A 144,179-nucleotide genomic window follows, 5' to 3' on the forward strand; every position below is an offset into this window, starting at 1 on the left:
ATTAAAAAAAAAAAAAAAAAAAAAAAAAAAGGGTCAACTCAGGTTGTCCAAATAATTGGAAAATTAAATCAGTTTGCGGTTGCAGGTGTAATGCAAGGACCACTGTCCTTTGCTAAAAGGCAGAAAAAGCCCTTGTTATCTGAAAGGATGATTCCTAGAGTGATAGATCTTGACAAATTAGACTGCCATTTTTGAGCAGGCTAATGATGTTTTGTTTTTTTCTGTATTAGAATTAGTAAATAGCTAAGCTTGACGCTGGTGCATGGACATGGTTATGAAGGGTCAACACCAAATGCCACAGAACTTCCCTGACCATTTAAGTCGGTGCCCAATGGAAGTTCTGTTTAGTAATTGGTTGATTACTAATGGGACTTTTGGTGTCATGTTTGTCTTTTTTTCTCTTGCAAGGGCCCTGCAGGAGAGGACACAGACACAGACGCCGCCCTCAGCAAAAACTAAAAGGGGGAGATGTGGGCCTGACATTGGTCTGAATTTAGGCTTCAGGCTCTGCTACTGTCTGTGTGAAAGGCAGGCGAACAACTTTCTCATGTTAGCCTGAGAAATCTTAAAGAGGAATTCAAACAAACCTTGGGAAGTGAGAAACTATCTGCAGGTGGTGTTTTTCCAACATGTTTACTGGAAAGAAATATTTACAAAAGAGTGTAGACGCTGAATAACCAATCATGTTCTTTGTACCGAACTACTCTATAAAAGTAGAATTTAGAAGAATAAAGTTTGCTCTCATCTTTACCATCATGGAGAGTCATGTTGTTATTTCTGTGCCGTCCGAAAACCATAGCAACATTTTAGGAAATAAAGAAGTGAGACAATGTAGCTTTTTATTTTTACAGCTGCAAAGTTAGGTCCTGCTTACATTGATCAAATGTAATGATATCTAATGTAATCCCAAGGATAGGTCCTATTCTCATATGAGATCACAGTGATCCATGGATCACATTATTTCTGTTGCGTGACATGTCCTGAGGTCATTGCTCTTTGGTGCCAGAGCAGATGTGGGAAGGTGCGTGTTTGGTGCAACAACCCTCACCTCATTAGTCCTGCTGCTGCCTTCTGGAGGACACCCAACTGCTGTCTCAGAAGCACCTCAAATGCCATAGCACCCTTAATGAAGTTGAACCTACTGTTGAAAACAGAATGTTAGGACTTGTCAACTGATAATGCTGTCCTCTGAGAGATGATAGGGAAAAGCTAAAGAGAGGCACTGGCAAAAGAAGAATTTTTGGTATGGTAGCCCTTTCTTGTATGTACAGCTTCCTTAAATAAGGCAGCTGCAAACAGGAGGAAAAATATGAACTCTACAGTGAAAACTCATATAATACAGGAATATATCGTTGTGGAGAGCAAGTCCTGCCCACAAGTTGATCAGATGCTCCTGTTCCCAATTAGCATTATGCTGGGAATGCTGTGGCTTTCAGTTCACAAAAACCTGCAGCTAGATCTGCTTGTTATCACTGCATTAATTTGCTCAAAGCCATTCCTGCTTCTAAATTAATGTCACAGGATGATTCAAATTCATGTTCATCGCTCCCATTTATTTTTCAGGCTTCATATAGCATCTTAAAAACATTAACTTCTGTAGACATTCACCTGTGTATGCTATTCTGTTAAAATATTATCTTTTATCACAGCTAGCAAAAGAATCAAACCTGACAGCAGAGTCCAAACTGCAACTTTGATATAAATGCCAGGACAATTTATTTCCAAATTCAGTAATTTGGTTTATTAAAATTTCAAATCACAAAATTTTGGAATCAAATCACAGGATTTTAAGCAATAAAAAAAACCACACAAACAGCGATACCTACTTGACAGAGTTTTTCCCGGGAAAAAGAGCCAAGGGTGATCCTTAGACACAGACCCTGGCCGTCTGTGTCTCTAGCTGGGTACACGAATTTGCCATGTTTGAGGCTTGGTTTTTATACTCTTTATTCTGCCTCTGGCAATATTTCCCCATATTTCCCTTTGTTTCTTGGTTAGCTATTCAAACCCAAATCCATCTCCGGTCGGATTGAAAAGAGCTCCCCTCCCAAATCCATGTGTTAATGTTCAGTTTCTATGGATCCTTATAGTTGATGAATGTTCGAGATATGGGTGATATTGCTTGATGGTCTGTGAAGGTGACTCCCGAGGTGTGAGTTGCTGATACCGGCTTATCTCAACAGGTCCCCTCCCAATACTTGAGAAGGCTGCAAAGTCTTTTGTTCCCTTCTGAATGGAGACGCCTGATTTTCAGGGTGGTCAGTTTCACCATCTGCTGCAGAAACCTCCTAAAACATAGACTTTTACCTGATATAAATTTATACAGCTTTATAATTTTCCAATTTACCATAAGAACATGAATTAATCATCTCACGTTTTTCACAACTTCCAACAGCAAATACCATTTAGCAGCTGCCAACTCTAGTTCACCTTCATGGTTAAACTTGAAGTTTTGCATGAACAGCTGCACATAGATGAATAGACTCTTCTGGATTTTGTCCATCCTAAATATTGATACAATTGAAAAAGAAAATCAAGTTTGAAGAATATCTGTTCAGTGATTCGGAAGAAATAAGCTTGACACTACTAAAACAGTCTCAAGTAATTGTTGTGGTTTGCTAATGAACAAGTCTCTCATTTTTTTCCAATTCCACCTTAGTGTCTATCAGAGGAAAGACTCACTAAAAGATACATTCCACATCTGCTCAGAGACACAGGAAGAAAAGAGGAGACCAGCCTCAAAGAATTTGCCTTAAATGCTACTGTGAACAAGTAAACAAAGACTGCAAGTAGCATTCATCCCATTCATTACACAGATCCCCTCATCACAACCTTCCTGACATCCAAAAAATCTAGATGAACACATGCTTCATCCAGTATCAATATTCTAACAATAATTTTGAGCTGGTTTTCCTATATACCCTGTTTAACAAGAAAAAAGTAAGTTTCTGTGACAAGGATATGAGGTAGTTGCTAGCTAAGAGAGGTTATGACTGTTCCACTGATTACCTGCAGATCCACTGATTACCTTGAAAGGCACCAATAGGTCAGTGTTACTTTACACTTGAAGAACTGTTTTACTTTTCATTTCTTATGTTTCTTCAGGATTTTTGAAGAATCCTAAAAGAACATGTGCTTTGTCTTTAAAGCAAGCAAAGCTGATTCACAAGATTACTCTTTGGAGACCTTGAAAAAATAGACAGAAAATTAATAACTGAACTAATCATTTTTGCCACAGGAAATGCCAAAATCTAAGGATTTTCTTTATTTTTCTTACAACAATTAAACATGAAATTAAGTTTGGGCCATCATGCTTTTAAAAAAGTTGTAGTAGGCTGATTAAGTATATCTGCAATCAAAAACCAGTAAGTTACATCAAATGAAATAAACATACCCTACTGACACCTATGGCAGCAAGCATATACAAAAAAAATATGTGAATTTGTTAACAATTTAAAGTGAAAACAAGATATTTTCTTTTATTCATTACTTGGCCATCTTTACAAATCCATAGCAGAAGAGAATCACCGTACAACTCAATAAACTCTAAAATTAAACAAAGAAAGCAAAATTTTCATTATGCTTAAAAATAAAAAAAAAATATCCTTCTGCTTTTTGATTGCATGTAGTCAGAAATAAATTTTAAGTGCTTCTGTGTGGAATTGCATTTTATTGAAATGGTATGCTCTGGTTCACTCCTGGAAAGTGTATGGTTTATCCCAAGTCTGTAACTTCCCCTGCAGTATAGTGTCTCTAACCACATTGGCCGGAGAATCTATCCACGCCTACTTTGAATTTCCCTGTTAAGAGTCCAGGGGGAAGCAGGCTTGCTCTCTTTGCCCTGGAGGCCTCTGGAGGCTCTGCTCCTCTCCCCTTCCCTTTCCCCTTCCTTCCCCCTCTCCCTTAGTAACCATGTTGCTTTCCCGGGGTTGAACTCCAAATAAATCCTCAACTCATCAGCACCTCACCAGCCATCTAGAGTCTCCTTGCCTGCCTGCATGCAAATACCATTGAACCTAGAGCCCAGGGGGCTCCTGGGGAACCCTCCCCGGGGACCCCCCCAAATCTAAACTACAACAATTAACACATGTGGGGCACGACCACCAACAACCCTGAGAAAAAGATGGACTACTGCACCACCAGCACAGAGCAGAACCCCGCGGAACACCGCTTCAACGCTGTCTCCAGTGGAGCAGCAGTCCAGGGCCGCAGTCGCAGCCCTGGGCGGCCCCTCCACCACCGGGCAGAGACCCCGCAAGCCACCACGCCGCCATCCCACCACCGCCAGCCAGCGCAGCGTGAACCTGAGTCCCGGCCCCTCAGGGCTCTGGCCCGCAGTGGCGCGGCGCAGGTGGCGCAGCCCCAGCAGAGCAGCCCCGGCGGGTCCCCGGCGGGGCGCAGAGAGGCTCCGGCATGGCCCCGGCCAGGCAAGACTGCCGCCGCAGCGCGGCCCCAGCCCCGCCTCTGTGTGCGCGGCCCCTAGCACCCAGAAAAGCCACGCAGAAAACACCAGCCTGCCGCCCACGGCACCGTTGCCACGGCGACGGGGCCGAGACAGCCCTCCCCCTGCCCGGCAGCGGCGAGAAAGGCCTCGCACACCATGCAGACCGTCTAGCCCGAGCAGCCAACGCCCTAGACAGCAGCAAAAAGAACTCAGCGAAAAAGCCATCAGAGAAGGAAAAAGCAGTCTTCAGCTGTGCCCAAGCCCTGCACCTCCCAAAACTTAGCTTTTGTAAATTCTGTGACCTCCTTCCTCACCCTTACTCCCTCCTCCCCTCGCTGCTCCTTTTCCCTTACCCAGCTTCCCCTAAACTAACCCCTGACAGTTAACCCCGTCCTGCTAACCCTGGCACAGCATGGCTGCCGCCACGTGCTCTGTAGCCGCATGGCCAACACAGCCACGTGCCTCCCCTCCAGCTCCTAGTCCCACCTTCCTCTTTCTAAGTCTCACAAAGTAAAGGCTAAGAAACCAAAACCCAAAGCTAAGGTAAATTTGTAATACCAGTTTTACAGCCTTGTATAATTGTTAATTCTACTTTATGATCTCGTTTCCCTGTTATTCTGCCCCTGTCCTTTGCTGTTCTGGCCAAACAGCAGGGTGATCCAAATCCCTACTTCTCCAACCCTAAAACCCAGAACCTGTTGTTTCTCCATTTCCTTCCCATCCCCATGAAGTAGTTTTACAATTATGCCTTTCTAGTTTGTGTGTGTTCATATTGCAGATTCCCCTGTTTTCAGTTTTAGAAAGCAGAGGCCTGTTCAAGTCACAAAGGTAAATCCATGAGAAGCAGTTTTTGAATTGTTTTCTTGTAAAGTGCGATTCAGTAGTAGACTACTGAATCAGAATCGCTTTTACGTTTATGATGTTCTCAGTAAGTTCTGAGGGTGACTGATAACCTAAAATAGTGTCTGAGAAAGTATTTTAGAAAAAAAAAAAAAAGGAAAAAAATAATAAAGAAATTTTTTTTTTGTTTGTTTTTCTTTTGGTGACCTAAAACTGGGAGTCTTCTGTTAGGTCTCCAACACTTCTAGTGCAAATATAGACGAAAAAATCCCCAATGGGTACATATGAACGTATATAAACAATTGCATGCAGAGTGTCGCTCCTTTAGTTGAACCAGTTGGAAAGTGAAAAGAATAATTTGGCTCAGATCCATGAGTGAGAATCTGAAGCCTTGTGTGGAGCCCGGGGAACTCCACATGTTTTCCTGTCCCTAGAATGAGAGCAGAAGTCAGCGCTATAGCCTAGAACTGGGGGCTATGGTGGTCTGAAAAGCCAGTTGGAAAAGGCTAGACACCATTAGGCCAGTCACGCTGAAAAGGCTAAACAAAATTTGTTAATTTGTTTAAATCTTGCAATATAAACCCACATAACCCGTTTATTGTGCTGGTGTGGAATTAAGTTCATAATAAGTTTATTGGGTTTGTGCAGGTTGATTGTACAATGGTATGTTCCTTGTACCCCATTTTCCCCTGTTGGTATTATCCTGCAATTCCCCAAAGTCATGTAGCTCTTCAGTTATTTGTCAATCTTTTATCATGGTCTGTGTAAACCCCTCCCTGTTGTCCCTGATTGGTTTCTGTAATGTCACCCCATGTTCGTACCACCTCTTTAGTTGAAACCCATTGGTTGTAACCTCCTTACCACACCCCATTTCACTGCTGTATAAAACGGCAGGTCAGAAGAGCCTCGGGGGCAGTCTGAGCATCCGGCAGGTGGTAAGGAGGTCCCGTGGGACCCCCAAATAAATCTGTCATTTTTACCGGACTGGCTCCTCCCTTCTTCTTCTCCGTCGTTGTCAGCATTCTCCACTGCCTCACACAGCCTCTCAGGACAAGAACTCACAGGGACCAGCAGGCTTGCGTGACTTGCCTAGCTGTACCCTTTAGCCTGCTGGGGTGTCTGAGCTAGGTGAAGCAGGCAGAGAGACTGAGTTCTCTTAAAGGCACCGCGACAGTTTATTGCAATTACATAGTCAGATAAACTGTTCACAGTATAACATAATCCTTACTGCAATTGTATTTGTTTTTATGCTGCAAAACTGTGTAATTACTGTTTGATTTTTAAATTGTTAATTGTCATATGTCATATTTCTCTTCTCACATTTTAACGAAAAAAGGGTGAATTTGTGGAATTGCATTTTATTGAAATGGTATGCTCTGGCTCATCCCTGGAAAGTGTATGGTTTATCCCAAGTCTGTAACTTCCCCTGCAGTATTGTGTCTCTAACCCCATTGGCCTGAGAATTTATCCACGCCCACTTTGAATTTCCCTGTTAAGAGTGCAGGGGGAAGCAGGCTCGCTCTCTTTGCCCTGGAGGCCTCTGGAGGCTCTGCTCCTCTCCCCTTCCCTCTCCCTCTCCCCTTCCTTCCCCCTCTCCCTTAGTAACCATGTTGCCTTCCCGGGGTCAAACTCCAAATAAATCCTCACCTCATCAGCACCTCACCAGCCATCTACAGTCTCTTTGCCTGCCTTGCCTACCAACGAACCTAGAGCCCAGGGGGCTCCTGGGGAACCCTCCCCGGTGACCCCCCCAAATATAAACTACAACACTTCTGGAAATGATAATGAGATAAAGATGAAGGCACTTTTATAGATGTTTTGAAACATTCTTTACTTTTTTGATTTATAGATAATCTATCCATAGTTAAGCAATTAACTGTTACATTTTCTCCTACAGACTACTAAAACCAGACACTACCCAGCAGCTTAAATAACATATGAAAAAGCTGCATCTATTTAAAAGCTGCAGAACTCAGGATAGAGGCAGTTAAATACAAAAAAATACAAGAGTTAAAAATTCTACTGCAAGAATATTAACTGTAGTAAAAGAAAAGACATTAAAACCAGCAGCTAGGTAGGTGCCAGGACATAACAGAATCCATAAGGGCTGGCAAAGAATGATGCTAAGTCAGGAAGAAAGAGTCTATTTTCAGAGAACTTCCTGACAGACACCACAACAAAGCAACATGAATGGCGACTGTGTGGTCCCCTTCTCGTAAACAAATCAGGCATCAAAGGTTGATCTGCAGTTAATAAGAGGCCTAAGCCTTCTCAAAGGATTTGTAGTATTCTGTCAGCACAGTCCAAGCCTTTGGAGCCATGAAGCCTTCCGGTGGGTTTTGTCCTTCTTGAGCCAGCTTGCGCATGCGGGTCCCTGATATAAAATCAAAGTCTTCATGGCTGAGAGAATAGGGGTGGAGGAAAAGGAGGGGAAAAAAGATACTTTAAAAGCAGACAAAGTTGCTCATATTCCTTTTACTTTCTTGATACTTTATTCATTTTTTCTTAGGAGTACAATTCTGTATAGGAGCTGTCATTTCAAGGCCGGCAATTCCAGTAAATCTCAAGAATATACATCCTCTACAGTATTCACCTTTGGTAACTCCTGAGGTTTTAGCAGCATGGTGCACTGAATCCCTGTTGACTGAATTCAGTCTGTGCTTCTATTGAATCTGGCTTGCTCTGTATGAGGAAGCCAACTCCTGTTGAAGGAGAACTATCTACTCTACCTGCTGTCTGAGCCCTCTGCCAAGGAAACAGTAGCCATCCTGATTTAACCCTTGCCTTGCCAGGGCAGGAGACCAGCCTAATGAGCTGGTTGAATGTTCCCGTTCTGGTTCAAGAAGGTCATTTCAGTGACACTAGAGAATGTGTAAAAAAAAAAAAGGTACAACACCTTAGTGAAGGACTGTTTGGAGAACAGAGAAAGTAAAAGCCTGTCTTGGGTTATGTAACCAAAAAAATGTGTATTCTGTTTCATCTGTAGAAAGCTAGTTGGGAGATGGTTTCTTTTTTTTCTTTATCTCTTGTAACTCCAGGGGGTAGGAGAGTGGATGCCTTCTGATAGTAGACCATCTGTTAAAACCAGGTGGGGCAGTGTTTCTTATCTCTTTCATCGACTTGGTCTCTCCCTCTGGGGGATATCTTCTGTTAATGGGCCATTAAGGCTCACCAATGACATGACACATTACATCATCCCATTCTGAGATGCACCACCCAGTGGGGAGGAGCCAACCATTCCCTACCCAGATAAAATGAAGACACAGGGATGCCAGATCCTCCTCTTTTCCACTGGATTCTCAGAGGAAGACCAGACTCATCTCACCGCCACTACAGGGTCATCTCTACTCCAACAGAACCACATCTATTACTCCAGAAGGACTTATTTGGACTGCGTCCAACACCCTGGCCGACAGGGTTTCAGGTTGTATTCCTGACTCCATCAGGGTTTTCTAGGACTGTCGGAGTCTAGAACATCCCTCTGGCCACCCTGGAGGGTTTGGAGACCGGACAGGGGGGTCTGGGATCTGTATAGGGGGGTCAGTTAGACCCACACAGGTCCCAGGAGGACACTGCCTCTGATTCCTGTCCATGGGAGTGAATACTCACATGCAGGAAGAATCACAAGCCGAAAGAATTTAAAATAAGTAGTAGCTAGTTTATTATAGAATGTAAATATAGAAGGTAGGATTCTTAGTACATGGGGCTGAATAGACAAGATGGAGGAATTGGGGAGTGGCCCCTGTGCTCCTTGTTCTTGCTCTCGTCCCCCATCTTCTGCTGATTTGGATTTTAGAGATTGGTTTAGAGAAGAAATGACATGTTAGCATAGGTAGTAGACATTGGTAAAATTTTGTAAATAAAAAGTACGTTTTGGAAGGTGGTTGGGTCAGGGGTACTGTACATAAGGTGCGGGGCTCTCTGATCCGCCCCAGTCCTGCCGCGTGTCCTGCTTTGGTGGGGATGCCTTGCAAAGCTGGGAAAGAACTGATAGATAATTAAGAATAAACAACCTTGATAACACGGACTGGTGGACTCCGCTTGTCGTCTCTGGCTCCGGTGTGAAACACTTAGGGCAAAGAGAAGACAGAAAACCTTATTACCTCGAGGAACAGCAACCCCGAGGAAACTCACAGGGAACAGCAACCCTGAGAGTGGGAAAACCCACACTCCGTGTCAAAATGAACTTGATGGTTTTTCTTGGTATCTTTTTAAACAAAAAAAAGGAGGAGATGATACATGGCCCTGTGGGAATGGTCTCTCCCCCCTCAGGGACCCCTAGAGCTTGTACCATGTAGTTTGACCCTTCCTTCCCTTTCTGACCCCATTGGCCGTGTCCCAAGTTGCTCCTCCCTGACCAGAGCTGAGAAAAGACCCTGTTCCTCTGTGCACGCGCTCTTTCCCTTTGGAGACCACCTGGAATAAACATCTTACTGCAGCTAAGGGTTAGAGCCTCTTTTGGGTCCTTTTTCCTGTCTATGAAATATTCCTCCAGAGCCTGAGAAGGCCTGAGCTAGCTTGGAACTTCGCAGGGATTAAAAAGGAGGATTTATTTTCACACTTGTAAAACAAAAGTACATTCCAATATAAAGAATAAAGAGGATTAAATTAAAATGACAAGTCATCTTCCCAGTATCATTCATTGTTGTAGTAGGAACAGGATAACTTAGATCATAAGGCAGAGCTATCCACAGCTGGGCCTCAGACCAGGCCTCAGGCCAGGGCCTACTAGGCCTAGTACGTCCAGCATACGTAGTACCAGATAAGGTTTTCTGGTACTGGGAATGTGTTAAGGTAGGGGTGCTACTAGCATGGAACAGTTACTGGGAAGACACGGTAGCTACCTTAAACTGCAATAGCTTACATACTTCTGTATGTCCACTGCCTATCACAGTGCACCTGCTAACTGTAAACTATTCACTCTGTATAAAACCCGACATCTCGCGGAATAAAGGAGGAGTACGTGCTTGGAACCATATTGGTGTGGACACACGTCATTCTAGCCCCCGATCTACCAGGGCTCTGCCTTTATATGGCACCCGAACAGGGACGGAGCCTGGTCAATACGGCTTAGACGCTGTCTGTTCAAGACTCAGATATTGTCCGCCAGGCTTAGATGCTGTAAGCGAGACTTATTTACCGTCCACCAGGCTTCAATGCTGTAAGTGAGACGTATTAGCCGTTGCTGAGCTTAGATGCTGTAAGCAAGACTTAAATGTTGAAGACCTCGTTTGATTTAGGACGTGTGTTTGTGTCGCTTGCGGACCACAGTCCTTAATACTCGGGGCAGATCGGGGAGCGTCTGTCGATTGGATTGTTTAGAAGGGCTACAGTGCCACCTACTGTCAGCAGAGAGAAGGTAAGCGCGGCAGACGCGGAGGGATTCAATTATGGACCGGTACCTTTTGGCTGCCATGCAGCTTTTTGTTACATTTCCCTGGGGAAATGGTTTCTTCCCCCTCAGGGACCCCTGGAACTCCTGTCATGTAGTCTGACCCTTCCTTCCCCTTCTGACCCCATTGGCTGTGTGCCAGCTTGCCCCTCCCTCAGAAACCCTGAGAAAAGACCCCTGTCCCCCGGGATCGTCCTCTCTCCTAGGACACCAACCTGGAATAAAGATCTGCAGAAAAGGGTGAGAGCCTCTTTTGAATCCTTATCCTGTCTCTCTTGATATAATCCTCCTAGGCCTGAGAAGGACTGAGCTAGCTTAGACCCTTGAGGGGAATAAGGAGGGTTATTTATCAATTGGCCCCCAACCTGGGTTTAAATATAGAAACCCATGCGGAGCTGGAGACCTTTCAGGGTCTTAGAAGCTTTTTGGGAAGTTCAATTACCCTAGCCACTTTGGCCACATGCTGTTGCTATAGGTGGGTAGGGATAAGCTCGTAGCTTGTGAGTTGCCCAGTCACGAGTGAGCTAAAGACAGGACCTTCAGTTGCTCCTGACTCAGCATATGCTACCACGGACCAGGTAAAGACCTCCGTTTGACTGGTACCGCAAACTGGGAGGGCGTAATTTTACCTTTGCAAGTAGCAGCGGGTGATTTTAGGACCCAGCGGCTGGGATTTTTTTTTCTTTTTTTTTTTTTTCTTTCGTTTCCGATTGCCGCAGCCCATGGGCCCGTGGAGCGGCTCCGCATAGGAAGCCCTGCTTTTCGGGGAAACCCCGGCCCGGGCAGATATCCCATCGGCCAAGCAAGGCTGCGGGGACCCCCCCGGTGCCACCGGGGCTGGAGAAACGGCCCGAATATGCGACAGCAGCCCCCGAGTTTTCCCCGCCTGTTCTCTCTCGTTATAGGAGACACAGGGAGTACAGCTGACTGAAGCAACTGGAGGGTGGATTTGAGCAAATAGCTTTCAGTAATATCGAATCATGGGCATACAGCTATCGGCTCCTCAAAAGAGTGCATTAAAAGAACTCCAGGACCTTTTAATTAACGTTAAAATTTCCAAAAGGCTGCAAAAAAAAATTTGTTCGCTGGTTAGAACATGAATTTACTGAAGCTGAATTGTTACAGATCGATACTGTTTCCTTTTGGGACCACGTGGGTACTGTGATCACAGATAAAGTCCAAAATAATGATCACGCCGTTTCTGTATTTATCCCAATATTTTTGCAAGCTTGTAAACATCTTCTAGAGTTAAGCAAACCCAGCCAGGAGCAAAAACCTCCCCCAAGTCCTCCTCTCTCCGATGCACCTTTATATCCGGGTTTACCTTTGTCCCGGGATCCTTTTAACAAAGCCAGTTTCTCTCCGACTGATCTCGGTGGGGGGGGCAGCGGCGGTCCGGGGCCCCTGCCAGGCTGCAGAGCCCCTGGGGGTCCCTCTCCACGTGGCTGATAACAATGGCGGCTGCCATGTGCTCCGAGCTTCCTCCCACAACCACTTCTCCCCCCTACCCCCTCCCCCTGCCCCCGCCCCCACCCCATACCCCTGTGCCAACCCCTGCTGGCCTCCGGCAGCCCCACCCCACCCCTCCTCCCCCTGCCTCCCCCCTGGCTGTTGCGGCGGCACGGAGAGGGCCGGCCCCCCCTCCCTGCACAGCCACGGCGGGGGGTAAGATTGCCACACGGCGGGGGGAGGGGGACAGCCTGGGTTGCCGAGCCAGCACGGACAGAGCATGCCCCCCCCCCCCCTTCCCAAACCACAAGGGACTGCAAACGCGGTAACTTCAGTGTCCCCGGGCACAGGGATACCAGCAGCAGTTCCCAGTCCCTCGGCACATGCAGATGAACACATTTTCTCTGTTGCTCCTGTTACATATGTAGGTAGAAGGCAAGGTTCTAGGCAATACCAGCCACTCTCCTACCAAGACAAGAAAGAGCTGTGCAAGTTACAGCGTGAGTTTGGGAGGGACACTCCCATCTTTAAAGGGATGTTTAGAGCCACATTTGATTCTAATGAAATGGTTCCTAGTGATATTAAAGACTTATTCAGATGTCTGTTATCTCCCTCAGAGTATGATCTGTGGGACAATATGTGGAAAAGGGCTTTAAGAACAATTTTACAGGAGATTCAGCAAAACCCTAACATGGCTAAGGACACTGAGAATATTGATATTACATTTGAACATCTGTGTGGTGAAGGTGCCTGGGCTTGCCCCGAAAAACAAATCCGAGTGTTATCCAAACCAATTTTACTTAGGATTAGCAATGTTGCAGAGAAAATGTTTTATCAGCTACCATCAAGGGAAGGGAAAGGAAGTTATGTCAATGTTAAACAATTTGCTACGGAGAATTTCTTACAGTTTGTTGATCATCTGAGGACACAGGTGGAACACCAAATACCAGATCCCGTGGTGCAGGCAGAGCTGATCAAAGAGATGGCTCAAAGAAATGCTAATGAGACCTGTCGTAGAATTATCCTCAGTCTCCCCTTGGACCCTCCACCTACTCTGTCCCAGATGATAGAAGCTTGTTCCAGACGGGCAGAAATGTTCTGCACATCTGAAAGACATCCTGGAACAACACACCCACAGCATACAGCCCCTGCAGGACCACACCCCAGCAGGCAACAGATGCCACCAGACCAGCTGCAGCGCATCATCTGCCTCCGCTGCAGGAAACCAGGACACTTCGCCAGATCCTGCCCCCAGACCCAGGAGCAGAAGAAATTCCACAAACAAAAAAACTGAATTTACAGCGCGTGCCCGCTGTTGACACTACAACGCGCAAAGATATAAATATAGCGGGACTCACATTGGCAAAAGCTTCTCTCTTAAAGAAAAAGGGGGGGAAAGCAGGTCACGGGGTGCGGAGGTGCAGAAAAATGTAAATGTTAAATGCTCAACTAACAAGGTTTGGCAGCCACTTGGCCGTTTTAGACTTGTAACTACCAAAAGTTTCCATTTCAGATCTACTGAGTGGATGGTTATAACAGTTGACCTAACATCTCACAGGACCTGACGGTTTACCACATGGGATTGGACAGTGAGTATTTTGTTATTGGGGACAAGGCACACACACCCTTGGAAATTGAGATAGCTCCCATGACCATTAAGGGAAAAATAATAGGCCTCATGTTGTTGGCTCGTTGTATGCACCCACCCTTTTATCTGGTAGCGGGGCAAATTCTTGCCCAAGCCATACCGGTTCCAGCAGAGATCACAGCAGACGATAAATCACCAGAGTTCTACTGGACAGAGGTGGTGGGGGAACCTAAACCCTCTATGATGTGCAACATTATTTGTGGACAAGAGCGCCTCCTAGTGGCATAAGTGCTCGACACGGGAGCTGACATTACCGTACTGCCACAAAGCATGTGGCCTTCAAACTGGGAATTACAGCCAGTGGCAGGCAAACTTCAGGGCATAGGAGGAATCACAATGGCAAGGATTTCGAAAAACCTGGTGCAAATTGAGGGACCTGATGGAAAGGTGGCGAATGTCCGTCCTTTCGTAGCAGATTATAAGGCCCCACTGTGGGGGAGGGACACCATGTCTCAGTGGGGAGTCCAATTGGTCATTCCTAAAACACCCCAGGATTTTTGCAAGTAGCCACCGTGGAGCGCCCTACCCAGAAGTTAAAGTGGTTGGAAAACACCCCCAGATGGGTAGCACAGTGGCCTTTGAGTAAAGAAAAGCTCAAGGCGCTGGAAAAACTCATGGAAGAGCAATTGGCTCAGGGACATTGTGAAGACAACAAGCCCCTGGAATTTCCCGATCTTTGTGATAAAGAAACCGGGGAAGGACAAGTGGAGGTTGCTCCATGATCTACGAGAAATTAATAAAATAGTAGAAGACATGGGACCCCTCCAACCAGGGATGCCCACTCCAACAATGCTCCCCCGAGATTGGAAATTGGCTGTCTTAGACATCAAGGACTGTTTTTTCCAAATTCCATTGCACCCTGAAGATGCCCCTAGGTTTGCCTTCTCAGTTCCCATTGTCAATAGACAGGCCCCAATGAAGCGTTATCACTGGAGGGTCCTTCCCCAGGGTCTCAAATCGAGTCCTTTCATATGCCAACAATATGTAGCCTCATTGCTGTCTCCAATACGCGCACAGAGAAAAGAAGCCATCATCCTTCACTACATGGATGATGTGCTAGTGTGTGGCCCCAATGACTCTATACTCCAACACACGCTTGACCTAGTGGTTAAAGTGTTAACCTCTGCTGGATTTCAATTACAGGAGGACAAGGTTCAAAGGATGCCACCTTGGAAGTACCTGGGCTTGCAAATCAGTGCAAGGACTGTTCCACAGAGCTTAGAAATTGGTTGCAATCCAAAAACTCTAGCAGATCTCCACTCCCTGTGTGGGTCTTTGAATTGGGTAAGACCCTGGCTAGGCCTCACAAATCAAGATCTAGAACCCCTCTTCAATTTATTGAAGGGGGAGAAGGAGCTGATGTCTCCCAGGGAGCTGACCCCAGAGGCGAAGACAGCAATCGAAAAGGTACAAAAAGCCTTGTCAGAGCGACAGGCTCACCGGTGTGAGCCAAAGGTGCCTTTCCAGTTCATTGTTCTAGGAAAACTGCCACACCTGCATGGTTTGATCTTTCAATGGATCGAGGAAGAGAGAGATTCACTCTTGATAATAGAGTGGGTTTTCCTCTCCCACCAAAGATCCAAGACCATCACAGAGCCACAGGAGCTGATAGCGCAGCTGATTCGGAAGGCCAGGGTAAGATTGTGTGAATTGGCGGGTTGTGACTTTGCATGCATTCACCTCCCGGTCAGACTTTCAGAGGAGGGAAAGAACTCTCCTGAGAGACTGACCAAAGAGATGTTTGAGCATTTGCTGCAGAGTAATGCCAGTCTCCAATTATCTCTGGACAGCTACAGGGGACAAATATCAGTCCATGCCCAGTCCCACAAGTTGTTCAATGAGGAATTCCACCTCATTCCTCATGAGAAAAGGAGTCGGAGACCACTCAAAGCTCTCACAGTCTTCACAGACGCATCGGGGGCTTCCAACAAGTCGGTGATGACTTGGAGGAACCCACAGACTCAGCATTGGGAAGCTGATGTCTAGTTTGTGGAGGGATCCCCCCAAGTGGCTGAACTGGCCGCAGTGGTAAGAGCTTTTGAGAAGTTCTCAGAACCAATCAATTTGGTAACTGACTCTGCCTATGTGGCGGGAGTAGTGTCCAGAGAGGAGCAGGCTGTGCTCAAAGAAATAGAGAATGAACATCTCTTCAGGTTGCTTTCAAAGCTAATCTATTTGGTCTCTCATCGACAGCACCCGTTTTACGTGATGCATGTGAGGTCACACACTGATTTGCCAGGTGAGATCGCAGAGGGGAATCGCCAGGCAGACTCCCTTGCTGCACCAGTTGAAAAGGCACATCTCCCTGATGTCTTCCAGCAGGCAAAACTGAGTCACCAAAATTACCATCAAAATGTGCCAGCCCTGATCCGACAATTCCAGCTAACACGGAGCCAGGCTCGAGCCATTGTAGGTACCTGTCCCAACTGCCAGCTCCAGGTCATGCCATCGATGGGCATGGGGGTTAACCCCAGGGGCCTGGGCAGCTGTGAGGTATGGCAAACAGACATCACACACATTCCTAGTTTTGGTCGCCTCAAATATGTTCATGTGAGCATTGACACATATTCAGGTGCAGTGTATGCCTCTGCCCACGCAGGAGAAAAATCCATACATGCCAAGCAGCACCTAGTGCAAGCCTTTGCAGTGTTGGGAATTCCAAAAACAATCAAAACTGATAACGGCCCAGGGTATGTGTCCAAGGAGTTCCTAGAATTAGTCCAGCAGTGGGGAGTGGAGCATAAAACTGGCATCCCTCACTCCCCCACAGGTCAAGCTGTGATCGAGCGTGCACACCAGACACTCAAACAGGTTCTGGCTAGGCAGAACTCCTCGGCTTCGTGGATGACACCACAGCAGAAGCTCTGCAAAGCCATGTTCACCATCAATTTTCTGAACTGTTCATTTGAAAACATGAGTCCACCTGTGGTACGTCATTTTAATAGTGGTAATCAGTTTAAATTGTCTCAGCGTCCACTGCTTTTGATTAGGGATCCAGAAACTTGGGAAACCAGAGGTCCCTATGAGCTGGTGACCTGGGGTCGTGGCTATGCATGTGTGGCTACTCCCTCAGGCCCTCGGTGGATTCCCCAGAAGTGGGTGAAACCTTTTGTCCCCAAAAATCCAGCTCCAGCAGAAGGGGATGAGAAGCAAGTGACTGATGCTTCGAAGAGAAGACACCGCCGGATGGAAGAGAAAGAACCTCCCTAGAGGTGGATTCCTTCTGGCAGAAACAGGAACCTTTTTAACATGTTTTAAAAATGTTTATTTTTCCCTTCTAGAGAAAACCTACCTCCCACTCAACCCTATGATGAACCCCATCCAAGTTGTCATCCTGCTAATGCTGAACAGTCTGGCAGCTGCATGGATCATCCCTCAACCACGTCAGAACGTCTGGGTAACCCTGGCACAGACACTTCAGCAGGAAAACATATGTTTGTCCACTGCAGCAGCTAAGAATCCTATGTCTACCTGTCTGGTAGGAATTCCTTTGCAGGCTGGAGAATTTCCAGCAGGCTTGGACAAATACAAGTCCAACGAAATTCCAGAGGCACACACCCCACAACCACACAAAGATCATAAAAAGCAAGGTGTGTTCGCCATGAACCCCTTAGCGGAATGGGTGCAGGGTTTGCCCAGGGTAGCTCATGAACCCCAGGAGTTGGAACTATTGGGTTCCTCCCCTGCCACATACTGCATCCAGTTCTCTATCATCCCAATACCCCCTAACACTGACGAGTACCACCTTATAAGGCAGTTCCAGGGAGAATTTACTGCAAAGAGGTGGTGCCATAATATAAGCCACATTGCACCAGACAACCCATCTCACTCCAAACCCAGAAGCCTCCCTAGAGGGTTGTTCTTGGTTTGTGGGGATCGGGCATGGGCAGGAATTCCATCTTGGCTTTTAAGAGGGCCATGTACCATAGGGCGATTGTCCGTGTTGACACCCAACCAAACTTTAATTCATGAATGGACACACAAAAACAAATCGGCTGACAAAATTCAAAAAAGGAGTGCTGACAATTTGGACCCAAATTGTAATTCAGACATTTTTCATTGGGCAAAATCAAAAAGAGTTGCTGTATCCCTGTTTCTTCCGTGGGTAGCAGCAGCCAAAGCTCTAGGTGAATTGGGCCACCTAGAGTGCTGGGTGGTCAAGCAAGCTAATTTAACATCCATCGCCATCAGCTCCCTCCTAGAAGACGAGGAGATTACCAGACAGGCCACCATCCAGAACCGTGCCGCTATCGATTATCTTTTGCTATTGCATGGACATGAATGCCAGGAATTTGAAGGACTCTGTTGCATGAATCTGTCCTCAAAGGCTCCAAACATCCATGCTGCCCTCCGAAGCATGAACAACATGATCGGACAAGTGAAGCAAGAATCAGAAGATTGGATCAAGGAACTGTTCAAGGGCTGGGGATTCACTGGGTGGTGGACTTCTGTAGTCAAAACAATTTTGTTACTTTTTGTTATCCTTTTCCTTGTAACCATAGCATTCGGGATCCTACGCTGTTTGATTTTCAAGGCTATTAATGGCCTCATATCTTCTACCTCAGAAGTCAACCATATAGAGTTGGCAAATCTAAAGCGATCTGATTTCCCTAGCAACCATAAGTGGTGGGAAAACCCACACTCCGTGTCAAACAGAATTTGAGAATTTCTCTCTGTATCTTTTTAAACAAAAAAAGGAGGAGATGTTACATTCCCCTGGGGAAATGGTTTCTTCCCCCTCAGGGACCCCTGGAACTCCTGTCATGTAGTCTGACCCTTCCTTCCCCTTCTGACCCCATTGGCTGTGTGCCAGCTTGCCCCTCCCTCAGAAACCCTGGGAAAAGACCCCTGTCCCCCGGGATCGTCCTCTCTCCTGGGACACCAACCTGGAATAAAGATCTGCAGAAAAGGGTGAGAGCCTCTTTTGAATCCTTATCCTGTCTCTCTTGATATAATCCTCCTAGGCCTGAGAAGGACTGAGCTAGCTTAGACCCTTGAGGGGAATAAGGAGGGTAATTTATCAGCTTTTAGCGTCCATTGTCTCGAAAAGAGGCGAAAATATCAAAGACTCTGATATAAATCGGGTAACCCTATGGGTTCGGGAAGAACGAAAGTGAAAGCAGCCATCATTTCTTTGCAGAGAAGCAGGACGGAAAGAGAAAGGCAGATTGCTATGGGACGTTGTAGTTTTACCAGCAAAAAGAGCAAAGATACGTTCAGAGTTAAGTGTAATTTGGAAGAAAGCAATAAATACCTTGCAAACATTCGCTGTAAAGAGCAAAGCCGTAATTTTAGCCGGAGAAAAACAAACTCCCTGTCCCTCTGTTTCTCTCTCCAAGATATAGAAACAAAAGAAAACATCTAAGGTAGTAGCTAGGCGCTTCAGCAGAAATTCCATGCATTCCACGCATTCCGAGGGTGAGAATGCAGCTCCGCTTTGCCCCTCCCTTTGTTCGTCTCTGGCCGGCTGTGCAGGGAGAGGGCAGGAAATGCTCTCTCCAGCTCTCCGGCAGAATGAAGACAACCAGGAAATGGCTCAGCTGCCAGACCCGGGAGGGGGCGCGAAAGACGAGAAGGCAGGCGGGGCCGAAGGCAGAACAAGGAGGACACAAGTGACACAGCAAGGAGGCGGACTTAGAGGCGGTGCCACCGGCGGAGCGGAGCCAAACCCCTCCCTACCGGAATGGGAGCTGACGTCAGCTGCCCACATGACAAAAACAAAAACAGAAGACATGGCGGCGCCCATTGCCCGGATCGGACAATGCAAGTTCTATTCAGTCCGAGATCCCTGCGCCCCCGCTTTTTTCAGTGAGTGCAGAGCCTTTCAGTTTCGTCTTTGAAGATAAGCAAGCATCGTAACTCGACCCTATGTCATGCTATTACCCAGGAAGCTGTCAGGATTGTTAAACAGAGACAGTGAAAACATACAACAAGTGAATATTGCAAGAACACACCAGAAAAGGAAGGAAAAATAGTCATCTGTACCTCTGCTGTGAAGAAATCCATTATTGTGTGAGAAATGCAACGTGAAAAAAAAGATATATCCTATTATGAAAAAGATAAAGTAAAAAAAAGTGAAATGGAGATGAGTTTTTAGCTAGTTATTACCTCTGTGTAAGGATGAGTTGTTTCTACATTTTGATGTTGTTAAAATTAATTTTTGTGTGAATTAATTTGAGTTAGTTAATTATTGTTAAACATATAATTTTAAAGCTTGTTTTTAGGATTTGGGCCCTGATAAGTTTAAGTTAAGTCTATATTTAAATGTTAAGGAGTTTAATTAATAATGAATTTTTAGTGAGTTACTACACATATAGAGTTTATAAGGTTAATGAGAGTTGTAGATTTTTGTTGAGACTTACTTATGTTAGATTTAAGAGTTAGTTGATTTAAAGAGTGCTTTATAATTTGTAAAAGGTATAGTTGTTTAACTTGTAAAGTTTAGTTAGAAAAAAGAAAAAAAAAGGAAAGAGAAAGGAAAGAAAAAAGGAAAGAAAAAAAAAGGGAGAAAAAGGAAACTAGATTTAAAATTACATGGAAAATAGTTATTAGTGCCCTGCTAGCTACATTTGAGTAAGTGGTGCTGAGAGGGCTCTAGCTGACATCTCCAGCTGGAGTGGTCCCTTGCTTTACTGCTAGGTCTTCTAGTAGTTGTTTTTGAGAATGATTTTCAAAGCTGAACAAAGCCTCATCTCAGAACTCTCAGCGCTGTTGTCCTGCCTAGGGAGGTGGGTGCAGCTGGCTGAAGCCAGCCCCTAGCACATCTGTTTGTGCAGAGAGGCTGTGCTACTGCTCTTGGGTTTGGTCTTCTGTGCTGGGGGAGAGAGATGAGGGAAGGCTGTCTTGCACATTAGGTTCTATTGCTTTTTCACTCCTGAAGTGGGACAGTGAATGGCCTGAGAGAATCTGTTTTTATGACCCCTCCTTGGCAGGTTGAGGCAGTGACCAGTAGGTCATTTCTCAAGGAGTTTGTGCTGGCTTAGTCCCAGGAGAGCATGTCCTGTGCTGCAGCTATGGGGATGCACAGTAGTGTGCCTCAGGGGATGAGTTTCAGAGCCTGAGGACTGTGGTGGTATGTTTTGTTCAGTGATGGCACTAGGGAGAGAGTTGAGAGCCGTGATATCCCCATGCCTGACAGAATGGGACAAGGGTAAGGGGCTTTAGCCAGTGAGACTTTTCAGTCAGTGTGAATTTTGAGAGGATCAAGATAAGTTATAATAGAGGTAACTTGAATTCAGAGCCATGACGGCCCAGTCTTCTGCCTAGCAAAGTCATGTGGCACAAGTTCTTTCAAGCTGAGTGACCTTCTCCCAGGTTCTCCAAATAACAAATCTTCCCAGCTTCAACCACAGCTAGTGAGTTGAGAATAATGTTTCCTGAAACAGCTAAGTAATCTACAGGCTGAAATTGTACTTGTAAAGTCCATGTTTGTCGTTTGTCAGCACACATAAGAGCTTTTGGAAACATGATTCACAGCATTTTGAACTACTCGACATTCAAGAGGCAGTTAGCAGAGCCAGCAAACTTCCTGGGCAGGAGGATGCCAGGGCAGCAGAAATTCACTGATAATCCTGCCAGCAGTAGCAGTGGAGCCAAGAAATTTTTGAGAAAGGTCTTAGGGCAATGAGTAAATAAACAGTTTTGCCCAGTGAAAACAAGTTTGACATTATAACTGTGCTTGGAAAAAAAAAAGGAAAAAAAAAAAAAAAAAAGCGAGAAAGAGGGAAGAAACAGGTTTAACTGAGATGATAATAACAGAACATTGATAAAGAAGATTTAAAATGATGCAAATTGTTAGATCCTTAATTGTATTGTTAGTTGTGAGTTGTCCTAGTGTATGAGAGTTTTAAAAGATAAGAGTTTTAAAATATAATTCGATGACATGTTAAGTATATAAATTAGTAGCATTTGTAAGTTGATATTCAAGTTTTTATGTTGTGTTGTCTATGGGGTTTTCTGACAAGCATTTGTCATTTTAAATGATTTTATTTATTTTTTTTAGCCATTTAAGTATTTCATAAATGTTGTTAACAGATATGGTTGTATTATTAGGTGCAAGTCAGAATTTTTTCTTAAGTGTCATGTTAAGTATATAGTTTGTCTCTTTTGTAATTAATCTTGTATGGTTTATGCAATGGTTTAGCATGTCCTTTTGAAGCTTCATTTGATTCTTTTAACTGTGCTATACATTTCGCTTGCAATGAGATCTTGGGCTTGCTTTGGTACCTTTAAGTGTTTTTCAGAAGGTCTTGGAGAGAGATACCTGAAGCAACATTGATGATTTTTCCATCAGGTGTTGATCCTGTGATTGTTCCAATTGGTACTCAACTGTTTTCGAGAAAAGTTCCAGACAGGACGAGTTCCCGAGTGATCTGACCGATTTTTCATCTTAAATTTTAAGTGTCTCTTTTATGTAATGATATTATGACAGTTTGTTGTATTTTAGGCATTCTGTGTTTATTGTTTTTAGAGATTGTTTTTAAAGAATATACTAAAAAACATCACTCCAACTTAAAGTTTGAGTTCTGGCCAAACTCTGATTTTAAATTGGACAGATGTTGTTTGTTAACGAAGCCCAGAGGTTTCTGCTCCAAAAATAATATGCAAGTTATCTTAACTTGATAATCTGATCCGATCAGAATGACAGCTGAATCAGCTTGGGGTGGAAACCTGTTATCTTGCCCAGGAAAGATATCAGGACTTTCACTAAAGAAAAGCATTTCAGCAGTGTGCAGTCTCTGGGGTGATAGCAGAAATGATTTGATAATCACATTTCCTCTTTCATTAGTATGCAAAACCTTCTATTCTATTCCTTGCCTTTGAAAATGCTAATTCACATACCAGGTCTGTTTTAGTTTCTTTTCTGCAAGCTATAGACTCAATGAGATACTAACGAAAGTTGAACCAGATAAGAAGACAGCAACAAAGACGCATCATTGCAGCTGCATTGACAGAAGTAACCCGGACTACCCAGTGACAGCAGAGAAGTCTGCAGCTGTGATACATCATCAGGCAACGCAGAAGAAGAAGAGACAGAAGATGATTTGAAACTTTAATTTAGAACCTGTGTATGAATGAAGAGCAAGGACTGAATATAATGTGCTTTCATCTTTTACTTTTAGCAGCTTAGGGTTTTTCTTGGGTAACTCAAGTAGTGCTTTGCTTATAATAGTGTATGTTAAGGCAGCCAACCGTGACGCAGACCCAGTTTGGATAGCTCTAAAGAGAAAAAGGGGGAATTTGTAGTAGGAACAGGATAACTTAGATCATAAGGCAGAGCTATCCACAGCTGGGCCTCAGACCAGGCCTCAGGCCAGGGCCTACTAGGCCTAGTATGTCCAGCATACGTAGTACCAGATAAGGTTATCTGGTACTGGGAATGTGTTAAGGTAGGGGTGCTACTAGCATGGAACAGTTACTGGGAAGACACGGTAGCTACCTTAAACTGCAATAGCTTACATACTTCTGTATGTCCACTGCCTATCACAGTGCACCTGCTAACTGTAAACTATTCACTCTGTATAAAACCCGACATCTCACGGAATAAAGGAGGAGTACGTGCTTGGAACCATATTGGTGTGGACGCATGTCATTCTAGCCCCCGATCTACCAGGGCTCCGCCTTTACATTGTCACCAGAGCAACACATACACTAAGTTTTTGACACTACTGTGCCACACAAGGGAAAAATAGCATTGAAATTTGCATACAGAAGACAAAATTAACTGTACTGTAATTGGTTTAAAAAAAAACCAGCTGAAAACCCTGGGATTCAGAATATTCTTAGGGCATCATTTTGCTTTATTACTAACAGAGAAAATAAACAGATATTTGTCACCCCATCTTGTCCACTTTCTTCTCCATGCTGCACACTCTCACTGTATCTTCCCTCCTATCTGATGCACACCTGACACCTGAGAAGCTTATTTCAAAAGACAAAGCAGCAGAAAGCTAATCTTACCATTATAATAAATAGTAATATCTTTCTTTGTATTTACCAACCTGAGCCACTATGTTCCAGAATCAGAGAAACCTCAGTACCAGGGGAGCCTTCAAGTGGCAGCTAAAGTTAGAACAGGTAGTTGCACTGTGAACCAAATCATGCTGATATGAAGCTACATTTGTCTAAAAGCTACATTTATCTAAAATCACATCTAAACACTGCCCTATTAGAGCAATATGAATTTAATTTGAATTTAATTATAAACTTTTTTTTTTAATGTGGGCAGGGGTAAGTGGCTGCTATTGCTGAAAATTTTCATAAAATGAAAATACGACTTAGTGATCAGAGTCATAATAATCCATGCACTTCTTTTTTTTATTGTAAGCTGCAACCCTGAAGGGTACGATTTCCAGTGCTCGGAGGCCTGGAGCCATTGTCAGCACTTTGGCACCATGGGTTGGTTCATACAAATCTTTCCCAGTGTCAGGGTGTGGCATCCCTGCTGGATCTCTCCCTACAATGTAGAAGTTAGCTCCTGCAACCATCCGTGATCTGCAGTGCCACTGAACCTACAACAGAGACAGGAAAAACAATTAACAGAAGAAAATGCTCCAAAACTACAGCTCCCAAAATAGGCATGCACTCTGTAACTACCATGTTTTCCTTAATCAGATGTGATTTTTACTATGGAGCCACAACATAATAAAGAACTAGTTAAGTTGATCACCATCAAACTTACAGCTAAAACATACTACCCCCATTTTATTTGCACAGTAGGTACTCAGAAAGTTACTTCAGCACTCTCTACACATTCAGACCAAAAAACCACCCATGTTCAGCATTTTCAACTTGTACATGTGGCAAGGATGTTGTTCAAGGCAGAACTAACACTTTGCATGAACATTAAAACCCTAAAGACACATAAACTAGGTACACACTGCATATGAATGCTTGTAATAGATTTATTTTCCTAAGAAGGTGAATTTATTGCATTTTGATACATCTTTGCTTTACAGAACTGTTTCTTTTCTTCCAAGGCACTTATCAGGAATGTTAAAAATACAAAAAATGCTAAATTGATATTTATTAAACTTGTTCATTAGGATTTTACAGACTGGAAGGACACATCCACCCGGTAGATAACCATGTTACCAGCTGCTTGTTCTTCTGTAAAGCGCTTGTGCTACAGAAACAGATCTAATACCAATGACTTTTAAATAACCTATGGAAAATTACTAAAGAAAGAATCTCTTTTATTACTTGAACAAACATTACTGTCAGGCTGTACTCTGAGGTCACTGGAAATGCCATATAGGTAAGGAGAAAAATTTTATCCTGTTCAGAATAAGGAATGTGGATTTTGGTTCCTCCTCACACATACAAGAATGAGGTAGATTTCTGCTAATTCTCACAAAAGGCCTATGGAGAACAGCAGAAGATTCCCCACATTACCTCACTCACATGCCTCAGCTAGATCTTGACTGCAGTTTTTTTCTCTGGACTGAAAGGCAATGAAAGCTCTGTTTGACCAGTCAACTGGCCAGCGGAAAATAAGTGGCATCTGCCTAATTTAACTTTACTAGCAAGATCTATCTATCAAAAAAGCTACCCGAGAGTCAATCTCAGAGCCTGGTCAGAACTTAAACTTCTTGTGATTCAATGTGGAGGTGAGCAAGGAGGGGAAAAAAAAAGGAAAAAGAAAAAGAAAAAGAAAAAGAAAAAGAAAAAGAAAAAGAAAAAGAAAAAGAAAAAGAAAAAGAAAAAGAAAAAGAAAAAGAAAAAGAAAAAGAAAAAGAAAAAGAAAAAGAAAAAGAAAAAGAAAAAAAAATTAATGAGATGGAGAATCAATATCCCCTAGAGGAACTGTCCACAACTGAGAACATTTATTCTTTCTGCTGCCTCCCACAAACCTCTAGGGACTCCAACCTAAGACCTGGCTCCTAAATAAAGTGTTCCAAAGAATTATTTCATACAAAAGCCTTGAAACAATTCTCTCTGAATTAAGTCTGCCAGAAAATAGGCAGACTACTTTTTTCTTAATATGTCAATACCTCTCCAACATACAAACTTTTGCTTAACAACCATAAAACTTAAGTATTTTAACATTCAGGTCAATCACTCGATATGTTAACAGATTTTATAATTCCTTCTGAAAAAGACCATAAAAAAAGGAGGAAGGAATAAATTATCATATCCTTGTAACTGTAAAGAAAAGAACCTATAAACTGAGTATTTTCTCCCACCATTTCCAGCAAAATCCCCCAATATAGAAGTTTCTTCAGAAGGCAATGCTTTGGTTGGTGGCAGAGACTTGATAATCTGCTTTCCCAAGTAAAATTAGTCTCCTCTCTTCCTCCATTAAAACAACACAACACACAAACATCAGACAAAGTACAAAATATTTTAGTGCACTATCAAGTTTTTTTTTACTTTAAACTCTTGATATATTTACCTCAGTTGGTCCTGCATATATCATGGGGGAAGGGAATATAGCTACCACTGTTGTTTCTGGATTCAGGATTCCCTCCTCCAGTACTGCAGCATGCTGCTTCATGCGCCACATAAGAGGAACATCATCCTCCTTTGTCCAGCCTCCAAGGGGGTGCAAGAGTAAAACTGGGCGCCGGTAGCCACGTTCCAGAAGCTGCTTATGAGTATCCTGCATTAAGAGAGCGTGCCCATTGTGCACCAGGTTGCGTAACTGGAATGCAAAGACAGCATCTATGGAGAAAAAAAACCAAGACAAAAGATATAAGGAAAGCAAGTTATTTTATCAGGAGTTGTACAGCCACAGAAAAATCCTCAGTACATGCTCTCCTCTGAGCTCTATTAAAGAAGTATAATAGCAGTACTCACAGGTCATTAAAGAATTATCAATTATTACAAAATCACTGTACTTAATAAGAAAAACTAATAAAAAACAACCATACAAAAAAATCAGCTTCCTTAACTTCTGAATTTTCTGCAGAATTACTCTGGTTTCTCCAAGAGCTATAATCTTCTATTTGGAATTTTCATTGCATAAGGGTATTATATTCTAAGAGGAAATCAAACTATGTTACTCATCCTAAAGGCAACATATATCATCAAGAGAACAAATGGACCTGTTTAGAACAAAACTAGTAAAAGGGGATTTAATGTTCCTTACTAAGTTTCCTTCACCTTAGTTTAGTAGATTTTAAGTGTAGTAAGAACAAAGCAAGACTAACTGCTATTCCAGAGTATTACAAACTCATCAATGAAAAACCCTGCCACAACCAGGATTTCTCTCTCCTGCAAATTCAGATGAACTAAAGTACCCCGCAAGACAGTAAAATCACGGTATTTGAGAGATTTTCCAATATGGAACCAATGAAACCTAGAGAATATGGTTTTTTCAGATCTCAAATATGTGTTTGTTTAGGGGTTAGACAAAAGACTGATATCCCAGACCTATAGCTCCTGGACATACCACACAGAACAACAACAGGAGCTCAGGACCAGTTGTGGTTTGCATTCTCGATGTTAATCTCCCTCATCACATTTTCTAGTGGAGCTGCCTGCCAGTCACTTCCACAGTGAAAGCAGCATGTTTGTTCTCTGCTTTATGACATTCCACAGCCTCTTACTTATCTACCTAACACAACTACTTTTGTGAAAAAAACTTTTATTTCTTGTGCAGAAAAGAAACTTGGCACCAGCCTATCTGCACTACTTTCATAAGCCTTGTTCCCCAGAAGCAGCATGGAACAGACTTTATAATAGCAGAGCATGAAAGCTCAGCATTCGACCATACCTCTGTAGTTTTGGTCAAACATGATCTTTAAATCACATCTTACCACATTTCATATTACCTTTTCTTGCATTACTGACATGCCTACAGTGCATGGAAAGATAAAGTTCAGAACCTCAGGTATTACCAGCTTCTGTTATGTACTTAGGCAATGCAATGACTGAGATAATAAAAATTATTACTATTAAAAGCAAAGAGTGCCACCTACCAGAGCATTCAAAATTTTCATCCTTGAAACAATGTCAGCCTCAGTGGTGGCAGCAGACATTTGGATAAGCCTCTGCAGGAAGAAAGAAAGCAAAAAAGTTTTACTCACCAGCATTCATTTCCTTGAATTTCTGCCTTAGTTCAGCTGGAGTGAGGCGGTATTGATCAAGTCCATCATTCCAATAAATACGATCAAGGACCTGTAGATCTCCACCTACAAGCCAGTTCCCTTGCTCCATAACCATCTAAGGAAAGAAAGAAAAGTCCATGTCAGGATTAGTTATCACCTTCTCCTGAGTATCTAGAGCACTGCAATGGGGACACATCTTTACCAAGGATTGTGTTCCAGGTTAATTTTATTTGACAGTAGTAAGTCAAGCATCAGTGTTGAAAAAATGAAAAAAAATTCACTGGAGCATAGTCCAGACATTATACCATGATGCAGAAGAGACACACAAATCTTCAGTAAGCAAATGCCTTTCCATCAAAATTGAGATAATATATAGAAATGCAAATAGCCAATATTCTTAACCAACACTGCATGACAAACAAAGATAGTGTCTGGAAAGATCTGTTTATTACAATTTGTTTAGCATATATTAGCATACATTTTTATTAGTACATATTTTCAAAATTAATTACAATATAGCCCTACAATGAAGTTGCACACTTCATAGTTACTGGTCAAAGCAAATGCTGTTGCAGTATCACACTGTAGTTTATAAGATTCTCGTCAGGAATAAAGTAGCAAACAAAACAATTCTGATTGATTACTCACTCACTTTAATCTACATATAAAATCAGAATCTTTGAGGTAGAACAGCTTTTGGAAGAACTTATTTCATGGTAGCAGTTTACCCAAGTAACAGATGTCAGACAGTCACTACACTTCTTTTTATATCTTTAAATATCACCTCACATGTTATCAAAAAATAATTATGGCAAACTGCTTAACATACTCTACAAAGAGCAATAGACATTACTCAGAAATTTTTAATTTCTAAGAATGCATTTTCTTTTGAAGATGAAATCACAAACTTTCAAGCTTCATACACATTTCTGATAACTTTTTTAGCCTTATGCAATTTAGAAATGACAATAAATCTTGATGTAACAGAAGATACTATATATTAAACCCAAAAGCCAAGATGCAAAAATTAGGTGTGAATTTCTCGATTTGTTTTTCCTTTGACCTGCTGTAATTAAATGATGCCACAGTAACCATTCCCTTTGTTAGCATAGGAAAACATATAACCACACGAAGGCGATCATATGTGGTTCTTTATTCAAGCGCGCGGGACACAGGGGTGATGATACATCCAAATCTGATGTCTAAAGAATACAGAGTCGATTCGTGATTTTTATAGTTTAAATTATACACATGTTAACTAACCCCCACCCCTAGATACTGATTATCCTATTCCTTAGTTACTATCTTAAATCATACCTACGCTTCTACCCTGATCCACACTTGATTTGGTTAAAACAATGCTTCTCAATTATCCCCTGAGTTGCAGTCACACTTGATTCGGTCATTACAATAGCATGGAGCTGTTTGCCGAAGCTGACGCTTGTTCCGAGCTGAGCTGCATCCTGTTCCAGTTGTACGTTCTCTACTTTCCTCCCCCCACACATACCTCAACTTAACCCAGAAATTATATTTTTTTTAACCCTCCACCAACATTCTCCTCTTTGAAAGTATTTTCACTCTAATATACTAAGTGTAAATGCTTTCACTTAATACAGTCTATTAGGCTTCAGAGTTCATACTGGATGTTCATCTTCAAATCCTCTGTTGTCATAGGCTTTGTCCGGGATGTTGTTGCAGATTGAAGGTGCTGGGTTCCGTGCAAATGCCTTCATTATGGTCCTGTTCCAAGATGCCTTTTTCTGTCTCTCTCTCTTCAGGATTCTGTAAACTAACCAAATTACTAAAAATATAATTAGTAAAATTATCAGATTTTCAAGGATAGACTTTATCCATGAACTCACATTCCATCCTAATCCTTCAAAGATTTTACCCAACCAGCTAGTAGCTAAATCCTTTTGTTCCTTTTGTGCCTCATGCTCTATTTGTTTTAACTGACTGATGTCATGTTCTACATCTGCAGTTACATTTGGGATGTGGATGCAGCAATGGTCGATTTGTAGTTGACCTTTCTGTATCTCATATCCCAAAGTAACAGCAATCCCTACTGGTGACATTAGTATCCATGAAATTAACATTACTCACAGGAAGAGCATGAGCACAGTTACCAATACTATTTGAACAGTTACAGACGTTTCAGCCTCAGCTTTGTTGGTCTAAAAGTTTTTACAGCCCACGACTGGACTTTACGAGGGACCTTCTTCACACGCGTGTAGTGTATCCAGGGTTCCACTCTAGCCACTTTGACTGCTGTAAAGGTGGTTAGCAGTACCTGATGGGGACTAGTCTATTTCTCTTTTAGTGGTTCTTCGTTCCAGGTTTTGATGTATACCTCATCTCCTGGTTCGATATTGTGGACTGGATTCTCCAGGGCCAGTGGTCTGTTCTACACGAGAACACTTCGAAGCCGAGCTAGAGTTTTCTCGAGGGACAGAACATAATTATACACATCTTGTTTCTCTGTGACATGAACATTTGGATTGGGGTTAGGAGATTCATATGGTTTCTCATACAATATTTTATAAGGACTAACTGACATCCCACTCCTAGGTTTTATCCGAACCCTCAGCAATGCGATCGGCAAAGCCTGTGGCCACTGCAGTTTGGCTTCCTGGCATATTTTACTGATCTGCTTCTTCAGTGTCTGGTTCATTCTTTCTACTTGCCTACTTGACTGGGGTCTCTATGGTGTGTGGAGGTCCCAAGATATTCTCAATAACTTGCTTACCCCTTGTACTACCGTGGCTATGAAGTGTGGGCCTCTGTCTGATATCTCTAGGGGCACCCTAAACTTGGGAATGATCTCCTGTAATAACTACTTAACTGTTTCCTTTGCTTGGTTTGTGCGACAGGGAAGGGCTTCTGGCCATCCAGAAAACGTGTCAACCCCTACTAACAGGTATTTGTATCCCCGAGTTTTTGGCAGTTCTGCAAAATCTACTTGCCAATAGTCTCTTGGTTCTATTCCTATCCGAATTCTGCCTAACTGTGCCTTTCGTCTAGCTATGGGATTGTTTTCCAGACAGATTTCACATTTAGACATTACTGACTTGGCCATTGTTTGCATCTGTACTGAGATTAGGTATTGTCTTAACTACTTTACCAACGCTTCTGCACCTCAGTGACACTCATTATGTTTTACCTGTAAAATTTTTCTCATTACCAAAGGAGGTACCACTATTTGCCCTTGTGCGGTTACATACCACCCTTCTGCGTTCTTCTGTGCCTTCAGCAGTTGTGCTAGTCTGTCATCTTCGATTGTATAGTTTGGCTTCGGAGGCAAATTAAATTGAGAGATATTAAGTCTTGATGGTATCAATGCCATTGTTTTCTGCACCTCTCGCGCTACCTGACGGGCTGCTCAATCTGCTTTTAGATTTCTTTTACAAATTTTGGAGTTGCCTGATTGATGTGCCTTGCAGTGCATGATTGCTACTGGTTCAGGTTTTTGTACTGCATCTATCAATTGTAGGACTGCATCTTGATGTTTAATATTTGTCCCTTGGGAGGACAGCAGTCCTCTTTCTTTCTATAAAGCTCCGTGTACATGCACTACTCTGAAAGCATATTTGGAGTCAGTCTAAATATTCACTGTCTTCACTCAGCTTGAGTGCTCTGGTTAATGCGATTAGTTCTGCCCTTTGTGCAGACGTGTTAGGTGGTAGTGATTTTGCTTCTATTACTACATCAATTGTAGTTACCGCATATCCCGCGTATCTGGCTCCGTTCTCCATGAAGCTGTTTCTATCTGTAAAGAGTTCTCACTCTGGTTGCTCTAGGGGGACATCCTTCAGATCTGTTCTTGCTGAATAAGTGTGCTCGATGACTTCTAGACAGTCATGCTCTAATGGACTTTCCTCAGCTGTGGCACTTAGAAATAGAGCTGGATTCAAGAGGTTAGTTGTTTTTAGTGCAACGTCATCCTGCTCAGTCAGGGTTACCTGAAACTTCATCATCCGGCTTGGAGAGAGCTAATGGCCCCCCTTTTGTTCTAGGACTGTAGTTACCATGTGTGGCACATAGACATCTATGCGTCTTCTCATTGTGAGCTTCCTGGCTTCCTGTATCAGCAGCACGGTAGCTGCCACTGCCCGCAGACATGAAGGCCATCTAGTACTTACGTTGTCGAGTTGTTTGGAAAAGTAACCTACTGGCCTTTTCCAGCTTCCCAGTCGTTGGGTCAGGACTCCCAGTGCCAGTCGCTGCTTTTCATGCACGTACAGCTGAAAGTCTTTAGACAGATCAGGTAACCCCAAAGCAGGAGCAGTTGTCAGTGCTTCCTTTAACTTCTGGAAGGCCTCTTTCTGTGGTTTGCCCCAGGTGAACGGCTGCGTCTTCTGAGCTTCGTACAAGGGTTTTGCAATTAGTCCATAGTCCATGATCCACAGGCGACACCACCCAGTCATTCTAAGGAAGATCCGCAGCTCGTGTAGATTCTGGGGCTCTGGAATAGCACAGATAGCTTGAATACGATTAGTACCCAGTTTTCTCTGCTCTTGTGAGATTTTACATCTCAGGTAAATCACAGTCTGTTGGGCAATTTGTGCTTTTTCTCTGGATACCTTATACCCTCCCATTCCTAATGAATTTAAGATCTCAGTGGTTACTTTTATGCAGGTCATTTCTTCCTCTGTTGCAATCAAAATGTCATCTACATACTGGAGTAATAAATATTGGTCTCTTGGTACTTGCCCTTCTCTGGTCTAGATTTCCAGTTCTTTTGCCAGTTGACTTCCAAAGAGAGTGGGGGACCTCTTGTACCCCATTGGTAATCGAGTCCAGGTGAGCTGAGGTTTTTTTCTACTTTCTGGATGTTCCCACTCAAAGGCAAATAGTTTCCTACTTTCTTGGTCAAGGGGTATACAGAAGAAAGCATCTTTTAAGTCAATTACAGTAAACCATTTATATATCTCTTTTACGGATGCTAACAATGTATAGAGATTGGCAACTACTGGATGAATGTCTTTTGTTATTTCATTTATACTTCTTAAATCTTGTACAAGTCTATACTTACCATTGGGTTTCTTCACTGGGAAAATTGGGGTGTTGTATTCTGATTTACATTCTTCTAGAATTCGATATTTTAAAAATTTATCAATGGTCTTTGTTATTCCCTGTCGTGCTTCTGGTTTTATAGGGTATTGTTTGATTCGTACAGCCTTTGCTCCTTCTTTTAACTCTACATGTACCGGTTGTGCCAATTTAGATTTTCCAGGTACATCTGTTTCCCAGACAGAGGGAATTACTGCATCTTCTATTTCTTTAGGAATATTAGAAATTGGTTTTTCTTTTATCATCAAAATCTTTCCTGTCTTAGACTCTGGAATTTTCATTACGAGTTCACCATTCTCAAAAGTAATTACTGCCTCCAGTGCTGCTAGTAGATCGCGCCCTAAGAGTGGAGTTGGGCAGTCTGGCATGTATAAGAATTCATGGGTCAAGATCTTATCTTCAAAGCTCAATTCTAGGGGTTGCAAGAATGGCCGTACCTCCTCCTTCCCTGTGGCTCCAATGACTGCTGCTGACTTGTTCTCGATTTTCCCTTCAAGATAATTTAGTACAGAATGTGTGGCCCCCGTGTCAATGAGAAAATCTACGTCTTTTCTTTCTAAATGCAAAGTCACCATGGGCTCCCTTGATCCTGGCTCTCTCTCATGTAAAACCATGACCCTGGCTACACCATCCAGCTGATGCTCACTACTTTGATTAAACATACTGTCTAACTGAGGCTGACCATTCTGGCTAAACCGGTTTGGACACTCCTTTTTCCAGGGTCCTTCCATCCGACAATATGCACACTGATTCAGACCTAATCTACCATGACTAGAACCTCTGCCAAAGCTACCTCTATTAACGCCACAACCACCTCTACCACGTCCCCGCCCTTGTCTCTGTAAAACTGCCAAAAGGCTTTGCCCCTGTTTCTTGACAATTTCTCTGTCCCTGTTATTATAAACTTTCTAGGCAACCTCTAGGAGTTTATCTAAGTTTCTTAACTCTTCACCTTCCAGTTTCTGTAGCTTTTTCCTAATATCTTCCTGTGCCTGACCCAGAAAAATAAAGGCAAGCTGAGTTCTTCTTTGCTCACTGTCTACTTGAAGATCAGTATATCTTCTAGCTGCTTTCTTAAGTCTTTCTAGAAAGGCAGTGGGAGATTCTTTCTTTTCTTGTCGAATTTCATACAACTTAGACTAGTTCATACTCTTAGGTATTGCCTGTTGAACACCAACTGAAATCTACTCCTGATATCTCTTTAGCTTTAACATATCCACTCCAGAGGGGTCATTAGCATTCCACTCTGGGTCTGCAGTGGGAAAATTATAATCCAGTGTCCCTGTCACCAAACTATTTCGTATGTCTTCTCTAGCTCTTTCTCTTGCTGCTCGAAGAACTATATCTCTCTCTGTCTCATCCATCAGAGTGTCTAATATGACATGAATATCTTCCTAATCAGGGTTCTGAGTTTTCATTATCATCTTAACCACACGAGCTACCTTAGCTGGGTTTTCTCTATACGTTCCGGCTGATTGTTTCCATATAACTAAATCAGCAGGTGAAAAGGGTATCTTTACAAAGACGGGTCCATTAGTTCCCACCCCTTGCCTTAGTGGTGCAATAATCGTTCTCTTTTGTTTGCCTGATTTTAATATACTTTTTCTTGCCTGAGGCCACTCTAGGGCCAGTTTTCCTCGTGTTCGGTGAGCTACTGGGGCGTCTAGTTCATCTGCTTCACTGTCACTACTTTCCATTTTATCTGTCTTCTTCACATTCCCTCTTTGCTTCCGCCTCACAATCACATCTTGGACAGGTGAATCTGGCGGGGGGGGGGGGGGTACAGGGGGGCAGACAGGCCAGAAGCTGGTGAAGGAGGTGTAGGTGGGAGCGGAGGGTACCCTTGAGCTGGTGTTAGAGGGGGGATAAATCTTTCAGCGGGTGTGGGCGGGGGAGCAGGATAGCTTTGAGCAGGTGTATGTGGAGAAGGGGGGGTTCTCTGAGCAGGCGGAGGAGGGGCAGGCACCTGGGCAGGCGGAGGAGGGGCAAGCGGAGGAGCGGCTGGCACAGGCAGAGGAGGATAATTACCTTCAGCAGACAAAGGTGGGGGTGAAACACATTGTGCTGGCGCGAGCGAGGGGGGTGTAAGAGAATCAGGTGGGGTCAGGGTGAGCGGGGTAGAACTTGGTGTTGAGGGGGCCGTGGTGGTTCCGGGAGCCATGGGAGATACCAATAATTCCGATTCCAGTTCATCTCTTTTTTCCCCTAAAATTTCACTTAAAACTGCATGTTCCATACAATGCTTATTTTGGACGCAAGCCAGACACTTATTATTCTCAAGCTTCATTGCTTTCATTTTGTCAAGCCACAAAACCGGTTTCTCAAGCAAGCACAGAAATAAGTCAATATATGGTAATTGTTCTACCCTTCCATCTTGTGTACAAAGCGATCTAAGTTGCATAATAACCTTCACATCAAAAGACCCGTTTTTCGGCCACCTCTGATTTTCAGGCAAAGCGTATTTTGGCCAGTGAACATTACAATATTCAATCAACTTATCTTTTCGTAATTCCTGACCGAAGTTCCCCTCTTTCCAATGTGCCAACAAACAACCCAACGGAGAAGAACTTGGTATAGAGGCATTATTGCTGCCCAAAACCTTTTAACCCTTTTAGTTTCTCTATATTACAGATACATAAAAACCACAGATGCCGAACCTGCAACGCTTTCGCGATGTCTGACCGACGGCTGCCTAGGCAATACCACCAGGAATTCCTTTTGCCCAACCAAGCGTAGCTTTCGCTGCGTCTTAATGGCAGGCCCCCAGACCAGAGAATAAAGAACCTTACCTCTCACCAGGGGTCATTGTGAGCGGCGAGGGTCGCGGCTCCGATGGGCTCCCCGAGAAATCACCCGGTGTTGGCTGGAGCGTGATCGGGTCGTGGGGTCCTGGCTGCGCCCACAAGGTCCCATCTGGGTCGCCAAAAATGTTAGCGTAGGAAAACATATAACCACACGAAGGCGATCATATGCGGTTCTTTATTCAAGCGCGCGGGACACAGGGGTGATGATACACCCAAATCTGATGTCTAAAGAATACAGAGTCGATTCGTGATTTTTATAGTTTAAATTATACACATGTTAACTAACCTCCACCCCTAGATACTGATTATCTTATTCCTTAGTTACTATCTTAAATCATACCTACGCTTCTACCCTGATCCACACTTGATTTGGTTAAAACAATGCTTCTCAATTATCCCCTGAGTTGCAGTCACACTTGATTCGGTCATTACAATAGCATGGAGCTGTTTGCCGAAGCTGACGCTTGTTCCGAGCTGAGCTGCGTCCTGTTCCAGTTGTATGTTCTCTACTTTCCTCCCCCCACACATACCTCAACTTAACCCAGAAATTATATTTTTTTTAACCCTCCACCAACACCTTCCCAAAGAAAATTACAGACTTTGACATCTTACCAAGGTGAAAGAAAGGTATCATAATGATACAAAGATGAGAAAACTCTGCACTACAGAATCTCTCAGGTACCCAAATATTTCTGATTAATTAAGAAGGGCCACCAAATTCATGTGCTGTCATGTTACTACTATACACCCCAGAACAGGCATAAAAACATAAGTTCCTCATCTTCTACATAAGAAGTCATTCAAATTTTGTCTGCGGGAGTTTTTCTTAGAATTTATTAGGTCTGTGTTAAGTTTTCAGTAAAGGGATAATCTTCTGTTCAACATCAGAGAACACAAGGGCTTTGAAAATCTTCTATTAGTCATACAGACACTTTTACAACATTTAAAGGTTTTCCCTTTTCAGGAGCAAGCTCGTAATTTGAAGTTTGTTTGATTTCTCTTGACCTAATTTTATGTCATACATGTAAACAAAAATACCTCAGAGACAAATGGGGAAATAAACATATTTTGGCTCTGCAGAGCTAAGATGCAACATTCACATCAGCTTGCATAAGCCAACACAGCATTGCGATGAGTACATTACAATTAGAACATTTCAGTACGACACACATAAGGCCAAGATAAAACATAATGAACACGATGGGAAATTACTCCCCAGACAGTTAAATGATGAACTCTCCAGGAACAGGGCCTGTTTGAAAAACATCTAAAGCAGGTAGGTCTCATGTGCACCACATGCAGGCAGAAAAGATATTTTCTGTTCTTCACAATGCATATATCCACTGATTAGGGAGCTTTGATGATCCATCTGGTGACACTGAGGGATGTGTTTCCTAGGCACACTGGAGGGCCTCTTCCCTCTTATGTAGCTCAGATTCTACAGTACATTCTAAATTCATTTCATGTGTACATATTGACATTAGATTTTCACACTAAGTACAGACTATTCAACAGCTGCACAGAAAAAATTACCTTTGTTTGTGCTCAGATATTTTAATTAATTTTCAAAGTCGTTTTTTGTCAAAGTACATCAATCACATGCATGCACTTCACTTAATTTGCAGCTCCACAACAATACAGCGAATAGGACTAGATTTTCAACTTTTAAACACACCTTGATAAAGGGATGTTCCTTGCATGTCGTTCCCCACTGCCTAGCACAGCGTTCCTCTTTCCTGTGCTCGTAGAATTCGGGATTACGGAGAATGGCAATGAGTCAACCTTCATACACCAGTGCAATTGCTGTGCATCCATCAAGCCTTTCTTTGTCTTCTTGAGTAGCTGTTAGCACTATAGGCACTGACAGGTTAATAACTCCCCCTGCAGAGGAAAAAAAAAGACCTCTATCCTTAGTAATAGTCATCAATGTTTGTTATGAAAATCTACCTAATTAACAGGTTACTTTTAAGGCTGTAAATGTATTACATGACAGGTAGTTGAAACAGTTATTTTGACAGGGATTAAAAAACTTAGAATGAAGTCATGCTTTCATAACATACATGTGCTATAAAATTGAGCACACACTGAGGTTTGAGAAAGAGTGAACACAGTACTGAAAATAGCAAGTACTTAGAGGTGCAGAAAAATATTTAAACTGCAAGGATGCTACGTTTTGGGAATGTCAAATTAATACCTTTCTTAAGAATCTATATAGAAAGTAGAAATACACAAATAAAATTTTAAAATAGATCATCTAAAATATTAGGCAAGATTGCTATTGGAGTGGATAATTAGTATAAAGGAAATGATATTCTAAGTAGACATGTTTTTGGTCCCTAAGAAAAAAACAATGCAATAAGAGAAAACAAACATACCCAAGTAGTTAAAACACATAATTGAACTATTTCAAAAGGTAATTTTTGTTGTTTACTTAAAACTGTATTCAGATTCAAGCATTTACCTTTCAGAAAAAACTGCAGAGAAACTGCTGAGTCAGGCAAACATTTTACATAGTTTGTTCAGCTGAATGATTACCAGCTACTTTACTTTTAAAACTAAGCCAACATAGTTGAATTTTGGGGTTATTTGCAGTCCTCATTTTTAAGCACCGACTTCACTACCAGATGCTGGAAGTCTTGTTTTTCTTTTCTACAAGAGTGAGATTTGAGAAAACCAGCGGAATAAATATCATAAGTCTTCTACAAAGGCTTGGGTTCTAATAAGCATATGCCTGAGTGCAAAACTTTTGGGTGGCCTCCAGGAGAAAAGTCATGGACCCTTTAAAGTTAATGGAGGTTTTGGCATTTGCCAAGACTCTAAGAAAAGGCAAATTTTGCTATTATTTAAGCAATACATTTTTTATTAGGAAATTAAATTTCTTAAGAAATTAAAAATTATCAAGCTGGATGAAAAGTTTAAGAGAAAAATAGATCCCCCTTCTTTCACAATGCAAAATGTATAATGCATGCTGTGCATCTCCTCCTAAGTTCAGTCTTCGCGACCAGAGTTATTTTCAAAGCAACTAGGTCATAAAATTGAATTTGGCAGCAATCACAGAGTGGTTTGACACTCCAAAATTGAGAATTTAAAAAAACCTTTTAGTTTGAAGACAAGTAAATAAATATTTCAAAGTATGAAGAAATGTCAAACCTGTTGATTATTTTGTCCAAGACCAGTAATAAGTATATATCTTCTACATTTTTCTTCAGCCACTGTACAAATAAGAAACTGAGGCAAGGTAGTGAAGCAAGTCTGTTAAATCACTGATGAACAGAGTGTCAGGATGAGACTTTTGCAGACAACTTTCCCTTTAAAGGGAGACTATCAACACATCTGCACTGATCTCCATAGCTTAGAAGTCAGTCAGTATGAACACTGCTTTTAAAGCCCAAAGTATCAGATGCATTGCAGGTAATAAACCATTTACATCTCTTCAGAATCAAAGCCCTGCAAAATGACTGCTGCTGTAAGACCCAGAACTAACACACCAAGCAAGGAGGAAACTGAGGATGTTGGCTTAACTGTTGCCATTGCTGCAAGTAGCAAAGCATCTTTAAGGCAATCATATTTTTCTTAAAAGATTTACATGTGTAAGTGCTGTAGTAGATCTCTAAAAAGAGGAAATCAGTAACAGGACATCTGTCGGAGTCCAGGACATCCCTCTGGTCACCCTGGAGGGTTTGGAGACTGGACAGGGGGGTCTGGGATCTGTACAAGGGGGTCAGCTAGCCTCAGAGCCCAGGAGGACACTGCTTTTGATCCCTGTCCATGGGAGTGAATGCCCACATTATATGAAGAATCACAAGCTGGGAGAATTCAAAATAAGTAGTAGTTAGCTTATCACAGAGTGTAAATGTAGAATCTAGGATTTTTAGTATATAGGTTTGAAGAGGCAAGATGGAGGAATTGGGGAGTGGTCCTGTCCTCCTTGTTCTTGCTCTCGTCTCCCATTTTCTGATGAGTTGGATCACAAGGATTGCTTTAGAGTAGAAATGACATGTTAACATAGGTAGTAAGTATTGGTAAAATTTTGTAAATAAAAAGTATGTTGTGGATGGTGGTTGGGTCAGGGAGACCGTACATAAGGTCCAGGACCCTCTGATCCACCCCAGTCTGCCACGTGTCCTGCTCTGCTTGGGACGCTTTGCAGAGCTGAGAAAGAACTAAGAGATAATGAAAGAATAAACAACCTTGGAAACACGGATCAGCAGACTCAGCTTGTCTTCTCTGGCTCTGGCACTGGACCTTTCAGGCAAGAAAAGCTTGAAAACCCTACATACCTCAGGGGACAGCAACCCCAAGGTGAATCTCAGGAAAAAGCAACCCTGAGAGACATCTAGAGGAACATAATGATTTTATCCAAGCTCAGGACTGAAAATTGTTTCCATCAATAAGTTGCTATTAATCATTACTGGTATTTTTTGTTCCGTCGGTGTGCTCACAGAGAGCCAACGGGCTCTGTCGCCGCTGGCCCAGACACAGCAACAGAGTGGTAGGGGGTCAGTCTGCGAGCTCGCAAGCAGTACTGACTCCTGTGGGTTCTTTGCCTGGTAGAGGCTTATGCGAGCGATGGAGATTCGACGGGCAGTGGAAAGAAAGGAGGAAACAATTTCAGACGAACAGAGGGTTTATTGCAAACACCTCCTCAGCCCGAAACTGCTCGGGGGGAGAGGGGTGAGGGGGGTTTTTGTCCGAAGGATTCGGAGGGGGGGCAAAGGGGGTGGCCAGCCACTGCCAGCCAACCGGGGCAGGTTGCCAGGGGATACAGATGTAATAGAACATCACTTGGACTAATCAGGGGAAAAATAGGAGGGATTTACAAAGGCGGGAGAAATGACAGGCAGCTAACCGTGTGCCGCATGACAGGTGCCGGAGTCATGTGAGTTAAACAAAGGAACAATCGAGGGGTGGGGTACAGGGAACCCAACAAGTACAAAAGTATAGAAAGCCTAACCAATTAAATTAACACACTGCCACATTTGTAACATAGATGAGATACTCAAAACAACAGCAAAAGAAGTTTAAAAAATTGTTATATTGTTATATCTGAAACACTCACCTATACAAGGTCTTAAATGCCTTATGAAAATCCTGATTTACAGAAAATTACAGGACAGAACTAGGACCTACAAGCTATTTTAGCAGCTGAATACATTGCACGTCATCTGCACGAGACTTATCATCTGGATGGATGTACAGAAGGCAAATGAAATGAGAACAAAACTAGCAGCCCAAAATTATACTGCAAAATAATAGGATGGTATTATGCTGTCTAGGATAGCACCTGGACAAAAGGGAAATATAAGAAGGATGACAGATGTCTGTATCACAGAACTGAGAGAATAGTGACTTCTTTTTGTTCTGCTATATGTTCTCTAGCAAGACAAGAGTGATGCAAAAAGAAGCATGAATATAGGAAAAAGGCTGGAGTAAAATAGCCTTCAAAGAGGAATAAATGAAAAATGACAGAAGATCACAAACTCCAAAATCTGAGGATGCTATGACTTATTCACTATTTTAATAAAATTCTTAGCCAACTGGTAATACAAAATTAAATTTATTCATTTAAATCATCCCAGGATAATTACTAAGTCATAGTAAATCAACTACATGTGACAATTGTTCTTACTCAAATTCTGATTTCACACTTGCAACAGCTCCAGAACTCAAGTCAGTTTGTTGTGCTTTCCTTCATTACTAATACAGAACAAATCTTTTGGTCACAGAACTAAACAGCAATTAAATTGCAATGCCAAATTCGAAGATCAATTTCTTCAAAATAAATTAGAAGTGTGCATTTTAGAATTAAATGTTTTTCAAAAATTAATATATTTGAAAAAGATTTTGTAAAGGCAAAAAGATGAAATATTCAAACTCTAATATGATGGTAGGTATAAAATAATAAAATCATCACGTTTAAAACTGGTTATTATAATATTCAATTATCATATGTCAGACCTCAAGTCGTGCACAAGCCTGATAATGTGTTACCATACCACCACTAAGAAGCAAAGCATCAAAAATATTTCAGAAGTATGATGAGTTTTCTCGGTTTTACAAACGGTGTGTTTTACCCTACCGTCAAGGAGACAGTCAAAGTGAAGGCACTGGAGGTATTCTCTCTCTCTCATAAAGCCATTCAGGGGTGTTGCCCAACCTTCTGCTAGCACTTGTACCCACTGCATATCCACCTTGTAAAGAAATGAAGAAATAGAGCAGGTAAAAGTTGCTGCTTAATTATTGGCATCAGGTATTAAAACAAATCATGATTTAATTCTAAAATGCAGGACAGTACAAATGGAAGATTTCTCAGTATTACAGTTTTTAATCACAAATAACTCAAAGTTTCTACAAGTAAGGGAAAAAGAACAACTTGTTCCTCACTGTTCATATTTTTGGCTATTTTCCAGTCCTTAAACTGGATCAAATTTCCATGTGTTAAAAAAACCAAACCAACAAACACACAACAACAAATTTTATTTGTAAATCTTGATAAAGTTCATCTTAACAAAATTATTGAATCCCACTTGCCTTTATCTAACAAAACAAGATAACAAAGATGTTAAAAAGAAAAAAAATAACATATACAATTACCACAAAAATATCAGAATTATGAGTGTAAATATTAAGAGGTCTAATCCTTAAACAAATGAGAAATTTTTTCATAAACTAGTGACACAATCCAGAAGTAAAATTCTCTGTGGACTGGTATTATTTTAGTATGAGATATCAGTTTACACAGAATTTCCTTCCTTAGCAGTCAGTCACACTATGACTCAGTGTGTGGTCTCCATTATTTCTGCATGTGCATTACTAAGACTTGGTCAAGTTTTTGACGAGGACAGGCTTTGCTTGTGCAAGATTCTTTTGCAAAGGGCATGACTAATTTTATTACACTAATAAATTGACTAATTTTTTTAATTTATACTGAAGGAAGTACAAAACAGTTTCTTCCCAAGTTTACATTAGATACTGGTTTGATATTTAACAAGTCAGTGGTTGGGGGTGAAGGGAGAAATGATTTGTTTTTCTAGATAGGGAGCAATTTAGAATGGGACACTACTGAAGTTTAAAAATTATGACCTTAAGTATTTATTCCTCAACAAAGCAATTAATAGTTTTACAGAGATACATGTGAAAAGAAATTAGTAAAATGTGGTGAAAGGAAGTATCAATATTCATTACTAGTAGAAGACCAGGCAAATTCTAAAATTACTTAGTTCAGTGCTTAGTATGTAACTTCAATCTTTCAAAGTCTACTCACAATAGATGCTAAACTCTGAGCTTAGCTCCTGGATCAAATGCTTAGCTTTAAGTTCTAGTAATATCATCAAAAAGCCAGTGAAAAAGCTCATGCATTGTATCTGTGTTTAGGCTTAGTTCTTCAGAAAAATGAATGAGGTAGAACAGAAACACAGCCAAAAGCAGCTTCATCTAATTGATCTGAGTTGGAAAATAATGCATTTAACCAAAATAAGAACAGGGTTGATCAAGTTGATCCATGCTTTCCCATATTCGCTCTGCTGGAAACTATAAACATAGCACAAGTATGTTCTGATCAGAAAAAAAGAATCAATTGAGTAGATCTGATTATCTCTTTGCGACTGTTGGAGTTTGGTATATATATTAAAAGTTACTGCTGTTCAACTGAAGACTACCAACAGGAACAATCAAGAAGCAGTAATTGATTTCCCCTATATTTCTAGGCAATTACAATTCACAATAAAATGGTTTCTGTAAGTAAATTAAAAATAAAAGTAAGCAATCCTTCTAGAAGCAATTTCTCATACAAGACATTCCAGGCACGATTCTGTCCATGGATCTGGGGGAAGCACGTGAGGAAATCACCATAAATTTTTTCTCCAGGGTAGGGATAAACTAAGTAACACTATACCAGACATTATTCATGAAAGTATGAAGATCTGGTAAGGTAAACAAAGAAACCACAGATGTTCTGCTTTCACTCAAGGAAGGAGGGAAAAAGTATATCAAGGTGTATTCCGTAACCAGTGCAGGTATTTCAACTACATCTACTTACACTAAGAACAGATCAGACCGTCTTTCAACTGCAGCAATGAGACACCTGAACACAAAATACCTTATTTATTTCCAGGGTTAACAGAGACTCAGCATCAGTTTTGGCCAACTGTAGCTTGTTTTCTGGCACATAAAGCTCTTTCACCTCGTAAGAGGCATCCACTGGCACAATGTCCTGTATAAAAGGAATAAACAGAACTTAACATTTGCTCAGAATGCCTCTAGGGCACTGAACACACATCAAGAAGTAAAATTCTTATGTTTAGTGCAACACAGCAGCAAGAGTTTATTAATTATGCAATTTTTACCCATCTAAAAGCCAGCACTGTTCCAAGATTATGATATATTGCTAGTTACTCAAGCCAGCAGATTGGCTAAACATTCTGACAAGAGATTTTTTCTAAACATTAAGTAACCCATATAACATTTACCTAGTAAATACTTAACTATTGAATTGAGTGAAGTTTTTATGACTTATTAATGCCTACATTATCTAGAGTAGAAAGGCAGACTCTATGCTTTTACATATGCTGAAAAAGTAAAAAAAGATTTAGAAACAGCATTTATGAATTTAAGCCATTTACTATACAAGATACATTAGAAATAGTAACATGAAGGTAAAATAAAGCTCCCTCTCTACTGAAAATTAATACAGAAGTACAAATTAAATGTATTTTCTACAGCTAATGACATACTATCTATATACTAACTCTTACATTATTTAAATGTATATTAAATGTATATTTAAATGCATATTTCATGTGATGAACCAAAATCTAGCTCTATAACCAATATATCAATTTTTTATTTGAAAAAAAACCTCAGTGTTCTTCCATGTGTATTAAGCAAGATATTCTCACTCCACAATGCTCAAGACTCAAGACCTCAAACTTGTTAGAAGAGACCAACACAAAGATAAAACCATAATTAAAAGAAGAGAGAAGGTCACAATAAAACTGTAGTCTCCTCCAACAAAGGATGGTGTTATATGTCAAAACCCAGTCAAATGCTCCAGTGATGTTCAGTAGTAAAAAAATCAGTGAAAAGAGGCTGACTGTTCTTTTTAAAACACATTTTTCACTGTTTGAGAAACCTTTGTAAAGTAATGCTTTACTTCTGGAGGAAAAAAGCTCACCCTTGGAGCAAAGTACATATAGACCCATAACAACAATAATTCCATTATCTTTACTTTTCCAGTATACACAGGCCAGAGTAAATAGGTATGCTTGTAGAAAACACAAAGCTCAGGACTTTTAATGCATTTATCAGACCTTTGGCACTACCTCCATGGAAAGTAAAACAAAGGCAGTAGAATACTGACAAGTGAGAGATAAAATGACTACAGGAATAACAAGATGTGATGAGTCTCACTGGCTGTTGCATAATTCATATCCTCAAAGACACATCAAAAGAAGACAAGTTAAACTAGCACTTAGAAATGGCATTTTATAAGGAAAAGCTTGGTCCATTACATATCAAACATCATTTTGGAAGCAGATTTTCTTACATTGTAAGTTAGGCAAAATCAGCCTTTTGTTTTCTGTGCCTGAGCAGCAGCATTACAGCCCAGGAGAGCTGCAGCAGACTCCTGTCACAACAACAAGCCCAGAATCAAATTAAGGTATTGCCTCCTGTAAGCAACACTATAATGATGAAGTGCACATTATGCTGCTTCACAGATTTCCCTCTGGACCCTGGCTTATTACCAGGCCAGGATGTCCTAATTTTACAAACCATCAATAGCTTAAAATAAATGTGCCTATTAAAAAGATCTCTTCAAGTATTGTTATAAATGCCAATACAATATTCCAATTAAAATAATTATTTGGTTTATTAACAAAAGATCGAAACACAGAATTTTGGTAAACCCACCAACAGCGGAGATAGTTGACAGTCTTTTTCCCAGGAAAATGCCAAGGGTGAACCTTGAGACACAGAACCTGCTGTCTCCCCCTAGGTTCACAAATTTGCCCGGTTCGGGGCTTGGTTTTTATACACTTTATTCTGCCCTTGGCAATATTTCCTCATTTTCCCCTTTGTGTCCAAGCTAGCTATTCAAAATCATGGGTGTCTCCGGCTCAGCTGAAAAGAGTCCCCTCTCTCCGGTAAGGTGTTAATTTCTGGTTTTGGCAGATTTCCTGGCTGATTAATAGTCCGAGATATGGATGATGATGCTTGATGCTCGGTGAGGGTGTTGGCTGGTGGTGTTGATGGCCCTGCCGCCTTGCCTTATCTTGATGGGTCTCCTCCCAGTGACTGAGGAGACTGCCGGTTTTCCCATAAACCTTTTGTCTATTTCTGAATGTGAGCTTCTGGGGTGGTGCCTGCCTTTTCATAATTTGGTTTAACAAAATGTTACAAGGTATCCTGAAACTTATACTTTCATACAACACACATATATATAGTTTTTTATAGTTTTCAATTTATCATTAACCATAAGAACATGAATTAATCATTTCACATTTTTCACAAGTATTATCCTGGTTTTTGTGTCCCACTAAGGGGAAAAACAAAGGTTTCACAATGAAGTTTCTGTCAACAACATACTTCATTATACAAATGTAAACAGCTTGAAGACAGTTCTAGGAACTGACTCTGACATTTAGAGAACTTGTAGGATTAGTAAACCTAGACTCCCTTGCACACGATAGTGGTACTTAAAACATCAACTTAGATGAAAATAAAACAATAACAAAGCAAGAAAACCAGCAGCAAAAGGAATCCATGCATCTTTAAACTGCATGAATTTCAGGAATTAGGAAAATGCTAGGCTAGCAAGCCATCTAGTGATTGTTCTAAGGCATCAATTTTACTGAAAGCTTAATTCTACCAAAGGACAAGTTACAGAATATTCCTCAATATTTATTATTGCTCAATGCATTAATAGAAAAATGGCAAAATAATAAAAAATAAACTAGATGTGTTATGGAAATGTGCCTCCTCACACTGGGGTGGTGGGTTCTTTGCTGATGCTGATTGCCTCTAGAGATCATCTAGTCCAAAACTGGTCCCACTACAGCAGGCTGCTTAGGACCTTGGTCAATCAATCTCTAATTTAATCCATTTAATATCTCTAAGGACAGAGCATCCACAAACACTCAAACCAACTTGTTCTAATAATTGACCATCTTTACAGCAAAAGGATTTTTTCCCCTATGTCTAATTTTAATCTCCCGTATTTCACGTCACACATGCTGCCCCTCATCCTACCCTTGTAAACCTCTAGGAAAAGTCTTCATGAGTCTTCCCTATACCCTCCCACCTGGATGATAAAACTGCAACAAGAACTCCTTTAGCCTCCTCTTCTCCAGGCTGAACAAATCCACTTCCCCTCAGCCTCTCCTTGCACAGTGACAAACTCCACCCTCTGACCGTCTTGGTGACATTCTGCTCAGCCCACAGAAGCACATCAATGTCTGTTTTCTTCTGGGTGAAGGAGAAGGGCACAAACCTGGACAAGGTATCCAGACAAGGTCTTACAACTGCCATATAAAATTGCAAAATTTCTTCTCTCGAGCTCCTAGCTATACTCTTGTTATTTACAGTAGAGCATGCAGGTAAGTCTTCTCTGCAGCACAGGCACATGTTTTCATAATGCTGATAAATGTTTTTTAAAGTGCTGAACAATTTATTTCATAGAATGACCTTAAGGATCATCTATTTCCAACTCCCTTGGGGACACCATCCACTAGACCAGGTTGCTCAAAGCCCCATCCAACCTGGCCTTCAACACCTCCAGGGATGGGGCATCCACAGCTTCTCTGGGAAACCTGTTCCAGTGTACCACCAGGCTCACATTAATGATTTTCTTCCTGATATCTAATCTAAACTACCTTCTGTCAGTTTAAAGCCTTGTCCTCTCCCTAAATGCCCCTATGAAGTCCTTCTTCAGCCTTCTTTTAAGCCCTCTTGTTGAAACTACAGGAAATCTAGAGAAATTATATTCTCAAGATACCACTGCATTAATATGGTCTAAAAACAAGACGTGCCTGTGTAGCCTTTCCTTGATTTCATTGTCTCTCATTGAACTAAGCAACCACTAAGATATCTTGTCATTCATTATACTGTTAACTTCAGAGAAAAGGAAAAAAGTGCTAGAAGTGCCTTGAACAAAGCTGACTGGGCTAGGAGCCAGCAGTCAGCACTGTGTACCAATGCAAGCCCTCAGGGATCATTATCTTGGCACATGTGACATAGGTTTCTACAACTATGAATTGTTCTGAGCAGGAGGCACAGGGCCCCCACAGTCAGGAACTGCTACCTCTCATAGGTAGGACTCCTACACAGCTCTCCTATTTTCTTCCAAAAAATATTCAGATGGGGATTTGGGCAAAAATCTGGAATTGTCTTATGGTTTTTTTGCCCTGTCTTATCTTCTGAGCAATCCTCAGGAAGCAGTCATCCATGAGGAGTTTTCTTAATTTCAGTACAAGAGACTAAATCTCTCCAGAGCTGTACTTACACAGAGGGTTAAAATTAACTCGTGCTGGCTACATGATGAGGTCTTTTGCTTGTATCAACTTCAACACTTGGTAGAGCTTTACTCAAACTACTGTCCATACCCTAAATTTCCATAACATCCATCTCATATAAAAAAGCATGAGTTATTGTCTGCAAGAGTATCTCAGTTAAAAAAAAATAGTTGTCTGGGATGTCATCCACTACCCACTGACTATAGATAAGAATGTAAGGAAATACATTTCTTCAACATGAGGATTAGCAAATTCTGGGGGGTATGGTTTCAAGAGGATAAAGCCACCTCTTCGCCGACTTCACTTTTAGTGTTGGGTTTGGGTTTTTTTGTCTTGTTTTGTTTTTCATGTGGGGTTTTCTGGGGGTGAGGTTTTTTAGGTTGGGTAATGAGCCAAATCCACTTATCAGGCAACAGGAGAAGGCCCAGAGACTTCAAAAGGGATGGTGTAGATTGCAGGCATGAACAAGGAAAGAGATCTACCTTTTCAGAAGCTATGAACCATAAACTCAACTCAGCCATGTCAAGGAGATGAGCTTTCTGAGCTGGTCATTACACAAAAGCATCACTTTTACTAGTACAAGAAAAACAGTGGAAACAAGGGAAAGCAGACACAAGAACAGCAGCCTCTAATTAGTGAGATCAAATCACTGTGTAAGCGCACCCCTGTCTCTTCACATCTGCAGTATATATTAATCTGTACACTATAGAGACAATGTAAAAAATCAGACTTTAAAATTGGTTGCTAGCATTTTTAAGTCAGCATTCACTGTTGGTTCTGTAACAACTGGGACAGCCTCCTCTGTCTTCCAGTTATTGATATAAAACAATTTTCCACTTGTCCAAATCTTATTTCACTTGGAGATCAATGCTGTGCAATGTTTAGGTTTAAAAAGGAAACACACAATAGGACAAGTTTAAAAGTTTGACTTGGAAGATGCATAAGCCTTTATGTCTCAAAAACTGTCTTTGTTTTCCCCAGCACTTACATTCAGATTACAGGTACAAATACTTAGGAAAAAAGTATCTAAGATATGTCTCCATTTCTGCTCACCCTCTCTTGAAGAAGTTCCACAACTTGTTGTATACAATCATTCACATCACAGGAATCAGTTTTCAGCACAAGCTTCTGGTTTTTCATACTCAGAGTCAATCCCAGTAAAACCTACAGAACATAAAAATATTAGGTGACTTCTTCCAAAAGATGACTTCATTTTAATGCTGTTTACAGACAGTTCTCTATATATAAATGAACAAAACAGGAAAGAACATGGAGTTTTAGCTTCCTTAATACAGGAATTCTTAGGGAAATCAGCAGGTTTTTTTTCTTTATCGGGCTCTTTGCTAATCATAGTATCTGACAGCATCAAACTTCAGCATTCTGCAGTACATACATAGCACTTTTTTGTTGGTGAAGCTATTTGTTTATACTGTGAATAAAGAAAAGAGCACTGGCAGAAGAAGTGCGCACGTCAACCCAGAGTTAGTCATGCATTCACTGTCCTTCATTACCAGCTGATTGTTGCTCTTAAAAAATTAATAAAAGATGAAAAAATATTACGAACATCCAGTATATATGTAAATTTACACTCATACCACCAAGCAGTACTCTGAAGTAAGGAATTTCAACACCTTTTATATTAGTTTAGCTAATATACTCATCTCAAGATAGCTGCTAATGTAAGATTGATGACTGTGTTTGATATAATAGCTGTCACAGACTGTACAAGCTACCAGTGACACTTGTTCTGGCCTATTTAGCTTGCAATCTGCTTTGAAATTGTGGAGATTCTAAACACCCATGCATAAACAGGGAGAAAAAATCAAGCCCAAAGGCAAAGAGTATAAGCACTACAAGTTAGATCTGTGTCAGGAATATCAGCTGAACTTCAGCAAATCAACATCTCATCCTCCACAAGTGGAAATGCAAACATTAGAACTCCAGTTTTTCACTTTGGATTTAAATGCCTTCAAAATTAGTAGCTTAGTTCCTCATTGTCCTGGTTTGAGGGGGAAGTGAGTTTTCCAAGAAGTTGTGGTCAAACCAATCAGTGGTCAGGTTTGAATACTGGCACCTGGAGTGACCACTGAGAGGTTGGACACGCCTCTGAGAACACAGGGGGTTAAAAGCAAGGACTCCCAGAGGGACACCCTCTTTTTGTTCCTTGTTGCAGAGGAGCACACATCCTCCCCTGCCCAGCTCACATGGGGGGGAAGCCATGCGGCCAAGCTGAGGTAGGCCAGTGCCCCAGAGAGGGGGGTGAAAGGGACTGGAGATGGGCCAGCCCCCATCCAGGATGGAAGGGTGGAGAACTGTGGAGGTGCCTTCTGTCCCCGTTGTCGTCCCCCCCCCCCACCACCCTCAGGGAGAGAGAGATGTTGCTTTGAAACCCGATCCCAGGTGCCCGGCAGCACGGAGAAAGGGGGGAAAACGTGCCCGGCTGCATGGGGGAGTGCCGAGCCTGCGGCTCTGCTGAGAGCCAGAGACTTTTAACCCTTTATTAGGCAGAAGAAAACTTTTTCCAGACATTGATTCTCTTGGCTGGTGGTTTGAGAGACAAGAGAGAGACAGCCTGGGACTGAGATGTCAGAGGAAGATGAAAGGAATCCCAGATGGGCAGAGATGAAGAGGAGTGGCTTTTTGGGCTGGACTTTTCTTGCATAATGTTAGCTATAGACTGACCCTGAATCCTCCTGAACACAAGGACTGTATTTGGGTGGATGCAGTTGGCTCGAGCCAAGGACCTTGTGGCAGTGACTGCCAGTTGCAGGAGTGGAGCGAACAGAGAAGAGAGGAAGAGAGTGTGGTGGTGCCCTCTGCCTTCAAGGATGAAGATCTCTGTTCCTGAAACCCTTGGCCCCAGGGCAAAGATGGGGGGGGACTGCTGTCCCAAAAATGAGAAAATGGTTGGGTTTTGGTACTTGGCCAAGCCTCCTTAAAGGAGCCCTATATGCAGCTTTGGTCCATGGACGGTGGTGAGAGCACTGGACATGGAAAGGAGGGTGTCACCATGGCAGACTTCTCCGGGCAGTGCTATGGGTGACATGGAAACAGCGAGGGTGGACCTGTGTTTCTTGTGGGGGGTCTATGGTGCGAGAGAGACTCCTCTCTCCCTTGATGAATTGGAGATTGGTTCTTTTTGAGTGATGATGACTTGATTGGGAACCCAGGGTTTTGTCTGAGCAAGTAAGATGGAAGGAAAAGTGTAAGTGTTAAAGGTCTGAGCGTGGAAGGGTGGAAATTGGGGGAGGAAAAGAAATGTTCTGGGAGGTTTCATTTCTGTTTTTTTTGTGTGTTTAGGTTTTTTTTTCTTCTATTTCTGTTCTTAGGTAGTTTAATAAAGTTTCCTTTCCATTTCCAAGTTTTGGGCCTGCTCTGCTCTGTTCCTGACCACATCTCACAGCAGTTGTTAGGAAAAACATATACTCATGGGTGCACTGGCATCGTGCCAGCACCAACCCGTGACACTCATCTAAGAAAAATATCAATTATTGCAGTACCCCATGTGATAAAGAAAGGCTGGTACCTTTTCCAAAGCCTGTATACTTAGAAGGATCTGATTACTGGAGGAGTAGGAACAGGAGGCAAAAAAATGTGTCTCATTACCATTTCCAAAGAAAAAGAAGATAACAGTTGCCAACTGTGGGAATACACAAGACAGAGAGTCAAAGAGACTTGATTAGCATAGCTGGTTTGATAATCAAGATGCCATGGCAGGAACAAACAAAACTTTGAAGATTACAGAAGATGGGAGTAAAACCTGCTTATGGGAAGAGAGAAGATTCAATCAACTTCTGCAAGCAAAGAGTTGTTGTAAAATGCATGAGTTTTCTGTGTGATTTTTAACCTGATTATTGTAGTAGAAATTATTAACCTGTCTGAAATAGTATATAAGCTTTTGAGAAACCTGAGTAAAATCGAATTCTGATCACCGAATCAGGCTTCCCGTCTCTATCAATCGCCAACAGCCGTTTGTTTGATTTTCATCCTTCATATATCAGATAGGTCATAAGATAGAGCCACTGCTACACCCACTTGTATCTTGCTCAGGCACTGTTTACTTCACTACCACTTCTTCAGTAACACAATTCCATTATGGGGCTTGTAAAATTCACAAAATATTAGGGATGTTCAAAAAATAGGCACAAATAAGGATTCTGTACAGAACTGTATCTTTGTATCATGTCAGCTCAAGCTGTCTTGATTTGATTTTGAACAAATCTTGGTTCGGCTTCATTTATTCCTGTTGTTTGCATGAAATATTCTGTAGTACTAGAAGTATCAAGCAATAATTCATACAGAATGTCTTAGATTTCTTGAATTTTATATCACTTCTAATTAAAGTGAATTCATATAGCATCTGCAAACTCCATCCCCAAAAGTGATTATTTTAATAAAAGGTGTTTGCTACTAAATACGGAGCTATCATCAGTCTCTGCAAACTATAATGTAATACAGAGCAAAGCAGCACTTGAAACAATACCTGCAATGAATGATTGCATAGCTAAGCTTTTTTTATTGCAGGTTATACTTAAATCTTGACCTGAGGCTGGGAACAGGAAATGATATTCATGGACACTAGAACAGATCACAGATTAAAAAGTAAAAGTTAGTATGTTGAGAAGTGTTCTTAATGATCTTTACGGGTAGACAGTGACTATGTTTTACTTTTTGGAAGAAATTAGCAAGTTTTATTAATGCACTCTTCTTTAAAGACTGTAGAAAGAATTAGGCTCTTTTTAACTGGTCAATGGACACACAAAGGAGACAGACTAATCCTCAATCATTATGTGGTTTCTACTGCAACCTTTAACGTGCTCAAGGCTTTTTCTCTGTGTGGTTAGCCACTTTTACGCTTTTACAGTCCTACACACTTAATGAATCAGTTCCATGACTTAGAAGTCAATTCCAATTTTCTTCTCAGTCCTGTCCTGAATCCATGCTCTTTTTAAAGGTGATAAATTCAGATTCGAGCACATCACTTACATGGAGTCAAATTGCACCAACATTTAACTTATGAAGAGAGGATGTGATGACATCTAGGTTCACCTTTAATTTCTCCAGCCCTGGCTTTCTTATAGAGTCCTTTAACATCTCTCTGCTCACAGACATGCAATGGAGCATCCACAAATACCTCAAAAAAAAGCAAACTTGCCACTTCATGAATCCGTCTGGCATTATTACGATCCTGAAAGAAAACAGAAAAAAAATCTTAAAAGGTTGCTCCCAAATATTTTTACTGGTTTTTGCCTTGGAAGTGCATTTAAAGAAGCTGATAGTACAATGTAAAAAAGCTTTCAAAGTTTAAAAAAGTGTCTTGGTTTGGAAAGAAAGGTATCTGTCAGGGAAAACTGGAGCTTCCCTTGGAATGGAGAATGTAAAACCCCTTCCCTCAAAATTATTACTGTTTTGCAATTAGGAGCGTTCAGGCAAAAATATGGGAATAGGAATAACAGTTCTTTACCAGGAACAGTAAAAATACAAATGCAGTAGTACAAAAAAAAAAAAACCAAGCAAACAAACAAAAGTCCTAGAAAACCCTGACAGAGATACAACCTGACACCCTGTTGTCAGGGTGTTGAAAGCAGTCCAAATAAGTCTTCCTGGAGTAACAGATGTTGTGCTGTGGAGCAGAGATGATCCTGTAGAAAAAGAGTCCAGTGCTGGCGAGATGGGTCTGGTCTTCCTCCGAGAATCTAGTGAAAAACAGGCTGCTTGGTGTTCCTACATCTCAGTTTTTATCTGGGTAGGGAATGGTTGCCTCCTTCCCACTGGGTGGAGCATCTCACAATGTAATGTGTCATGTCACTGGTGAGCCTTATTGGTCCATTAACAGAACATATCCCCCTGGGAGAGTGGACAGTGGTGAAAGAGATAAGAAACACTGCCCCACCTGGTTTTAAATGCTGGCCTATTAGCAGAAGGCATCCGCCTCTTTCTCCCCTGGAGTTACAAGAGAAAAAGGAAAAAAAAAAAATCTCCCTAACTGGTTTCAACAGATGAAATAGAATACACTTTTTTTAGTTACATAACCCAAGACAAAAAGAAATGTGATTTGATTAACTGATGCCCTGCAAGCTATATCACTTTGGCTACAGTACATCACATGGTAAAAGCTGACAGGAAGATGTGAGATGTTTTACAATAAACTTGATTTATAAGAAAAACCCACAACCAAACCCAGGCAACAGAATGCGGGATTTTCTACACCTATACATATATGTCTGAGGAATTACATCTCCCTAGCTGAGTACAGCTGGGAGGAGGTGTTACCTGCTGCTCTTGATATAACCACCCTTCTCTCCCGAGCACCAGTTTTCTCTACATTCCTTAATCTGACAAGACTTGTGTAGTCAAAATATTGTATTATTTGCATTATTTTATTTTATTGTAATAGTTTTATGGCTTGCAAAGTATTAGAACAATATTGGTGACTTTCACTGAGAGAACAAAAAAGCGTTCTAAAATCCACTAAAATCTTCTCTTACTAAATATTGTTTCTTTTATTAGTTATTTTTCTCATATCTAGAGACTTCTGTTATACTATCGGGTTTGAGCTCCCCAAATTATTATCAGAAGAAGTGTTTGCATCACTCTAACCAAAGACAACATTCTCGTGCTGTGAAATACCTAAGCTTTAAGTCCCTGGGTCATTCTTCAAGATACTTGGGTGTTCACACATCATTTTTGTCTCTCCCCTCCAGGTTCTTATGCACGATGAAAACAGGCTTCACACAACAATATGAACATAGATTTACATTCATTTTAAGTGTTATATAATGTCATTTTGTATACACAACATGAAATAAAGTAAAAAGAACCTATAGGCAATTAAAACACCTTTCCTTTAAGTCACTTGGTAAAAATAAAGCTCTCACCATTCATTCACTAAAGGAAAAATTGCTTTTAAAAGCAATTTACCTGAGTCTTCAAGTAAAGTGTCCAGTTAGTCTTCATATTTATAAAATACTGGAATCTACATGGAGCAAACAAGATCCTGCAATTTAAAGAATCTTTCTTGGAACATCATTTGAGCTTGTTTGTAATATTACAGTAATAATTCTGTCTAATGGACTGAAGGATAGTTCCAGTTACAGAACTAATGTAAGCATTTTATATTTAAAATTAATATTTCTGTTTTGAGTAATCACCTCCATAAAGCACAAATGTCACCAAAAAAAAACAAGTAAGTGTTTGATTCTAAGCTTCGAAATGGATTTCTGTAACTAGGATTCTGAATGATATTTTGCAATTTGCATTTTCCCTACATTTTCATCTAGATGTTTTTCACACTTACCTGAGCATAAGGAGAGATGAAACTAGTAATGCACACCAAACCAGCATCTGCAAACAATTTAGCAACTTCAGCAATACGACGCACATTTTCTTCTCTATCTTCTGGTGTGAAACCCAGATTCTTATTAAGGCCTTGGCGAATATTGTCCCCATCCAATGTGTAGCATGGAATACCATGGCATACTAAATACTCCTCCAGTGCCATGCTCACTGTAGTCTTCCCAGCACCAGATAGACCTAAAATATTCAATAATAATATAAATATATAAGCATAGGAACAAGTTAAGGCAAGTTGTAGTACATGCTTATTACGAAATTCTGAAAGTGACAGGCAACAGCAGCAATGCCTTCTGGATTAGCTTACTTGGAATATAAGCCAAGTGGCTTTTACACAGACAATAGGTAAAGAGAGAGTAAGGTAAAAGCTAAGTGTGCAATTTGAAGCAGGTAAGAGTTTAGCCTTGAGCTCTGCTGCTGCTGCTTATAGAGATTTCTTTCCCCAGTGCTGCTGGCAATTATTCCCCACTTTCTCTGGTGCTGCTGGCAATTATTACTAGCTAAGCAAACTTAATTCAGAAACCAAACACAGCTAAGATGTATTTATATAAGAAAGGGAAGATCTCAAACTGAAGTGAATTTCAGTCAACAAAAGAAATGGGATCAGGCCAAATTTGCACACTGTTCTTACTCCTTGCAGAATAACAACACTGAATTAGACACCACTGACTCACTCAAGACTCACACACAGCAGTGATGCTCCACTAACTGGCATGTGTTAGCAACAACAAAAGAAAACTGTGCTATCAAACTCTGGTCTAATTTAGAATCTTTGGCAACAAATCTATGCTGGCCCTAACAAGTCCACTGTTCCCTTTCATTTGGAATTTATTTAAATAATTTTTCCAGACTAGATTTCAATTTATCTGGAGCACATGTTTCTGCTTATACCAAGAAGTCAATTTGTAAATAGAACACAAACTCAGATCTTTGTAAGATGACATTTACCCTTAGAGTGAGAGGGGAAAAAAGGGTAATGGTAATATAAAAAATGTAGCACTACTGGGTAAAGAAAAATGTTTTATTAGTGGTGATTAAGATTTATTCTAACTTTCAGAGAACGGAGAAAAACAAAAAAAAATCACACAAAAGAGCAGCTTGGTGTTACTTCCAAGACATCTATGGCAAAGGATAAACAACCACACTAAGAAGTGTGTCCCAAGAAAACATGAAGGGCAAAGGAAACCTTGACAGCTTGGGATGTAACTTAAAGGAAAGGAGTCATTGCATTGCTCCCTCTGGTGCCCATTAGCCAACTCGGTCTGTTAATCTCAACCCCCCCACACTCATGGGGTTTTTTTTCCCTTTTTCTCCCTTTTGTGTGTGTGAGGGGAGGCTGTTGTAAGTTCACTGATGATTTCCCAAGTTAAATCAGCTCAGTGTTGAGTTGGGCAAGAGGTACAGCATGTGCAAGGCAAGAGAAGGAACACAAGGCAGGAAACAGAACAGTCTTCTTTTGGCAGCAATTAAGTACACCCTGATCATAGAAAATAGGCACGACAGTCCAAAAGATTTCAGCAAATTCATTATTTACTTCTTACTGATGCAGTCTCTGACTTGCCATTTTTGTCCACACATCCAGCTTGCTATTCACTCAAACACTCTATCTTTTCACACATCATTTGGTCTCCAACATGGAATGAATTGCAAAAGTTAAGGTTATACATTAATGAATTTAAAAACATTCTTCACGCTGACAAGTGTTTAAAATAACTTACACTCTAAAAATTGCATATTATTTTACACATGAAAGCAATGTTTTTCCATATTTTCACTAAATTCCTCAGTTTTCTTTACTAGGACCCTCTGACTCAACATTCATTAAAATAGAGCTCTCAAATAAAGATAACCTTAAAAAATGAAATGCGATCCCTGAAAGATCTTTCCATACACTCTCACTCCATGAGTGCTGACAAAGTGAGAAAACCTTGGAGTGTACCAATATTTCAGCTTTTATTCTAATACATATCAGAATTTTGAAACTCATTTTTGCACAGTTCTAGAATGGTTAATATTGCTTACTTCAATGCCTACGGTCCTTTTCACCCTTTCACATTACTGCTCAAACATCTTCAATGACCTAGCTTCCCACACACATTCTTGATATCTTACTACCACCCTCCTTCCTGAAAAAAGGGAAATTGGGCATTAAGATTACATTTGTCTAAAAAGAACATTGACTGGAAAATGTTGCCAAATAGATAATTGAGAAAACATTTTTTTATCATGACCATTTTCAAAATTAGATTAATGAATTGCCAGAAGAAACAGAAAGGCAACCCACCAGATCATTCAAGCATTGAGACAGGCTGGAGCTGTGTGATGGAAACAGGGAGAGAAAGGACTCCATTCTTTTCCCAAAGAAATATATGACAGCAAGCCCCTGTATCAAATCTGTTTGGAATGGCTCTCAGCAGTTTGTTATCAACAACTGCTTTACATTTCGGACATGTTTACTAACACTAGTAGAAATCAGTTTTATGTAATGCAAATGCAGGAAGTTTCTCTAATACTGTGTGAGGATCTTTTATGCTGCAATACAACAGTGTTTTAAATGGTTCACAAGCCAATTAAATGACATTTTTTGCTTCTTTTTTCATTACCAGTTTTAACTAAAAACAATAACTTTACAAGAAATATTTTAAAGCTTCCAAAATCTTTGAAAGAAGAACAAAAAAAACTCCCTCACTGCTACGAAACAAAAAATGTCTTCCAGAATGTATTTTATTTAGAATGTATCTCTTCTATTTACAAAAAAACCCCATAGAGATGACTTCAAAAACAATTGCCAGTATGCATTGCCTAAACATGCAATTGCTGTCCAATGGCACAGGTTTATGTTGAAATGTTATTTCAAACCAAGGAGACAAGAACAATCCAAAGAGAAGAGGCTTTCAGAGAAAAGATCCAGAAGTACAGACTCTTACAAAAAAAAGTTGCATTTCATTTCTAAATAGATAAAATGGACAGTACAAATAGACAGAATTGGTTAATACAAAAAGAAAGGAAAGAAAAAAAGCAACACACACAAAGAAAACCAGAATTAAGTAGCAGACAGTACCAAAAAAGCAACCCTCTCAGAGCACTGAACAAAATACATTCTCAAGTTACTATTTGTCCAAAAGCAACTTCCTGCTAGTCTACCTAAAAATAGTAATAAAATTGCATCACGGTCTTAGATTTTACAAACATTCAACTTTGCATGCAAGAAAGAGCTACAGCTAAGTAGCTTTTCAAAGGAGTGACTAAAACAAAAAGATCCTCAGAAGTTGATGGCTGTACCTGTTAACCAGACTGTGCATCCACGAAAACCACTTCTTGTTCCTACCACTTGACCTCTCTTATTCCTGCTGACATGATGAGCTTGGTAGGTCACACTGGTTGCCCTTTGCATTCCCTGTAAAAGAAGTCGATTAAGTCTTTGATAAAGGGTGAGTTGGCAAAGCAAACATATTCATCCACAGGCACAAAGAAAGACTTGGAGACAGAAAAATGGAAGTAAAACCAACACCCATTCCATCAGCTCCAGCGTGGATCAAAGGAGGCACAGGAAATTAGAACAGTCAGCCATAGACAACCACACCCCTTGTCCTACTTCAGTGAAGCTTGGAACTGACAGGTTAATCAACTACTGCTTTCAAATAAAACTTGCTTAAGAAAAATCAACTATTAAAAAGACAGATGAACTGCTAGAACTGCTTGACTTGACTTCTATTCAAGTAATTTTAGGGATCTGCTTGGTAGAGTACCATGGGATAAAGACCTGCATGGAACAGGGGCCCAAGAAAACTGGTTAATATTCAAGGACCACCTCCTCCAAGCCCAGGAGTGATGCACTCCAACAAAGAGGAAGTCAGGCAAAACAGCCAGGAAAACTGCATGGATAAACAAGAAACTCCCAGACAAACTCAGACACAAAAAGGAATCCTACAGAGGGTGGAAGACTTGGGAAAATGTGGGCTCTCTCTGGATGGAAAAGGGAGATATCGTTACCCGAGACACTGAGAAGGCTGAGGTGGCCAATGACTTATTTTTGCTTCAATCTTCACTAACAAGTGCTCCAGTCACACCACCCAAGTCATGAAAGGCAAATGGAGGGACTGGGAGGATGAAAAACCATTGCCCAAGGTAGGAGAAGACCAGCTTTGAGGCCTTCTATGGAGCCTGAAGGTGTGCAGGTCTATGGGACCTGATGAGATGCATCCGTGGCTCCTGAGAGAACTGGCAGAGGATGTGGCTAAGCCACAATCTATCATATTTGAGAAGTCACAGCAGTCTGGTGACATTTTAAAAGGAGGAACATAAGCCCATTTTTAAAAAGGAAAGTAAGGAAGACCTGGGCAACTACAAACCCACCACTCTCACTTGTCTGCCCACCACGATCATGGAGCAGAAGCTCCTGGAAACTATGCTAAGATGCACAGAAAATAAGGAGGTGATTCGTGACAGCAAACTTGGCTTCACTAAGGGCAAATCATGCCTGTCAAATTCGGTGCCACTGGCTCTTTGGCTCATTTTTAACTCCTAAGACGCCTTTTCATTGCAAACTATGCACGTCTCTTCCACATTTCAGTTAAGCAAGTGCCTTTATGTATGGTATCATCAGTCTCTAGACAAAAGACAGTTATCATAGATTCTAAATGTTTAAAGAAAGTATTATTTCAAAGAACTTTCTAAAGATGTATTTTAAAAGATGCTGTTTTTTCATATAATTTTAATTAAAATAAAGCTGGTTACCAAGTTTCTTAAAACTATTCATCATCATAACCTGCTCTACAAATATATTCAGTAAGATGACCCTGCTGTCAAACACATTTCACAATCTAAAGTGAGAGAGCCCACAGGAAGATCAGCTTTGGCATCATCTCAGATTTTAATGGTATCTGACTATACGAACTTTGTGAAAGATCAAGACCTTAGATTGTCAGACCATGCATGAACAATCAAACAGAAAAGAACACTTTTAAAAAAGAGGGGACAGGGGTAGGGGATGAGAGAGATTAGTGGTATCTGTAATGCTGCTTTGGCTTCCCTTGCTTGCAAAGGTATTGCACTGTCTTCTCTTTCATCATTGTATCAGTGCCAGTAGAGAAAGAAAACATGCAGTATATTTAATATAAAAGAAAGTAGGGACTATATTCCTCTATGGAGTACTAGCAGAGATCTGTTCATAGTTTCAGAGAGAGACACCAAAAAGTAGAATTAACAAAAATATGGTATCTACTTGTGGCTTCAAGGACTGGTGCTACATCCTTCTTCTATTCAAAGGTTTATCTAAAACTTATTTGGAAATCATGAAGTTGTGTGATTGTATGTCCCCACTTCTATACACGGCTGAGCTCATAGTTAATACAAACAGAAGCTCAAGGTAAGAACCTATGTTCAGGTTTTAAATACAGTAACGCTATAATTCAGTGGTGATAGTCCAGTAACTAAGATTAACACTGAATATCAACCCTGAAGAAACCATGACCTGCAGACAGGTTGTAACCATACAAAATGAAGTTATACTTGCTGATCATGTTACCGTCAAATAATTTATGTCCTAAAACAAAGCTGTTTTGTGCACAGTCATTGCAATACAGTTGACTAAAACCAAAAGTCGGAAAGTCAAAAAATCAAAATCTTCCTTCTCATAGCAGGAACAATTATGCACTACATAAAATTGGAGATCTGAGTGAGCAAATAAATAAACTGTGGAATTAAAACAAACAAAAATAATTGAAGTGCTTCAATTAAAAGATACATAGTGCATAATGAATGTACACATCCATTCAAACTAACACAGTAATAGCTACATTCTCTCATAAATTGCAGTTGTACTGTATTGTATCAGGCACTGGATAAACAGCAGTCTCAAAGCACAAATCCCATGCCACTGTCTCAGTAAGCTCTCTTACATTAAGACATAAACTCACACATGCTTTGCTTTTGATCCCTGGCAACGACTCTATTATCAGACTCATACATTGGAGGTCAAATGTCTCATTCAAGGAGACCTCTTCCAGTCCATATTCCATAAGTTACATCAGTTTCCTCTCTTTTCCAGAACTAGGAAAGCAGCAATGAAACTAATCAAGGTATTACACTAGGTGTACAAAACACATGAAACCCTGAGGAAGCAGGCTGGAGGGATTCTTAAAATTATGAAAAAGACACAACTTTTACGAAAAAAAAAGTATTAATACCTGTCGGAGTCTAGGACATCCCTCTGGCCACCCTGGAGGGTTTGGAGACCAGACAGGGGGGTCTGGGATCTGTACAAGGGGGTCAGCCAGCCTCACACAGAGCCCAGGAGGACACTGCCTCTGATCCCTGTCCATGGGAGTGAGTGCCCACATTGTATGAAGAATCACAAGCTGAGAGAATTCAAAATAAGTAGTAGTTAGTTTATCACAGAGTGTAAATGTAGAATCTAGGATTTTTAGTATATGGGTTTGAAGAGGCAAGATGGAGGAATTGGGGAGTGATCCTGTGCTCCTTGTTCTTGCTCACGTCCCCCATCTTTTGCTGAGTTGGAATTTAAGGATTGGTTTATGTTATAAATGCCAATACGATATTCCAATTAAAATAATAATTTGGTAATAAACCAAATTATTGTTTTAATTGGAATATCGTATTGGCATTTATAACAATATGGTGCCCAATAGCGGGGCCAGTTTTGGAAAATCTGTGGACCCCCCGTGTCTGACTGGGAGGCGCTCCGCTGTAAAAAGCGGCTCGGCAGATTGGGGTAAGTCCAGCAGAACCAACTGGCAAAAAGAACCCAAAAACCACAACAGCGGAGGGGTAAAAAGGACAAGCCAGCTTGGGTGGGCTCGGGAACTCAGCAGGGAAGGGTCCCTGGTAACCGTGGTATTGTTTCACTCGTAAAAATCGACGTGCACGAAGAATCCACACAGGAAAAGGAGACCGTGAGTATGGTGTGGTTGGGTGGGGTGACCTAGCGAATGAGAACGTGTGTGTGTGTGTGAATGAGACGTGATGATATCAAGAAGCGAGAGCAGACCTCAAGACCGCGATTCCGTTGTCCCGCGAGGGACACGGCCTGTTGACAGGGAAGCATGTGAATTTGTGATATTTGTGTGAGTGTCTCCCGACGGGGAGTTGGTGGTCACCAAGAGTCTTGAAGGAAAGAGGACGTCCCACCGAGTTCGGGGACTAGTAAGCCTTCTTGACTGCGACCGTAGGGTCAGTTAATTTTTTTCGGTGGCGGTTGTAGAGCCCGCCATTAAACGAACCTCCCCAGAATGGTCCTCTAGTGGATTATTAAGTTAAGAGCACCGAGTTCGGAAGAACTCGGGATTTAATTTTTTTGTGTGATAACCCATCAAACTTCTGCGCCACGGGAAGGATGGGGTTGTATCTCGGCAGAGATCAGGAGGATTCCTTATGGAAAGCCTCGGAGGGGGCGTTTCCTGAGATCCTGAGGGGAAGCCCCTTGGGATAGATGTTGGAAAATTGGAAGGAGTATCCCGAGAGGCAGGAGAAATCTAAGAAAAGGATGATTTACTTTTGTATGAAAGTATGGGGAGGCAAGGAGATAGAGAAATATGTGATTTGGCCGATGTTTGGCACGTCTGAGTCATGGACATGTCAGACTCTGTGTAAGTATGTAAAGAACAAGGAACAAAGGGAGGTAGACGAGTTAGAATATGCACAATTGTGGGAGGAATCACGGTTTAGTAAATCTTGGGAAGATATTAGAAGGAAATTAGAGAATTTGAGGAACTGACATATGTTCTGTTGTGATACTGGGTACGAGTAAAACTGTATTCTGACCAAAGGGAAATACTGGATAAACTGGACTACAGGATAAGCCTCTGTCACGGCTCGGTGGCCAAAGCATTGTCTGCCCCAACCTCCACCTCCTCCTCCTCGGCCTCCTTGGTGACAGCATTAGCACTGTCATCCGAGATCCATGCGGAACCACGGGCTCCGCGGCCGCCCCCCTCCTCTCGCCCGAGGGGATTCCCGAGAGGGAACTCGGTCCCTGCTTCTGGTCACGACCCCGAACCCCGGCCACCGATGCTAAACTATGGAGAGAAAGGAAAGAAGGGTAAGAAAAAGGAAGGGGGAAGAAATAAATTAAATAATTATACACCAGGTAAAGCCCTAGCTAAAACCTGGACCCCCAAGGACGATCTAGGACCTGAGGGAGATTCGGGATGGGACAGGTGTTGCAGCGGCAAGAGCGATCTAGGAAGAAACATGAGGAAAAAAAGACAGTTAAGCTAGGCAGCAGAGCTAAACAGAAATTACCTAAAGTGAATTGGAATGCATTAGAGAACAACTGGTGGTGCTGGGATGCGTATAAGCCAGAATGGGAAATTTCTCGCCAGCCCGCTAAGAGAGAAAAAGATAGAAAAAGGACTTAAAAGGAATCTCGCTTACTCTTTTCTTTGGTAGTGATGGATCTTTGTACTTTGGGCTGGATACTTTTTGGAAGCTCCCTAGGAATTGTGTAGGATTTTTTCAGGTAAGATCGGCGGAGTTTCTTGGTTTCTTTTTTGTTAACATTAGAAAAGAAACAAAACCCCCTGCGGTAAGGCGAATACGGTTGCCGGGAGACAAGGGAAAAAACGGCAGGTTTTTTTTTACCACGGCAAGGCAGCGGGGTTTGTTTTTTTTTAAAGCAGCAGCGAGAAGCTGTCCCGGGGCAGAAGGTAGCGATGTTCAGAAAGGTCTTAAAAAGCGGTAGCTAGGATGTGTCTTGTAATCAGATAGAATTGATAAGGTGAAGAGAAAATTTTAAGGAGCTTTTTCCTCTTGTTTAAAGTTGTTTAGATAGTGGTGAAGGTTAAACCCCTAAAAATAGATAAATAACACTCTAAAAAGGTCAGGAATTTTTCTTTTTCCTCTCTTCGATCAACTGATTTTGTAAGGTTAGAATTAATTTGTCTAATATGGTAAAAGGGTGCAGATTAGTTTTTTGGATAGCTTACTCTCCCTCCTTTCTATTAACTGTTGTCAAGAATCAGCCACTAGAAGTCACACCTATATGTCTGTGCGGGAGAATGTATATATATGGGACTCCCAGTTTCCATAGGTTTTTAAGATAACTTTGAAGACTGGTGTGTTTTCTGCTAATTAGAACTGTGTGGGCGAAGCTCAGTAGAATCACCTTGAAAAGGCATGTGAAAGCTTGCTTTGTAGTTACTAACAATTTAGAAAGTTATATATTTCATGTGTATTTGAAAGCCTAAAATAATGAACACGGTAGTTACTTGTTTGTTGCATGTGAGGGTTTCTGTGTAAGTTAAAATTAATCTTGTTAAACAAATTGAGGAGGAATAGATACCCACACTGAGCTCTTCACTCCTTTGCTGCTAAGATTGTGAAAAAGGTGGCTCACTAATGCTTGAAATAGTTGCTACCCTTTTGGGTTAGATTGTAGACTTAATTATGAAATGGTAATACAGCATTTGTGGGGACTGGCAATGTGGTGCAAGGAGTTTTTTCGGCTACTTAAGTTTTTATATCGAAGCATGTGACAAGGAGAGTCCAAATTAAGGCTACTTATAAGAAGTAATATTTGAGGGGTTGGAAACAAAATCTTTCTGCTAGAATAGTATTAGAATAGTAACTAAATTCAGGACCCTTGCTGAAAACTGGAAGCTGAGGACTGGAAAGGGGAAAAAGAATTTTGTCTTTTTTCTTTACTGATTTCTTAAAGGAAATAGCTAGCATTGTCCCTTTGATATTATGTCTGGTGTACTTGTCCACCAATTTAGGAAATATAAATCCTAAAGTTGCCCTGATACCTGTATTTCAGAAATAGAGAATAAGTAATTTATGAGAAGTAGCTTTTGTGTCAAAAATGGTTAATGTTTGCTTGGGGACCTTCAACCCCATATTTAGGTTTAAATAATACACAAGAATGGGTGGCAAATACAGGAAGTTTGCTTTAGTTTAAGGAAAATAGTCATAAGTTAACTCGAGTTTTGTTTAGTAACAGAAGCTAAGTCTGTGGAAATTTTGTCTGGAGTAAGAAGCAGTGTGGCCGAGTTTCTCAGGTATCGTGGGCATGATATGCTCACAGATACCATTTGAGCTATTCCAAACTAGGCCAAACTAGGCCTCAGGCCTGGGCCTAGTAGGCCGCAAAACGTTCAGCATACGTAGTAGCAGATAAACTTATCTCCTACTAGGTATGTGTTAAGGTATGGCCACTCGCAGCATAGAGGTAATGGCACTAGATCTCCGTAGCCACCTTAATCCTAGATTGCTTACATACTTCTGTATGTTCACCGCCTATCACCGTGCACCTGCTAACTGTAAACTATTCGTTCTGTACTTAACCGGCCATCTCACGGAATAAAGCGGAGTACGTGCTGGAAACCATACTGGTTGGTCTCGCGTTACTCTAGTCCCCAGTCTTTCCAGGGTTCAACAACAGTGGCGCCCGGAACTTAGAGACAGAGCCCTGGATTTTAATGAAATATAAAGCTTCGATGCTGTGTGATTATTTAGCTTAAATGCTGTGGATTATTTAGCTTAAATGCTGTCAATTATTTAGCTTAAATGCTGGAAGACCTCGCTTGATTTCGGACGTGTGTGTGTTGCTTGCGATCTACAGTCCGGAATTTCCGAGGCAGGCTGGGGAGCGTCGGCTGATTGGATTGATTAGAAGGCGACAGTGCCACCCACTGTCAGTGGAAAGAAGGTAAGAGCAGCGGCGCGGATGGATTCACTCACGGAACGCGATTACATAGCTGCCACGCAGCTGTTAGCGTCCATTGTCTCGAAACGGGGCGAAAAGATCAGAGATTCTGATATAAATCAGCTGGCCCAATGGGCTAAAAAGAAAGGAAAGTTACAGCAGCCCTCGCTTTTGTTCAGCGAGACAGAATGGAAGGAGATCGGAGATTTACTGTGGGACTCGGTAGTTTCACAGGGGAAAGACGCAAAACTCTGTTCAGAGTTAGGCGTCACGTGGAAGAAAATTATAAATACGCTACAAACCTTTGCCGCGGAGCGCAGAGCTGCCCAAGCCGCGATTTCCGCACTGGAGAGAACGGCCCCTTGCTCTCCTGAACCGGAGACCGTTTCTTCCAAAGCGGAAGAGCGGAAAAAAGTATCCAGGGTTGCGAGATTTTTCGGAATTAATTCCACGCATCCGGTGAAAGGGAACGCGGCCCCCCTCTGCTCGTCCCTCCGTGATGTGGTAGACGTAGCCAGCCATGCGGTTGAGAGACCGAGCGAGAAGCCGGAAGTGTCCTTGCCGCGGTTCGGCGAGAAAGGCGTGGGGGAGGAGACGAGCCAGCCGCCAGACCCGAGGGGCGTGGAGAAAGAGGAGGCAGGCGGGACCGGCAGCGGCGCAGGGCGGGCACAAGTGACGCAGCAAGGAGGCGGACTTAGAGGCGGTGCCACCAGCGGAGCGGAGCCGAACCCCTCCCCACCGGAACGGGAGCTGACGTCAGCTGCCCACATGACAAAAACAAAAACAGAGAACATGGCGGCGCCCATGTCCGGATCAGACAACGCGAGTTCGATTCAACCTGAGATCCCTGCGCCCCCACAGCCTGCATCAGTGGGACCCGCCACCCACCCACAGGCGTCTCACTGTCCTCTGCCAGAATCTGACTCGGATGAGGAAGTTTTGAAACCTGATAACAGTTGTGCAACGCATTCGCCGGAAAAGCCGCAGAGGTCAACGGAGCTGCAGCAAATTATAGCAGAGCTTGCTAAGCTCTCTAACCGGCAAAGTCAGCTGGAACAAAGGACATTTGAATTATCCAAAACGTTCCCGCAGAAACCATGTACCGTACAACCTCTGTCGTCAATGCACAGCCAGCAGGCGTTGCCATCCAATGCCCAGCAGATGGCGCTGTCTGCCAATCAACCTGATCCGCTGCTGAACCGCTGGGCCGAAGTTAAAAAACATGCCATCCTCGATAAGGATTTTGAAGCAGCCAATGTTATAGCTTGCCCTGTGATGATTGAGCAGAACGTTGCCAAATGGCAACCGCATGAATGGAAAGTACTGCAATCTGCAAAGCAGACAGTTAGCCAGTATGGAATTCGTGCGGAAGCTTCCAAAAATATTATCCAATACATCTTCACTGCTGACCTCTTGTGCCCTGCTGACAGTTCTAATATTGCAGCACTTCTGCTCACGCCATCTCAATTTCTCATTTTTGAAAGAGAGTGGAGACGCCTGGCAACCGAGGAAGCCAATAGGCATCAAACCGTGGGAGATCCGTTTTATGGGATTCAGCCGGACATGCTGACGGGCCAAGGAGCCTATGCCACGACGAATGTACAGCTGACTTTTCCCATCGAAATCCATCAACTCTCCCAGTCACTAGCCTACAGAGCTTTGCTGTTGGTGCCAGACAAAAAGAAGCCTCCATCCTATGCCAACATCAAGCAAGGAGCCACCGAATCATTTGCACAGTTCATTGATCATCTTTCCACCGCTTTGAGAGATGCTCCAGATCTGCCTGAAGAGGTGCGAGACCATCTGTTTCGTTCTCTGGCATTTGAGAATGCTAACGCACGCATGAAAACCATCTTGGCCTCCCTCCCTCAAGGCTGTGGCGTGGACGAAATGTTGGTGAGAGCAGCGAGAGCAGAACAGACGAACCAAACAGCAGCTTTCACAGCGGCAATGCAAAACGCAATGCAGCAACAGGGACATGTTATCGCAGCTGCATTGACAGGAAAGCCCTTTAACCGTTTTACTAATAACAAAAAATCAGCGGCAAAGTCCCAGTGCATCCGCTGTGGTGAAATGGGTCATTTCAGGCGGACCTGCCAAAAGCCTGTTTGGTGTCACAACTGCAATGTGGACACTCATGCCACAGAGGTCTGCAGGAAACAGGGAAACTTCACGGCCAGCGCGCCGAGGCAGCGGGCCAAGACACAAATCGATGCCTCAGCCCACCAGACCCCAAAAATGACTCATTGAGACAGACCAGACCTGCTGCGTGGAGAAGCGTTGGTGTGGACATAACAGCAGCAGAAGAGGTCACCTTACAAGATAAAGAAGTCACCCTAATCCCAACTGATGTCTCTGAACCCATCTATAATACAATTTCCTCAGCTGGAGGTTTGATATTAGGAGGAGCCTCCACGAGCAAACAGGGTATTATGGTGGTGCCAGGAGTCATCAATGCAGATTACACTGGACAGTTAAAAGTAATGGTTTATGCCCTGCAGCCTCCTGTGACAATCCCAAAGGGGAGCAGGATTGCTCAGATCATCCCCTTTGAGAACATCCTGCCAGGTCGTCAGTCCCACAAGCAGCCTGCGAAAACCGAAGGCGGAGCTGGGAGCTTTGGATCTATGGGACACAATGTTTTCCTTACAGTGGATTTACACGAGCGGCCACGGATTGCAGTGAAGCTGCAACGGGGCGATGAAATTATTGGCATGGAACCACTTCCAGACACCGGCGCAGACATATCTTTAATTAACAAATTACATTGGCCTTCTCATTGGCCTTTGAAATCCCCCTATACCCGCGTTGTGGGCGTAGGAGGCCTGACTGTTCCCTCAATAAGCGCAGATCCTATTCGGATCATCTTTGAAGATGGACAAGTGGTTGTGGCTCATCTATATGTTGTGCCAATGCATGAAGAGATTCTGGGGCTGCTAGGAAGAGATGTGCTTTCCCAAATAGGGATGGTTTTGACTACTGACCGGCATTTTCCTTAGTGGCCACTGCAGAGCAGCCACCCATTTTAAAAATCACCTGGTTAACTGATACCCCTGTGTGGGTTGAGCAGTGGCCAATGACAGAGAAGAGGCTGCGAATTACCAAGCAATTGGTGCAGGAACAATTAGAAGCAGGTCACATTCGACCCTCAGTGAGTCCATGGAACACACCGATTTTTGTCATCCCTAAAAAATCAGGGAAATGGAGACTGCTACATGACCTTCGTAAGGTTAATGAGCCGATGCAAGCAATGGCTGCTCTGCAACCAGGCTTGCCAGCACCGACCATGATTCCTCAAGGGTGGGACATTGTGATCATCGATTTGAAGGACTGTTTTTTCACTATCCCGCTCCACCCTCAAGATACTCAGCGCTTTGCCTTCACTGTGCCATCTATTAACAGAGCAGCGCCAGCACAACGGTATGAATGGGTAACTCTTCCTCAGGGAAGTCGTACCTCGCCTACCATGTGCCAGATATTCGTCAATTGGGCTTTGCAGCCAATTCGTCAGCGTTTTTTCAATGCAATAATTTATCACTACGTCGATGACATCCTTGTTGCTACTAAGGAGCCTCTGCCCACAGAGGAGTTGGACTGGCTAGTCACGCAGTTAAAACATCGTGGTCTGACTGTGGCCCCGGAAAAAATACAACGATCAGCCCCGTGGAAGTACTTAGGGTGGCTGATCACAAGTGCACAAATCCGGCCGCAGAAAATTACTTTACATACCAACATTTCAACGTTATATGATGCTCAGAGACTTTTTGGAGACCTGCAATGGGTTCGTACCATTGTAGGAATCACCAATGAGGACTTGCAACCGTTTCTACCATGGCTACACGGTAATGATGCCAGTAGCCTTCGACAATGTACCCCTGAACAGCAACGAGCCTTAGTCAAGGTGTCAGAGAAGCTACAACGTGGTTGGAGCATTCGCCGCATAGAACACCTGCCACTGTCACTGTTCCTCTCCAACGCAGATGCCTGTCCGTTTGCCATCATTTTTCAATGGCAAAAGAAAAAGGGGGAACACCAGTCTGGGTTAAAATCGACAGCTGGTGTGATTGAATGGGTGTTCTTGCCGGTGCAGCCGAAGAGTCGTGTTATGACAAGAACAGAAGCCCTTGCCGCGCTCATCAGGAAAGGGAGAGATAGGATTTTAGAGATCGATGGGGAAGAACCGGCAGATATCAGTGTTCCGATCAGAAATGAAGATCTGGACTGGAAGCTGAGACATTCTGTGGAGCTGCAAGAAGCATTGTTGGGTTTTACAGGTGTGGTTCACAACCGACAGCCAAAGGGTCCGATGTGGACTCTGATTGCACGCCATCAGTGGCTGGAGAAGCCTTTGTGTTCCATGACACCTGTGGAAGGCAGAACAGTTTATACGGATGCCGGCCGAAAGACACAAAGAGCTGTGTGTGTGTGGAAACAGCAAGGAGAATGGAAGCAGCATTTAATCCACAGTGAAGCCGGAGACAGGTTGCAGACCATGGAACTGGGAGCAGTGTGTTGGGCTTTGCAAACCTGGAATAAGGAACCTCTTAATGTGGTGTCAGATTCTTTGTATGTGGTTGGAGTGGTACAAAGAATCGAAGATGCACTCATTAAGACCACTCAGAATCAGCGCCTCGGAGAACTATTTCTGCGACTGAGGAGTATACTCAGACAGAGTCAGCATGCCTTTTGCGTGATGCACATTCGTAGTCATCAGTGCAGCAATGGTTTGGGAGAAGGCAATGCATGGGCAGATGCTGCAGTCAGTTGCGTTGCCCATGTCCCTCCCGAAAGCAAATTTGTAAGAGCTCGCAACAGCCACGAGAACTTCCATCAGAATGCTAGAGCTTTGCGTCGTCAATTTCAAATATCTATGAACGATGCACAGGGGATTGTGCGTGCCTGCCCTCAATGCAGTCATCACGGGCCAGGTCTTGGCCTAGGCACGAATCCTCGAGGAATGAAAGCCCTGGAACTGTGGCAAATGGATGTAACACACATCCCAGAGTTTGGAAGGTTGAAATATGTTCATGTCACTATTGACACCTACTCCAAATTCATTTGGGCCACAGCACAAACTGGGGAAAGAGCTCTGCACGTTGAGAGACATTTGACTGTTTGCTTTTCAGTGATGGGAGTGCCTGCAGAAATCAAAACTGACAATGGTCCAGCTTATGCGGGACAACGAGTTGCTGGGTTTCTGCAAAAGTGGGGAGTCAAACATACTACCGGGATTCCTCACTCTCCTACTGGCCAAGCCATTGTGGAACGGGCTCATCGGACGCTGAAAGAGTATCTCACAAAACAGAAGCAAAGCAATGACCTAGATGTGACCAATCGTTTATCTAAAGTACTGTTCACTTTAAATTACTTATGCCTAGCAGAAGGGCGAGAAGAGCCTGCAGTTGTCATCCACCACCAGGCTGTGAAAGAAGGGAGACCACAAGCAATTCCAGGACTTTACGTATATCATAGGGACATGCGAACGGGTGAATGGCAGGGACCCAGTCCAGTCTTGTTTAATGGTCGCGGTTATATGTGTGTTTCTGCAGGAGAAGCAGGACCTGTCTGGGTGCCGAGTCGCTTTACCCGTGCGTGTCCACAGGAAAAGATACCAACCGGCGGTGACACTCCTAGAGACACTCACAAAGACAGCGACGACTTACCTGAAGCACCTCAAGAAGACGTGGAGAGTGCTGAAAATTGACTGTTTTAATACTATATCATTGCACTGTTATTGTGTGATACTTAGAGGCACGATAAGTTATTGGTTAGGGTTTTAGGTTGATAGCCTGCGTGCTACACTGTGTGCTTTTCACAATGGGTGAAATGTTAAGCATGAGGGTGTTGGTTTTAATCAGTGTGGTAGTAAAAACAAGAGCAGGGATGTTTAACATTGACACAAGGGAGAACATGTGGGTTACTTGGGCCAAACAAACTAAGCAGGATTCCTTTTGTTTATCTCTAGCGACACCATCCAATCCTTTTAGAACCTGCTTGATTGGAGTTCCACTGACCTCCATGACAGAGTTCAAGTCTTTAACCCCTGTCAGCATTGACCCAAAAGGTGCTTTAGGGCCACAAGCTGCTGCCATAGCGCGAAACCTTAGAACTGCTGGTCCAGAACCTCAGGAGCTTGATCTTTTAGGTTCTGTGCCAGGAAACTATTGTCTTGTCTTTGAGCGCTTTGCAGTGAATTCAAGTCTATTAATCATAGATGAGCAGCAATTGAAAGGCCACGCTACGTGGCTGTCCCCTCATTCACCATTGTATTACAATTACTCTGAGTATTGTAATAGTTGGGTCAGATCTGTCACGCAATTGACAACAGCTGCTAAGAGATTGCCATCAGGAATCTTTTTAGTTTGCGGAGATAGAGCATGGTCCACAGTACCTCCAAACAGTGTCGGAGGACCGTGTTATTTTGGTAAACTAACTCTGTTCGCACCTAGTATTCACCAGGTTCTAGGCTTGCCAAGGAAGGCTCAACGAGTCAAGCGCAGTATGTCTCAACTAGGTCCCGACTGCAGAGATCAAGTTAAGTTATGGCAGCCTCCAGCCGTGATCTCAGCATCCATTTTTGCCCCAGGAGTTGCTTCAGCACAAGCCCTCACACAACTGAAACATTTAGCCTGCTGGACAGGGAAACAGATTAACATAACGACGAAGTTGTTGAGTGAGCTTGCTGAAGATGTTAGTGGCATTCGCCATTCAGTGCTCCAGAACCGAGCCGCGATTGACTTCCTTCTTTTGGCTCAGGGGCATGGATGCGAAGAGTTTGAAGGCATGTGCTGCATGAATTTATCAGACCACTCGCGGTCGATACATCAGCAGTTAGCGCAGTTGAGGGACAACATGAAACACCTTGTAGTTGAGAACACTCCGTTTGACAATTGGCTGAAGTCTTGGAATCTCACCGGGTGGATTGTGGATTTAATTCATTTTGGTATAATGATCTTTATTGCTGTCATAGTAGTTTTGACAATAGTGCCTTGCTTGATACAATGCATGCGCAAATTAGCCCACCGTGCCTTAACGTCAGTTTGGATAGCCCAAAAAGAAAAAGGGGGAACTGTGGCCGAGTTTCTCAGGTATCGTGGGCATGATATGCTCACAGATACCATTTGAGCTATTCCAAACTAGGCCAAACTAGGCCTCAGGCCTGGGCCTAGTAGGCCGCAAAACGTTCAGCATACGTAGTAGCAGATAAACTTATCTCCTACTAGGTATGTGTTAAGGTATGGCCACTCGCAGCATAGAGGTAATGGCACTAGATCTCCGTAGCCACCTTAATCCTAGATTGCTTACATACTTCTGTATGTTCACCGCCTATCACCGTGCACCTGCTAACTGTAAACTATTCGTTCTGTACTTAACCGGCCATCTCACGGAATAAAGCGGAGTACGTGCTGGAAACCATACTGGTTGGTCTCGCGTTACTCTAGTCCCCAGTCTTTCCAGGGTTCAACAACAAAGCAGTAGGGTCAATATTCTGAAAGTTGCACTAGATAAAGCTGTCTAGTTACTGGGGCCTGAATTGTAAGGTAACTCTTAGCCTTGGAAAACTTTCCAGTATTCTAAGTTTCAAATTTAAGCGATGCATGGTATATTACAGAGTATTTTGGTGCATTTTTTCTCTAGCTTTTGATACTTTTTCATCCAAAACAAATGAGTTAGTCTTGCTACCCTTTTTACTGTTTATATATAAAAGCTAAAGAGCTCAGACTCTCAATGAGCTATGAGAAGTGTCTGAGGTGATGCCATTTCTATAATAATCATGCAATATGTGTAAAGCAAGACGTTATATTGCTGCTAGTGTTATGTGTACCTTTTGTTTTTATTGCTTCTGTATGCTTAGTTTATTTTGGGAAATTGAGATAGTACATATGTTATAAAAGACTAAGATCTGTCATTTGTGGAAACAATTCTTTAGCTTTTCTATGCCTTGTTAAAATATTACCCAAGATTATAATTGGGATCTTAAATGTTATCTCATTTAATTACTGATTTTACTTAAGTAGCTCTTCTTTGTTACAAGTGTATTACCTAGAGCTAGTCTGTGGGATTAGAAGTTGTCTTAATGCTTATTTACTTATTGTATAACACCCAAGCGTAGATAAGCACTTTTGGATGTATCAGAAATATATACATAAGTGTTGTTTGTCAATATTATTATTATAAACCTCATTCAATAAGAGGTAAAATTCCCTTTCTATTAGTACAAAAAGGAGATTCTGGACTGTGTTTTGAATTGTATTTTAGATTGTGTGCCGAATTGTTTTTGTACGGAAAAGAGATTTTGAGTTGTGTGTAGAATTGTGTGATAGATTATTTTTGTATAGAGATGATGTGTGAATTAAGAACTAGAAAAACTCATTCAAATATTCAGATTGTCTGAATAATAGCCATAGCAGGTTTTCTTCCTGTAAGGCATTTCTGAAGATTTTTCAAAAGTACTGTCCAAATTTAAATTTACATAGATCCTTAATTGATAAATTTAATTTGAAGCAAGCTATGATAAAATTTCAAGATTTTGACTTACATAATCAGATAAATTCTGGTAAAAGAAGTTACCTCCATATGACAAAGGTGTAGTCTTTGCTAACCCCTCAGTTGGAGGGTTCCCCTGTTTTGTTCCTTTTTTACAACAGGTGCCGGTGCGAAGAAACATTAGGAGAAGTGAACCCGTGCCCCCAAAATTAAGGAGGAGGAACTACATTCCCAGGAGGCCCCGAAGGAAAATCCCGAGTGGAAAGTCATTTCTTCCCCAGGAGATTTGAGGATCCGTTTACATCGAGGACATAACAGCCTAAAGGAGCACGGGACTATGACTTAGAGAAGTCCTGAAGGAAAACCTTTGTATCCACCTTAAAGAAAACCCAGAAGGGGGCGGGTAATATTAAGAGAGACATTTTTGACCGTGTGATCGGTAGAGAAAATGGGAATCAATTAGATAACACTTAAAATTTGGCAGGCAGGGGGTGGAAAAAGCAAAAACATAGAAACTGAGATTTTGGTCCAAAAGGCTCCTGCCGCGACAGAACAGCTAAAGCTGTCTAAGGGAAACCACCTAGTAGATATGAGGCAGAAACCAGAAAGAGGGTCTGGGCAACCTTTACCTGCTGTTTGAGAAGAAACAAAAACCTTGCCATTGGATGCAACCCAATGGGCGCTGGCATAAACAGAGGAATCGGTTTGTGGATCACTCTAATGGTCATAAGCCTAACTGAGCCCGACAGAGGGCTGGCATAATGAAACTGAACTTAGCCTGAGGTTTCCCAACATAGATGGCCCTGAAGCTAAAATTCAGTCCACCTTGGAGCACCCTCAAAAGGGAAATTTGGACCAGGGGATGAAATTGGTCAAAAAGGATTTCAACCAACAGACCCTACCTAAAGATCAGTAGTCACAAATGCTCTCTTCATCCTCAGAAATCCCACTGAAAGGGACCTCTGAGGGGGGTTTAACATCACGCAGTCCAATCCATGTAATGGAAACAGGGATAAAGACCCACGAATTTCTAATTAATATATGGATGGAATTGAAAAAGCTAAAGATAATGATGGAATTTATGAGAAATAGCACCCGGGAAAACAAAGAGAATTGAAATTTGATCTAAAATTGAAAGTTGGGTAAATATGCAATCAGAGAGGGTGGACTGCCTTCTAAAGGGGAAGAAGAAAATATGCCAAGTATGCGAACATGAATTAAATGGTTAATAAAAGAAAAGAAATGGGGGAATTGTGAAAAATGTGAAATGATTAATTCATGTTCTTATAGTTAATGAAATGTTATTGAAAACTATGAAACTGTATATCTGTGTGTGTTATATGAAAATGTAAGTTTCAGGACACCTTGTAACATTCGGCTAAACCAAATTGTTGAAAAGGCAGGCGCCACCTGAAGAACTCCCATTCAGAAAGAGACAAAAGGTTTACTGGAAACCACAGCCTCCTCGAGCACCGGGAGGAGACCCATCAAGATAAGGTGGCAGAAACATCAATGGTTCCTGACTACTCCCTCTCTGGTCATCATCCATATCTCGACCATTCATCAGCCATAAGGATCTATAGAAACTGGACATTAACATATGAACTGAGAAAAGAACTCTTTCCAGCCTGGTCAGAGAAACCATTGAATTTGAATAGCTAGCCGGGAAACAAAGGGAAATATGGGGAAATATTGCCAAGGGCAGAATAAAGTGTATAAAAACTAAGTCCCGAACCGGGCAAATTTGTGAACAGTTGGGGGAGATAGCAGACTGCCAGGTTCTGTATCTCACAGTTCATCCTTGGCATTTTCCCTGGAAAAAGACTGTCAAGTATCTCTGCTGTTGGTGGGTTTATCGAAATTCTGTAATTCGATCTTTATTAATAAACCAAATTATTATTATAATTGGAATATCGTATTGGCATTTATAACAGTTTAGAATAGAAATGACATGTTAACATAGGTAGTAGGGACTGGCAAAATTTTGTAAATAAAAAGTACGTTTTGGATGGTGGTTGGGTCAGGGAGACCGTACATAAGGTCCGGGACCCTCTGATCCGCCCCCAGTCCGCCACATGTCCTGCTCTGCTGGAGATGCCTTGCAGAGCTGAGAAAAAACTAAGATAATGTACCCTGACAGGGAGGCCTTGCAGAGCTGAGAAAGAACTGAGAGATAATGAAGAATAAACAACCTTGGAAACATGCACTGGCAGACTCAGCTTGTCTTCTCTGGCTTCAGCGTGAGACCTTTTGAGCAAGGGAAGCTCGAAAGCCTTATTACCTCAAGGAACAGCAACCCCGAGGAAAGTCTCAGGGAACAGCAACCCTGAAAAGGAGAGTCCCGAAAACCTTATTACCTCAGGGAACAGCAACCCCGAGGAGAATCTCAGGGAACAGCAACCCTGAGAAATACCTGCTTAGCAGAGATGGGAAATCACAGCAAGGAGAAGGCCTTGCTACAGGACAAGGCACACGTGTGCAGTGGAGCAGCCAGCGAGCTGAGCAGAGGGACAATAATTCACCTGTACTTCAGAAGCAGGCACCTAAGACTAAAGGTTAAAGTGCCCAAAGAGTCTGCATGCACTCAAAAACACACCTGCTGGTCACCAGCTGCCCCACCTTTTGTATCTGTGTACAGGCACACAAACAAGGCAGCTCAGTACTAATCTTGGGCAAAGCAGTACCCAAATCCTCCTTATCTTCCGATAGAAAACCTATTTTATAGAGGTGCTCTAAAAAGTTAATAATTTAGCAAGTCATTCTCTGTTGCTGAAAAAAAAAAGTATTTCCCTAATTACTCCACTTTCCTATTAAATAATTTGCTTCCATATTATTTGCCCACTCCACTGAGCATAAATAGGTGAACAAGCTGAACATAGTATTTTCAACAACCCAGGTTTTAAATTACTATCCCTGACATACACACTTACTACAAATACTGATGTGGCACAAAAAAAATACTCACTGCCACATATTGTTTGTGCTCTTAAATTATTTAGCCAGTCTTCAAATTCTTGTACATAAAATTTGATAACTATCAACTGATGAAATTAAATGACCAACCAAAATGATACCAGACACAAAGAATAGTCATTTCCTTTTACACTATATCAAAGCATTACTCACCTTGGAGATCTATATTAACAATGTTAAAAGAAATTAAACATAAGGGAACATGGAACAGAAAAACTCAATGTGATGAGCAAGTACTCTTTGAAAAAGCTATTTAAAAATTCTAAGCCTAATTACATTCACTACAGTAGTCACTGCCAAAAGGACACACTACATTTTCGTAAAGGGGCTAATGAAAAAAAAAGAGCATTAATGACCAAGGTTTATCTGCTTTTTTAACATTTTAACAGCCATTGGATTTTTCCACTCTGACATCCCCACAAAAATATGCCTTCCACCCTGCAACACACTACTGCTGCATTATGTAGACCAACACTTCATCTTAATATTTTCCCTCCTACTTCACCACATTAAACAGAAATAGTGCTTCAGTCCACTGTGTCTCATTATAGCAGTAACGTCAGCTGAGAATGCTGACATATCCCTCCTTTCTTCTCCCCCACTTTGCTGGTTCATTTCTCACATGAAATCAAAATTGCTCTAACAGGCAAACACCTTGGTATTGAACTAAAAAATGGGGTACTAAAGAAATCCTTTCAGAGATGTGCACTGGAGGGCTGCAATAATAAAGAAGGAAGGATAACTCCGCTGTTTACTTTTTCTGGCATGAAGGTAAATTTTAGCTTTGCAAGTAGTTGACTAAGGAAATGAATGACTACAGACACCTTGGAACCATAGGAACAAATGAAAGAAAGATGATGGGGTAAAAAAGAAGTACTAACTCTGTCAACTTTTTTATGTACAGACTTCCTGAGAGGACAAATTATTTTTTTCTCATTTTTCTTGATGTTTTGCTCAGTTACATCCATATTTTTTTTATTGCCAAAGCAAAATCAGACTATCAGTGCCAAATACCTTTGATGAAAGAACACAGACAGGCATCCAGATGATGAAAAGCAAACCCAAGTTGCAATGCCAAGATCAAAAGACAGCCAAAAGACAAGATTATTGTTTAATTGTTCTATGATTAGCAGACAGATGGCATATACACTGGCATAAGCTGAATTTATTCTTCATTACTTCCAAGTAACAATGAAATATTGTACTTCCATGATCAATATAAAATGTTAAGTTTTCACAAAGCAAGACCTCTGGGGAAGAAAGTAAATCTTTCCATGGCAAGCTGAGACTCCCCAAGCTGCAGCACCAACATGGGACAGCTTGAAGCTGGAAGTATGAGAAAACAGACATGGTTTCCATATAAACCACATACACTGAACAAACTGTGACTAGTTCCACATCCTTCTGCTCTAAGATGACAGCGTTGGTTCCCCAAGGTAAGAACTCCCATAAGCTAGCAAAAGCAACACAGGCAGCCTCCTCTCTGAAGTGCAGTCTTACTTTCAATGCCTTTCTTATCTCCCAGTCATAACAGAAGTTCTTTCAGTCATTTGTTAACATGTTCACCGTGTGCCTCTTATAAACTAGGGATTCCCTGATAACAACACATTTTTATGACATTTATTATTCAGCACTGATAACCAAATTATAGTTTTCTTTTTTTTCCTGTAAAGCATTCTGCTCAATAGCTCAACAGCAACTCAAGCGCATGGAACAGTGCCCATTTTTTTTTGTCTACATACAAACACAAGCAAGGAAAACAGACATGGTTCCAACACAAAAATTCAGCTACCACAGAGGTTATATCTACATATTTAATGAGATTTCAGGACTAAAAGATCTGTCAGGAATACCTTCCATTAGTTACTTTCTCAAATTCTGGTTTGAAAATCTGTGCTTTGATTCAGATAACTGTGCTTGGGATGGAAGGGCAAGTCCAGAAATTATATCTGAGCAATAATATCTTTTAGTCTTTTAAAAACTTAACAATTCCCCAATCCATATTCTGCCATAGCCTATAGCATTACATTTTCTCCTATCTACAAGAATTCTTACTTGGATCCTTACAATAGCCCACTAGAAAGCAGTTTGCCACAGTGATACTAACACAGTAAGTCACTTTAACACCTCTACATAAAGCACCACCCGAGACGCCAAATGCATGCTCTCCTGCCACTGACACAGACTAGCTCCCCTTTGCCAGGTGCTCTAAAGCTGGGACAATTTGGAAGATCACAGCAGCAGAAATCACCCAGAATCTCCTCCAGTACTGTGGATACAAGAAATTCAGTGCTAAAGATATTATTAAGGAGTGTGTCTTTGCTTGCCACCTGCTGCAGTACCAGCATGACCAAAGGCAGAGACAGCTCATTGACCAGTGCTGGAGGGGATTCACTGGCTGGCATCAGAGAGGATGGATAAAAAATGAAGCCAGAATCACCCTACTGAATATGCTCTCAGAAACAAGAATTGGAGCAAGTTCTCATTTGGAGTCACCTGCTAAGTGACGCAACAGCTCAGTTGTGTTAGGAATCCAAGCCACTCTAAAGTGTTCCACACATCTCCCTATCAAGCCATGTTTTCTACACTTAATGGCAGTGTCTGTGGCTATGCTGTGCTCTGTAAATGGGTAGTAACTGTTTGCTATGTTCAGAGCTGGGCTTGGCAGGGGCATTTCCACATGCAGAGGTGTATTTTGAATAGCACTGGAAGCACAGAGAAATTCTGAAAGACAGCTCCTAGGGGCTGCCAATTCCATCAGGGTAAGTTGCTTTGACTTTGCTCTCAGCTGAACAGATGCAGAGCCAGAAGTGCCAGAACATTTGCCTGTGGAGCATGTGAATCAGCAGCATTTTTGTTCCTAGTGAAGCTTATTGGTTTATAAAGAGCATTTCACTTGAGGTCTTCTGAAAAAAAAGGGAGAAGCAGAAGACTTCCTCTGCTTGCCACATAGCATAGAGGGGGTTGCCAACCTCAGCTGAACTCAGCAAACACTTAATGTCTGTTAGATTTTCCCCGGTTTGGTCAAATCTAGCTTGGCTTTACTTAAGGAAATTATACAGAGTAACTTTTGCATACACTTTGTTAACCCCACACAGACATCGTCTATTTCACTACCTTCTAAACCTCTGATTTTGCTTTTTCCTAGTCGAAATGGAAAGAATGTAAATTGCCTCTCTTATGTAAACAAGTTTGAGCTTGAACACAGTGGAAGAGGCTTGGACAGGCACAACAGTACCATAGCAAATTCCCCGTTTTTCAAGCAACAGCTGCTTTTATCAGGAAAGCTGTGGCCTGCACTACTCACAGCAAGACTTCAAACACTGATTTACACTCTTACATTCATATCAAATGTTTTCTGGATCTTATGTCTTGCCTGTTTCAACTCAGCATTGATTGAAAGAAATCATACTTTCTTTGTCATTTCTTTTCGCTTGTCTTGCATCATCAGAGGTATCAAATGTTCTCAAAGGCCTGCAATGTCTCTTCTAAACAGCTGCATTTTGGTCTTTGCTGTAACCGATCTTCCCCCATCTTTATGAACAAGAATGAAGGCTTTGGTTAGATTTTTTTTTAAGCTCTGTCTCGACAGTTTTCCACATAACACCCTCCATACAAAGAACCCCAGTCTTTGGCCAACCCAGGTTTATGAATGGCCACAGTGTACATCGCATTCTTAAGTCTTCCTTCTTCCAAAACGATGGAAGCCAAGGGCTCATGGCGGAAGAGGCAGGGATGAAACCTACAGACGCCGGGTCCTCTCCAGAGGGGCTTCCTGCCCTTCCCCACAGCTCCCCGGCCGCGCTGCCCTCGGGGCCCCAGGGCTGCCGCTCCGTGACCGCCCTCACCCTGTTAGCGTAGGAAAACACATAACCACACAGAGGCGATCATATGCGGTTCTTTATTCCAGCGCACGGGACACCGGGGTGATAATACACCCAAATCTGATGTCCGAAGGATACAGAGTCGATTCATGATTTTTATAGTTTAAATTATACACATGTTAACTAACCCCCACCCCTAGATACTGATTATCCTATTCCTTAGTTACTATCTTGAATCATACCTACGCTTCTACCCTGATCCACACTTGATTTGGTTAAAACAATAGCATGGAGCTGTTTACAGAAGCTGACGCTTGTTCCCAGCTAGCTGCGTCAAGTTCCAGTTGTACGTTCTCTACTTTCCTCCCCCTACACATTACTCAATCTAGAAATTATATTTTTTTAACCCTCCACCAACATTCCCCCCTTTGAAAGTATTTTCACTTTAATATACTAAGTGTAAATGCTTTCACTTAATACAGTCCATTAGGCTTCAGAGTTCATACTGGATGTTCATCTTCAAATCCTCTGTTGTCATAGGCTTTGTCCGGGATGTTGTTGCGGATTGAAGGTGCTGGATTCCGTGCCAATGCCTTCATTATGGTCCTGTTCCAAGATGCCTTTTTCTGTATCTCTCTCTTCAGGATTCTGTAAACTAACCAAATTACTAAAAATATAATCAGTAAAATTATCAGATTTTCAAGGATAGACTTTATCCATGAACTCACATTCCATCCTAATCCTTCAAAGATTTTACCCAACCAGCTAGTAGCTAAATCCTTTTGTTCCTTTTGTGCCTCATGCTCTATTTGTTTTAACTGACTGATGTCATGTTCTACATCTGCAGTTACATTTGGGATGTGGATGCAGCAATGGTCGATTTGTCCCTTTAAATATCCACACACTCCGTGCTCTTTCAAAAGTAACATATCTAAAGCCAAAAGATTTTGCAGGGTCATTTTGGTGGTGGCCTGTAATTGCACATTGAGTTCCCTAAATCCCTCTCGTGTGATTCTTGCTAATCTGTCTACCTGACCTGTGAGTCTATATAGCATTTCTCTATTTCGATAATTTGCAATGGGACCAAACAAGGATTCTAGGGCCCACCCAATCTTTACTCCACTAGAGGGTTCCTTCCAAGTGTCATCTGGGTTCTTGTCTTCTGAGACGTCTTGCTTTGCTTTTATTTGCAAGGCTTCACTGCTCCTGTTAAATGGGGATTTCTTCCAAATTGGACATAAAGTGGGAAGGCCCAGGGTGATTTCTCTTACCTCCCCGTCCATAGGCAAGTGTGTTGTCCATGTGCCATCACTCATTGCCCATACAAATGGTCCTGGACTTCGAATTGTACTCCTGCTACATCCTACTATAATCTTAGAATCTATTTTGCCTTGTTTGTGTTTAATTTTCCTGCAGGCACAACCAATTCGTAAGGCTATTGCCAATGGTGACCACTGTTTCATTTCCAGATTATCAGAGGTGCAATCATAAATTTTCTTACATACCCACCAACTTACCTTATTTGCCTCTTTCTGACTGCTAGTATCAGTATTTGTCACTGTGGGATCTGTCTCATTTTCAGAGCCTTTCCATTTAATGCACCAGGGTGTGCTTTCCATATATGGGAATTTCTGGAGGATGCTCACAGACCATGCACTATCCCAAGGTTCCAGTCCTTTCCAATCCTTCTCTTCACATTTCCACACCACAACACTTTCTGTAGCGTTGTCCCTGATCTTTTGATAGCGTAGAAACCAACATTGCCATTTTGCAAGGTCTTGGTCCTTAACCCACCACTCTATGATTTGTCCCAATTTGCCATTAGTAAGAATGCACTCTGACTTTCTCATGGGTTGCATATAAGAATCCTCTGTTATCTTCCAGTATTCTCTGACCACCACCCTTGACTCTGGTACTTGTTTACAGTTAATTGTTTTGTTCCCTCCTATTTCAGGTAATTTTGACGTTATTATTCCCCAGCTTACTGGGTCCCCTGCTGCCTTTGGTATTGGCAGGCAGGCCGTTATTCTGCTGGTATTATGCATTTTGGCAAAGTCTCTGACCAATCCAATCATTACATTCTCAGCCCGAATTTCATTAGAAATTTCTATTACTTGTGTTTTTGCCTGTATCTCTCTCTTCATTCTAGAATGAAGAGTTGTTAGTTGACCCTTCTGTATCCCATATCCCAAAGTAACAGCAATCCCTACTGGTGACATTAGTATCCATGAAATTAACATTACCCACAGGAAGAGCATGAGCACAGTTACCAATACCATTTGAACAGTTACAGACGTTTCAGCCTCAGCTTTGTTGGTCCAAAAGTTTCTACAGCCCACGACTGGACTCCACGAGGGACCTTCTTCACACGTGTGTAGTGTATCCAGGGTTCCACTCCAGCCACTTTGACTGCTGTAAAGGTGGTTAGCAGTACCTGATGGGGACCAGTCCACTTCCCTTTTAGTGGTTCTTCGTTCCAGGTTTTGATGTATACCTCATCTCCTGGTTCGATATTGTGGACTGGATTCTCCAGGGCCAGTGGTCTGATCCACACGAGAACACTTCGAAGTCGAGCTAGAGTTTTCCCGAGGGACAGAACATAATTATACACATCTTGTTTCCCTGTGACATGAACATTTGGATTGGGGTTAGGAGATTCATATGGTTTCCCATACAATATTTCATAAGGACTAACTGACATCCCACTCCTAGGCTTTATCCGAACCCTCAGCAATGCGATCGGCAAAGCCTGTGGCCACTGCCGTTTGGCTTCCTGGCATATTTTACTGATCTGCCTCTTCAGTGTCTGGTTCATTCTTTCTACTTGCCCACTTGACTGGGGTCTCCATGGTGTGTGGAGGTCCCAAGATATTCCCAATAACTTGCTTACCTCTTGTACCACCGTGGCTATGAAGTGTGGGCCTCTGTCTGATGATATCCCTAGGGGCACCCCAAACCTGGGAATGATCTCCTGTAATAACTACTTAACTGTTTCCTTTGCTTGGTTTGTGCGACAGGGAAGGGCTTCTGGCCATCCAGAAAACGTGTCAACCCCTACTAACAGGTATTTGTATCCCCGAGTTTTTGGCAGTTCTGCAAAATCCACTTGCCAATAGTCTCCTGGTTCTATTCCTATCCGAATTCTGCCTAACTGTGCCTGTCGTCTAGCTACGGGATTGTTTTTCAGACAGATTTCACATTTAGACATTACTGACTTGGCCATTGTTTGCATCCGTACTGAGATTAGGTATTGTCTTAGCCACTTTACCAACGCCTCTGCACCCCAGTGACACTCATTATGTTTTACCTGTAAAATTTCTCTCATTACCAAAGGAGGGACAACTATTTGCCCTTGTGCGGTTACATACCACCCTTCTGCGTTCTTCTGTGCCTTCAGCAGTTGTGCTAGTCTGTCATCTTCGATTGTATAGTTTGGCTTCGGAGGCAAATTAAATTGAGAGATATTAAGTCTTGATGGTATCAATGCCATTGTTTTCTGCACCTCTCGCGCTACCTGACGGGCTGCCCAATCTGCTTTTCGATTTCCTTCACAAATTTTGGAGTTGCCTGATTGATGTGCCTTGCAGTGCATGATTGCTACTTGTTCAGGTTTTTGTACTGCATCTATCAATTGTAGGACTGCATCTTGATGTTTAATATTTGTCCCTTGGGAGGACAGAAGTCCTCTTTCTTTCCATAAAGCTCCGTGTACATGCACTACTCCAAAGGCATATTTGGAATCAGTCCAAATATTCACTGTCTTCTCTTCACTCAGCTCGAGTGCTCTGGTTAATGCGATTAGTTCTGCCCTTTGTGCAGACGTGTTAGGTGGTAGTGATTTTGCCTCTATTACTACATCAATTGTAGTTACCGCATATCCCGCGTATCTGGCTCCGTTCTCCATGAAGCTGCTTCCATCTGTAAAGAGTTCCCACTCTGGTTGCTCCAGGGGGACATCCTTCAGATCTGTTCTTGCTGAATAAGTGTGCTCGATGACTTCTAGACAGTCATGCTCTAATGGACCTTCCTCAGCTGTGGCACCTAGAAATAGAGCTGGATTCAAGAGGTTAGTTGTTTTTAGTGCAACGTCATCCTGCTCAGTCAGGGTTACCTGAAACTTCATCATCCGGCTTGGAGAGAGCCAATGGCCCCCCTTTTGTTCCAGGACTGTAGTTACCATGTGTGGCACATAGACATCTATGTGTCTTCCCATTGTGAGCTTCCTGGCTTCCTGTATCAGCAGCACGGTAGCTGCCACTGCCCGCAGACATGAAGGCCATCCGGCACTTACGTTGTCGAGTTGTTTGGAAAAGTAACCCACCGGCCTTTTCCAGCTTCCCAGTCGTTGGGTCAGGACTCCCAGTGCCAGTCGCTGCCTTTCATGCACGTACAGCTGAAAGTCTTTAGACAGATCAGGTAACCCCAAAGCAGGAGCAGTTGTCAGTGCTTCCTTTAATTTCGGGAAGGCCTCTTTCTGTGGTTTGCCCCAGGTGAACGGCTGCGTCTTCTGAGCCTCGTACAAGGGTTTTGCAATCAGTCCATAGTCCATGATCCACAGGCGACACCACCCTGTCATTCCGAGGAAGATCCGCAGCTCGTGTAGATTCTGGGGCTCTGGAATAGCACAGATAGCTTGAATACGATTAGTACCCAGTTTTCTCTGCCCTTATGAGATTTCACATCCCAGGTAAATCACAGTCTGTTGGGCAATTTGTGCTTTTTCTCTGGATACCTTATACCCTCCCATTCCTAATGAATTTAAGATCTCAATGGTTACCTTTATGCAGGTCATTTCTTCCTCTGTTGCAATCAAAATGTCATCTACATACTGGAGTAATAAATATTGGTCTCTTGGTACTTGCCCTTCTCTGGTCCAGATTTCCAGTTCTTTTGCCAGTTGACTTCCAGAGAGAGTGGGGGACCCCTTGTACCCCATCGGTAATTGAGTCCAGGTGAGCTGAGTTTTTCTTCCACTTTCTGGATGTTCCCACTCAAAGGCAAATAGTTTCCTACTTTCTTGGTCAAGGGGTATACAGAAGAAAGCATCTTTTAAGTCAATTACAGTAAACCATTTATATATCTCCTTTACGGATGCTAACAATGTATAGGGATTGGCAACTACTGGATGAATGTCTTTTGTTATTTCATTTATACTTCTTAAATCTTGTACAAGTCTATACTTACCATTGGGTTTCTTCACTGGGAAAATTGGGGTGTTGTATTCCGATTTACATTCCTCTAGAATTCGATATTTTAAAAATTTATCAATGGTCTTTGCTATTCCCTGTCGTGCTTCTGGTTTTATAGGGTATTGTTTGATTCGTACAGCCTTTGCTCCTTCTTTTAACTCTACATGTACCGGTTGTGCCAATTTAGATTTTCCAGGTACATCTGTTTCCCAGACAGAGGGAATTACTGCATCTTCTACTTCTTTAGGAATATTAGAAATTGGTTTTTCTTTTATCATCAAAATCTTTCCTGTCTTAGACTCCGGAATTTTCATTACGAGTTCACCATTCTCAAAAGTAATTACTGCCTCCAGTGCTGCCAGTAGATCGCGCCCTAAGAGCGGAGTTGGGCAGTCTGGCATGTATAAGAATTCATGGGTCAAGATCTTATCTTCAAAGCTCAATTCTAGGGGTTGCAAGAATGGCCGTACCTCCTCCTTCCCTGTGGCTCCAATGACTGCGGCTGACTTGTTCCCGATTTGCCCCTCAAGATAATTTAGTACAGAATGTGTGGCCCCCGTGTCAATGAGAAAATCTACGTCTTTTCCTTCTAAATGCAAAGTCACCATGGGCTCCCTTGACCCTGGCTCTCTCTCATGTAAAACCATGACCCTGGCTACACCATCCAGCTGATGCTCACTACTTTGATTAAACATACTGTCTAACTGAGGCTGACCATTCTGGCTAAACCAGTTTGGACACTCCCTTTTCCAGTGTCCCTCCATCCGACAATATGCACACTGATTCAGACCTAATCTACCATGACCAGAACCTCTGCCAAAGCCACCTCTATTAACGCCACGACCACCTCTACCACGTCCCCGCCCCTGTCTCTGTAAGACTGCCAAAAGGCTTTGCCCCTGTTTCTTGACAATTTCTCTGTCCCTGTTATTATAAACTTTCCAGGCAACCTCTAGGAGTTTATCCAAGTTTCTTAACTCTTCACCTTCCAGTTTCTGTAGCTTTTTCCTAATATCTTCCTGTGCCTGACCCAGAAAAATAAAGGCAAGCTGAGTCCTTCCTTGCTCACTGTCTACTTGAAGATCAGTATATCTTCTAGCTGCTTCCTTAAGTCTTTCTAGAAAGGCAGTGGGAGATTCTTTCTTTTCCTGTCGAATTTCATACAACTTAGACCAGTTCATACTCTTAGGTATTGCCTGTTGAACACCAACTGAAATCCACTCCTGATATCTCTTTAGCCTTAACATATCCACTCCAGAGGGGTCATTAGCATCCCACTCTGGGTCTGCAGTGGGAAAATTATAATCCAGTGTCCCTGTCACCAAACCATTTCGTATGTCTTCTCTAGCTCTTTCTCTTGCTGCTCGAAGAACCATATCTCTCTCTGTCTCATCCATCAGAGTGTCTAATATGACATGAATATCTTCCCAATCAGGGTTCTGAGTTTTCATTATCATCTTAACCACACGAGCTACCTTATCTGGGTTTTCTCTATACGTTCCGGCTGATTGTTTCCATATAACTAAATCAGCAGGTGAAAAGGGTACCTTTACAAAGACGGGTCCATTAGTTCCCACCCCTTGCCTTAGTGGTGCAATAATCGTTCTCTTTTGTTTGCCTGATTTTAATATACCCTTTCCTGCCTGAGGCCACTCCAGGGCCAGTTTTCCTCGTGTTCGGTGAGCTACTGGGGCGTCTAGTTCATTTGCTTCACTGTCACTACTTTCCATTCTATCTGTCTTCTTCACATTCCCCCTTTGCTTCTGCCTCACAATCACATCCTGGATAGGGGAATCTGGAAGGGGGGGGTACAGGGGGGCAGACGGGACAGAAGCTGGTGAAGGAGGTGTAGGTGGGAGCGGAGGGTACCCTTGAGCTGGTGTTAGAGGGGGGATAAATCTTTCAGCGGGTGTGGGCGGGGGAGCAGGATAGCTTTGAGCAGGTGTATGTGGAGAAGGGGGGGTTCTCTGAGCAGGCGGAGGAGGGGCAGGCACCTGGGCAGGCGGAGGAGGGGCAAGCGGAGGAGCGGCTGGCACAGGCAGAGGAGGATAATTACCTTCAGCAGACAAAGGTGGGGGTGAAACACATTGTGCTGGCGCGAGCGAGGGGGGTGTAAGAGAATCAGGTGGGGTCAGGGTGAGCGGGGTAGAACTTGGTGTTGAGGGGGCCGTGGTGGTTCCGGGAGCCATGGGAGATACCAATAATTCCGATTCCAGTTCATCTCTTTTTTCCCCTAAAATTTCACTTAAAACTGCATGTTCCATACAATGCTTATTTTGGACGCAAGCCAGACACTTATTATTCTCAAGCTTCATTGCTTTCATTTTGTCAAGCCACAAAACCGGTTTCTCAAGCAAGCACAGAAATAAGTCAATATATGGTAATTGTTCTACCCTTCCATCTTGTGTACAAAGCGATCTAAGTTGCATAATAACCTTCACATCAAAAGACCCGTTTTTCGGCCACCTCTGATGTTCAGGCAAAGCGTATTTTGGCCAGTGAACATTACAATATTCAATCAACTTATCTTTTCGTAATTCCTGACCGAAGTTCTCCTCTTTCCAATGTGCCAACAAACAACCCAACGGAGAAGAACTTGGTATAGAGGCATTATTGCTGCCCAAAACCTCTTTTAACCCTTTTAGTTTCTCCATATTACAGATACATAAAAACCACAGATGCCGAACCTGCAACGCTTTCGCGATGTCTGACGGACGGCTGCCTAGGCAATACCACCAGGAATTCCTTTTGCCCAACCAAGCGTAGCTTTCGCTGCGTCTTAATGGCAGGCCCCCAGACCAGAGAATAAAGAACCTTACCTCTCACCAGGGGTCGTTGTGAGCGGCGAGGGTCGCGGCTCCGATGGGCTCCCTGAGAAATCACCCGGTGCCGGCTGGAGTGTGATCAGGTATCGGGGTCCTGGCTGCGCCCACAAGGTCCCGTCCTGGGTCGCCAAAAATGTTAGCGTAGGAAAACATATAACCACACAGAGGCGATCATATGCGGTTCTTTATTCCAGCGCGCGGGACACCGGGGGGATAATACACCCAAATCTGATGTCCGAAGGATACAGAGTCGATTCGTGATTTTTATAGTTTAAATTATACACATGTTAACTAACCCCCACCCCTAGATACTGATTATCCTATTCCTTAGTTACTATCTTGAATCATACCTATGCTTCTACCCTGATCCACACTTGATTTGGTTAAAACAATAGCATGGAGCTGTTTACAGAAGCTGACGCTTGTTCCCAGCTAGCTGCGTCAAGTTCCAGTTGTACGTTCTCTACTTTCCTCCCCCTACACATTACTCAATCTAGAAATTATATTTTTTTAACCCTCCACCAACAACCCCGCATCCCTCCTGGCCCGGGCAGGGAGCGGCCCACGGAGCCCCCGTCCCGGCTGCCGCTGCCGCCCACTGCCACATCACCACGGCGCTCGGCCGCTTCTTCCTCCCCGCTCCTCTACCCATGCAAGCCCACCTGCCCACCGCCCGCCCTCTCACCCAGCTCGGCACCCTGTTGCTCAGCTTGAGTTTCTTGCACTGGCTTTCGGGCAGATCCATGGCCGCGGGGGCAGCGAGAGGAGGAGGCAAGAGAGGAGGACGCACCTTCCCGACTGATGCTCGGCGCAGATGAAGCCGATGCCGCCGAGGAGCTGTGCTGTCTGCGCATTCCCGCGACTCGGCCGAAGGTGGTGCAGGGAGGAGCCGCGGCCCAGCAGCCGGAGGGAGGCGACTGAGGGGAGACGAAGACACGGCAGCCCCGCCACGCGCCTGTGCCGCGCCGTGACGTGCGCGAGGACCGGTGGCCGCCACTTCCACCGCTGCCGCCTCTGCCCCTGCCCCGTGGGTATCCGTGTCTCTGTCCCTATCTCTGCCCATGTCCGGGCCCCTGTCCTTGCCCATGTCAATGTCCCTGCCACCCCCCGCGGCCCGGCCCTGCACCCACGAACGCGTCTCGCTTCATTCAAGAGGACATAGTCCTAAGCTATGACGAAAGGAGATAGCCTGAAGCTGCGCCAGAGGAGGTGTAGGTTGGGCGTTAGGAGGAATTTCTTCACAGAAAGGGTGATGAGACACTGGAATGGGCTGCCCAGGTGTCACGAGCCAAAGGATGGTCGTGATGGTTCGTTTGGATTTCAGGGTGCAAAAAGAGGCAATGATAACTTAATTCAGGTAAAATCAAGTGTATCTTTATTGATACACACAATTATGCGATAGTAGAGAAGGGGAAAGAAGAGAGAGAGAGAGAGAGAGAGAGAGAGAAAGGGGGGTAAAGAAGGGGTGATAGCTACTGACTGAACCGACGTGAGTCCCCGTGACGCTGGTACCAATAGACCACCTTCGCAGTCCTCGTGGCGTGCAGGTCAGTGGAGCCGTCGTCGTGTCCGCTGGGGAGGCCTCAGAAGCCTGCTCTTTTTGTGGGGTTGTTATAGTTCTTTTCGAAGCGACAGGCAAGATGCCAGGAAGGGGGGGAGGTCTCGTGGGCATCGCAGGTGTTCTCTCACAATAGAGGGAGCGGTGCAGCTCAGGCCTCACCAAGTACGGCCAGTACAGAAACACCCCTTCGCAAACACGGTCCAGAAACCGTACCCGTCCCCCATTGTTTCATGCACGGGTCCCTGAGGATGAAAAGAACAGGGCATATGCCTTTATTAATATTCAGCTCTTTATTAAAGTGATCAGCTCATTATTAAAGTCATCAGCACGATTGCAAAGTCCGATCAGAGTTTTCCACGCTGCTGCAGCCATCTGAAGGAGCAGGTGCTGTCCCAGTGGATGCTGAGTCCTTGTTCCCATAGAAACAGCTGGCAACTCTCTCTGGTCAACCATCAGAAGGCAGAGCAGTGGCAGTCAGCTCTTTGCCCTCAGGGAAAAGTTTCAAGAGTTTCCCATGCTCTGTCTCAGTCAGCTCAGCTGGCCAGTTCCCATTCCATTCAGGCTCCTCACAGGTCATGGCCAATCTTCAAACCAGGCCAGGGGGTGCATCCACTCCCCGCTTGGCCAGAGCACTATCCAGTTCTCTTCTGACGAATCCAGCTTCCTGTCCCGGGGTGCAGTTTCCCCAAAAAAACCTCCCAGGATCCACGGGGGCGGCCCTATCTGCATATCCAAATGCATATGCATTTGTCCTGGTCGTAGCCGAGGTTACTCTTGCCAAATGAGGTAGTTACAAAGGACAATAGGGCTATCTAGGTGTGGGCAGCTTCTTTTCACATTTCAGTTAGGTAGGGAAAAGTTGCCAGGCAACTTTCCTTCAGGGCAGCTCTCCCTACTCAGATTGGCTGGGGTGTGGGGGGTGTTACTCTAGCCAGGAGAGGGTCAGTTGTGGGGTGGGTTTATTTTGTTTGGTTGGTTTTTTTTGGTTTTTTTGGTTTTTTTTTTTCTTTCGTTCCTAACAAGGAGGGCGTCTTGGTCCAGTGGGTGCAGCTACAGGGAGAAGCTTGGATCTCTCCTGTGCGGTGGCCCAGGGTCCATGGGGGTCTCAGCCTCTGACAGTCGTGAGGCAGATGAGGGATGTGATAAACGCTAATCACTCGCTTTTTGAAATTTATGAAAATTTAATAAAGAATAAAAATTGGTTACAAAAATTAATACAATAATAAAAGTTTAAAAAGTTTTCAGAGACAGGACAAATAATGAGACAAATAAGAGCAAAGAAGGTAGCCCGGGACTACCGTCCCCCCTCCCTCCCAAAGGCTGCGAAGAAGTGCACTCTTCGGGAGGAATGTCCCCTTTTTGAAGACCAAAATTTCACGATTATGCAATCTTTATCTTAAGACAGACCCGTTTGCCCAGAGTCCCCCTTCTAATCTTTGGCGTCCAGGAGTCTGGCTTAACCAGGTGGCTTTTGTGAATTCAAGGAGATATGCATAGTCTGGCTTGACTAGGGTGGCTTCTGTGGATTCAAGGAGATATGCATCTTTCCCTCTGAAAAATCCAAGAGGGGTTTTAGTCTGGCTTGTTGTAATTGTTCTCTCTGTGCAGAAACCTCCGGGTTATCTTCTCTTTTCTCTTGAGCTAAGGAAAATACTTTACACACAATTTTTACTTAGATTCAATGTTAAAAACTACATTTACTATATTATTTAAATGTTAATATTGCATAACTTTTCTACTTAGCATATTACATATAGCAAATATCTGCGTAGAGCCACACACACAATATGCCTTTTTCACAAGGGATTTTCGGACCGACTCTTACACCACCCCATGACTCATGACTGGTTGGCAGGAGAGCTCCATCAGCCGAGTTCGTTGCGTTGTTCTGAAGTCTTCAGGACTCATTGTCAGTGTCAGCAGTATACCCCGGAAAATAGAGACGAGAGAAAGAGAGAGAGAAAAAGAGAGAGAAAAAGAAATGGAGAAGGGAAAAGAAAAACAAGGGATCATAATGATTAATTATTGATTATTATAATCTCAAAACAAATCACTATGACAATCCAATGATATTAAAAATTTCAAAACAAATCCAAATCATAGTTAATATTAATTAATAAAATTCTTAAACAAATCATGATGATAAACGATTCACAAAATCAAATAATCAAGACAAAATCTTAACAATATTAATGAAAATCATATTATTAATTAAAACAATTTTCAAGTATTCAAAGTAAAAGCCTTAAAACAATTTTTTTCAAAATAAGATTATGGTGATATTAATTGGAACAATTTTAATCAAGACAAAAATCATTGTAAAACAATTTTCAAGTAACATGAACAAATTTTTAAAATGATCAACACAAATCATAAAAAATCAAAATACATAATTGGTTTAAAATATATGTATCTCTAAGATTTCTTTGTCTTACTTAGGCAAAATCCTTTTCACAGTCCACGGCTATGGCCTACTTGTATAGTTTGTCTTGTGTCAACGTCTCTAAATACGTGTATTGTCTCTGAGTATATCTATCGGGGGAGGTATGTACACTAAATTTTGTGCATACATTACAGAGTCTAGTCGTTTCAGTTCTTTCATCACTCTCCAATTCAAAAAGAATGAGATTGCTGATAAAACAAAACCAATCAAAATTAAAATCAAAAGAACAACAATGGGATGAGACAATTTATTCAGGACACTCGTAGCTGTGGGCGACCACCCAAAGAGAGTATCCATCCACCTGTGCTCGGTATCCTTTCTTACCCTTTCCAGAACACAATGGATTTCTTCCACATTGTGATGGACAGTTACCAAAGTCTTTTGTCCATTTTTCTTAATTTTCTTTAAAATCCTAATTAAGTCTTGGTGAAGCAAGAATTGTTTTCTTAAGGTGAGATTCATCCCAATCAGAGTAGGCCGTAGCTTATGGATCACTGTGTAGTTAGATTGCAGAAGCTGGTAAGATGTAACTGGAGCTGAGTATGAGAAATCACAGGCTGTTATTTTGGTAAAGTTACAAGCACAAAAATTCGAATGATTTTTAGTTTCTAGTATAACATTCTCTATGGTTACTACATCACAAGCAGTCCTAAAGCATGCACATCCATTGCCTATATACACAAGAACTGTTTCAGAAGTTTCATTAGGGTGTACCTCAAAATGACAGATGTTCTGTATCTAAGCAAATGTCTCGTGCTGCGATTGCGTTACTTTCACAGATAAATCCTTGTTGTTCTCGGACAATGCAGGACTCTAAGTTAACAGTTTGCCATTTTTTACCGAATTGACCGGCCCACTCCCTATGCTCGAGAGGGTAGAGAGTAGCTCCGTCATGGTTCAGTCCTAATGCAATGATGGGTAAACTTGTGTACACTGAAGCATTGCTAATAGCTAACACAAAAGCTGTAGCTGTATTTGTTACTGAATTGTAGGTGAAATTCACTAAGTTCCACCAAGATTGGAAATCTTTTTCAAAATCATTGGCATTATCCCAAATTATTTTCCGAACTTCAGTGGGGAAAATGCCTTCTTCGCCTTCTCTTATGATCGAGGCGGCAACCGACTGCATCCACAATTGAGCTTGGACACAGCTGAGAGCCAGAGAGATATTGTTTTGAGTAACATTAAGAGCATCAATTATCAAATTGTGATCGTCTGTGTTTACGTTTTCCCAATTAGGCAATATGTTGGACAAAAGCCATTGAGTCGTTCCTAAAGCCAATAAGGACGACCGTAGGGGGTGTTGTAATTTGGCCAAATCTCTGGCTGAGGCAGCTAATTTGTTCATTAATACCTCTGAGTCAATGCTGTTCAAGATTCCCAATCCTGTTCCTATGGCACCAGTGACGTCTCTTAGCACGCGTCTTTCAGGGGGGCTGCGCCTTCGCAACCATGTCGTCCATCCTTCGAAAGAAGTTTGCAAGAAAGGTGAACAAGCAGGATGAATTTCAGAGACGTTAGTTTGCACCAGTAGTTTAACTTGTTTGAGAGACCATGTTGGATTAAACAATAATTGTTGTTGGCCAGTTTTCCTGATTATATATGGTCCAATTTTGAAGATTTTTGGGCTTAGTGCAACTGGTGGTTGTGCTTGAGTGCTAGTGCTGACAGTAACAGGTTGAGCTACAGCATTTATTTTAAATTTTAAAGAGAGCCCTTCATCATCATCAGCCCAAAGACAAACTACTTCTACAGTTTGTGTTAAGAAAAAATCATACCAACAATCCTGTATGCTAGGGTACATGCAAACCCTGCCATACCTTGCCTGGTCTGTTGAAACAGTAATTTCCTTTGCTTTGTGTTGGGCAGTTCCATTAATCATCCGACAGCCTACACTAATTCTTTCTCCTATCCTCCCTTGTAGTTGCCAAATCCTATCTCGGTGTTCCCACTCCCACCCAGTGTACACTTGATTATCATGCATAACAACAGTTAACAGGTTCAAACCTTTCACATTTCCCATGGATCCAGTAAAGTGAGTAAAAGCTTGGGACCATGGCCATTTGATGTTAATTAGGTTTTGTGAGTTGGAAGTGACAGAATGGTTACTGCTAGTTGTCTCTGTCTTTTGAGATGTTGTTGCTACCTTTTGCGGTGTGATTGTGTGTACTATTTGTGGTGTGGTGGAACGGCTAGAAGTGCTTTCTACTGTTTCTACTATTTGGGATGTGATAGGAGTACTCTGAGTTATTTCTACGATCCCGGGTTGTAATGGGTGTGCTCTCTGTTACTTCTATGATAAATGGAGCTGTTGTACTCAGTATGGGCTTAGCCATGGCATTTATTCTCAATTTATGTGCTAAGCCTCTCAGACCTAACCGGTTTGCCGAGTTATTGAACCAACTACATGATACATCAATTGTTTGGGTTAGGGTAAAATTATACCAGCAGTCGGCAGGTTCAGTTTTGCACTCTTTTGTAATTACTGCATTGTCAATCTTGGGATCCTGTGTGTGACGGCAGCATATTCTAAGGGGAATTTGTTTAATGCATTTTCATTTAGTTGTGGAACAGAGTTCTGCCGTGAGTTTGGGGTGCAAAGCTTTCATTTCACTTAGCCCTAGAAATTTTCCAGCAACTGTAACCGAGGAAGCCTTTTCATAAAGAGACCCTTCTACCTTTCTGCATGACACCTGGATCTTTTCACCTACGATTCCACTCAAGGCGTGCGAATGAGCATTCCGATCCCACCTCCATTCACTTGGCTGATACGGTTTAGAGTCATGCAGTACCACCGTTGCCAAGGTCGGGTGACGTCCTCCGAGGCTGGAGTAAGACCCCATGGTGGTGGTGTGTCTGTAGGTGGCTTCGGTCCATGGCCACTCAGCTGGTTCTTGGCCACGGAGTTGTAGAAGGGTGCAGAGAAGAATCACTAGCTTTAGCATGGTTCGTGTCATCTTCTTTCAGCCATCTGTTGAAAGTAAACACAACAAAAATCTGCCACTAAGGGGCAGAGCAGTTAAAATGTAGGGACTATCCAGCGTGTGTTTATCCAATGCTCCTTCCCTAGGGCATCAGATGCAACCCACGCAAATTTATTCAGAGGAGTTTTCAGTACTAGTGGTACATCTCCGACAGCAGGGAGATTCACTAGAACTGGTTGTCCAGGGTAATGAGCTGGATTTTTGGAGTCATCTGGTCCCCGCAATGAGGGGATTAGGCTTGGGGCTTTTGGGCATGTCCTGGGGTGACAGGACATTTTCATGCTTTGTATCCCAAATCGTGGTTGTTTTTTTTTTTTTTCCCTGTTCCCGTGTTCTCAGTTTGTTTTGTCTGTGGCTGAGCCCCTCCCCCAGGCTGCTTGCTTCTGGCTTGCTGCTAGCTTTAGGCTGCTTTGCTGGCTTTGCTCTCTTGCTTTCTGCTTTTTGCTTGTTTTTTTTGCCATTTTTCTGCTTTTGTGTTTCCCCGTCTTTCCTTCCTCCCTTCCCTGAAGACATCGGACCTGCTTCGGGCCCTGATTTCGGGAACATCAAGGGAACACCCCCCGGAGTCTGCACCTGAAAGAAGCTTTGGCACCCTCCCCAGCAGAGACTGCTCACCCTCTCTTGGACTGGTGAAAACATTTCTTGTCATCTCGGACTGTTTTCCTTGTGTTGGGGAGTGGTTTTTTTCGTTGTTTCTCAATAAACAAGTTTTTTCCACTTTCTCCTCTGAGGAAATTCCTCCCGAACCCGGTGGTGGGGGAGGGAGTTGTGGAATTTTGTCCTAAACTAGGACAAACATATTTGGTGGCCCGTACGGGGAGACGATCATACAAAGTGGAAAAAACTTTATTCTAATAATATTTTGGTTTCTGTTGTTTTGTGGGCATATTGGTATGTCTCTTTTTGAAGGTATAATGTCATTTGGAGTGAAAGCCTGCCTTTATTTCTGGTCATTAGGGTTCTTTGAAGTTTTAATACCTTTTTGGTCGTTAGGTTTATTCTCTTATCCAGCAATAGCCCTGATATTGTCCTTGATGCGTAGCTTTTGTAACCGTGGGGCGCTAACCAGAATATTTATCGGGCTGGGCTTGGTTGTGTTGATTTGTAAGAGGTTCATAAAAATGTTGCTATCGTTTCCAGGAATGGATGGTTCATGGTTATGGTTGTGTGCTCAGTTTGTTAGGGGAGAAGCAGGGGAGGAGGCTTTTCAGCCTTTGCTCTCCTTCTTCTCCTCCGAATTGTTTACATCTCTATTAGAAAATGTTTGGTCCTCTCTGACTGCAAAGGACACCATCTTTCTGGCATTTAATTTAGTAAGCTTTCTTTATACTGTCTGCAGTTTATATAAGATGAAGGCTGAGATTTCTAGAGGGGCTGGTGAGACTCCTGATTTAGGAGTAAAACCAAGGGTGAAGAATTCTGAGTGGCGTGGGAAATGGGAGGATATGGGCCAAATTTTAAAGGAGTTTTCTGATCCTGTAGTCTGGGACTTTCCATCTGAACAAATTCAGAACACAGCTGAGGTGGTAAAGTATCTGAAAGAGAAGTGCCATGGTAACACTAAGGAGGAAAGGATCATTGCAGTGAGCTGGGCCCTGGCACATGCTTATCACACCCTGCTAGACACTGCAGGGCAGCAGATAGAGGAAAGGGAGCAGGGAGATAAATTAGTTACTGTCCCAGTCACTCAGGCTGCAGCAAACATCCCAGGCTCCAGGCCAGTAGTTAAACCAGAGAGTAAGCCCCAACCAATGGCTGTTGCTGCAAATACAAAAGGTGGAAAGTGTAAAAGCAAGACTGACCGAAGGGTGGAGGATGATGATGATCCAAGAGAAGGACCATCACCAACATCAGAGACCACACCAAGTGGCACAGATTCCGGAGCCAATATTGATTCCTTCTCCCTGAAGGACCTTCGAGGCCTAAGAAAGGATTATAGGCGACAGCCCGATGAGTCTATAATTAGTTGGTTTTTTCCACTTTCTCCTCTGAGGAAATTCCTCCCGAACCCGGTGGTGGGGGAGGGAGTTGTGGAATTTTGTCCTAAACTAGGACAGGCAGAAAGCAGTGATTTTGGGGCATCCATTTACCCCCCATCTGTCATTGACACTTTTCACTGCCTCCCACAACTGAACATCCCAGTTTCCTTCATGTGGTTTTAGAAATCGTTTCAAGAGACCATTTGTCCTTTCTATGATTCCGTTTGCCTGGGGATAGTAGGGGGTGTGAAAAACCCATTTGATACCTTCACTTTTCGCCCAGTCTTGCACCACTTTAGCAGTAAAATGAGACCCGTTATCAGATTGGACCTCTTGTGGTTTGGGAAAGGTTCCAAACCACTCTTGTAGTGCTGAAACAGTGTTTTCTCCTGTAGCTCTTTTGAATGCATTAGCCTGAGCTAATCCAGATGTTATTTCTACTCCTACTAACACATAACGCTTACCTCCCGACCTCTTAAAGGGACCGATGTAATCTACCTGCCAAGCGTCCCATAAACCTTTACCTGTTCTGAGGTGCAGGGGGTCATCTTCCAGAGGGTGTCTTTCTAATAGTTTGCAGCATTGGCTGCAGGCTGATATGCATGTTTTACACATTTCTCTGGTGACTGGCCAGCCGCGAGCAAGGGCTTCCTGGTACAAATCTTTTATACCAGTGTGCTGTCTTTTCACATGCAACCATTCTAACAGGTGCTCCCAGTCTTCAGCTATCTGGTTATTTTTCAGGGGACTCAGTCTTGCTAGCTCATCAGCTTTGTTATTCCACTCTCCTGCAGGGTTCTCATCTCCCTGATGAGCTGGCACCCACCCAATGGCAAAGTCTCCTTGGCTTGCAATATTTAAAATCTCTTGCCATTTTTCCTTTTGCCACACTGGGACCCTGTTAACTTCCCAACCATTCTGTTGCCAGAAAGGAAGCCATTCAGTGCATCCCTTGAACACAGCATCGGAGTCAGTGTAAATACAGACAGGGGAAGTATTCTGTGCTTCTCGGTCAAAAACACTCCATACTGCTATGAGCTCACCCATCTGAGCACTGCCCTCCCCTTCTGTGATAATTCGTTCTCCAGAAGTGTTAATAGCAACAGCTCTGTATTTCCATACCTTTCCTTCTCTCTTGGCTGAAGCATCTGTGAACCAGGAGTTTGCTGACTGCTTGGGTGTGAAAGGGGGAGCTACTTTGATCAGAGACTGGTTTCTCTTGGCTGCCATCCAAGTTTTCTGTTTCTTGTATGGGTAAGTTCTTTACAGCCCCTTCAGTTATGGAGAACATATTACAGTAATGTTCTATTTGGGCATACCATTTTCTCACTGAAGCCCTCTGTGCCACCCCTTCTGGTGGTGGGGTTCCTGCAGTGACTGCTTTAATGACTTTAAAGGGACCTCTCAGGACAATGGGCTGTTGTAGTGTGATCTTTTCTACTTCTACAAGAGCTAAACTAACTACAAACAACCCTTTCTCCCAAACAGTGTATCTCTTTTCTGCATCTTTGAAACCACAGGAAAAGAAACCAACAGGTCTTGTGGGGCCTTCAGGACCTCTTTGCCAGATGTGTACTGACAATCCTCAGTTAGCAAAACCCCATTCTACTTGGAAAGGATCTGTGGGGTGAATGGGACCAAGTACCTGGTGTGCTGTTGCTTCAAAAATTAACAATTTTAAAGCCTCCTCTTGGGAATCACCCCATTCCCAATTTTTTCCCTTTCTCAGCAAGTTGTAAAGAGGTCTGGCAATTATTGAAAAATCTGGGATGTGTTTTCTCCAAAACACTAGCAATCCTAAAGCTTGTTGCAGTTCTTTACTGGATTGTGGCATTTTAATCTGATCTAGAGAGGTTAAAGTGTCATGTGGAATACAGGTCATACCTGCTTTCCACCAAATGCCCAGGAATTTTACCTCATGGGAAGGTTTTTGAATTTTCTCAGGTGGGATTTGTAAGTCAAGGCTTTCTAAGTGGGAAATTATTTTCTGCTGGGCATTTCCCACTTCTTCTACCTCCTCCCCACCTACAAGAATGTCATCAATGTATTGATAAACACCTATATTGTCAGGTATGAGTATTTTTTCTAATTCTTGGGCTAGAGCATGGTGTGCAAGGGTGGGAGAGTGTCGATACCCTTGGGGGAGTCTGGTGAATGTGTATTGTTGGCCTTCCCAGGTGAAAGCAAATCGATCTCTGTCGCCTGGTTGTAAAGGTATCATGAAAAACATGTCTTTGACATCTATAGTTGCCATGATTGTGTGAGCTTTTTCCTGAATTAATATTATTAATTCAGCTAAATTTGGAACTGCTGCTGTTAGGGGCTCTGTGTTTGAATTCAGTCTGCGGAAATCTATTGTGAGTCTCCATTTGCCATTCGGCTTTCTGACAGGCCAAACTGGTGAGTTATAGGGAGAGTGAGTGTGTACTATAACTCCTTGTTCTTTTAGATCTTGTATTACTGGTTTTATTCCTTCCTTGGCTCCTAACGCAAGTGGGTATTGTTTGACATTTGTCACTTTGCTGTGTGGTAATGGTGGTGCTGTTTGAAGTAATCTAATGTTGAGCATTGGTGTGCCAAAAGACCAGAGATTCCCCTCAGTGTCAAACCATTGTTTACCAATGATGGCATTTAGCCCTAGGAGACTGTATGGAATGTCTCCTATCACTATGTCTATAGAGAGCATGTTTTCATCTCCTGGCAGGAGAATTCTTACTAGAGCTGCTCTCATAACTTCAGATATTCCAAGTGCATTTAAAACACAGTATTTCTTTTTTGTTGGCACAACTCCACATTTTTGTGCATCTCTAATTGTTAAAGCAGAGATTTGAGCACCAGTGTCAACTAGGTAACTTATGGGTGCTCTTTTGGGACCTGTGATGGCTGTAATTATTAGGTCTCCTTTTTCTGTTTTTGTGAGCATTCTGAGATATATCCAAAAACCGTTACTTTGCTCACCTTTAAATAATGGTCTCAGTGAAAAACCTTTTTTGGTTCACTGCTGAAGTCAATTAGGTCTTGAGTGGGGGGGTTTTGATGTGACTTGTTTGCTTGCTGTGTGGCGGGGGGTGCAGTGCTTTGAATTGTTTGATTATTTCTGGGCTTACTGCCCAGATCATCAGAAGAAGTGTGTGTGCTAGGTTGTGTTTTCTTGCCAATGGCTAGAGCTGGCAAACTTGGTTTTTTAAAATGCCAGTTTGAGATTATTTTCTGTAATTTATCTAGCGGCAAGCCATCCATGACATCTTTGGGCACCCCTCTTTTAATGCCTAACAGCCACCAGTGTTGACATGTAGAGATGTTTTTTCCTTTGTCTGAGTTTTCGTTTCTAGTAGTTTTAACATTCCTGATGCCTTTGATTTTCTGAAAAGTGTCTTGTGGTGTTGAAACTGGCCTGTATTGTCTACAGTAATTTATTAATTCAACTGCAATTTTGCTCCAAACCCAGACTTTACGATCATTAGTAGTTGAATTGGTTTGAGCGGTTGCGGCATGGGAAGAAGTTGAATACGGGCTGGAATTTTGATCACTAGATGAATTTCTTTCGCTGGGGTTGCCAAGAAATCTTTCAAGTCTTTCTACAGGACTTAGTGCAGTAATGGTCTTCTGTAAGGCAATTGCAGTTGGTTTTAAGAACTCTGGAAGCCCACGGATTAAAGGGGTCATAATTTCGGGCTTCACAGGCAATTGCATAGGAGAGTCACATCCAAGAATTAATTTCCTTTCATGTATTATTTGCAGACAGGCGGCTTTTTGTACACTCTCCAGTATGTTATCGGGGGTGCTGGGAATAGCTACGGGATCACCCCTTTCCAAGGCATTAATTCCGCCTGCCCAAAAGGCAGCCCGTTGGGTTATGGACCATGCACTACGTTTGTCTCCTGTTGTTAAAAAGACTCCATGGCCCCAATATCCACTGGCTTCCTGTTCAGTTTGATTTGGTCTCCTCCTGTGAGAGACACACAGAAGACATATTCTGTCTCTGTCTCATGTGGAAGCCTGCTGTATTCTTTTTTCAGTCTAACTAACTCTGTGGCTGCAAAAGGGGTTTCTTTGGTAGTGATATGTGGGTCGTAGTCATCGTCACCAATATAATTGAATTCTGTTTTAATTAGGGGCCTCAAATGAGGACAGCAGTATTCACCACAATTTTTGACTGTTTCCAATTCTTTGTGTGGGTAAATTTGTTTGGTGTCAAGTGTGTCAGTTTGTTCTGTCTCCTTTAAGGAGTCAGAATTCATTTGATTTTTGCAGTATTCATCTCTTAAAGTATTTCTCAGAATGTGATTTTCAGTGCGTTCTTCATTTAGCTGGCTCTAATATTTTTACTAAATTTTGGAGGGAGTCTATCACAGCTTTGTCTTCCTCATATCACTTATGGCGATCATCAATTGCGGCTGTGAGACACGCTCCCAAAACAGAGCAAATTACTGCTTTGTCTTTGCCAATTTTATATTTGAGTTCACTTTGTAAAGAGGAAATCCTATTTATCACACTTTCAAGATCGAACCAATGCTCTTGAGCCCAAGTTTCGCCACCAGTAGATGGCTTGCAATTGTGTTTTGCTAACAGTGCATAAAATGGGGTTCTATGTGTATTATCATCAGTCATTTTGTGGAGGTGATTAAAAAGCCACAACAGGGAGTTAATATTTGATTCTATTAACACAGCTATGCTCCTTTCACCTCTTTCCCTGGGGTGGGTGAAGGGATGAAACCTGTCTGCTGAGGCGCTGTTTAGTTACATCAAGGTGTCCCTTCTCTCAACAAGACAGTTCACACACACAAAACAGTTTCTCTTTTTGCACTAGGAGATCTTTTGTGAAATCCTGAAGAGAGATACACCTCAATAGAGTATAGGGATGCTTTTTACCTAGGTGTCTACAGTGTGCGAAGAATCAGAAAAGTCCCCCTTGCTTTCTAGCTTCGTTCACCGAAGTGACGGGCTAGGTGCGGCTGAGGCTAATCTTCCTCTTCCTAGTACAGACTATAGACAACCTGCAACCCCTCTGTCAATCAGGACCCTGTCACAGTGACGCCAATTTAAATGTCACGAGCCAAAGGATGGTCGTGATGGTTCGTTTTGATTTCAGAGTGCAAAAAGAGGCAATGATAACTTAATTCAGGTAAAATCAATTGTATCTTTATTGATACACACAATTATGCGATAGTAGAGAAGGGGAAAGAAGAGAGAGAGAGAGAGAAAGGGGGGTAAAGAAGGGGTGATAGCTACCGACTGAACCGACGTGAGTCCCCGTGACGCTGGTACCAATAGACCACCTTCGCAGTCCTCGTGGCGTGCAGGTCAGTGGAGCCATCGTCGTGTCCGCTGGGGAGGCCTCAGAAGCCTGCTCTTTTTGTGGGGTTGTTATAGTTCTTTTCGAAGCGACAGGCAAGATGCCAGGAAGGGGGGGAGGTCTTGTGGGCATCGCAGGTGTTCTCTCACAATAGAGGGAGTGGTGCAGCTCAGGCCTCACCAAGTACGGTCAGTACAGAAACACCCCTTCGCAAACACGGTCCAGAAACCGTAACCGTCCCCCATTGTTTCGTGCACGGATCCCTGAGGAGGGCGTCTTGGTCCAGTGGGTGCAGCTGCAGGGAGAAGCTTGGATCTCTCCTGTGCGGTGGCCCAGGGTCCATGGGGGTCTCAGCCTCTGACAGTCGTGAGGCAGATGAGGGATTTTCGGACCGACTCTTACACCAGGGAGCTGATGGAGTCACCATCCCTGGAGGTGTTTAAGGAAACCCTGGATGTGGCACTTGGTACCAGGGTGGTGTTCGGTCACAAGTTGGACTCGATGATCCCAGAGGATCTTTTCCAGCCTCACTGATGGTGTGCTTCCCACCCGCTCTGCACTACAGCATTCCGCTCGGCCGGCATAGAGGAGATGTTCTCCCTTGAGTGTGCCCTCTCCACCTTTTCCACTTAATGCACAGAGGAGAGGCTGCTACGCTGCTTGGGAAAAGCTTGGGACGGGGAATATGCGAAGTGGCTATCGCATTATTCCGTGACAAAAATTACTTCAACAAACAAAGCTCATCCTGCTCTGCGCTCCGCTCTAGGAAATGTATCTTACTGTGGATTTAGAACCAGAAGTTCTTAGGTTCTTATTTCCAGAACAGAACTGCTTTAGCAGTTGGATGCTAATCTTGGTGGAGATGATGCCATGCTAACAGGACTGGCGTTTACTGTATAAATATAAGTCCATTTACAATAGTTCAAGAAAAGAAGTACTTTAGCACTTAAGTGTTATGGGTTGAAATAGTGCTGTAATCACAGGAGTTGCATTTACTGTAAAAACATTAGGCTATTCAAAGTCTGGAGCATGTTTGTTCACTGACAGTTTAAACAGGAAATAAAAAGGCTCTCTGTGGATCAATGTTTACTCCTGCTATATCAGAAAGACATCCTTCCAAAGAAAAGAAGGTGTTGGCTTAAAAGCAGGTATTAATATTCTGATTAAAATCCTTATGCAAAGTACATAATGTCTCTGAAATCAAGAAAAATAGTTAGAAATGCTCTCAGCCAATTTGAAGGTCTGATGGAATTAATACAAAGTAACTAAGGGATTTTAAAAATTGCCATTATTTATTTAGGCTTGATTTGAATGTTAAACCACATGTTGCCCCGCAAGTAACCGTTCAACAGATGGTCCCTGGCTGTATTCTGATCATGACAAAGAGTGACAGAGCCAGGGCAAAATCTCCCATGCAATGCTCTCCCAGGAATGGAAAGAGAACCAGCATACTGCTGTGAACAGTGACTTGAGAGCTTCCCCCTCTTGACTATTTAGTTATGTCTAGGGTGTGTTCAGTTAGTATGCTTTGCACAACATTGTTTTATATGGTTTAAGAGTAATTCTCAGTGTTATTTGTGGTCACATTCTTTTTAAAATCTACTGTTATTTTATTCTGATTGTATTGGTATAGATTGGTACTGTTCATTCTGCACTTGGGGAGACAATATTGGGAAAAGAGTAGTTTGCAAGAGTTGTAAGTTAAATCCAAAAACAAAGGCAGCCCACGTAACTATGCAGCAGTGATTTCTTACAGGTCCGTTCGGCACCCTTGTAATACTCACACATGGGCTGGGAGCAGAATACTTTGGATTTTTTTAGTGGTTTGCATAGGAGTTTAGCCTTGGTCAGCTGTTTGACAGCAAGAAGTCTCATCCCATCACAGGATCTTTTCTGCTACATACTTTCTAAAGAAATGTTGCATTTTGATTTGGAGGTTGAGAAAACAAGGCATTGAGCACAGGTGAAGTTTTAGGCAATTGTATTTACAGTTTGAAAAACCACAGGAGAAGAAAATGCAGTTGTATTGATCAGCAGGTATGCACAATACAGACTGCATGTGGGGAGCTGCATGATTCCTTCCGGAAACTGTTGAAGAAACCCTGATAAATGAACTATATACAAGTGAAATGTGAAGTATATCTGCAAATATAGACACTAGTGGTAAGACAGATGACATAATCTTAGAGGTAATAAAAAAAACCCATTTCTGAACAGCAATTCCTAAAACAAATCACCTTTTAAAATTACACTAACATTCTAAAATAATGATACATACATATGCATATATTGTATAATAAAATATAGTAAAGGCACACACATGGATGAGGTGTATCACGAAATTGATAAGTCTGGAAGAGAACAGTGATGGGCTCATCTGGTCCAACCTCCCTGCTCAAGCAGGGAGCACATGGCACAGGATTCCATCTAGATGGTTCTTGAGTATCACTGATGAAGACCTCTCTGAGTCTTCCCAAGGCTGAACAGGCCCAGCTCCCTCAGCCTTTCCTCCTCATAAGAGTGATGCTCCAGACCTTTGACCAGCTTAATAGCTCTCCACTGGACCTGCTCCAGGAGCTCATTGTCCCTCTTGTACTGAGGAGCCCAGAACTGGATGCAGCATTCCAGATGTCCCTCACCAGGGCTGAGCAGAGGGGCAGGATCACTTCCCTCCACTTGCTGGCAATGATCTTCCTTATGCAATATAACCAACAATAACCAACTTTTACATATTTTACAGAGGCTAATGTCACAACCATAGGTCGCATTTCATCAGCTCTTGTCAAAGCTGTTTCACTGTGTTATAAATGCCAATCCAATAGTCCAATTAGAAATATAATTTTGGTTTATTAAAAAGAATCGAATTACAGAATTTTGGTAACCCCCCCCCCCCCCCCCAGCGGAGTTACGTTGACGGTTGACCTGGGGAAATGTCAAGGGTGAACTGGGACGCAGTATCTGGCACACTGCCGTCCCCCCAAAGTTCACAAATTTGCCTTGTTCGGGGCTCGGGTTTTATACACTTTATTTTGCCCCAGCACAAGATTCCCCACAGTCTCTTTGTTCCCAGGACTGGTTATTCGAATTCATAGTCGTCTCCAGTCACCTGAAAAGATTTTCGTCTCTGGTCGACTGAAAAGATTTTCCTCCGGTACTGCAAGGTGTCAATTTCGGGCTTCCCGTGGGTGAATGGAAACTGAAGTTTGTAAATGGATGGGCATTCTTCTCCAGGGATCCGGGCAATGATGGTGTTCTGACTGCTCTGCCGCCCATGGGAGGAAAACTGATTTCTTATCTTAATGTGTCCTTCTTTCAGATGCCAATCTCCTCATCTCCAGTTCCCGGCACCTTGTTGTGTCCCCCTGAATAATAGTTACTGGGTGGTGCCACCTAGGAACTCTAATTCCATGGCTGGCTGGAATTTAAATTACAATTTATTTTATATTTTACCAAACCATGATTTTATTATGTTACTATCCCCAAAAAACACGAATTAACCCACTACATTTATTACAACTGGAAATGTAACAACAATGTAATTTTAATGTACAGAAGTTTGATATGTAAGTCCATCCAGTGCTGCCCACACATTTTGCCTCTAACATCTTAACCTCATCAAACTATTAAAGAGGGAGGTGAGGAGAGCTTTCTTCAAACATAGGAAGCAAATATATGTTCATTTATACAAAGATTTGGGGAATGAATTCTTTGCCTATGTCTTCTCTGTAAGGTAATGTGTAAGTTCTCCAGGACTATTAAGGGATAAGTTCCAATTCCACTTTCCTGAAATCTTTCATGATGGATTGATTTTGATATCCAAGTCAGGTATTTTCTGAACTTCAAAAGCAAATTTCTGTGGGAGCAGTTAGTGAAATTCAGGTCAATATGAATTGCTGCTATTTCTTAATCTTCATCCAAGCTGAATTCAAAAACTGTTCTCATGACAGTGCTCTTGCAACCCCTCTCTATGGAGCTAATAGAGCTGGCTATGGAGCTATGGCTGTGTGCTAGTTAAATTTTAAATTTTGCTCAGAGAATGAAGGCAGAATTGAGCTGAAAGATCATGAGCTATATTTCTGGCCAGTCTGAACCTCCAAAAAGAAGACCTACTCAGCCTCTGAAAGAACCACCAAGATTTAGTATCCTTGAGTTGATTTTGATGCTAAATGCTTCTGTCAAAGAGCTGTTCTGTAAAATGATGATAATAAATTTGGATTTAATATCTTGCAGGAGCAACAAACCCCAAATATCCACTGATTTTGGGCTTAGCTTCAGAAAGGGAAATTACATTAAAATGGAGTTATTTGTTAAAAATGAAGTACTAGAATCTTCATAGCCAGCACAGGGACTAGTTAAAGAAACTATGTTGGTTTTTGATATGAAAGTTGGGAAAAAAATAGTCTTTGAGCACAGATGAAGTTTCAGGCAAAACACTCTACATGCACATAATACCCCTGAAGAAGGACTCTCAGCCCAGAGCAAACTGACACACTGACCATACCAACTCAGAGAAATCCTTTCAATCTACATAGGGCTAATTACATAGAAAATAATTTTCTGCTGAGTTAGCTTTTGCATAGACAATTATACTATCTAATACCAATCAATCCCAAACATACAGTAAGAGTCTCAAAGTGAAAAGAACAGGGCATATGCCTTTATTAATATTCAGCTCTTTATTAAAGTGATCAGCTCATTATTAAAGTCATCAGCAGGATTGCAGAGTCCAATCCGAGTTTTCCACGCTGCTGCAGCCGTCCAAAGGAGCAGGTGCTGTCCCAGTGGATGCTGAGTCCTTGTTCCCATAGAAACAGCTGGCAGTTCTCTCTGGTCAACCATCAGAAGACAGAGCAGTGGCAGTCAGCTCCTTGCCCTCAGGGAAAAGTTTCAAGAGTTTCCCATTCTCTGCCTGAGTCAATTCAGCTAGCCAGTTCCCATTGTATCTAAGCTCCTCATAGGTTATGGTGAACCTTCAAACCAGGCCAGGGGGTGCATCTACTTCTTGCTTGGCTAGGGCACTATCTAATTCTCCTCTGACACATCTAGCTTCTTGTCTTGGGGTGCAGTTTCTCCAAAAAAACCTCTCCAAGGATTCACAGGGGCAGTTTTATTTGCATATAAAAATGCATATGCATTGGTCCTGGTCGAAGCAGAGGTATCTCGGCTGAAAGAGGTAGTTACAAAGGACAATAGGGCTATCTAGGCATGGGCAGCTTCTTTTCACATTTCAATTAGGTAGGGAAAAGTTGCCAGGCAACTTTTCTTCAGGGCAGCTCTCCTCTCTATTCAGACTGGCTGGGGTGTGGGGGTTTGTCGGAGTCTAGAACATCCCTCTGGCCACCCTGGAGGGTTTGGAGACCGGACAGGGGGGTCTGGGATCTGTACAGGGGGGTCAGTTAGACCCACACAGGTCCCAGGAGGACACTGCCTCTGATCCCTGTCCATGGGAGTGAACACTCACATGCAGGAAGAATCACAAATCCTAAGAATTTGAAATAAGTAGTGGATAGTTTATTATAGAATATAAATATAGAAATTAGGATTCTTAGCATATGGGGCTGAAGAGACAAGATGGAGGAATTGGGGAGTGGCCCCTGTCTTCCTTGTTCTTGTTCTCGTCCCCCATCTTGTGCTGAGTTGGGTTTTAGAGATTGGTTTAGAGTAGAACTGACATGTTAGTATAGGTAATAGGCATTGGTAAAATTTTGTAAATAAAAAATACGTCTCGGACAGTGGTTGGGTCAAGGGGACCGTACATAAGGTATGGGGCTCTCTGATCCGCGCAGTCTGCCGCGTGTCCTGCTCTGCTGGGGATGCCTTGCAGAGCTGAGAAAGAACTAAGATAAGGTACCCTGCCAGGAAGGCCTGGCAGAGTTGAAAAAGGACTGAGATAATGAAGAATAAACAACCTTGGAAATGTGCACCGGCGGACTCAGTTTGTCGTCTCTACCTCTGGTGTGTAACACTTAGGGCAAAGAGAAGACTGAAAACCTTATTATCTTGGGGAACAGCAACCCCAGGGAAATACCCAGGGAACAGCAACCCTGGGGGAAGATTTCACCACCTCGGGGAACGGCCGCCCCGAGGGGAATCTCCGGGAACATCAACCCGGAGAGGGGTTAAACAGGAAAAACCCCCTAGGACAGGGACAGCCCAGCCTTTTTTTCTCTTTTTTTTTTTTTTTGACCGGGAAACTTGTTCATAACAAAAGTGTATAATTTAAAATTACTGAGGAGAGAGAAACATGGTACCATACAGTTTCAATCTCCAGTAAAATCTAAGCAACTGATCATTTTAGGAATAAGACAAGAAGATTTCTTCTTAGCTTATATTCCAAAGAAATGTGAAAAATTTCAGTAGAAAAATCAGCATTTCAAAGAAAAAATATTTAATTATAGTACTAAAACATTATTTTGTCTGATACTTTTTACTATAGTGTTTCACCAAAACACAGAGATAAATCAACCTGGTCAAAAATATTGGATATTAGAAAAAATATTTTAGTAGCTTCTGGACATCAGTTCTAACATAAGAAGAATGTCCGAATTAGACTTGACTGCAGACTAGAGGTAAAGTATTCTCTAATACTTTGGTTTAATGATTAAAGATTGACCATCTACTCGTACATGACTTGGTATACAAGCCCAAAAATGTCTTATCTGTAAATATTACCTTTAGATGCATATCCTCTTATTTCTAGGAAGAACAAAATTATTAATGAAGTATTCTCTAGAATTCACCTACTTTTGTCACTTACAAAAAAAAATGAATGAGAAAGTAGGGGATAAATTATTTTAATACTGGAATTGATCCTCTGGTAGGCATTCTGATAAAATTGTGATGACATCTCATGCTCATGTACAGATCTTTTTTTTTCCTTGCAAAATACCCAGAGCACTACAACTCAGGTAGTCTTACTGTCCTGGGGTGACAGGACTTTTTCATGCTTTGTATCCCAATCATGTGTTTCTGTTCCCGTGCTCTCGGTTTTTGTCTATTAGCTGCGCCCCTCCCCCCAGCTGCTGGCTCTCGCTTGCTGCTGCTAGCTTAGGCTTCGCTTGCTGGCTTTGCTCTCTTACTTTTTTTTCTTTTTTGCTTCCTTTTTGCCGTTTTTCTGCTTTTGTTGTTTGGTTTTTTTTTTTCCCTTCTTTCCTTCCTCCCCTTCCCTGAAGACATCGGAACCAGCTCTGGACCTTGATCTCGGAACGTCAGGGAAATCCCCCCGGAGTCTGCATCTGAGAGAAGCTTTGGCACCCTCCCCAGCAGAGACTGTCCAAGCCGTTCATCCTCTCTTGGACTGGTGAAAACATTACTTGTCATCTGTGGCTGTTTTTCTTGTGTTGGGGAGTGTTTTTGTTATTTCTTAATAAACAAGTTTTTTCCACTTTTCCTCCGAGGAAATTCCTCCCGAACCCGGTGGAAGGGGGGGGGGGGGGGGGAGGAGTTGGAGTTGTGGGGGTTTGTTTCCTTTAAGGGGCTCCTTTGGAGATTTTCCCCTAATTTGTCCTAAACCAGGACACTTACAGACTGTCCACAGTTTTGCTTTTTTTTTTTTTTTTTTTTTTCTTTTAGAAAAAAACCCATCCTCCGTGGAGATTATACTGCCTGCATAGAAAAGGCTCATCACAGTTCTGTCAGCATAATTTCCAAACTCTATTTGTCACATAAATCATTCTTCTTTTGACACTATTCTAGTAAGCAAGAATTTCAGAATGCCTTTTAAGCAGATTAAACATTTTGTTCAAGTTCCTTTCAAGTATCTCTCAATACTGGAAGTAGGGCTATGAAGCAGTTTCGAAAGGCTTTTACCCATAAATCCTTATTCACTGGTCTCCTGTTGGAGGTGCTATTCTTCCTCTCTTACCAGGTTTGTGTAGTGAAAAAGATGACTATCAAAAGCTACCTGAGTGTAGGCCCGATTTTCTGAAGCCTGAGAATTTCTGGCTTTTCCCAAGAGAAAGTTTTCAGCAGTTTCTCCTTTCTCAGGCAGCTTTGTGTAAATAACTTTTCTTCCCATAACATTTCTGGGTAAACAATATTCCTTTCCCATAACAACCTCTCTCCCAGGTGTTGTGTTACTTAACCAATGGATAGAGGTGTCCATCCTGTGGACCAATGGTAAGCCTTTTTAGCGCAGCATGTTATAAAAAGGCTGAAAGGAATTGCAATAAAGCTTTCTGATGTTCTTCTACTGCTGGAGTCAAGTATGGGTGCAGACAACTGGTCTGAATTTAGGCTTCAGGCTCTGCCAGTGTCTGTGTGAAAGGCAGAAGAGCAACTTTCTCATTCTGGCCTGAGAGAATCTTAAGGAGGAATTCAAACAAACCTTGGGAAGTGAGGAACCATCCGCAGGTGGTGTTTTTCCAACGTTTACTGGCAAAAGATGTTTATAAAAGGGTGTAGACTCTAATAACCAATCATGTTCTTTGTACTGAACTATTCTATAAAAGTAGAATTTAGAAGAATAAAGTTTGCTCTCATTTTCACCATCATATCGAGAGTTATGTTATTTCTGTGCCGTCTGAAAACCATAACATATGGTGGGACCCCGAAGTTTGGATATGTCAACGCAGCCGACTGATCATTCAGCACAGCTTGCAAAATTGCTACCTGCTTCTCTCCAGAGAGAGGTAAGCAAAATATTACCACGTTTTTTCTAAAGAAGGCTGGTCCTGCTGACTATGAGGAAAGATCAATCCTGCCAAAAAACAGCAGGTCGGACGGCAGCCGGCAAAGCTGGACTTTGATTCCTAGAACAGACAACCGGGCAGAGGTTCCAGAAAAACCTGGGGAACCAGCCTCTCCTGAGAGAGGACAGTTTGTACCTTTCCTGACAAGAGCAGCTGGAAGTCTTCGCTGCCAACACTTTCTTTCACCTCCCCCAACTTTTTCTGCTTCTATCTGGGTGAGATCAAAGCGAGCATCTGCAAGCCACCTCTCCCGGCTGGCAGAGACAGCGCTTCCTTGGCTTTTTCCTTCTCCTTTCTTCGTATCACGAATGGCTGTGCAGCGGTTCCTGCTTTATCAGCCACTGCGACTGGTCTGTACCGTGACTTTAAAAGATGCCAGCCCATCCCAGACACAGCTGGTTGAATTCCCAGACCCTGAATGTGACATAATCCTTTCTTCCTCTGTGTGGCCCAGCACCTGGCCTGTGGTTGGTGGGAACCGCGATCGAAACTTTTAATCTCCTTGGTGTGTGAGTTTAGGGCGAAAAGTTCACCTTATGACTGTTTTATGCTTTTAACTTTACCTGTGCTTGTTTTTATGATTGCCTGTGTGAGTTTAGGGATTGTTTTTTCTTTGTTTCTCTGTGTTTTAGCTTTGTTTTTTTCCTCCGCGGGGGTGGGGGGTGCAGTGAGACAGAGGATGTGGCAGCACCGACTCAATCCCTCTGCCTTTTGTCTCTCTGTCTCTCTCTGTGCCTAGGCCCCTCTTTCTCCCTGCAGTTGTGTTGGGATGGGGTTGGACCCTTCCCTCCCCCCCTTTTCTATTTTCCAAAGGCGCAATTCTCTCTCCACCCCCGCAGTTTTGCGGGCACGGTGGGAGAGGGGAGACCCGTGGCCTGGCAGGAAGCCGGCAGCTGGTGCTGAAAAGAACAGGGCATATGCCTTTATTAATATTCAGCTCTTTATTAAAGTGATCAGCTCATTATTAAAGTCATCAGCAGGATTGCAGAGTCTGATCGGAGCTTTCCATGCTGCTGCAGCCATCCGAAGGAGCAGGTGCTGTCCCAGTTCATCGTTCCACTGCAAACAGTAGATGCCGAGTCCTTGTTCCCATAGGAACAGCTAGGAGTTCTCTCTGGTCAACCATCAGCAAGCAGGGCGGTGAGCAGTCTGCCACTGGCGTGCAAAGTCAGCTCTTTGCCCTCAGGGAAAACCTTAGAGAGCTTCTCGTTGTCTGAATCAGTCAGCTCAGCTGGCCAGTTCCCATTCCATTCAGGCTCCTCATAGGTCATGGCGAATCTTCAAACCAGGCCAGGGGGTGCATCCACCTCTTGCTCAGCCAGGGCACTATCCAATTCTCCTCTGACGAATCCAGCTTCCTGTCCCGGGGTGCAGTTTCCCCAAAAAACCCTCCCAGGATCCACCGGGGAGGTGCTATCTGCATATACAAATGCATATGCATTTGTCCTGGTCGCAGCAGAGGCACTCCCACTGAAGGAGGTAGTTACAAAGAGCAATAACCAGGCAATCAAGGCCGGAGCCGCTCCTTTTCACTTTTTAATGAGGTAGGAAAGTGTTGCCAGGCAACTCCTCTTCAGGGCAGCTTCCCTCCCCACTCAAACTGGCTGGGGTGTGGGGGTTAAACAGGAAAAAACCCCATTCCTCCAAAAGGCTGGGCGACGGCACAAACTGGGAGGAGGGGGGCCGCACTCCTAGAGCTCTCCCAACACGCCAATGCGTGCTCCTGGGGGAGGACGGAGCTGTCCCACCACGGGGCTAGGACAGGGACAGCCCAGCCTTTTTTTTTTTTGACCAGGAAACTTGTTCATAACAGGGCTGCTGGCAGCCCAGCTCCCACCTTCCCTTCCAGCTTCCTGGCAGGCAGGAGGCACCCCAGGCCAGCGGCACCACCGCCTCCAGCAGTGGCGGCCCAAGGTTTCTTTCTGTCTCACTCTCCCTGTGCTTGGTTTTCCCCCCACCCTGCTCTGGGGCATGGCCACCTGCCGCAACAGTGACTGCGATCTTTTTCTCTCTCTCCTTTTCCGTGCTCGCTCCCCCCCCCCCTCCCCCCCCCCCCCCCAGCAGTTGCGGGAACCCAGGGGGGCACCTGGGGTGGAGGGCGGGGCTTCCTCCTCCATGCACGGTGGCGGGGTGAGATGAGGCTGCTGGAGCATTTCTCCTTTCCCCTTGCCGCTTTGCCCTCCCCCCGCCCCCGCAACAGCCGCCGCTGTTTTCATTTCCCTCCTGCATGAATTTCCGCAGGAAGCCTGTGAAAAATGTAGAATGTTAATTCATGTTCTTAAAGTTAATGAAATATATTGAAAACTATATATTACTGTATATGTATATGTGATAGATGAGAACGTGTGTTTCAGCATGTCTTGTAACATAAGGTTGAAACAAAAAGGCAAGCACCACCCTAGGTCCTCTTGTTCAGAAATAGAAAAAGGATGAATGGGCAGCACGGGGAGGAAACCCTATCGAGATAAGAAATCAGCAGGGCCATCAACACAGCGGGCCACCTCCCTCCTCGAGCATCAGTGACTGTAGCAAGAACCATCGACAATATCTCGACTATTCATCAGCCATGAAGACCTATAGAAACTGGACATTAACATCTGAACAGAGAGAGACAACTCTTTTCAGCCTAGCCGGAGACATCCTTGGATTTGAATATGTGAAAAACGTGAGATGATTAATTCATGTTCTTATGATAAACTGGAAAATTATAAAGCTGTATAAATTTATATCAGGTAAAAGTCTATGTTTCAGGAGGTTTCTGCAGCAGATGGTGAAACTGACCACCCTGAAAATCAGGCGTCTCCATTCAGAAGGGAACAAAAGACTTTGCAGCCTTCTCAAGTATTGGGAGGGGACCTGTTGAGATGAGCCGGATCAGCAACTCACACCTCGGGAGCCACTTTCACAGACCATCAAGCAATATCACCCATATCTCGAACATTCATCAACTATAAGGATCCGTAAAAACTGAATATTAACACATGGACTTGGGAGGGGAGCTCTTTTTCAATCCGACCGGAGACGAATTTGGGTTTGAATAACTAACCAAGAAACAAAGGGAAGTATGGGGAAATATTGCCAGAGGCAGAATAAAGAGTATAAAAACCAAGCCTCGAACATGGCAAATTCGTGAACCCAGCTAGATACACCGGCTGCCAGGTCCTGTGTCTCTGGGGTCACCCTTGGCTCAACTTTTCCCGGGAGAAATTCTGTCAAGTAAGTGTCGCTGATTGTGGGGTTCGTATTGTTTTGTTTTTATTGTTTAAAATTGTTATAATTTGATTCCAAATTTTGTGATTTGAATTTTAATAAACCAAATTATTGAATTTGGCAATAAATTTGTCCTGGCGTTTATAACAAATAGCTAGCTGGGACACAAAGGGAAATATGGGGAAATATTGCCAAGGGCAGAATAAAATGTATAAAAACCAAGCCCCAACCCGGGTAAATTTGTGAACCTAGGGGGAGACAGCAGACGGCCAGGTTCTGTGTCTCAAGGTTCACCCTTGGCATTTTCCTGGGAAAAAACTGTCAAGTATCTCTGCTGTTGGTGGGTTTACTGAAATTCTGTGTTTCCATCTTTTGTTAATAAACCAAATTATTATTTTAATTGGAATATTGTATTGGCATTTATAACAAAGCCATCAAAAGGAACGGCCAGGGCAATCTTCTCGCTCCTTTTCCCCCTTCCCCTGCTCTGCATGACAGGGAAAAGAGCAGTCTTTCTTGGCTTGCCACCCCTCCACCCCTGCCATGAGAAGCGGGAACCACTCATTCGCTTCCCCCCCTCCTTCCCGCGGAGTCGAGCAGTGCTGCAAGAGGGAAAATGGGGTGGCGTTCGCCGCCTCGAGACAGCTTTTACACTGTGGGAGGTGCTTCGCTTGAAATTTAAGGTATAGGGTTTTTATAGCGAAATGGGGGCCTCGTTTGCTTGATTTCCCCTACCCCCACAGAGCTGCAGCCATGTGGGGGGGGTCCTGGGGCCCCTGAAGCCCCACAGCCCCACTCAGGAAAGGGCCAAATTGCATCCACCGCCTCTGAGGCGAGTGGAAGCTTCTTTTCAGAGGGACGAGTTGATTTTTTGTGTGGGTTTTTCCCTCCCACCCTCCCTCAGAAATTTTCTTGTCGAGGCGTCTCCAGTGAATAGAACTGGAGCTTTAAATGCCTGTTCACAATAGAAGAAAAATGAAAAGAAAAAGAAAAAACAAATAAGCAACCTCTTGCATTTTGCAGATAACACAAGTATTATTAATAATTCTATATATAAATATCAGTTATGAGTTTTAAGTTTTTTCTCAGTTTTTAAGATATTTATTAATGATATATTGATTATATGATGTGAATTTACTGATATGATAAAGTTATTATCACAGTTCTATAGCCGGCTGCTGCTTCTTCTTCTTCTCATGTACTTTGCTATTTGTCTATAATTGCCTATAAGACACGTGTCACCCAAGAATTTTTCCTTGTTTTCTAGCTGTCTATGCTAGTTTTGCATTCATGATTTTTTTAAAATATTTTCAGATTTCCAGACAAGGTTATCTGAGTTTGTAAGAATGCCCCCTCTGTCCTGACGGTTTGGGATGCAGTTCCAATCCTGGTCACAGACCATCTCAAGAGCCTGCTGAGCTCAGAGCATCTCTACCCTGACAAATTCAGGAGGTGTCAATTATTATATTAGTCTTCATCATTAGATTGTTAATAATCTTGTTTTAAAATTTGGTGTAAGGGATTCCTGTACAGTTAGAGCTTGGCACTGGCCATGCTTTGGCTCTCTCTGGATGGGAATTGCCTGTTTGCCCAGATGTTTTAGCAAAAAATTACATATGAGTTATTTGACTCAGCAATTTGACCTTTAAATATAATAGCTGAATTGATCTTTGGAGTGAACCTGGAACTCCTGCCCGGGAAGGATGAACAGGTTGTCACTGGAGAAGAAGCACTTCAGCTTTTGCAGTTCCTGGGCTGATCAAAATTATTATCAAAAAGATAACATGCAACAATGTAACATTTATGTTATGAACCTGAAGAAAAAGTAATTCTGAAACCTGGATGTTGAATTTAGACAATGGAGTCTGACAAGTTATCAGTTTGGGGCAGTGGAGCCTGACAAGTTTGTTAACTTAAGGAGAAGATGTGCCTGTGTTTCATCATTAGCAGGTTCAGCAGTCGTGTTACCCATCACCTTTGAGGAGTGAAAATGGACATTGCATAGCCTTAGTGGCTGTCATATAGACTGCAAAGATGACCATGTGGTTGGAAGGTACGGAGACAACAAAGTCCTGTGTCAGCAGCATGCTCCTGTTTTCATTGATCTTCCTCGAGTCACTCCCTGCTCCAGACTTCAAGAAGGATCAACATCTTGGCTCAGTGGACTGTTCCTTTTCATGTGTTTTTATTTTATAGTAGATGTTGCTTCATTTAAGTTTCCTACATAGATGTAGTTGTATTTTAGGTAATATTTCACGTGCCTTCGGTGTATGTTTTATAGTTATTAAGGATGTTCTTTCACCACTTTGTGGTTTTGCCTTGTGCTGATTGAGATCATGTAGATTTTTTTTTTGAGTCAGATATCTTTTTATTGATATTTTTATTAATTTTATTATTCTTATTATTCTTTTTTCCTAGGTGACATCATACAGGTATCATGGGCCAACTGAGGGAATGATGGTCCAATCCTGTGCATGCTGCAATGGGTCTCTGCCCCTTCAACATTGCATGCATTTTTGCATCCAAAAAAAAAAAAAAAAAAGGGTCAACCCAGTAACCCAGTTGTCCAAATTATTGAAAATTTTAAAGCACAATGGGCTTCAGGGCAGATTGCTTATCATCTGCCCAGTCATAAATTATCAAAATTGGAAAAATAAACCAGTTTGTGGTTGCAGGTGTTGATCAAAGCAGGAAAAGCCCATGTTATCTGAAAGGATGACTTCTAGAGTGATGGATAGTGACGAATTAGACTGCTATTTTTGAGCAGGCTAATGACGTTTTGTTTTCTGTATTAGAATTAGTAAATAGTTAGGCTTGACGCTGGTGCATGGATGTGATTGTAAAGCGTCTGAGAGTAATGCCAGAGAACTTCCCTGACCATTTTAAATCGGTGTCCAATGGAAGTTTTATTTAGTGATTGTTAGATTACTAAAGGGACTTCTGGTGTTGTGTTTGTCCTTTTCTTGCAAGGGCCCTGCAGGAGAGGACACAGACACAGACGCCGCCCTCAGCCAAAAACAAAAAGGGGGAGATATGGGTGCAGACAACTGGTCTGAATTTAGGCTTCAGGCTCTGCCAGTGTCTGTGTGAAAGGCAGTGTGCTGGTTTGAAAGCAAAACCAGTGAGAGACTCCAAGGCAGAAATACAATTTAATAGGAGGGAGAGGAAAAAAAAATTTACAATAAAATAAAATAAAAGCAATAGCACAAAAAAACCCCCCACTGACAGAGTCAGAATACAACCTGACACCCTGTTAGTTAGGGTGGTGGTAGCAGTCCAGATGAAGCAGTCTTGTTGAAGCAGTGATCCTGTAGAAAGGTCTGGTAGCTCTTCTCCTCTGGGAATCCAGTGGGTAAGGCCTCCTGTGCTGTCCCAAATCCCAGATTATATCCAGGTGGGAATGCTTGGCTCCTCCCCCTGGGTGGAGCATCTCACAATGGGTTGATCTCATTCTATGAGTCATGCAGTGAGTCCTTGATTGCCCATTAAACAGAGATAGCTCCCAGAGGGAGTTACCTATGAGTCATGGAGTGAGGCCTTGATGGCCCATTAACAGAAGATAGTCCAGAGGGAGGGGTCAAGGGAAACACTGCCCCACCTAGTTTCAACAGCTCCTGAAGATGGTGATAGAATACATAGGTTGGGCACATCTTACATTGTAACCTAGGACAGGCAGGCGAGCAACTTTCTCATTCTGGCCTGGGAGAATCTTAAGGAGGAATTCAAACAAACCTTGGGAAGTGAGGAACCATCTGCAGGCGGTGTTTTTCCAACATGTTTACTGGAAAAAGATGTTTATAAAAGGGTGTAGACTAATAACCAATCATGTTCTTTGTACCGAACTATTCTATAAAAGTAGAATTTAGAAGAATAAAGTTTGCTCTCATTTTCACCATCATATCGAGAGTCATGTTGTTATTTCTGTGCCATCCGAAAATCATAACAGTCAAGCATCTTTATTTTCGTGTCTAATTGTGACATCTGAGATAAACAAAATTATCATGTGGATACTTCACCTGTAATGCAGTTCGGGTTGCAGATATGATATGCTCATTTACATAAAAAATAAAACATAAGAAGTCCTGTATATATCACCCATAGTTGAGAAAGATAGAGATAGAGGAGCTATTGCTCAGAATCTATTTTCTGTCTTTAGCAAAAGATTTTAATAAATTCTTTAATATCTGGACTCATATGCATGTCCAGCAGAAAAATCTGGCCCAACTGTCTAAAGAAGCCACAGAAAGATCAGCAGAAATGCTGGTAAAACCCCTGAGTGATGAGAATACCATTTGTTTCCTGACATATTGCTGAATGTTTAACTCAGACTTCTTTTCATGTCCCACAATACTGAGGATTAGAGCTCTCTTCCCAGTTATATTGCAAGTATTACACCTGCTGAGATTGCTCTTTAGACAGATAAGCTCACTCTGTGTGCCATCTGTATTCAGAATGAAGTGGTCTTATTTGGCCAGCAGTGCGAGATGATGGTTGCCAGCCCTTTTCAGGTAATACAGTGTTGTTATCAGAAGCTGAACACAGGTTTTCAAGGAAACAGAATACACTCAAAGCTGTGTTGGATGACAGACAGATGTCTCTGGCAAATTTCAAAGAGGCTGAGAGAGATTTCAAAGACTGAGGGAGGCACTGGCTAGCAAAAAGAAAACAGCAAGGGGCAATGCAGGTGCTAGAACTCTGGCTTAAAATTTCTGCAGTGTTCCAAGGGCTTACTGTATAAAGTGAAATAAAATATGATTTTAGCAGTGCCAGAGGTAGATAAAAAATTCAAAATGTACAGTTTGAAAAAGAAAATGATTCTCATGCTCTATATGTCTCAAAAAATGCATATAATGTTATGAACTGGCATTTCAATTGCTGTAAAAGCTGTGATGAATGACCCCTAGAGGTCATTCAATAAATAAGAAATAATTCAGGCTTTCTGTTGGGTGATATTCTTACTTGGAGTTTATTTTATTTTGTTCTTTGTCATTAAAAACATTAGGAATTAACTTTACAAGAGAGCTACGTACTACATTTCTAAAGATAAATGACTATCCATGTGCTCTGTAGGTACACAGGGATTTTAGGTAGCTCTATGTCACTGTTGACACTTTCACAAGTACTATTGAATTTGATTGGGAACTAGACATTCACTTAGAAACCTGAATACTTTGCTGTGTGCTCCTCTGTGTATTTAGGTAATTAACACCCCAAACCTCCTAATTCCAGTGTTCAAAGCTTAAAAAAGATTTGTCTGTATGACAGATGCCTTTTTTCTATATGACTTGGTCTATTTTGAATTTAGGTACTATATAGTCACCCTGTCTTTGGAAGATACAAAAAGAGGACAGGTGTACTGTTTATTTGAACAGGAGGAAAATTGATAAACTCTAGACAGAGGCACCTCTAGTGAAGCAGAACTAAAGACAGTAGAACTTTGAAGGTGTTTTCTCTCTCTATTCCTATTAAAGCCTTTGTTCAACATTTGAAGAAAACTACCTTTTTCCTTTCTTTTTCCACATCTTTTCATATGACATTATGTGGGGGGGAAAGTCTTGTGGCAAATCTGTAAATAAGGTAAACGTGGTGAGATCTCTGGAGTAGGAGTGGAACAGAAGAAGGTTATCAGGCAGGAGGATCAAAAGTTGCTTAAGGAAGACAAAAGTAGAAGAATGAGCAGTTACAGCTCCTGTCGGATGAGCAAAAGATAAAGTTATATGTGACAGTTCTTATCCTAAAGCCAAAGAAAGACCAGCACTTTTTAGCTATGGTCCTAGTAGAGAATGTGAGCTAACATTTTGTTTCCTTAGGAATAAAAACATACAGAGGACTTTCATGCCTGTCAACAATGTCAGGACATAATGTCCCCAGGGCTGTTTTTGCCAAATCACAATGGTTGAAAAGGAAATTCCTTCCAAGAGTAGGTGGTTTATTCGACCATAGAGCTGGTCACTTTCTGTGTCCCCTCTCCTGGTTAAAGGTGGCAGCAGCAGCAGGAGGTTGGCTTGTTATCTGAGAGCTGTCTTGGTTCTCAAGGAGCAGTTTCTCACCTTGGTGCCTTGAGTAGGTGCTGGTGTCAGCCTGACTTTACTGTGGCTTTGGTCAGAGTGACAGGGAGCAGCTTGTGAAGTGCTCGTACTTGGATCTCACACTCACTCAAGTTGAACAGATGATTAGTGCACTTAATCAAATCAAAAGGAGCTGAAGGTTTTTCTCGGGGTTGCTTTTCCCTGAGATTCACCTCGGGGTTGCTGTTCCCTGAGGTATGTAGGGTTTTTGAGCTTTTCTTGCCCAAATGGTCCCGTGCCAGAGCCAAAGAAGACACTGAGTCTGCCAGTCTGTGTCTCCAAGGTTGTTTATTCTTTCATTATCTCTTAGTTCTTTCTCAGCTCTGCAAGGCGTCCCCAGCAGAGCAGGACACACAGCAGACTGGGCGGATCAGAGGGTCCCGGACTTTATGTACGGTCTTCCTGACCCAACCACCGTCCACAATGTACTTTTTATTTACAAAATTTTACCAATACTTACTACCTATGTTAACATGTCATTTCTACTCTAAAGCAATCCTTGTGATCCAACTCAGCAGAAAATGGGAGATGAGGACAAGAACAAGGAGGACAGGACCACTCCCCAATTCCTCCATCTTGCCTCTTCAAATCCATGTATTAAAAATCCTGGATTCTACATTCACACTCTGTGATAAACTAACTACTACTTATTTTGAATTCTCTTGGCTTGTTATTCTTCTTACAATGTGGGCATTCACTCCCATGGCCAGGGATCAAAAGCAGTGTCCTCCTGGGCTCTGTGTGAGGCTGGTTGACCCCCTTGTACAGATCCCAGACCCCCCTGTCCAGTCTCCAAACCCTCCAGGGTGGCCAGAGGGATGTCCTGGACTCCGACAGGTTTTGCCCTTTAAAAGAGGCTTTCAGCCCAGGAGCTAACAGGATCAGTCTCTAAATGCTACAGTGATAATTTTTTCTTTTATTCTTTTTGATGTCCAAAAACAATACTATTTGCTATGCTGACCTGCAAAATTGAAATAGAAGAAAAACAACAAAAATGAGCTGACAGTTAAACTGTTCTTTTCTGTGGGCACAGTCAGTTTTGATTAGACCCATTTGTCTGGTGATCTTGACTCCTCTTTAACTCCTTAAAAATTCTCTCTTGTTACTATAGACAATGTAAAAAATTGAGAAATTGTTTTATAAAGGTCTTGGAAACAGAGACCTTTCAAATTTTTTTAACTTTAAAAACTTATTGGAGCAGTCTTTTGAGTCACTAGTATTCCCTAACTGTAGAGCTAAATGAGGTGTCAAGGGACACCCGTGGAAAAAGATCTGGGATTATTGTCACTGTCTGAAAAAGACTGAAGTATCTTGGACAATCTTTTCAACAAGTAGACCAGATGGGATTGCATCCAGAATCTGACATTTCATTCATCAACACCAGCTGGTGGTTCCAGGCTAGTACTTGGCTGTTCAGAAAAGCTTAAATTTTGAATTGAGGTTAAAAGTTCTGAAAAAAAAATATAATGCCAAGAATGATGCCTTGGAGGCATTCAGGATATACTGGGGCAGGAGAAGAATAAAAGTCCTTTCATTATCATGTGAAACATGGAAAAAAAGGAGGCAAAAAACTGTGAGAGAAGATATATACTTGGAAGGAAAGTTTTTCTGAAATTTCTATCTGTAATATGTCTCAGTAAAAATGAATCATTACTTCATGAGCACTGCGATCACGTGTCCTTATCATGAATCTTTCTTTTTTGTAATATCTTTCTGCCCTAGAGAGTTCTAATCATATCAAGCTTCCTCCCAATATCAAATGGTTCATTTAATATAGAATCCAATCAGATGAGTTGGACAACTGTTAAAAATTGTTACGAATATACTGAATATACTGTGTCTATGTGGAACACATTTGTACTCATGCACCTGTTATAAGGATTAGAGTAACCTGACTATGAATTGTGTTATCTCAAACTTAAAACATTGATTGCAAGCCCATATGTCATTTTTATACCTGCATATTTTAGGCAGAATTCCAAGGGAAGTTGGCCTAAGATTGTAACATTTTGAGTATTATCTTTTATACAAGGAGATACTTGCTTTACAGTGCACCTGTTGCAGTGCACTAAACTGTTCATTTTTGATATTATATTACATGGGGTGGCTTGTTGTATTTGCACACAAAAGTAGTTTTGTTATATTTTGCACATGGTATATTCCATACCCCCCTCTGGGTTTTGGTATCCCTTATTCAATTCGTCCCCATGCTCCCTCCCTCTCCCTGGGTCATTTCCCATTGGTTGTAGTTCCTTTCCCTCTCCCTGCCCCCTTTTCCCTGGGCATAAAACCCTAGAACACGTGGCCAGGGGTATCTTTGCTGCTCGGGAGGTGAGTTCTACAGCAAAGCAGTGGGACCGTGGTCCTGAGGAGGAAGAGCGCCTCTGTCTTTTGCCTTTGGTCCATTATTGGGGTAACACACTGGGGTCCAGAGCTAGCCAGGATTTGACCCCAGAAGCCTGGTACCTTTGATAAGTTGGCATCCAATGTGGTGGCCTTCTGTTCAGTCTGAGACCCCATGCCATAGCTGGATTTCCCCTCATGGACTTTATAAGCTTTTGGAAAGTTGACTGCCCTGGTTGCTACTGTCGCCTTTTGCACAACACAACAACCAGGGAAGGAGTTGACAAATTCGTCTGAAGACCAAGATGAATTGGTTCCAAGACCAAGGACTCCTTTGCTGCAGTTCCGACCAGCCGAGGTCCCGAGAGAGGGCGTGAGTACTCTATGCCAGGGACCCCAAAGTGACCCCCAAGTGCATAGGGGTGACAGTGATGAGCGGAAAAGACGCTAAAACTCGGAGGCAGAGTGAGTTTTAAAGTAGGTATGTGGTTTATTCAGCCATGGGCGCAATGCGAGATAATTCTCAAAGGCACGCGCCCCTTCGCTAACTTTACATTTTTTTTTTATCCTCTGGAATGTTACATATGTATCGAGTTTCACAATACCCTCATGTATATTCATCCTTTGGCTCTCCCCCCTCTGCTTCGTATGCTAATTAGCTCATAAGTCTTTTGCGCCTGCGCAGTTGTCTCTGGCGGTGGTCTCAGGGGGTCTCGGCGATGAAGGAAGAAGTCTTCCTCTCGACTCCTCTCGAGATGAACTTTTGACCCTGCCGCCTTGCGCATGCTCACTGGTGCTCTGGTCATAGTTCAAGCTGTAAGGTCAGTTTTATCTGTCCCCGGGGGTGCAAGGCACCTGTTATCTTAGTATCTTTGTTTCACTTGCATTCTTGTCTCCTGCTTTGGGTAAGCATTCTCCTTCTTATCAAGCATCCTTGCATTCCTACATACTTCTGTTTTTCTACTTCTAAGGGCAGCAATACATCATCTGAATGCCTACTCTTTTAATGAACTTTTTCTAATTTCTATGATTAATATCCTCTAATTTCCAAGATCATGTTTCAGTCCCCCCTTTTCAATAAGGTAGTAAATTCTTTTATTTAGTGCAAATTCCAGTCTTTACAATATGTGTCTCTCAATGCCTTGCCATGTAATTGGGATAAAGAGGTTAATATTGGTACTTGTAACAGTTTCCAATTCCAAATAAGCATTACAAAAGACACCACTAAACTTATACTAACTAATATTAGTAAGACAGTGATGGGGTGACATAATGTATTTAGGATCCCAGTTGCGGTGGGTGACCATCCAAAGAATGAGTCCCACCAATTGTGACTTGCATCTTGTTTCACTCTTTGTAGAACCTTATTTATTTCCTTTGTGTCATGATGAACAGTAATTAAGGTTTTCTCCCCAGTTTCCAGAATACTTTTTAGAATTTTAACAAGGTCCTGATGATTGATTAATTGTTTTATTAAAGTGAGATTCATCCCAATAGGTGTGGGTGACAACTTGTGATATATTGTATTGTCAGACTTAACTAGCTGGCGGAACACAACTGGTGCCAAATACAGAAAGTCACACCCTAGAATTTTAACGAAGTTACAAATACAAAAGTTAGACTGATTCTTGCTAATCAAAGTTACATTATCCCTGTCTATTTTTATATAAGCACATGCAGTCCTTAGGCATACACAACCCTGACCAATATATACAAATGGTTTCTTGACTAGTATTTGGATGGATTTCAAAATGACAGACACTTTGTTCAGTATCAAGACATATATCTCGAGCATCGATTGTGTTACTTTCACAAATGAACCCCTGCTGTTCTCTGGTAATGCAGGATTCCAGATTCACGGTTTGCCATTTCTTATTCACTCTCCGTGCCCACGTTCTGTGTTCTGAAGGGTAGAGCACCAATCTTTCATGATTCAGCCCTAGTGCTATAATGGGGTGAATAACATAAACTGTGGCCTTGCGAATGGTGAGCACAAAGGCAGTAGCCATACTGGCAATTGGATCATAAGTGAAGTTTACCAAGGTCCACCAGGATTGAAAATTCTTTTCAAATTGAGTAGCATTTTCCCAGACAGCTTTTCGGATTTCCATTGGAAAGACTCCTTCACTTCTTTCTCTTATAATCAATGCAGCTGTTGATTGCAGCCACAGTTGTGCCTGTATACAGCTGAAAGCCAAAGATACATTATTCTGAGCCATACCAAGTGCATCTATGATTAACCTATGGTCTCGGTCCTCTGCTTTTTCCCAACTTGGCAACACTTTTGAAACCTGCCATTGACTTGCTCCCAATGCCAACAAAAATGATTGTAAGGGTTGTTCTAATTTAGTTAGATAACTTGTTGCTGTGGCAAATTTATTCATTAATATTTCAGAATCAATTCCATTTAGAACTCCTAGCCCTGTCCCCAATATTCCAGTCAGATCCCTTTGCATTCCACTCCTGATGTATGTCTGCCTTTGCAACCATGTTGTCCAGCCTTCAAAGGATGTCTTTAGGAAGGAAGAGCAGGCTGGTTGAACTTCAGAGATGCTAGTTTGCATTAGTAGTTCAACACGCTTAAGGGACCACTTTGGATTAAATAGCAATTGCTGCTGGCCCATGTCCCTTATTACATATGGGCCTATTTCATAAATTTTGGGTCCAAACCTCGTTGGTGTGATTGGGGTTTGGGCTGGGGTGCTAGTATAAGTTGTAATGGGTTTAGTGGCATTTATTTTAAACTTGAAGAAGAGCCCAATATTGTCATGGGCCCAAAGACAGATCACCTCAACAGTTTGTACTAATGTAAAATTATACCAGCAGTCCAATTCACTTGAACGACTACAAACTTGTGTGTGTTTGCCTGTGCGGGTGGTTGAAGCGCTAATTTGGATTGCCTTCTTATGAGCAGTTCCATTAATCAGCCTACATCCTATTCTAATTTCCTCTCCTATAGTCCCTTGGAGAGACCACAGCTTCTGTTTTTGCCACTGTTGTCTTTTATACACTTGGTCCTTGTGCATGACTACAGTTGATAGGCTTAAATCTTTTATATTAGAATACTCTCCCATGCATCCAGTGTATTGAATGAAAGCTTGGGACCAAGGCCATTCAGTATCATTCTGGCTAGAGGTATTTCCCAGTTCTTGGATTGTGATTATGATTAGGCACCAAACAATTTTCTCAGCTGAGCTCTTGCAACTTAGATTATAGAACATCCTCAACCACAATGTACTTATTTTGCTTGAGTGAATTTTAGTTTCAGTTCTTTATCACCCAGTGTTACTTTCCAGGGGGCCTCAGGAGCTTTCTTCACTCAGGAGTGGTGAATCCAGGCGTTCTGCTCTTGGATCTTAATTGTGGTAAGAGTGGCGAGAAGCACTTGGAACGGTCCTTCCCACTGCGGCTCCAAGGTTTTTTCTGTAAAAGACTTGACATATACATAATCCCCAGGTTGTATGTCATGCACTGGCCCATCTAGCCCTCTGCTTTGAGTTCCAGCCACATGTTTCTCAATTTTTCTAAGCTGTGTGCCTAAGGCTATCATGTACGCAGTCAGCCTTTCTTCCCCAATTTGGGTGGATACCCCTTTTTGTACACCATATGGTCTCCCATAAAGCATTTCAAAGGGGCTTAGCTTTTCTTTAGTTCTGGGCTTAGTCCGAATTCGCAGCAATGCTAACGGGAGGGACTGGGGCCAAGGTAAATTAGCCTCTTGCCCTAGCCTCACAATTTGGTGTTTGATCAGATGATTCATTTTTTTCAACTTGGCCACTTGACTGGGGACTGTATGGCGTATGAAGTTCCCAGTTTATGCCCAGATGCTGACTGATCTGTTGGACTATCTTTGAAATGAAATGCGGTCCCCTGTCTCAAGATACTGTGGCTGGAACTCCAAAGCGTGGTATTATTTCTTGCAGTAACACCTTGGTTACCTCCCGGGCTTTGGCAGTTCTGGTGGGGAAAGCTTCTGGCCATCCTGAAAAGGTATCTGTTAGCACCAACAAATATCGATACCCCCCTTTTCTTGGTAATTCCGAAAAATCAATTTGCCACTGCTGACTGGGTCCATGGCCCTTTCCAATTTGGCCAAGTTTTGGTTTAGGGGTATTCTTAGGGTTAGTCTGGAGGCAAAGTTCACACTGCTGGGCCACTTGGGTGATAGTGGCATATAAATTCCTGGCAATGATCTTTCCAATCAAGTAATTTTACAAAGCATCAATTCCTCAGTGTGTTTTCTGATGTTCTTCTCTTACTAATGGCCACAGTAAATGGGAGGGGATAACCAATTTCCCTCCTTCTGTAATAGCCCATCCCTCTTGGTTATATGTTCCCTTTTGGTCTTCAATTAGCTCTTTGTCCTTTTTATTGTACACTGGCTGACCTTCAAGGGAGATTTGGCCATTGGCAATCAGGGCTCCTTCCACTATCACCTCACCTTTTGCTGCTTCTTTTGCCAGCTCGTTTCCCTCTTCCAATTCTGAGCTCACCTTTTGATGTGCCTTAATGTGCATGATTGCCACCTTTTCAGGCAGTTGAACTGCTTCCAGCAGTTGTATTATTTCTCGTGCATGTTTAATGTTCTTCCCTTGTGAATTTAACAGTCCTCTTTCTTTCCAAATAGCTCCATGAGCATGCACTACCCCAAATGCGTATCATGAATCCGTATAGATGTTTATTCTCTTTCCTTTTGAAAATTCTAATGCACGGGTTAGGGAAATTATTTCCGCCTTCTGTGCAGAGGTACCTGCTGTTAATGGTGCTGATTCAATTAAGTCTCTGGATGTGGTGACTGCATACCCAGCATGTCGTTTTCCATCGCTGACATAACTGTTTCCATCAGTGAACCAGGTTTCCGCATCATCCAGAGGGGTGTCCTTTAGGTCTGAGCTACTGGAATAAGTAGCTTCAATGGTCTCCAGGCAATCATGATGAATCGGCTCTCCTTGGTTCCCACTAAGGAAAGAAGCTGGGTTGACAGTGTTAGTCACCACTATCTCTACATCATCTTGTTCTACCATGGTAGCTTGGTATTTCAGGAACCGTTGTGGGGAAAGCCAGTGGCCTCCCTTTGTTTCCAGTACTGAGGATACCGTATGAGACACCAGCACAGTCATTTTCTGGCCCAGGGTGAACTTATGGGCTCCCTGAATGTTCAGTACCACTGCAGCCACTACTCTGAGGCAACCTGGCCATCCTTTTGCTGCTGCATCCAATTGCTTAGAAATATAAGCAACTGCCCTTCTGTATGGACCCAGGTCCTGTGCCAGTATTCCCAGGGCAATTCCCTGTTTCTCGTGAGAGAAGAGAAAAAAATGGTTTACTCACGTCTGGCAATCCTAAAGCTGGAGCTGACATGAGGGCCTTTTTCAGCTGACCAAAGGCCTGTGTGGCTTCCTTTGTCCATTGGAGGTCTCTGCTTCCTTTTGCAATGAGCACATACAAAGGTTTCACAAGTGATCTGTAGTTGTAAATCCATAGTCTGCACCATCCCGTCATGCCCAGGAAGGTTCTCAGTTCTTTTATTGTCTGGGGTTTCGGGGTTTGGCATATTGATTCTATGCGTTCTCTCCCCAGAGTCCGTTGCCCAGTACTGATCTCATAGCCCAGGTAGATCACCTTTTGTTTCATTACCTGAGCCTTTTTCTTAGTCACTCTGTACCCCTGAAGCCCCAAAAAGTTTAAGAGGCTTACCATCCAGGCCACACACTCTTCTTCTGTTGGGGTAGCTATTAGGATGTCATCCACATACTGCAACAGTCTCCCTTCTCCTGGTGGAGCTTCCCAGGATTCCAAATCCTTTGCAAGTTATTCTCCAAACAGGGTGGGCGAGTTTTTGTACCCTTGGGGAAGCACTGTCCATGTGGGCTGAGTTTTGCATCCGCTTTTGGGATTCTCCCATTCAAATGCGAAAATTTTCTGGCTGGCTTCGTGGAGAGGGAGGCAAAAGAAGGCATCCTTCAAATCTAAGACAGTAAACCAAGTTAGCTCTGGTGTCAAACACGTTAACAAGGTATATAGGTTAGCTACCACAGGGTAGAGATCCTCAGTTATCTTATTGACAGCCCATAAATCCTGCACCACCTGGTATGAGCCATCAGGTTTGTGGACAGGCAGGATAGGAGTGTCAAAATCAGATTGGCACTCCTTCAGCAACCCCAGCTGTAAGAAATTTTCAATTATCGGGCTAATTCCTTGTCTGTCTTCCTTTCTTAAGGGATACTGCTTGATTCTGACTGGTTGTTTTCCTTCCTTGAGCTTAATTTGTATTGGAAATGCATTTCTTGCCCTTCCTGGTACATTGGAGGCCCATATGCCTGGAAACACTTTGTTCAGTATTTCCTCACTAATTTCTTCTTTAATCTCAATAGCTGTCAGTATAAAACTTAATACTTCTATATATTTCTGCTCATTTACCTCCAGAGTAACCTCTCCCTTTTTAAACAAGATGGTTGCCTCTAGTTTCTCCATCAGATCTCTCCCTAGGAGCGAATCCGGGGAGTTGGGCATGTATAGAAATTTATGGATGCCCCGCTGTTTCCCATATTTGTATTCAAGTGGCTTGCAAAAGTATGCTATTTCAGGTTGGCCAGTTGCTCCCCGCACTCTAACACAGTCATTCCCCACTGGCAGCAAAGCTTTATTCAAAACTGAAAGGGTAGCCCCCGTGTCTACCATAAATTTCACCTCCTTCCCCTCCTTCCCCAGTTTCATTTTTATAACCAGTGGATCTCCTGGGGTGAGGTCCCCCGGTCCTCCTCAGTCGCTTCTAGTGTGAGCGACACCCACCTCCCTTTCCTGGTTCCCTTTCCCACTTCTTCTTTGTTCAGGGCACTCATTTTTCCAGTGCCCAAATTTTCTGCAATTTGCACACTGATCTTTGCCCAGACGGGGTGGTCCTTGCCTGGGTGGTCCTTGTCCCCGCCTCCCTTTCCCTTCTTCTTTTGCCACTGCCATTAACTTTTTCATCCCTTGCTTATATCCTTCCTCTCGATTGCTGAAAATCCTCCATGCCTCATCTACCAAGGCCTCTAAATTCCTTCCCTCTGGTCCCCAGAGCTTCTGAAGCTTCCTCCTGATATCTCCTGTAGATTGCCCTAAAAATAAATTTACTAGCTGCTGTATCCCTATCTCGGACCCGGGATCTAATGGTCTATGACGGCGCATCGTGTCCCTTAGGTGATCTAAAACCTCCGAAGGAGTTTCAGAGAGACTCTGCTTAATTGCATACAAAACTGACCAATTTATAGTTTTGGGGATGGCCTATTCCATTCCCTTTGCTACCCATTCTTGATAATTCTTTATCTTCACTAATTGTTCTACAATGTTTGGATCCCAACCTGGATCTTGGAGAGGAGAGACATCCTTAATATCCTCTTGTGTTGTTCTGCAAAAGTTCTCTGCTAAATCCCCTGCTCTTTTAAAAACTCACTGTTTCTCTGTCTCCGTTAACGCCTCTAATAATATCTGGAGGTCTTCCCAGTCTGGGTTGTGCTGCTTAATCATATATCTTAACCTTTTAGCTGTTCCTACAGGATCAGCCCTATAATCCTTGGCAACTTTTTCCCAACCCTCTAAGTCAATTGTAGAAAAAGGGACTTTGACTAATACCTTTTCTCTCCTGGGCCCCACAGCTTGCCTCAAAGGGGCTTGTATTACTTCCCTGATTTGTTTTCTAGTTTGAGATGCTATGGGACCGGTCACACTCGTGGAAGGTTCCTCATCATCGTTGTCACTGTCAGGCAATGGGGTATTCAATGCTGTTTGTAAGTCAGAGGTGTGTGGGGGGGTAGATGGCCCAGCTTGTCTCCCTTCCAAGGGAGCTGAATCTTCTCCCCTTCGTCCCCTTCGCTCCTCAGAGGGTGGCCCAGACAAATCTAGTATTTCTTGCATTTGTGCCTCTGCTTGATAAACTTTATGTCCTGGGGTGACAGTGCTTTGTATCCCAATCGTGTGTTTCTGTTCCCGTGCTCTCGGAGAGGTTTTTTTGTTTTGTCTAATAGCCGCGCCCCTCCCCCAGCTGCTTGCTTGTTTGCTTGCTTGCTTGCTGCTGGCTTTAGGCTTGCTTGCTGGCTTTGCTCGCTTGCTTTTTTGCTTGCTTTTTGCCATTTTTCTGCTTTTGGTTTTTTTTTCCCTTCTTTCCTTCCTCCCCTTTCCTGAAGACATCAGAACTGGCTCCGGACCTTGATCTGGGAACATCAAGGAACCCCCCCAGAGTCTGCATCTGTGAGAAGCTTGGCAGAGACTGCCCAAGTTGTTCATCCTCTCTCTTGGACTGGTGAAAACATTTGTTGTCATCTGGGGCTGTTTTTTTCTTGTGTTGGGGAGTGGGGTTTTTTGTTGTTTCTTAATAAACAAGTTTTTTTCACTTTTCCTCCAAGGAAATTCTTCCCAAACCCAGTTGGGGGGGGGGGGAGTTGTGGGGGTTCGTTTTTTAAGGGGCTCCTTTTGGAGATTTTCCCCTAATTTGTCCTTAACCAGGACACCTTGTCACGATTTGTGCAACGCTGGTTTATTGAGCAGGTGCTACAGCATCGTTTTGGCTGCTTTCTATTAACTTTATTTTCCTTTTCAAGGGCTAATACCAGGGGATCAGAGGGAGCTCTGATCCCACAATCTCTCTGCCATTCAGGATGATTTTGGAGGGAGAAAAACATTTCTGCATATGAAACTTCAGCCCACTTCCCTTCACGTCTGAGGAAAATCATACGCTGCAGCAAAACATCATATTCCAAAGACCCAGTGGGTGGCCATCTATTCCCATCTTCTAGCCAATATAAGGGCCACCACTGTGTGCAGTACTTCACAAGGGTGTGTTTGGATTCTGTACCTCCCGAGCCTGCAAGCTCCTTCCAGTGAGCTAAAACATATCCCAAGGGCCTTGTCTTTGAAGATTTCCTTACTCTCTCCTGATCCCATTATTTCCACCAAGTACTCTAAGATCTCTAGTTTAGGGCACTCTTCACCCTGTTACCCTACACTGGGCACAAGCACTGTCTTCTACTCAAGAAAACTCCACTGTTAGCAAAACATTAAAACAAACAGTACCAACCTAGAACAGCATTTATCCGCTATACCCTAAAGGTGATACAACAAAAGCATAAAAAACAAACAGCAATACACAGAAACCCCAGGCAGTTTATCACACAAACTCTGGAGGCTCCCAGGCACCTCCCAACAACAATCCCTATAGACAGCACCCCATCAAAGCAGAATGCGAAACCCCCTAAAGGACAGAATCTGTGGCAAACTATACTAAACAAACCCTACAACAGTGTCGTGGTTGCGGGGGAGGTGAATTTTTCCAGGGGGATGTGGGCAGTCCAATCAGTAATCAGCTTTTCTGCTGGCACCTGGATTGGTCACTCGGAGGTTTGGACACGCCTCTGAGGACACAAAGAGTTAAAAGCAGGACCCCAAGGGGGTTCGGCCTCTTTTTGGATCCTGGTTTCAGCAGAGAGACGTCTCAGGCCTCCTTCCCCTGCCCAGCCACGAGGCTGGGTGGGGGAGGGGAAAACACGTGGTCGGGCTCAGGTAAGCCGGAGCCCCCGGGGGGGAGAAGAGAGTGGACAAGACTGGAACTGAGCTGCCCTGTCCAGGATGGAGGGGTGGAAAACTGTAGAAGTGCCTTCTGTGTGTGCTCACCCCCCTCCCCCCCAAACTCCGGGAGAAGGTGCCCAGCCACGTGGGGGTTGCCGAGCCTGGGAGTGCCTGAGCCTGCACCCTGCTGGGAGATAGAAGCTGTTAATTCTTGCTTGGCAGAAAGAAACTTTTCTTAGACATTGATTCTCATGACTGGTGATTTTGGAAAAAAGGAGAAGGAAGCGGCCTGGGACCGAGGTGATAAAGCACGATTGGAAGGAACCTGATGGGCAAAGAATGAGAGGAGTAGCCTTCGGAGCTGGACTTTTCTTGCATAATGTCAGCCATGGACTGAGCTTGAGTCTCTTTTGAACATAAACTGCATTTTTGGGTGGATACAGCTGCCCTTGCTTTTGCTACAGTGACTTGCACTTGAAGAGTGGAGCGAGCAGAGAAGAGAGGGGGAGGGTGAGGTGGCGCCCTCTGCCCTCATGGCAGACCTGCTCCTGGAACCCCAGCCCCTGGGTAAAAAGGGGAGAGCTCGGCATGCAAGTATCCTTAAAAGAGCCCTGTATGCAGTTTTCAGCCTGTGGACAGCGGTGAGAGCGCCGGACATAGGAAAAAGAGAGTGTCACCCTGGCAGACCTCTCCGGGCGGTGCCATGGGTGACATGGGAACACATAAGGGGTGGACCCGTGTTTTCTGAGGAACAGTCTGTGGTGCGAGAGAGACTCCTCTCTCCCTTGCTGAACTGAAGATTGGTTTGTTTTTTGAGTGGTGATTGTTTGACCTAAAACCCAAAGGTTTGGTCTGTGAAGAGTAATGTGTGGGAGATGGAAACTGGGAGAAGAGAAAAAATGTCCTGGGAAGTTTTTATTTCTGTCTCTGTGTGTGTTTAAGAGTTTTCTGTCACTGTTCTTATGTAATGTAATAAAGTTTTAGTGTTTTTTTTTGTTTTCAAGATTTAAGCCTGCTCTGCTCTGTTCCTGATCACATCCCACAGGAGTTGTTAGAGAAAAAACATATATTCATGGGTGCATTAACATCTGGCCAGTGCCAACCCATGACAAACAGCATGCTGTAAAAGAAAAAATAAAAGGAAAAAAAATTGCAAAGAGTCCAAAGAGCTTTCCATGAGCACAATAAGAAAGGAAATACATATAACCAGTACTTTGATGCACTTATAACCTCAGAAATACAACACAGCTCTCAAACGCACGGTCATCTCACATATGCTCTCAGGCAGGCACAGAACCAAACACAAAACACACCCGAACTTTTTCAAACTCACATGCACACAACCAAATAGCAGCAACAAAACAGGAGTTTGCTCAGTTCAACCCCAGAATCGCTAGTGGCCGATCCACGGTCAACGAACCCCTCCCCGCTGCCTTTCCCTGGGTTAGCGGTTCCCACCTCTGGCCGCACATTCAGCCAGCGGTCATCTGCAAGCCCAAACCCACCAAGATCCTTTCTGTGCTCTCAGATGTCTCTGTGTGACTTATCAGTGGTCTTTACGGGGCCCCTTTTTAAAGAAATACATACTGTTTCTCTGCTGCTCAGGGGCCATTGTCTGCCCCCGCAGTGAGCGACCTGAGAAGCGGAATTCCTTCCAGGAAAATCCCAGTGGCGCCTTAGGAAGTCCGCCTCTCAGCCAGTCCTGCAGCTCAGCAGAGAACGTCCCACCTGGGGTCACCAAAATGACACACGGAAAAGACTCTAAAACTTGGAGGCAGAGTGAGTTTTAAAGTAGGTATGTGGTTTATTCAGCCATGGGCGCAATGCGAGATAATTCTCAAAGGCCAACTTTACATTTTCTTTTATCCTCTGGAATGTTACATATGTATCGAGTTTCACAATACCCTCATGCATATTCATCCTTTGGCTCTCCCCCCTCTGCTTCGTATGCTAATTAGCTCATAAGTCTTTTGCGCCTGCGCAGTTGTCTCTGGCGGTGGTCTCAGGGGGTCTCGGCGATGAAGGAAGAAGTCTTCCTCTCGACTCCTCTCGAGATGAACTTTTGACCCTGCCGCCTTGCGCATGCTCACTGATGCTCTGGTCATAGTTCAAGCTGTAAGGTCAGTTTTATCAGTCCCCGGGGGTGCAAGGCGCCTGTTACCTTAGTATCTTTGGTTCACTTGCATTCTTGTCTCCTGCTTTGGGTAAGCATTCTCCTTCTTATCAAGCATCCTTGCATTCCTACATACTTCTGTTTTTCTAATTCTAAGGGCAGCTTTTATAAATGCCAGGATAATTTATTACTAAATTCAGTAATTTGGTTTATTAAAATTCAAATCACAAAATTTGGAATCAAATTACAGAATTTTAAGTAATTAAAAAAACAAAACAAAACCCTACAAACAGCGATACTTACTTGACAGAATTTCTCCTGGGAAAAAATGAGTCAAGGGTGACCCAGAGACACGGACCCTGGCAGTCGGAGTCTCTAGCTGGGTTCACACCTTGCCCACCTAGAGGCTTAACTTAAATACCCTTAATTTCACCCTCGGCAGCTTTTCTCTCATTGTTTCTACTAAGCACTGGCCATTAACTTTGTTTATACTAAATCTCGAAAGGGTCTCCTGGCCTATTTAAATGCTAATGTCTAGAGTTAGTCTTCGCTTTGAGTAATTTAACCGTTGTAGAAGTGTGTGATGATTCCTCTGTACATAGCATTTGATCAGTGGGAGTCCCTGCTTTGAGCTGTAGAAGTGTGTGATGATTCCTCTTGCACGTAGCATTCGACTGGTGTAAGTCCTGGTAATTTTCACTGCACGTAGGCAGGGGTAGGTTGGTCCGTGTTCATTGTCTCATCAGTGCCTCGTGTTCTCACCTTCTATTTTTGGACCAGGGAGATCAGGAGAGGTGCTTTACAGAAGTCCGTGAAACGTGCGGGTTGAGCAGACACACATACCTTTATACAATATATTACAGTTTCCAGTCTATAATTATTTATAGAACATGAATTAAATAACCCTATTTTCCACAATTCCCCCATTTCTTTTTTTTGTCAACAATTTTAATTCATGTTTTGCATCTTGCTTAATTGTTCTCTTCTATCACTGCTCATTAACATTCTTTTCCTAAATTGTATTTCAAACCTTTTTTAAAACTTGAGCAGCCTTTTTTCATTGATTTTTCTTTGTATTCATACTTCTAAAAGGTCTCATTCTCATGGTAAATCTGGGATTTACCAGGATCTATATCATTCTTATAGCACATAATCTTATTATCCCTTCTCCTCCTTTTATTATCTACTCTTACATTGGAAAACGGGTGTCTGGATTCTTTAGCTTGCTTAACTTATTTTCTTCTTCTCTTTTTATAAGACAGTCTACTCTTTTTGACTGCACATTTGTCTAATTTTCTATTTCGGTCTAAATTAAATTGGTTTTACTTTTCTGAGTGTTGCCTCCTACTAGTCTCATTACTCTTTGCAGTCTTTTTAATTCAATTTGTATACTGATTAGAAATTCGTGGATTCTCATTCTAGCTTCTGCTATTTAAGCCGGGTTGCATGTGATTACTGCTCTCTCTCGGGTTCTTTCTGAGAGGAGGGTCCTTCTTGAAAGAAGAGAGTATTTCTGGCTATAAATCTTTAGACAAGGTCTGTGGGCTGAAGGTTTTTTTAATCAATTTTCTTCTCTCATCTAGATTTCTCTTTGAGGGTGCTCTATTTCAGACACTATGTCAACTTTAAGACTGTCTTTTCTAGGAATCTACAGGCTAAGTACAGTCTCATAGTACTGACTCTTTGTAAGCTTATGATCAGTAGGGAAAGTCTGCAAACAAGTTTCTCTGTTTGTACCAAAGCCTATTGGGTTGCGACTAACGGCTGGTTTCTGGGTGCTTCTCACAGCAGGGACAGGTTGCTTGGACCCCCTTCCTGATCTTTCTTTCATTTTCTGCTGGGTTGTTTTCCCTGGACGGCTTGAGTTGCCCTTTTGTCACAATAGGAGCTTTACTGGATCAATTTCTCTACTTCTATGCTTTTTGCACTCTATCTCCCTCTGTCGGCTGAATTCTAGGTATTTGCTAGATTAACCTACACTACTCTTAGCAGACTCTAATTTCTAAGATTGTATGACCAAAGAGAAATACCTTCTTTCGGGTTACCCTTCCCTCTTTTAGTTCTCTTTTTCGAGTGGTTACAAAGTTTCTTTTGAGGCTCCTTTAGGCTGTGGCTTGATGTTTCCAGGGCGGTGGCATCTTCGGTGCAGCCAGACCTTTAGATCTCTGGGGGAAGAGATGACATTCTACTCGGGGTTTTTCCTCGGGGCTGTTAATTTCTTAGCCCTGGAGGCATGTGTCTAACTTCTCTTAGCCATTTGGATGGCTGTATCTGTAGTTAAAAGGACAAGAAAGAGTCCCTCCCAATGAGGGGTTAGTGACATCGCTTTCTAAGCTCTTATCAGTACTTTATCTCTTGGTTGTATATCATGAATATACATCAAAATCTTGCAACTTTCTCAGATTGAATTTACTAATTAAGAACACGTACTTAATACAAAATTCTAAACTAGCCCAGTACTACAGGAATATTTTACAGAAAGAATCCCTGCCATGTCTACTATTCAGAAAATCTGAATATTAGAACAAGTTATCTAATAGTACATTTACATATTCACTATAAAAACAATTTTGTCCCTGGATCACTATGATTTTTACCTCACTATTCACACAATGCACTATACAATCTAGAATTTTTCTTTTAAAAAAATTATTCTAACGCATCATCTAAACTTTAAATAATTCAATACAAAATTCAAAAATCCTTTTTGTACTGTTCCAGAGAGAAAGTAAAACTAACAGGATGGTTTTACTAATACATCTGAAAAATGGCTGCTTGGTACATGGATTCTGTACAACAAGTAAATAATAAACACTAAGACAACTAACTTTAAACTCTATAAACTAGCTCTAGGTAATATGTTTCTACTGAAGAATAGCTTCTTAAGTAAAATGCACATGAGATAAAAATTTTAGACATCGACCATAATCTTGGGGAATACTTTTAACAAGTCATAAAAGAAATGAGGTATACTAAATAAAAGGAAATGACTTCACAAATGACAGAGTCTACTCTTTTACTACTTATAAAATATTCTAGACATATGCAGATGCTATAAGAACAATACTGGCAGCAATATAGAAATGGCATCGCTTCAGGCACTTCTAACTTATTGCGGGTCTGAGCTTCTTCAGTTTTTATCCAAAGAAGTGAATAAAGTAGCAAGACTAACTCATCTGGTTTAGATGGAAGGCATCAAAAGCTATGGTTAAAATGCATCAAAATACTCTGTAATATACTATGCATTACTTAAATTCGGAACTTAAGACTTGGGAAAGTTTTCTAAAGCTAGGAGTCACTGTAAACTTTAGGCCCCGGTAATCAAACAGCTTTATCTAGTGCAATTGCTAGAACATTAACACTACTGCTTTTTACCTCAGTCTAAAAAAAACTCTACAAACTTAGCCTCTCTTAACAAGCAAACTCGAGTTAACCTATGCCTAATTCCCAAAGCAAAACTCTTGTATTTGCTATCTATTCTTGCGTATTATTAAACTTAAATACATGGCTCGAAGGACTACAAGCAAACACTGACTATACTTAACACCGGTGACACAAATGCTGCTTCTCATACATCACCTACTCTCTACTCTTGAAACACAGGCACTAGGGCAACTTCAAGGTTCACATCTTCTAAATTGAGGAGCAAGTAAAGAAGACATAATATCAAAGGGACAACACAAACTATCTCTTTCTAAGGAGTTAGTAATTAAAATTAAGAATCTCTGTTCCCACTAGACAAAATACATACAGAATAGGAACTGCAAAGAATAAAGAAAAGACCTGTAACTACTAACACAGAGAATTATACTACTTTCTCAACTTAATGCTAGAATCTTGACTCTAACTACTATTCTAACACTATCTCGACAGAAAGATTTAGTTTCTAGCTTCTCAACAGCTGCTTTAATTTGGACTCTACCGAGCACATGCTTCAACTTTTTAAAAGAAAAACTTAAACAAACAAAACCCTTGCAATACATTGTCTGCTAACACAAATGCCATATCCCTGCTCAAGCTAACAATCTGAATTCAAAATGTAGCAATTGTTTCAAACATAGACGAACTACATCCACCATACTATCAACATTTTTGATTTGCACGAAATCCTCACATGCAGCAGACAGGCAACCAAAGGGAAGATATATTTTCAGCTTTTCAAGAACAAACACCTAGGTATTTCTCACGCATAAGTATAGCTCTCATTCTTGGTCTCTTTTCTCAATACTTTTATCTATTTTTGCTTCTTATTTCGCCTTACATGGCGGTTTTCTGCCCCGGGCAGCCTCGTCTAGTCACTTTAAAACTGCTGCTTTTTTTCGTCTCTTGGCAACTATGGACTGACTTACCTTGCCGCTTGCGGGGGGGAAGGGGGGCGGGTTTCGTTCTTTTTCCCATGTTAGCGAAAAGAGAAAAAAAACTCAAAAAAACCTCTGCTGATCTCGTCCAGGAGAAAAAAAAAAAAAAAAAAAACCTTTAAAGCAAAATACACAACTCTAGGGAGCTTCTAAAATGTATTTAGCCTGAAGTAAAAGATTTACTACTACTAAGGAAAAGAGTAAGCAAGATTCTTTTAAATTCCTTTTTCTATCTTTTCTCCTTTTGCAGACTTGCGTGAATTCTCACATTTCTAATTTGCACGCTTCCTAACACCACTAGTTATTCTCTAATGCATTCTAATTCACTTTTGGCAATTTTTGTTTTGCTCTACTGTCTAGCTTAAATTTCTTACGGGAATGCTTCTTTTTCCCCATTTTTTCTCTTGGGCCGTTCTTGCTCTTACACTAACTGTCCCACCCTGAATCTCTTCCGGGTTCTTCTAGATCTCTTTCGGGGGTCCTGGTTTTAGCTAGGGCTCTAACTGGTGTATACTTGTCTGGTTTATTCTTCTACTTTTCGTTTTTCTTACCCTTCTTCTCTTTTTCTCTATAGTTTAGCGTCGGTGGCCGAGGTGCGGGGTCAGGACTAGAAACGGGGGCAGGATTCCCTCTCGGGGATCTCCTTGAGCGGGAGGGAGGTTTCTGGAGTGGCCGCTGAGCTCGGGGCTCCGCATGGGTCTCGGATGGCAGCGCTAACGCTGCCACTGAGAAGGCTGAGGAGGAGGAAGGGGTAGGGGTAGGGGCTGACAGGATGTGGGCCACTGAGCCGTGAGAGAAGCTTATCTCGTAGTCTGGTTTATTCCGTGTTTCCCTTTCTTCAGAATACAGCTTTACTCGTACCTAATACTATAATAGAACATATGCCAATTCCTCAAATTCTCTCCTTTTCTTCTTCGCTACATGTTCCCACAGAGCTTCCCATGCCCATTCGTCAAAAGTACTAAACACAGGCCATATAAGATTAGGTCCTATCTCCTTTCCTCCCTAAACATTCATACACAAATAAATCATCTGATCTTTAGATGCCCTTCTCCTAATTGGGCATTCTTGCCAATCTTGCAACAACTTTCTTAATGGACTTTTCTGAGGGATTTCAAGAGCAGCCCCCGCTGAGGTTTCCTTTAAGGAATCCTCCCGATCTCTACTGAGATACGATCCCATACTCCCCGTGGCACAGAAGTTATGGGATACTATAAAAATTAAATCCCGAGTTTCCAAATTCGGTGCCGTTAACTTAATGATTTAACGGATGACTGTTCCGTGGATGTTTGGTTAACCGCAGGGCTCTGTAACTGCTACTGAAAAAAATTAACGGACCCCTCTCGGTCGCGGTCAGGAAGGCTTACTAGTCCCCGAACTCAAAAGGGACGTCCTCTTTCCTTCAGGACCCCTGGTGACTCCCACACCCCGTCGGGTAACACTCACACATGAAGCGAAATATCACGTGTTCTAATCGCTTCCCCGTCGGTCGGCTGTGTCCTTCGCGGGAGCAGCGGAACTGCGACCTTAAGGTCCACTCTCGCTTCGTGATAAATCACGTCTCGTTCACGCACACACTCACACGCACATATACGTTCTCAAACACTTGGTCACCCCTCTCAACTACGCTATATTTACGGTCTTTTTCTTGCGTGGATTCTTCGTGCACTTAGACTTTTACGAGTGAAACAATACCGCGGTTCTAAGGGAAAAGCCCTGCTGAGTTCTTGAGCCCTCCCCAAGCTAGCTTGTCTTAACACCTAATACCTTTGCTGTTGTGGGTTCTGGGTTCGTAAAGCCAGTTCGTTCTTTCGGACTTACTTGCTCTGCCAGGCCTCTTTTTACAGCGGGGCGCCCCCCGGTCAGAAGCAGGGGTCTGTAGAATATTCAAAACTGGCCCCGCTGTTGGGCGTCAAAATTGTTATAAATGCCAGGATAATTTATTACCAAATTCAATAATTTGGTTTATTAAAATTCAAATCACAAAATTTGGAATCAAATTACAGAATTTTAAGTAATAAAAAAAACAAAACAAAACCCTACAAACAGCGATACTTACTTGACAGAATTTCTCCTGGGAAAAAATGAGTCAAGGGTGACCCAGAGACACAGACCCTGGCAGTCGGAGTCTCTAGCTGGGTTCACACCTTGCCCACCTAGAGGCTTAACTTAAATACCCTTAATTTCACCCTCGGCAGCTTTTCTCTCATTGTTTCTACTAAGCACTGGCCATTAACTTTGTTTATACTAAATCTCGAAAGGGTCTCCTGGCCCATTCCAGAGTTAGTCTTTGCTTTGAGTAATTTAACCGTCATAGAAGTGTGTGATGATTCCTCTGTACGTAGCATTTGATCAGTGGGAGTCCCTGCTTTGAGCTGTAGAAGTGTGTGATGATTCCTCTTGCACGTAGCATTCGACTGGTGTAAGTCCTGGTAATTTTCACTGCACGTAGGCAGGGGTAGGTTGGTCCGTGTTCATTGTCTCATCAGTGCCTCGTGTTCTCACCTTCTATTTTTGGACCAGGGAGATCAGGAGAGGTGCTTTACAGAAGTCCGTGAAACGTGCGGGTTGAGTAGACACACATACCTTTATACAATATATTACAGTTTCCAGTCTATAATTATTTATAGAACATGAATTAAATAACCCTATTTTCCACAGCAGCAATACATCATCTGAATGCCTACTCTTTTAATGAACTTTTTCTAATTTCTATGATTAATATCCTCTAATTTCCAAGATCATGTTTCAACAGAGCATTAAACTCCAGCTGTAGGGAAGGGTGGCTCCACGTGGGTGGGGGGGGATTAGGCATGGGCGGTAGCAGTGGGTCCTTGGCATGGCGGGGGGGGCACGGGCAAATGCGGGTGGGTGTTTTTTTACCAGTGCAGGTGGCACAGACCTGTGGTTTTTGCGTTTTCCCCGGCTCCAACAGCCACGTGCTGTAGCAGCATCTGTAAAAGCCCCGGGCTTCTGCACACGTGAGTTTCTTCCTCTTACCTAAGAGATGAGAGGAGGAGAAACTGTGAACCCTTTCTTAAGCCTGGTTTAGTCCTTTTGGTTTTGGTTTGTATTTGCCGCAATCGGAGGTAGATTGAAACTGTGCAGATTGGATTTTAACATTAAAAATGGGTTCTAAGCTCTCTGCACAGGAAAGAGGCATTTATTCCCAAACCCTAGGTATCTTAAATGGTGGGAACATTAAAATCTCTAAGGGGAAATTAAAGCAGTTCACTCGGTGGTTGTCTTTACATCTGCCTCAGTTTACCCAGCAGAATGTAAATTCTGTCTCTGCCTGGGACAAAGGTGGAGGGCTGTTAACATCTAGAGAAGAGGGAGACAAAAAAGCATCTAAGTTTATCCCAGTATTCCTCTTAATTTGTAAAGAATTAATTAAGAAAGAGATGGAAAAACAACCACTGCAACATCCCCCCCTCCCCTGAGCTGTGAGAGAAACAGAGGACATCCCAAGAAATGCAAGGAGCCTGGCATGAGAGCCACTTTCCCCCTGGTCCTCTGCTTCCCTTTCAGCACCCTGGCTCTGGCAATAGTGCACAGGCTGACAGAGAAATCTCCCTGTATCCCTCTTTCCTGGTTGCTGTACCTAAAGTTTCATGTTTTGCTGACTCTGAAAGTAAAATCCCCTATCTCTAAAATGGCGCTGGCCACATGGTTGGGGGCCATGTGGTCACGGGCCACCTGGCAGACCCTCCATCTTACCCTTCTTCCCACAATCCCTTTATCCCACATGTCCCCTCCCCCAACCCCTCCTGGTCCCACAACCCCTTCTTCCCCTTAGACACCACCCCTCCCTCCCCCGTGTTCCTGCCCTGCATGACATCATCCTGCAACCCCACCCCCAGATGTTGCAATCATAGTTCCCACGGGTGCTCCACCTCTCCAGGCAACTCCACTCCCCTTCCTGTTCCTGATTCCCATGCCCCCCCCACCCAGTCCCCCGGGGTAGTGCCAGTAGTTCCCACGGGGGTGGGGCCAGCGGGGGGGAGGGGGGGGGTGGTGCCGGTGGTTCCCATGGGGATAGGGCTCTGGGGAAAGGTGATCCTCCTGGC

At 42.7% G+C, this 144,179-nt stretch overlaps 2 protein-coding genes across 2 annotated transcripts; both read right to left on the reverse strand.

Annotated features, from left to right (window-relative positions):
* Nucleotides 1–7,180: 7,180 nt before the first annotated feature.
* LOC134565178 (bifunctional 3'-phosphoadenosine 5'-phosphosulfate synthase 1-like) lies at nucleotides 7,181–90,266 on the reverse strand. The gene is given in 13 exon segments (XM_063424640.1): nucleotides 7,181–7,684; nucleotides 24,055–24,284; nucleotides 26,168–26,436; nucleotides 27,804–27,939; nucleotides 37,374–37,579; nucleotides 41,778–41,889; nucleotides 43,797–43,910; nucleotides 49,261–49,333; nucleotides 49,335–49,371; nucleotides 53,257–53,395; nucleotides 55,505–55,740; nucleotides 58,843–58,957; nucleotides 90,207–90,266. Coding segments are annotated over 13 exon segments (1,866 nt in total). The 3' UTR covers nucleotides 7,181–7,545.
* An 11,195-nt stretch (nucleotides 90,267–101,461) lies between these two features.
* LOC134565165 (uncharacterized) lies at nucleotides 101,462–102,729 on the reverse strand. The gene is given in 2 exon segments (XM_063424622.1): nucleotides 101,462–102,423; nucleotides 102,426–102,729. Coding segments are annotated over 2 exon segments (1,266 nt in total).
* Between the last annotated feature and the right edge of the window lie 41,450 nt (nucleotides 102,730–144,179).

The sequence above is a fragment of the Prinia subflava genome (genome assembly GCF_021018805.1).
Source record: "Prinia subflava isolate CZ2003 ecotype Zambia chromosome W unlocalized genomic scaffold, Cam_Psub_1.2 scaffold_37_NEW, whole genome shotgun sequence".
NCBI lineage: Eukaryota > Metazoa > Chordata > Aves > Passeriformes > Cisticolidae > Prinia > Prinia subflava.